Source organism: Catharus ustulatus, chromosome 3 (assembly GCF_009819885.2).
Source record: "Catharus ustulatus isolate bCatUst1 chromosome 3, bCatUst1.pri.v2, whole genome shotgun sequence".
In the NCBI taxonomy this organism is placed as follows: domain Eukaryota; kingdom Metazoa; phylum Chordata; class Aves; order Passeriformes; family Turdidae; genus Catharus; species Catharus ustulatus.
Window position 1 is genome coordinate 109259019 of NC_046223.1, and position 143803 is coordinate 109402821.

The 143803-nt window shown below is 42.6% G+C and overlaps 5 protein-coding genes across 14 annotated transcripts in view; 1 reads left to right on the plus strand and 4 right to left on the minus strand.

The window, feature by feature from the left end:
- Nucleotides 1–48899: 48899 nt before the first annotated feature.
- On the plus strand, nucleotides 48900–61863 carry LOC116993635. Its single transcript, XM_033054466.1, has 13 exons — nucleotides 48900–48957; nucleotides 49093–49185; nucleotides 51077–51204; nucleotides 52533–52679; nucleotides 53757–53828; nucleotides 55145–55312; nucleotides 55405–55501; nucleotides 56304–56521; nucleotides 57557–57710; nucleotides 58485–58561; nucleotides 59895–60012; nucleotides 60831–61036; nucleotides 61840–61863. Exons 1-13 carry the CDS (start codon nucleotides 48945–48947, stop codon nucleotides 61861–61863), a joined length of 1515 nt encoding a protein of 504 aa, XP_032910357.1. The 5' UTR covers nucleotides 48900–48944.
- An 8019-nt stretch (nucleotides 61864–69882) lies between these two features.
- TTC32 (tetratricopeptide repeat domain 32) lies at nucleotides 69883–71386 on the minus strand. The gene is made up of 3 exons (XM_033055427.2): nucleotides 71263–71386; nucleotides 71026–71186; nucleotides 69883–70313 (listed from the first exon to the last, which is right to left on the minus strand). The coding sequence occupies exons 1-3, from the start codon at nucleotides 71376–71378 to the stop codon at nucleotides 70186–70188; spliced, it is 405 nt and encodes a 134-aa protein (XP_032911318.1). The 5' UTR covers nucleotides 71379–71386; the 3' UTR covers nucleotides 69883–70185.
- Nucleotides 71387–72443: 1057 nt separating this feature from the next.
- Nucleotides 72444–118113, minus strand: WDR35 (WD repeat domain 35). 3 transcript variants are annotated; one of them, XM_033054770.2, is made up of 28 exons: nucleotides 118034–118113; nucleotides 117389–117506; nucleotides 116540–116611; nucleotides 115147–115239; nucleotides 113890–114018; nucleotides 113559–113692; nucleotides 111820–111985; nucleotides 111578–111723; nucleotides 109460–109585; nucleotides 106789–106974; nucleotides 106219–106251; nucleotides 104095–104155; nucleotides 95581–95725; nucleotides 90699–90768; nucleotides 89908–89961; nucleotides 88063–88172; nucleotides 86350–86560; nucleotides 85707–85787; nucleotides 85448–85584; nucleotides 82275–82478; nucleotides 80305–80451; nucleotides 79064–79196; nucleotides 78292–78402; nucleotides 77021–77185; nucleotides 75877–76017; nucleotides 74954–75110; nucleotides 74101–74341; nucleotides 72444–73157 (listed from the first exon to the last, which is right to left on the minus strand). In XM_033054770.2, exons 1-28 carry the CDS (start codon nucleotides 118055–118057, stop codon nucleotides 73007–73009), a joined length of 3546 nt encoding a protein of 1181 aa, XP_032910661.1. In that variant the 5' UTR covers nucleotides 118058–118113; the 3' UTR covers nucleotides 72444–73006. The 3 variants fall into 3 exon arrangements, with proteins under 3 accessions (XP_032910661.1, XP_032910662.1, XP_032910663.1); XM_033054771.2 differs by lacking the exon at nucleotides 106219–106251; XM_033054772.2 differs by lacking the exons at nucleotides 106219–106251; nucleotides 106789–106974.
- A 4370-nt stretch (nucleotides 118114–122483) lies between these two features.
- Nucleotides 122484–136519, minus strand: MATN3 (matrilin 3). Of its 6 annotated transcripts, none has more exons than XM_033056491.1 (7): nucleotides 136410–136519; nucleotides 134140–134709; nucleotides 130771–130893; nucleotides 130112–130234; nucleotides 128076–128198; nucleotides 124550–124657; nucleotides 122484–122990 (listed from the first exon to the last, which is right to left on the minus strand). In XM_033056491.1, the coding sequence occupies exons 1-7, from the start codon at nucleotides 136510–136512 to the stop codon at nucleotides 122935–122937; spliced, it is 1206 nt and encodes a 401-aa protein (XP_032912382.1). In that variant the 5' UTR covers nucleotides 136513–136519; the 3' UTR covers nucleotides 122484–122934. The 6 variants fall into 6 exon arrangements, with proteins under 6 accessions (XP_032912382.1, XP_032912381.1, XP_032912380.1 ...); XM_033056490.1 differs by having other exon boundaries at nucleotides 136386–136519; XM_033056489.1 differs by having other exon boundaries at nucleotides 136362–136519.
- A 2041-nt stretch (nucleotides 136520–138560) lies between these two features.
- Nucleotides 138561–143803, minus strand: part of LAPTM4A (lysosomal protein transmembrane 4 alpha) — a 13272-nt gene continuing 8029 nt past the window's right edge. For all 3 annotated transcript variants that reach the window (XM_033055933.1, XM_033055934.2, XM_033055935.2), the window contains exons 3-7: nucleotides 142770–142846; nucleotides 142551–142673; nucleotides 141321–141416; nucleotides 139855–139953; nucleotides 138561–139339 (exon numbers count right to left, since the gene is read on the minus strand). In XM_033055933.1, the coding sequence (XP_032911824.1) occupies nucleotides 139265–139339; nucleotides 139855–139953; nucleotides 141321–141416; nucleotides 142551–142673; nucleotides 142770–142846 (470 nt within the window). In that variant the 3' untranslated portion in view covers nucleotides 138561–139264. The remainder of the gene's footprint in view (nucleotides 139340–139854; nucleotides 139954–141320; nucleotides 141417–142550; nucleotides 142674–142769; nucleotides 142847–143803) is intronic.

Genomic DNA, 143803 nt, shown 5'->3' on the forward strand with positions numbered 1-143803 from the left:
GGACAGCAGATCTGTGATTTCATGTGCACAGAGTGGATGAGAAACTGTGATTTAGCTTAATATCCGAAAAACACTCACTTGTATGCTCACTCTTTTTATACACTATTGTGAGGAAAAAATATGAAGAAAAAATGTGGAAGGGAAAGGGGAAAATTTGAAAAAAATGCAAGATTTTCTACAGAACATCTTGACTTTTGGAGTGAAACTCAGTAAAAGTCCATTCTCTGCTGAAATCAAGTTAATTATGCAAGAAAACAAAGTGAAAACACTGTTGATGCTATCTCTTCACAAACATTAACATAAAACTAATTTCTTAAATGGAACAAAACACGTTTTATAAAATTTCTTCAAATTAAAAAAAAAGCTTGACGCAAAAGTTTCTGAAATCCAAAGCAGATAATGTCTGCATGTGTGTGTGAGAGAGGGAGAAGGAGACAGTCCATTTGCCTTATCAAAAATTATGCAAGAGATTCAAATCAGGCCCTAACATGTGAGGCAAAACCAGATGTTTCAGCCCACAGAAAGCCTTTCATAAAATGCTTGAGGTTTTGTTTTTCTTCCAATGCAAAAATGAAAACAAATAGTCATATTTTTTTAGGAGGTAAACAGAATCCACCAGAAAGGCTTTTTTTAGCCTGAACTTTTCTGGTTCTTGGATATTGCAGGCACTTAAATACTGACAGCCAAAGGGATGGGGAATGGCAGACAAGCAACCATCACTGGAACCAGTGCAGCATTTAATGACATTTTCTGTCCAGGGTTATCCAAGACAAATGGTGAAAGAGGAAAGGAAGAAGAAGGGGAAACACCCTGGCAGAGCCCCCATCACTCACCCCAGTGAGAATGCAGAACAGCTCCCCCGCCCTCAGAAACATTCCTCTGGATTTACGCTGGAGTAAATTAGAGAAGAATTCCCTGAAATAATATGAAATTGTTTACAGTTTTAATAGGAAAAAAGGTTAAAAATACAAAGGGAACAGTGAAGCATCTTTTTCATATTACCAGTGTTTTTAAAACTTTATCAGACCCAAATTTAGCTTTTAAATGTAGGTCAGAATCAGAACCAGGTTTTAAATTCACCAGCCCGCTCATGTTTTGTGCTTTCTGCTAAAAAAAGAGGGGTAATTGTATCAAATCAAAGTTCATGGAACTGGAATCTATAAACCCAAACTTATATATCCTGCTCATTGTTCTATATTGATTTGTTTTGTGATGATTTAGAATCATCATAAGGCAAAACAGTGTCTGAAAACAGAAACTGTGGAAAAGGGGAAAAAACAAAAAGGAAAGAACTTCTTAGCACACCCAAATCCTTCAGGAGAAGGAATGTGTAGAAATGTATTTAACTCAGAGTAAGTTTATTAGTCCTTTGAGAATGCAGCACAAGTGCTGTGTTCCTGTAAAAATGTGAAGGTGACTGAATAACCTCATGCTGGACCAAATACAGGCCCATTAAAATCCCTGGGAATCTCTCCATTGACTGCAATAGGCTTTACATCAGGTCTCCTCTCCTTTTTTAGGCAAGGCAACACAAGATGGGGTGAAACTCTATCCCTAATGAAGTCAATGGGAGTTTTGCCACTGACTTCATTTGGACCAGGATTACACTCCTCCTCCATTATCAGAATATGAAGTGTGTTTTCCGGATATAATCTGTTGGTTGTAAAAGAAAACAGGAACAAAAAATCTGCATCACCCTCCAAAAGACAGCAGATATTATGAAATTACAAATTACCATGTTTGCAAGGGGCATGAGATAATCTGAAGAAAAAGGCTGATGGAACATGGAGCAGCACAAGTGCAGAGTAAAGGCTACATTACCCAAATTACCTGTCAATGCTTATTGATATTGCAAGCTGTAACATAGAAATTTTGTGACAAATAAGTCATCAAAAGTCACATTTCTAGAAATCCTGCCCTACCTGCGCTCTTCTGCTGGCATTTCTGTGGTTGGTTATCTCGTTAAAGTTACAGAACAAATCTGAGACACAAAATGTTTGCACGTGATTTTCCATTCCAGTTCTTCACTCTCCATGCCCAAATAAAATTTAAAAAAATTCTTCAACCAAGTCCTTTTCCATTAAGCTGTCTTAGGTGTGGATACATAAAGAAAAACACTGCATGTTTTTCTGGCCCATCCACTGTTGTGTGCTGTTAGGCCTTGTGCTTTTTGGGGACAAGAGTGGGGTTGTGCTCCTCACAGAGCAGCCCTTGCACTGCTCATCACAGTCACAGAGTCGCTGTTTGGGGACAGGGGATGCAGGGAGTGAGGGCACAGCTCTCAGAGCTCACCCTGGCAGAGCACACAGCTGTGGTTAAAGCCCAGCTCCAGCTGGGACCCAGGTGCCATCCTGGGCAGATGAGGAGGTGCAGCAGTGCCTGCCCCGTGGACACCTCTCCAGCCTCCAAAATGAGCTTGAGCCTGGCGTGCTCATTCTCTCAGAGCCAACCTGGGAAACGCAGCAGAACGCAAAAAAGGCACGTCGCAAAGCGCAACATCTGAAACTTGTGTGGGTGCAGAGGCAGGCCCAGGAGAAAGGAAACAGCACAGAGTGTGTCTGAGCACAGCCTGCAGATCAGAGCTGCAGACTGGGCCCCAGATGAGCGCAGCAGGAGGCAGCTGGCGATGTACTGACTCATGTATCCACTGACAAGTAGCAGTATTAAAACAGGGCGTAAAGATGCCACAGCTCCGCGTGAGCGCTTCAGCAGCCAAGGCAGACACAAGAGAGCATCAGCAAAGCCAGCAGTTCCCAACTGGGAAGGCTGATCCTAGAGCAGAGGCACGGCTGTGTTGAGAACAAGGCTCTATCCACACCAGCAAAATAAGTGAGGGATTTGGCTTCTCCCACCAAGCTGTGCCTAGGGTACATGTTCAGGACATGCCAGGGACCATGCTGGCAGTGTCACTGAGGAATGGGGTGGTCTAGTCCCCCAAAGTCCTGCCAACTCCCTCCCAGGCCACCATCCCACCTTCCCACTGCTGCTAGTGCCAAATGGAATGGCACCACCTGTCTGGGGTTACAATACAGAGTGTGATAAAAGGTATCTATTCTATCACCATCTGTTGAGGGTGGGGGCAGTGAGCCTTATCTCAATGGCAGATAATCTGCTAATGGGCCATCCATTGAAACCAGGCAGGGCATTGTTCTTTATCTTTTCACAACCCATCCTTCCTCCAGCCAGTCATTGTCTGCTAATGGCCATTGAGTCCCACTGTGTGACTGATAAAATTACTGCATCCCATTGGGAGTTGCTCCAGCCAGGGGGAAGAGCCCAACATTTCTTACCAAGATAAAAACAGAGGTTTTGGGACACTAAGGGAGCCCCTTTCTCCACTGGACTCCAGAGGAAAACTGGATTTCTCCACATCACCACTGGAGCTCCGGAGGGAAACTGCACCTTCTGCAGCAGCACTGCTCCAACTGAGCCACATCTGTCACTGCAGGAGGATGCAGCCACCATGGAATGGGACTGCTGCCAACACCCTGCCTGACGGGGTGTCAGGTTGTACTCTGACTTTGTCAGGGTTTGGAGTTTGTTTGTTTGTTTGTAGTATTGTATTTCTATTTTAATTTCCCTAGAAAAGAACTGTTATTCCTGATTCCCTTATCTTTGCCTGAGAGCCCCTTGATTTCAAAATTATAATAATTTGGAGGGAGGGGGTTTACATTCTCCGTGTCAAAGAGAGGCTCCTGCCTTTCTTAGCAGACACCTGTCCTCCAAACTAGGACACCACCTGATGCTAATGGCAAAAACCCACAACCACAGACAGCAACTCAGGTGACTTTCTGGACACAGAATCTCTCTGAAGGGAGCAGGTCTGGGAAACACTGAACAAAATCAGGAGGAAAGCAGAGCAAAGAGGCCAAAACAAAACATGAGGCAAGACAGAAGGAGCATGGAGTCCAAGAGTAGCTGGACTGGAGGCTACAAGGTGTGCTGGAAACAGAGCCACTCTGAAATTATTTTAGGATTCAAGAGCAAATCTGCTGTCATGAGTGCATGGTGGTGAGTTCAGCTCATTTTCTGTGATATCCTGGACTCTTCAGTGCTCACAGCAAAGCCAGACTGAAGAAATCCACAGGCAAAAGCATTAAACAATCCAATCTGAGATGACAAATGGAAAATGAAAAAAGGGGACTCTATTAGTCAGAGTTATGTCTTCATCGAAAAATAGCTGTTGGTTTAAACACCAAAGACCAGCTGATAGTGGACACAGTTTTGCAAGTGCTTTAAGCTTCTTTAAATTGGTATTTTGATCTCCACACTTCAGCATGATGCCCTGCAGCATCTCAGCTGGGAACGACCCCAGCCTAGAGCAGACCCCTCTGGAGGGCAGCACAGGGGCTGCTGAGGAAGCTGCCAGCACCTGATCCCTGCCTGCCAGGCACAGTGCAGAGCCCTGGGTTTCAGGTCCCTGGGAGCAGGGTGAGCAGGGACACCACATTTCAGCAGCTCCAAAGCTGGGCACAGCATCAGATGGCAGTGCTGGGCTGTGCCTCTCAGCAGGGCCACGTTCCAGGTGCCAGCAGGGAGATGCAGGTGGATGCACGAGGGCCTGAGGGACACAGAGGGCTGCACTGGTCCCTCTGAGGAGGAACCAACACGCTCAGCAGTTTGCCAGTACCACTGATTGTGGACTGACAAATACACGGGCCAGTCTCAAAGCTTTTTTTTTTCTCCCGCACTTTTTTCCTGGATGTGATTTTGGCAGCTAGTTCCCTGGTAATCATATCTCTTAGTCACTGTCTGTCACTATTAAGCCAGTGTTCTTTCACACTGTAATTGCATCCCATATGTAAAGTTACTCCTAAAAGCCGCCTTTGATAATTGCTTTTCCTGCTTCACACCGGTGAACATTAAAGACCCAGGCACAAGTGAAACAATAGACTGTCAGGATTCCTTTCTGACGCACTCCATGGATGGGATCCAGTTGGCCACTCACAGTGTGTTTACCCACCCAGCTCAGCTCCAAGGTAAGCACCTATGCTCATTGCTGGAGTGGTGACAGGCTTTATTTACTTTTGCTGTAATGGAGTGAATTCTGCCACAAAACCGACCTTTGTTAGCAGTGGGGGTGTGCATGGGACAATGATTGGCACTGCAGGGGTGGACGGTGGATCACAGGAATCTGATACAGGAATTGTGATGCACCAGTTAAAATAGGGGAAAATCACTTCAATTGCATGCTAAAAATAGTTTTGCCTCCACACATGATTTGTTAAGAACTTTGTGCAAATGTGTCCAGCTCTGGAATTTGCATTTTAGAGCACAGCAAAAATTAGAAAGGTTCTAGAAAACGCATCTTCCATCAAGAAATGTAAAGAGTTCAATCACTTTAGGCCCTCAAAGAAACAGAATTTTGAAAGCTTCTGAAGTGGAGAGTCATTATATGAGCCACCCCTTAAATGTATCAGAGAAAGGCCCTAGAAGATCGATTGGCTGAAAGTGCAAAGTAGAGAAATGTAAACTGAAAATAGGACATAAATTCCTTACAGTGAGAGAGTAATTAATCACTGGAATGTACTACCCCAGGAAGTGGTAAATTCATCATCACTTGGAGCCTTTAAATTCAGATTGGATGTTTAAGTGACATGTTCTCGTAGTTCAACAGCAAGTTAATAATCACAGCATCATTCATTTGTCTAAGTGTAAAATAATTCCAGTTACTTACACCACAAAAATCTTGCCTGCAGTTAGGTGACACTTGTCACAGAGTAGGTCAGTGGGACAGTGGTCCCTTTCAGCTTCAAATCTCATTAACCTGTCAGCATTTAAACTGTTTTTTTGGTTAAACCCCTAACTCGGCTGTTACATATCATGCACCTTTAATATGTTACAGTTATGCTGAAAGCAAACTTTTCAGGTAAAGAGAAACTTTAAAAAAAAACTTATTGTACAACCGAGTTAATTTGCAACAACAATTCAAGCTCTGGAATGTCTTACCTTCTCAGCTCCAGCTACTCAGTCTCAGCACTTGAGTAATTAATTATAGGAAGTTTTTGCTTATTTTATTTTTTAAACCTATGAATCATTTGTTGGTGAATTCATAAATCTCACTGCTTCAGAGAATAGAAAATAAAAGTTTCTGTACTTTGTTAATCAGAGACATCCAAAAGGTTTTACAGATTAAATTTAGCTTTCCCTGGGTGACTGAGTGCATTGCCATAAATGGATATTTTCAATCTGTGGAGCTGCAGTCCCTATTGACCACACCAGAAGAAAGTCATTTATAATGGAAGAGATGGTGACTAGTATTATAAGGTAAAGCAGATAATATTATAAGATAAATCAAATTAATAAGTTAACTCAGATCTCTGACAGCTCATGACTGAGTTTTGGTATGTCAGAAATGCAGGAACCTGAACCATGGGTCGATGCAATGAGCAAAGTCCAAGGGAAGGTTTTGAGGAGAGAGGGCAGAAGGTTGTGAGCCACCACAAATGCCCAAGGAAAAAAGGGGATGATGAAGCAGCTGCCTACTAAAGAGAAAGAAACCCATGAAGTATTGGTAACTCTTTACATGGATAAAGATGAATTGAATTCTGAACAATGAAAGAGTGCTGGAGTAGGAACTGCAGGTTGCGACCAGTTTCTATTTATTACAAGTAGGCAAACATAGTACAGGCCAAGGAGCAAAAATATTTGGGAATTTCCAAACAGTTATATTCTGACACTGGGAAAACACATGAGAAATGTGGTAATAGAAAAAATGTGGACAAAAAATTATGAAAGACAGTGGAGAGTTCTTCAAGAACTTGTTAGATGATCAAGCTGCACATGATCAATGGAAAAAAGCAGTAGTACCTCAAAGCTTGCCTCACTTCAGTGGTGTACTGAATGACTGGAATTTCAGAAGCTTTATTCAAGAAATAAGACAACAAACACAAACCAAACCATAGAGATTAGCTTTTGTAAACAGCAGAAGGTGTGTAAAAAGGGCAAAAGATCCTAAAGGAAAATATAATGGCTGGCAAAACTAGTTAAAAGAAAAGATTTAAATATAATGAGATCAAAGAAAACGAATGCAGATTTCTCAGTGAAAAGGGCAAAATTCTAAATAGAAATAATTTTTAAAAATAAAAATTGAAGAAATATGTTTTCTGTTTGTCCATGGTGGGTCTCAATCACCCAAGTAGGATTAGTCAATTTTTTATTTCAAAGAAGAAATAAAGGTACCAAATAGGGAATTAGATAATGTACATTTTAAAGTCATCAGCTTGATAACTTGAACTCAGGAGTCATAAAGGACTTGCCTAAAGAAATCAGTGCTCACTTGTTGCTTATTTTTACTAAATCCCAGAATACCAAACAAGTCTGAAAGCACAAGATGAATGATCACCCTGTGCAAACATTTGAGAGGAGCAAACTACCTACCAGAGTTACATTGCTGAATATCCTGACATCGATCTCAAACAAAAGAATAAAAAAAGCACTTATGGAATTTAACTGATAACAAAATAAAGGAGAACAATATAATGAATACCAGACAACATGAAATGGGTTATGGAAAATAGTGTTTCTTAAACAAACTTGAGTTCATTCTCTAAGAAGTTTTTTTTGGATAAATTTAGCTGTGTAGATGTAATAAAATTTTATGGAGTGTTTGACTTGGTACCACACAATATTCTGATATAAAAATCAGCAGTATATAGTACTACAAAACTGTATACAAAATATATTGAAAATTATCTAACTGATACAAGCCAAAGTGTTTGTAAATAATGTAACAAATAGGGCTGTTTCTAGGAAGCTCACAAAATGATGGCTATAAATACGAGACCTACACCATACTATCCTCAAGTATTTGAAGGAAGATTTAAAATTATGGCTGATATTCTTTATGGATGATTTAAAAACAGTGACTGGCAGACAAAAGTGAGGAGAGGGCAAGCAGAGTGAACTGTAGTGCCCAGTAACCTGGGTCTACTCAAAAAAAGGTTTTCCATAAATTCATATGTGCAAGGAGGAAAAGAATGGGCTGTTCCTATAAAACAGGAATGTTCTTTGGATAGCAGCAGTTCTGAGATAGATTTTAGAGCTCCAATGGGCCAGGCTGAGGTGCTGGCATCAAGCAAAAAGTGCTGCTGCAGCCCTGAGGAACCTGCTAAGGTGATGTTATCTAAGATTAAATTCCTCCCGTATCTTTGGTGGGGCCAAAGCCACCACACTGAATAAAATCTTGACATTTTTAAAGAAGATTGTTTTACTCTTTTCCCCACTCTTCACACACCCAACAGGTACAGGCAGAGATTGAAGAACTCTACTGCGTATACCACCAACACATTGTTAATGATGATTAAAATGTTGGTAATTTGATGGTCATATACCACAAACTTATGAAAATAAAGTAATGGATGGCACAGGGGATCCTTAACCTATCCAAATACTTACAGAAAGTTGTTGTCAATAGCCAAAAGAAACCAGATTTACAGTTAAGTGTTTGAGTAATTTTAGATTGATCTAACAACAAAAGAAACAACACATGAAGAAGGTGAACCACTCTTGAAAGGAAAGTGAGGAGCTTTGCTGTTCTATCTGTGATTCAGCCAAATGTGACTTTTGGGCTCACAAAGGGGTTAACTGAGTTCTGTGTAAGGAGGCCAAACTAGATGATCTCATGGTCTCTACTGACTTTAAACACTATGGAAAAGGACTTTGTGATTGGAATGAGATGTTCTCAGATGGACAATCCCAAATTGAGGCATTAAAAATACATCACTGCAGAGGTTCTATGAAGCATATGAAAAGCTGCTGAATTTAAACTTTTGTAACTTCAAAATTACTGATCCAAATTTCTTAGATTTTTGTCAGTTTATTTTATATTCCCTTTGAGCCAGGATTATTCCTCGCCTATCTATAAAATACCTCATGCTGAAGCTACTTGGAATTTTCTTTTCTCACCGTGGAAAATTCTGACTTTTCATCGGAAAAATGAAAAATAATAAAAAAAAACTATTTTCAGCCAAAATGCTATTTTTCAGGGGAAACTTTTTCCCAAGAGTGATCATTTCTTCACCAAAATAAATTACTCTGTCAAAAGCAAAACCTTCATCCAAAAGCAATTTTTATGGAAAATTTTCAACCCATCATATCTACAGTATTGGTAGTGCTATAAATAAACAGATCAAAAACACATTCACTGTTATCAGTTACATGCCAGATAAAATAAATGATTCTTTCACTTCACCCCGAAACTTATTAAATTTGACCTTTGTGGGATGGCTTTAAAAAAATAAAGATTATCTCTGGTTTGTATTCTGTAGCTATGAAACTAGACCACCTTTTTATCTCCTGTCTGTCCACAGGATGATCAACATTTTAATTTTAGGTTAATCTATTAAAAAATTAAATGTGATTTGTTTCCTGTGTGGGGAAAAATTAAATAGTCTGAGTGTGCAGATCTCAGCTGTGATATCTCACCACTGTTGAGGGAGCAGTGTGTTTCCTGGGGAGCAGGGAGATTTGATGTATCCCACACCATGGGGACGACCACACAGCTTGGTGCCAGCCATGGGCACTGACTTCAAATGCATTTTCTGGGTCAGGATGTTAAGAAATAAGTGTGGAAATACACATAAGTGTGGAAGTACATGTAAGAAATATGCAGTGTGGAAAAAACTGGACTAAATTCCTCCACATCAGTTTCCTGCTTTGAGTTTTAATTGTCTTGCTTTGGCTAATTTGTGTCAGAATTCATATTATTTCCTCTATGGTCAGCCTTCCATTTAAGTCACTGCTAAGGAATATTAAATTTTTTAAAATTAAATTTTGAATTTTAAAAAAATTAAATTTAAAAAAATATTCTGCAGATTATCTGGTGACAGTACATTTCCAGATCAGAGTGCTTATAATAATAATAATTTTACTCCTGCTAAACAATACAGGCTGCCTCATGATCTTTGCTTCTAAGTAACAAAAGCTTTTTGACTGATGAGTAGCAAGAATCTTCCAGGACAGGATCTCCTTAAGTTCACGTATTTTAGCTGTGCAAGTAAAAATGAAAGCACATAGGTCACATGTAGCACAGTGCAATGCACAGAACTGTCACCTGTCAGAACTCACTTGGCCATCATTCCTCTGAATCAGACTGGATCCCACTGGTTTTGTTCCTACAGGATAAAAGTCAGTGCAGTCTAAGAGTGACAAGCTAAAATAATGAAAACCACATCTAGACATCTCTAAGAGTACATGCAGGAAGATAAAGTGTGCTCTTAGGTCGTCTTAGATAAGCCTATTGCAGTTGGCTGGCACTAAATAAAGAAGAAATTAGGTTTTGCCACTCATTTAAGTAAAAGTAATAAGGAGGCTGGTGGACACCCAGCTCTTTTCTAAGACTGATCATACCAGAGCATAATTTTTCATTCAGTGACATGACATGTCTGGAGATTTAAAATAAACCTCCACAAGCCCAGGAAGAAGCAGGTCTGGGCCAAGGATGTTTGGGGTCCATCCTGCTGCTGAGGGCCATGGCTCCTGTGATGGACGAGCCAGGCAAGCTCCAAGGGACCCTGGGACAGCTGTGCTCCGTGAAGAGGTGGCCCTGAGCTCTGCCTCTCCTTTCTTACCCTCCTTCTTTAGTTTTTCATACATATATCCACATCTCTCCTTGCTTGTAGCTGTCCACTGAGGGATCCTTCAGCCTGCAGATCACTGACATTCCAGACATTCCAGGTTCTCGTTGGCAGCACTGGCTTTAAGCATTGGCTACCCACAGCTACAGGCAGACCCCACATCCCACCCACAAAACAATCCATTCATGAGAGGAAAAAGAAAACGTTTTGAAGAAGCAGCAGAGAAAAAAATGGAGGGGAAAGTACAAGGGGTGAAACTTTGGTCCTTTCAGAGTGGGAACCTTGCTACTAATTGCAGCTCTTTTCTGAGCTGGGCTTTGTCCTTTTGAGGACACAGATGCCCACAGGTAAGTGCTGAAGACCACAGAAAATCTGTTCATATTGCTCATCCCAAATGATTTTCCAGGTGGCAATTCATGAACTTCGTGAAGGATGAGATCCTGAGCACACAGACATCAGTATTCCCAGGGGAGGGAAAACAGTGTGTGGCAATAAATAACTGAAGTGTTTGTGCCATGGGATGGCAAAAAAGGGAACCACACGTGCACCTGGCCAACCTCACTCCTCACACACTGGCTATAGGCACAGCACAGAACCCTGAAACTCAGACTGCCATTGTAAATTCAGGGAAGAAAGCAATCCCAGTCGCCAGCCATGAGAGTTTGGCAGCTAGGACAGAAACCTCTGGGGAATCACTGATGTCAGCCTGAAGGCTTGGAGAGGTGCTTTCAAACCAACCCACATCTGCCCTTCACTAGCAGCTCTCACCAGCAGCCCAGTCTCTCTGAAACAACACTTTTCTTGGCTTCTGTCAGAGATTTGTTTGCCTCAAGAAACCTCAAGGTTATCCTCAAGGATAAAGTCAAAATTTTCTCTGCAGTTACTCCCTGCCAGTTTACGCTCAGTACAAATTGCAGACCTCAAAATTCTGGAATAATCCAAAGAGGCAAAATCAAAGAAAGAGGAGGGGGGGAAATGTTCTGGCAACCATCCAGTCACCAATGGAACTGGAGGAAACCCTATCATATGAATCATTTAAAAATAAGATCAGTCTGGACACAGCCCTGGAAAATGTACCATGGGGAACAGGCTTGTATTGGCGGGGGAATGAACAGGATGAGATAATCCTGTAGGTCTCTTCCATCTCTGGTTTCTGAGGGCCCAGTCCTCAAGGGACCTCTCAGGTTGGGCTCTCGCCATGTCCAAGTGCTGCAAAGAACATCAGCAAGCTCTAAGATAAAGCTAGGATCACATTATCACAGATTAGCAAGCACCTTTGCAAAGGTATCCCAGGAGATAAGACCTGATCTGAAGAGTCAGAGTGGTTTTGAAAACACTGCATGAAGGGTAAATGAGAAAACATCTCTGTTTTGACCAGAGAGAGGCTCAAGGCTCAAAAGCCCTATCTGATACTGTGCCTGTTTGGGGTGGGATTTCAGTTCAACGTATCATTAGAGACAAGGCCCAGCTGTGAAGCTTGGAACTGGAGACAGTCTACTATGGTATCTGTTTACATCCAGAAATTTGGGTTGAGACGTTATCTAGTCAGAAAACACTGGCAACCTGCCTCATCTTATTCAAAAAAAAAAGCTCTGGATATTGCTAAGTCCAAACATCAATAAGAGATCTTTTTGGGAGAAGATGATGGAATAGAAAAAGACTCTGAACCTTCTTCCCAGTCACCACTTCAATAAACTGAAGTGTCAAGAGATTGCTGTGATCAATATCAAAACCTTCTCCTCCCTGCTCATTTTCAGCTCGCTGTGTGTAAATTTGACTGGAGAGGTGAGAACAGGCTTTCATCTCCCAAGGCCATGAAATGAGCTACGAGATGTGAGGTTTGTGTCTGGTTCTAGTCATCGCTCACTTTCTCTCCCAGGTCCTTAACTTCTCTTTGCAATGGCTGTAAAGGAAGCACTAGAGCCTACTTTCTGCAAAACACTTGAATTCTCAGCTAACTGGTGCTTTCTCAGCGTGGAGTGTTAGTGCTGCTAATGAGGAGCAAGGACAGGAACTGTGGAGGGTGGTGCAAGTGGGTAATGAGACAAAACCAGCAAGGGATATTTTAGGCTGGAAATCAGGAAAAAATTAACAGTGAAGCCCATTAGACTGTGGAATAGGCTCCCAGAGGGAAATGCTGGCAGCCCCACCACTTGAGTCATTTCAAATAAGACTGGACAAAGCACTCAAAAATACACTGTAGGGAGCAGCCCTGGGCTGACCTTCGGGGAGCAGTGAGAAGGAAGGGAGGGAAGGGGACTGTGTGACCTAACAGGTCTTTTCCATCCCTAATTTCTATGAATCTGTTACTGGCCAGTGAGAAAATGTGATGTAAGGGCAGCCTGCAGTGATTGGCAGACTAAATGAAGGTCAAGAGTAATTTTTTGGATGCCTTGAGCGCAGTGCGTGTCCCAAGCACTGACCACACTCACTCGGCATGTTTAGCCACCTGGCAGCTCTGCTATAGCCAACCCAAATAGTTCATATAAAACTGAAGCGAAACAGCAAACAACCATCATTCTCAGAAATGTTCACTTTTCCTGGGATTTCTTTTTCTCTCATTTCCTTTATTTTTTTTTTTTTTTCAGTCAGACAAACCAAAAACAAGTGATTGAGTTGAGGTACTTGCTGAGGGAACTCAGCCTGGTCAAGGCTGACTGGTGGAATGTCCACTTGGATACCAGTTCAGCTTCTCAAACTTGATAGGCCATCATAAACATGGGCTAGAAATCCTGCTTGCCCCCCACAGATAGTCATGCTTCATCCTAGGCTATCCATGTTCCCTTCTCAGTGCCTTTTTTTTTCAGAAATGGAAATAAAGCTGCACCTTGAAAGTCCTAGCTAGATCTCATTGCCCTACACTGCCAAAACCACTGTCTCTTGTGATTACCAGTGATCTCTTGTTCCTGTGCCCAAAGTGATATTCACTGACCCATATGTGCTAGCTTTGTGTGTTTTGCTTTTGGATTGCCATTCCTGATCTTGCCTTGGTCTCCACCAGGTTTGTCTGCTGGAAGGAGGCAGGATGAGTCTTGGGCTTAGCTAATGTAAGAGAGCACTCTAACTGGCAAAGGGTCTTGGAGAAGCACCAGAGAAGAAGGATGGGAAGAAAAAACATGGGAAAGAGGAGGTGGGGAAAGTGGAATGGGCCAATAGAACAAAAGGAGGCATGACTAGCTGGGGTAAGCAGAGGAGAGAGGGGATAATTGCCAGTGGAAGGAGGATCTACTGAAGCAGTGAGGAAGCCAGAGGTGTAAAGTTAACACACAAGTGGTTGCACACAATTGGAATTCAGCTCTTCAGCTTGGGAGGATTTTCATGCCCTTGTTTTGGAAGGTTGCCCAAATTTTATGCCAGCTTTTGTTAAGGCATTTTTTGGCCTCCAAGCAGTAAAATCTCACTGTCCTGGAAGCACTCAGTGGGGCCTGAGGGACCTGCATGGTCCCTGTGTGCAGCCAGGCCTGCACTGGGGATGCTGCAGGGGGAGTCACACCTGAGGAGGAAGCAGCAGCTCCGAGCTCTTGCTGCACAATCCAAGGACAACCAGGAGTGTGTTCTCTGCTCCATTCCCCATCAAAAGCAAACGCCACAGCTTAGCTCCACATCACCCCAGGAAGCTGGCATCCCTTTCCATGGTCCTCACGTACAGACAGGGCAATGAAATTGCCCCTTTGTATGCCACAGGATACTTCCCTGTGCCAGTTTACTTTTCAGTCACAGGAAAAGGAAAGCAGGGAACAGGGCAGCTTTACTTTCCTCTTTTGCTTACCTGGAGAAGAATCCACAGGTTTATTTTTCTTACCTGTGGTTTTATTTGTCAGTCCAACTATATCAAATCAAACATAGGTTTTGGTCTGGATGGATCTTGAAGGGAAAATGATACTTTCTTTCAACATTTTGTAGATCAGAAGAAGATAAGCAAGGGCTGTAATTATAGTGGTATAAGCAGCAAGTGATGTGGGAAGAGGGATCAGATGATGACCGTCAAAATTAATTATGTGCAACAGGACCAATTGACCAGAGGCTGCCATAGGAAAAAATGAGCCAATATGCACTGCAACCTGCACAAAATAGAAAGCATACTCTGCAGATCTGGGGGGCAAAGAAGTTATATTGCCTTATCATTGAAGTATTCTTCAAAAGGACACATAAAGGTGCAGTATGTCAGTCTTGTCCACCACCTGGTTTTCACTATTTGCTTGTCAGAGAGAAGCCAAAACAACTGACTTCCATATGAAGGCATGACCTAAAGTTCATTTAGTCATTGCTTAAAATTAAAAATGCCAGGTTGTATTCATGCTGTTAGTCTGAGGAAAAATAAAAAAAAAAAAAAAAGACCTTTCAGAATCCCTCACAGGGACAGAGCATGAAGATTCCCCTTTTGGGGTGGGCCTGTCTTTTATACTTATGCCTCTAAAGTACAAAGGGAGAAGTCTACAACCACACTAAAAGTTTTCAAGTCTTTGTGACTCAGAGATCTTTCCCAGCAGAGATCCTGTGAATCTCATCAGGGAAACACATCATGTGTGACCTGTTGGAATCTGCAGAGAGGAGGCTGAAACCCAAATGCTTTACAGAAAACCAGGACATGTCTCTTCACCAAACTACACTTCCAGGGTGACAACATTCCAACATTGCGGTCAAGTTTGTTGCTGTTCCCAAGCTTTATCTTCTTTTTGTCAGACAACATCACCATCTTTGGCCCATAACTCAGAAAGCAGCTAACACCTGCTTTCACACCAGACGTGGCTGGACATCCAAACTCGGGGCTCCAGGGAGCTCATTTGGCACCAGTCTTGGCCCTGTTATTAACTTTCCATGTAGCTTCAGCCAGATCACATCAACCTAATTTCCCCCTCCACACAAGCAAGGATATGATTTCTCCTTTTGCTCGTATCTCTGCCACCACAGCTGCTACCAGCACCTCTAATGAACCTCTCTTCACAGAAAGCCCTCCCCTGGACCAGGGCTTCTCAAACAAGCCAGGCTTTCATTGGAGAACACCTCAGGTCTCCTCACACACCTGCTGTGTGCTGCTCTTGAGCACAGTTTCCAAGCAAGAGTCAAATTATGATTCTGTCAGGCCAAGAGCAGATATAAGAGCAGACATGAAGCCCTGTCTGCCCAAGATGTAACAAGAAATTCAGTTTTAAATTTATTGAATATCAAACAGGTCCAGGAAGAGGACGCTGAGCTGTTTCTCATGGTGTTCTCTCTCTACCTGAAGACAAGGCTTAGAGATATTCTGATAGCAAAACTCTCCTTTTTCCTTTTCAATCAACAAAATGTAGGTCTCTTGCTCATCAGTGAGCTATGCTGGAGCAGACTGTTTTGCATTTGGTAATGAATTGCATACCATCTTTAGATAGAGATCTTTTGGACTCGATTTTGGCATCTCTGAGGAAATATGCTCTCCACCTGCTCTCTGTCCAGTGCAAACACCATTCCCACAGCATGTTTCACTGCTGCAGACAGATCCTGCCACCTAGTGCATCCAGATGTGTACTAGCCCCACGGCACACCTGGAACAGCTGCCTGGACCCCCACTCCTTGCCAGAGATGACCAGATTTCTCCATAACACCCCTTTCCTTCAGTCACTGAAGTAAAGACACTGCCATCAGAAGCAGTTTTCTAAGACATGGACCTAGGCAAATATTCTCCCAGGACCTGGATCAGTTCTCAAAAAAGCCATTTTGATTTTCATTTCCATTTAGAAAATGGCATGTCTGTATTTCTCTCCATACAAAAAAGTAAAAGAAGAGACCTCATCACAGTCTACAGCTTCCTTATGAGAAGTGGAGGGGAAGGCACTGATCTCTTCTCTGTAGTGACAGTGACAGGACCTCAGGGAATGGCCTGGAGTTGTGTCAGGGGAGGTTTAGGCTGGATATTAGAATAAGATTCTTTAGCCAGAGGGTGGATGGGAACTAGAACAGGCTCCCCACGAAGCATCAAGCCTGTCAGAGCTCAAGAGGAATTTGGACAACCCTCTCAGGCCCGTGGTGGTTCTTGAGGTTGTCCTGTGGAGGGCCAGGAGCTGGACTCAATGATTCTTGTGGGTCCTTTCCAACTCAGGATATTCTATAAATCTCTGACCATAAACCAGGTAAGCAGACACAGGAGCATCCTATTTTGTTCTGCTCTTCCTCTTAGGTTATATCCCTTTTCTCTGGCTCACTCAGGCCAGCATCCAGAAGTATTGTCTGGTTTTATGGTCTCTTTTGCCCCCTTATTCTGTGGGGTTTCTTCTATGCCATGAAATGAATGGCCTTTCAGAAAGTCCTCAGTGCACTGACTTTGCTTCCAGTCATAAGTTAAATAGTGTGGCTACTGAAAAGGAGAGTGCACAGCCCAAGGCTGGACTAGAGATTGTCAGGAAAACAAAATGGGATTTAGGCATCCATGTGTGGCCTGATTCCTCTCCATAATTCTGAGCTGCTCCCTGTGTGTTACACAGAGCACACTGTCTGCCTCTGAGAAGTCAGGTCTGGGCACTGTCAGAGAGGGAATACCAAACTGGACACAAAAGGTATTATATTTGACAACTTCTGTTTATCAAAAGAAAATTCTGCTTTCATTTTGCAGGAAGAGTTTATAAATCTTCAGTTCAGGTTTGGAAGTCTTAACTCTTCAACACTCTCCTTCTCACAGAGCCAATGATACTGTATTCTGACATGACAACCACCAGCTTTTTGCACTCTGCACTGAACAAATATCCACTTATTTCCTCATCTCTCATCTCTGGGAGGAAGGTATTTGTTTTCCTCCACAGTAGCAATATAATGTATTGCTTCAATCCTTCATTAGCTGCCCAATGCAATTCATGTCAGCTTCTTCCCTTTCCTTCTGCCCTGTGTTTCTAACCCTACACCTAGAGAAAAGCTGTCTTTGCTATCCTTTTTTTCAAACTGTTGACCAGCCTTGCAAAATTTGCACTTGTCTTCTGCTGTTTATTTTTCTCTCATGCTTCTGATGGTAAATAGATTCAAACCAGTAAAGTGGTGTGTGGTTTTTGCATCACTTATTACCAAGAGCCTTGGTAGACTCCCCACCACTTGTGTGGCTTTTGTATAAGATCAGAGGCAAATCACAGCAGCAGGTGAGAGGGGCTGAGCCCAGAGCAGTGGGAGGGGAGATCCATAAGCTGCTTTCTCGTGCAAAAAGGTGGAGGACCCCTCTGAGCCACAGCACAGCACATCTGAATGCCAGGGGAATGCCCTGATCCTGCCCCAAGGGAAGGATTTGGAATAGTGGTGGGGCACAGCTGGAGTGGGGAGCAGCTTATGGAGCATCCTGCTGCTCCTGGCAGCAGAAAGGACTGTTCCCCAGGTGTGTCCCCCTCAAGACCCTTGCCTGCCTGTAGCCCTCTTCCCATCCATTTGTGTTAGTCCTCTGATGAAAGGTGGGACAAATAGGAACAGCACAAGTCAGGGGGTGTTTCTTGCCTCGGGGGTTCAGCTGGGGCTCAGGCTGTGGGGCTCTCTCTCCTCTGAAGAATAGGAGCTGAAAATGCAGAGGGGAAAGGGTTTGATCAGGTGAGGATCTGTACTTGTAATGATAGTTCCCTCAAACTACCCATGTCTCTCAAATCCCTCCCACCCTCCACTCAGACCTCTCTCAAACATTTCATCACTTCCATTCCCTTTCTGGAATCCATGACTTTTCTTCTCCATCTCCAGCCTTTAAAGCTTCAATTTTAAACTGCCTGGCCCTGTGACCTCCTCCTGAAACACACACCTTCCAAAAAATAAACCTCCTTATCTTTTCAATAGTTGTCTGTGATATTTCCTGAGCCTGGTTGACACTCGTGGTCTCTCCAAAAGCTTGCTAATCTCACACTTGCCTACCGGAGTCCTCCTGACTGATCCCAGCATTCTCATCCCCATCTCCTGAAATCCTCTGGCCCCTTCCAGCCCTTCTTCTCTCACAACCCGTCCTGCTGCTGCCCTGAAAAGAAATTTTTGCCTACACTGCCAAAAAGCCTTCAGCCATCTCTGATTACAATGGAAAACTTTCTTCAAGTACTCTCTCTCCCAGCTGCAGGAAATCCTGAGGGGGCTATTCAGTGACCTCCATAATGAAATAGGTCAGATTAGATAACCACAATAAGCTTTCCTGGCCCTAAAGGCCTCCTGAAAAACAAATTGCATGATCTAGCACATAAGAACATGGATTAATAAGGACATTCAGGGAGGACAAACCGCATGTTCCTAAAGCCTTTGAAACTCCAGATCCAAGAGCAGTCTAAACCTATAGATCTAAAGAAGGAGGAAAACAAGTAAGTGCAAAGGAACAATCTATGTATCCATTCTAATACCAGCATTACAACTGTATCATTTGTTTTGTATTATTAGACAAGTTACACAGACATCCCATATTCCACAGTTTGAACTAGCAAAATGCCAATGGACAAGGGAAAAAAACACAAAAGTTTGTTTTTGTAGGAATAATGTGATGACACATTTTCAGCAATATATACTATATTGTCAAGCCCTCATTAGACAAGCCAAATATTTTTGTGTAATTTCTGCAATAAAATATGAAAGCAGCAACATTCAGACAGAGAGGCTGGCTTTTGTTAGAGTGGGGCTCCAAGAATAACAGCCTTTGAATTACCAACACCATTGTTTGGGGGGAGAAAGTTGCCTGATATTAACAAATTCATTAAGCACAAACTGCCATGCCTGCTAAAGCGGCCATTAGTCTCAATCTTTATGGATTTGTGTCCCAAACATACTAAATAACACCAATCATGGGTACTGTGTTGGGGCATAAATATGTTTTCCAGCAGATGTTAACGATGATTTATGACTCACATTTCCTCCGTGTACTATGGCACTCGTACAACTCATTTGTGCTCCGTGCTCGCAAGAGTCATTTCACCCACCCACAATGCCAGGGAAAGGCAATTGCCTCTGTGGATCAAAGGGAGAGAGGCTTGGAGCTGGTACAGGAGCAGCACACAGGTGTCTGGAGCAGGGCTGAGGAGCACTCTCTGCTCAGCCCACCTCACCATTCCCTGATCTCCCATCCCACGTCGGCGTCCCGGCGGGCAGCTGAGCTGCAGCAAAGTCAGTGCTGCCCGTTCCAGATAGGGACCATGCACCAGGACAGGGCATGAGCCCAGACCTACGTGCGCTCCAGGGCCTCTGCACATGGCAAACCCTTTTTCTTTCTCCAGTAGAAACTGCCAAAAGGATTTAGGAAGACGGATAACAATTCGCCCAGGAGAAATTTGGCGACGATGCTGGTGTAAACGTTCCAACCCCTCTGATAAACTTCATATGATATTACAGCTTTAGCTGTGCAGCAGTGGTGTCTGACTACACAAAGTTTATTTATTTGCTGCTTCATTTATTTTTTTTTTCAATCTGAAGGACAGTTTCTCCTGGTCTCCATCTCATATCTTTGAGAGATCTGATCCAGGATAACAGGAGGAAAAATTGGTTTTCACAGAATTATCAAGACAAATTACAGTAAGGCATGTGGGAATCTGTATTTGAAGTACCCACATTGCTGAACATCCATTTTCCTGGTTATCTCCTCCTTTTCCAAAGGAAATGGTTCATTCTTCCACCTCAGCTGAAACTCCCATTTGCACAGCAACTTCAGAAATCTCATTTATACTGTGTAAGGCTATCATGTTAGATATTCAGATTTGTATCTGGAAGGTCACAAACTTGAGTGAACATCAAAATATGACACCATTGTGGGGGAAACTCTCTTTCCATTCCTTAAAAATATATAGGAACATTAACAGGTAGAGACATCGAAAGATAAAAGTTTTTAAGAAGCAGCAAACCCTTTTAGGCTCAGGCTAGCCTAGTTTAGCCCAGTTCTCCAAGAAATCTTTCCTGAAACTCACATAAACCAATTTTAGACAAGGATTATGCTAATTTTCAACTTCTTACCTGTCCACACGTTTCATTTATCTCCAAAATGACACTTCATTGTCAAAAGAGATCTCTTGAGCACTCTAGAGATGTGTAACTCCCTTCACAGTTAATTGACATCCTACAACACCATTTATGGAGCAGTGTCATCTGGAAAACGTTTCTTCCCTGCAGTAGTTTACAGCCTATATAGAAGAAAAATGTTAAATTTGGAGTGATGGAGACTTTCAAGTAAGAAAGAAACTCAAGGTTCACTTTAATCCCTAGGTCCCTGGGAAACTCAGCTGCCAAGTATCTGTCCTACCCAACAAAGAAAGCCAGAGAAGCCCTGCTCCTACGTGTCACTGTCTTTTACCAGTCAAGCAGAGCTAAGCTTAAGCTGGATTAAAGCAAAACTGCACAAACCACCAGAGACACATTATCAAACAAACCCTTAGACAGCATGGAGACTACCATGGCAGGATCAGATAGGAAAGACAGATCAGTGTATTATGCTTTTGTGTAACCAAAGAGTAGTATGAAGTAGCAGCAAATCATCTGTGTTATTCGTCCACCCTCCTCAGAGAATGCCCAGTGAGTTCAAATCCACTTCTGCAGATCTTTCAAACAACCCATGGAAAACAGGCTTCCTCCTTCCACTGTCGCCAGTAAGAAAGCCTGACCCCAAAGCCCCCAGGCAGGCTGTGGTAACCACAGTGGTAACCTTACAGGACATAGATTTCTGTGCCAATACTGATTAATAACCTGTGATGTGCCTGTCACCTGCATACAGATCCTAGTGCCCACAAAAAGTCAGTGCTGTATTGACAACTTCTGCTGCCACTGTCAAAAGAATTACATGGGACCAAAAACCAAAACAGAGTAGCCACCAATTAAAACACACTCTGTTTTGTCAAGAAATGCTCTGTTTCCATTGAGAATGGAAAGACAAGTAGATAATAAGCCACAGGCCCTTGTTCTGTGAAACATTATACTGGTAAACATAGGAAAATATTTTCATTGGAAGGCAAGCACTGCCCCTCTGCTGCACTTGTCTGTGTTCATTGAAGCTTGCAGCACACAGGATGCTCGCTCTAGCTCACCTCACCCGCACAAACTCCCGCAAAACAAGTTATGTTAGTAGGAGAAAACGAATGAGCAGATTAGGTGACTTTGTTACTTGAAAGGACTGAAGACACTGTTCTAGAACTTCTCAAGGGCGTACAAGCTGTAGCCCTGAGCTGAAACAACCCCAGAAAATTTGATTACTGGGGAGTGTGGGTAGAGTTCGTGGTTTGTTTTCCACTTTGCTGAATCCCTCCATTTACTCACTCTCTATTCTTCAGTCCCAAGTGTAGTGGCTGAGTTCTGGCACTGTGTCCAAGTCTCCCCATCCTGGGAATACCGACCCCTTTGGTTCTGGAACCAAAATGACCACACGGCACTTATAACATTTCCAGACAGACATAAATACACAGATTAGTCTTTTCTGCATTTTTCCTCATAAAAACAACAGCAGCTTCGAAGCGCATTGGCACAAGCACTGAGATTAAGTATTGCAACCTGCTATTGTTGGCAGGCTTGCTCTGGCTTCTTCTGCTTTCCCCACCTCCTTGTAATCCTCTCTCCTCTTGGAGAGTAGTTAAACGCTCTGTCCATTCATGTCACCACGGAGTAGTTTTGGCAGATGCACGCCCCAAGGCTGGGATGTTTTTACGAGAACCGTTTTCATATTTCACTGTTTGCCTGGCTGATCCTTTATCTGTTCTAACAGTTATACAACTAAACATACTGAACCTTCTGTCAGATGATTACATATTCCATGTTGAATTGCAGGATATGGAAATCCTGCCAAACACAGTACTGATCTAACTCTGTCAACCTCCGTGCATGGCTAAGAATGAATTCAGACTTTAAACTCCTTCACGCTGGTCTTTGAGAATAAAGAGAAGCAAATCATCAGTAACATGTCTTTCATTTTGTGCATCTGTGCCTTCCTAGGCCTAAAGGCTCCTGTGGATGCCCTTTAACTGTGAGTGATGGGCTTGTATATACCACCCCTGCTCAGAGGTGTGCATTGAGGGGGTCAGAATCCCACAGTGTGAAGCTGAAAGCATTTTGGTCTAGCACCAGTGGTTGGCAGGCTCCTGATGAAAAAGAAGAGATGGCAGCAGATGGAGCCCTTCCCTTCACTCCTCACTGTTGACCTGGCAGAGCCAGGGGGAGGTGGAGGTGAGAGGAGCTCATTTCCCTTCTCCACCTGGCAGCACCTTCCAGTGCCACCAGCTCTGGCTGCACAGCTCCCAGTGCCACTGGCTGCACACACTCTGCTGCTGGTAGAAAAACTCAGGGGATTTTCCAGGTTGCATTTAAATATCCCCAAGACCATGAGGTGTTTGGATTTTCTTTTATGAGGAAGATCTCATTCCTTTTTTAACTCATGGTTTCCTAGGGAACTGCTTTAGGTGGGAAAAGCTGATCTTGTCTATTCCCCCATCATTCAGCCATTGCTACTGAATCAAACCATTAATAGAGCCTGAGGGTCTGGTGTGCACCTGATCAGAAGGGAAGCAGACAATGGATAAGTACACCAAGAGTTCAGGAAGGGACTTTGTCCACAGGAGAATCCTAAGAGAGAATGGACACATGGGAAGAAGGAAAAGCAATTGTATTGTTCATGTTTTAAAAATAGCTATCAAAGTGTTCTGTAACTTAGATTTCTAGGTTTTTCAAAGTCTCTCAGTCCTCTGATTAATATTGCCACCTGGACACCTCCCGGACATTTTAGCCAGTTTTACCGTGTGTTTATCTTATGTTTTTAGTGCTGTTACTCTGATCACAGCTGCCCACACACAACCAGCATTCTTTTGTTGTTTATTTATTAAGCTTTTGTTTCTGTGTTTTGACAAGAGTGGCAACCTCATCCCCTACTAGTGTTAAAACATAAACGAGGCTAAAGCAAAGGAAATCTCAGTCATTAAAAGGTTGGAAGGGAAGTTTTCGGCAAAAAAGTTCTTCAAAAGTATCGCAGAGAGCAGCTGAATAATCATCCTCAGCATCTCTGGGTGACTCACACACTGAATTTCTAAAAAAAAGTCATGTTCTCTTAACATGAGCATTTCAGTTCCTCAGTCTCCAAAACTGGGGGACCACAGAGCTGTTCCTCTCCTCAAATCATTTCTGCCTGCATGACTTCTGTCCAGCCTCTCACTATCCCAGCTCCTCTGGACCCTAACAGCAATTTCTGCTCACGGCAGATTTAATGAGGACTGCATGTTGCTGGCTATTTAGTTGGCTGTAACTATAATTAGACAGCTGACAAAGACTGGCTGGTTGTGTGCTCTTTTTTTTTTTTCTGTGATTACATATCATAGTTGGTCTATGTGCAAGACAAAAGATGGTTTTTCTTCTTTGTTACTCCCCAAACTTCTCAAGGGAGTTGATAAGAGTACTGGCTGCTTTCTGCCACTTACCTCACTACTAGCAAGAGGACACTGTCATCATTTCTAAGCCAATAAATGTGTTGAAGTGACACGTAGAGGAATTCAATCAGTCTCCTGTCTATGCCAGCACTTTTCCCTCTTTTTGCAGAAATCCTGGTTTGTTTGTGGTTTTGTTTGTTTTGGGTTTAGGTTTTTTTTTAGGGGGAGTGGAAGGGGGGAAATATAAACTGGTATTTTAATCTTTAAATGCTATGTTTCTTGTTTCATGGAAAGAGTTGGTTGAGCTGCATCTCCCAGTGCAGTGCAATGTCCTCACACAGTTCCCTTTGTCCAATTCTGTGACTACAGCAGGACAGAGAGATGGGGTCAGTCCATATGACAAAATGTGGACACGAAGATTGCCTGACCCAAAACTTTCTAATAATATTTTTCACCTGAAATTTCTTGGTTTTACTCAAATCTTTCCACTTCTCATGCAGAAGACTCAATCTTCCCATGAAATTAGAGCCTTTTAAGGAAAGACTCAATGAAAATGTTTTTAAACATGATGTGCTAGTAGAACATTTGTTAGTTTATTAAAATAAACACATTATCTTCAGTAATCACTCACAGTAAAAGCCTAGACTCAAAGTCAGGCCAGAACATATATTTTGAGTGAGAAGATGGCATTTCCAAGACAGTTACTGTTCCAGTCATAGATCAGGACCCTACCAGCAACAATAAAACTATCTGTAAAAGTACATAGAGCCATTCTTCATCTCCAGTTCACTGAGATGAGCAAGCAGAGTATTTTTACTAAGATAAATGGGTTAAAAAAATCCTGAAAATAAAGACAGATTTTAAAATATATATATATATATATCAAGTAAAGACTTTTGATCACTAGTCTGTGAAATCTCCCAGCAAGGCAATGGAAATTTTGCTCATGTTAGGACAAGGTTTCCACCCTACCAAAAAAGGCCATAAACACAGAAAAGTCAGGTGACGGATACTGGCACTCCTCATAACCTGAATTTGCTGTGGACAACACCACATCTCTCCAACCAGAACCTGTCCAGAAAAAAGATGGAAGGACTTTGTGTTCCCAAAAGAAGCACAAACCTCCTGTAAGCTTCACACTCAAACATACAGAATGGAAATTTAGCCCCTCTGTGGGCACTGCCCACAAATGGCACTGCCAACACTGGGGTTTATTTCATGTCATCAGAGGGGCAATGTGGGGATGGAAGTGAAGCCTACGAGGCTGCAAGGAAAGCTCCATCTTAACTGTACTGTGACCAACCCAACTCCAGCTGCTGCACATTTTCTATCAGGTTGCTTCTGGCAAGCAAACAACAGAAAGTAAATTATTAATTTCAGCAGCTACCACCAATTTCTACCTTTCTTCCTCTGTCAAGAATGCCCTGGCTGTTGCTTAGATAGCATATGAACAGTTTTCCCACAGTCTCTCCTGCTTCCTTCCACTGTTCCATAATTCAGCACAGCACCTTGTAAGGCTTAGAAATTATACCCCAGGGTATCATTCCTAACACCTTCCCAGTCCCCCTCAGCATCTGCCCCCACTTGCCTCTTGGGCAGACCCCCTCACAAGTCAAGTGGGTTGGTAAAAATAGTTCTCCCTGTCTGCCCCACTTCTGATTCATGGTCCACTTAGGTAACGTCTCTTTCAGCTACACGGAATGGCTGGGGCCTCCTGGACCCCAGGGACATTACATCCTCATAAATAAGGAGATTTATTTACAGATATAAATCAAGACACAACGTTTAGAACATGCTACAGGGAAACAGTAAAATGCAAGGAGAAGGAAAGAAGAATAATCAAAAGTCGAGGATCCTGGCCAAATTCTTCTTAAAATAGCTCTTCCAAGACATAGTGAACATTGTATCAAACTCACACAGGATCTTTGCTTCTTCATGACTCATTTCACTTGAGCTGGAGAGTAACAATTTCCTCCCTAGCCACCGGCTCACACGGCTGAGGCTCGGCAGATAGAGCTCAACCTGTTGTGATTGATCAGGCCCCTCTTCGGGGTAAACGATGCGTTTCATCAAACGCTACCGTACGTCAAGATGTCAGCATCCCGAAAATCGTCCTCTTTAACACACAGGGAGCCCCTGCACAGCCACACACACCCTGCACGCCCGGCCCGGCGGTCAGACCATCACCTGCTAGTGTTAACATGCACACGAGCCATTGCAGAGCAGACATCTGTTCAGGATGTGCTCACTGGATCAGCATCTTCGCGCTGAGGTGGCTGCAAGCCTTTGAGGCATTTCTGTTCTCTGTGCTGTCTGCTGGGGCAGCACGGTGTGTCTGCAAACGTCCCTCGTGCTGGCACAGCACCCATTGGTGTGGATTATCCTGGTTCTGGTCCAGAGCTAAAGCAATGATGCCAATGGGGAAAAGCCAGCCTCGTGCAGACAACATGATCCCACTTCTTTTGATTGTCACTAAGTGGAAATTATGGAGTTCTGGGTGGAAGAAGGTTTTGCAGATTTTCCTATAAACAATAAATAGTGTCAATAGCATGTTCTGTTTGACAAGATAGGCACCATCTCAGAGAAATCAAATAATGATTTGGAAATTAAAAACAAAACTCAGGTCAGTTGCAGGGTCTTATCTCAATTATATTAAAGTTTTAAAATGTTCCTCAGAATGAATGCCAAAGCAAAGTTTGAGTTTTCACTGCGATTTCTGAATACAGACTGATGCAACTCCCTGTGAGGGCATTGGTAATATCTTGAGATTGTCCTCAAAGGTGATTAAAAATTAAACTGGACAATGTTTGCCAAGAGGTGGTTAGTGCCCTTGCCAAGTCCCGATCCTCTGTCCTGGCATGTTGGTAGCAGAGGAGCACAGCCTGGCCATGACACTGCAGAGGTCATGATGCCCCAACTTTTGGGGCTCTGCACCATCACATAAGTGCCAAATCTTTCTGTGGCTATCACCTATTAAAAAAGAAAAAAAGCAAACACATATTTGAAATACATGTGAGCTAGATATCACTCTCAACTTCACCATGCCTGACCCCAGGTGACCATGAATAACCCATGGGTGTCCCAGCATCTTCATATGCTCAGCCTAATGGCCCCTTCTCTTGTGGGCTGAGAGCCAGGCAGAGCAGTGGGATTTTCAGGATGGGCTAAGCCACATCTTGAGCTGAGACCCCTTCTCTGTACCACTGCCACTAAATGTCACAAATAAGGGGGGACAGACTGGGAGGAAGAGAGCACGAGAGAGAGAACAAGCACTCCTATCTAATACAGACCCAACAAATGTTAAGCCTGCACAGTTGTTGAATATTGCCCACACCAGGAGCTGGAGCCCATGCACTGGAGATGAGCACTGCAGGAGCTGCACCTCCCTGCAGCACAGCCCCAGTGCCACAGCCACAGCCTCCAGTGCCAGGGAGAGCAGCACCCACGGCACCCACGGGGGAACCCACTCGTCCCCAGGCCACCAGGGGATCAGGCTGAACCCCAGCTCTTGGAGGCATTGAGCCCACAATGCACAGTGCTGTTAGGGCTTGTGTTTACTCCATGCTGAGCTGGAGGCCAAGTGGGGAGCCTGTGCCAGGACACCTGAGCCAGCTGCACAGGGCAGCTCTTGCTCACATTCAATGCTGTATTCTTGTCCTGAGCAGGAATTCCATGCCTACTGTCCCTGGACATGGTGCTATATTCTTGTCCTGAGCAGGAATTCCATGCCTCCTGTCCCTGGACATGGTGCTATATTCTTGTCCTGAGCAGGAATTCCATGCCTCCTGTCCCTGGACATGGTGCTATATTCTTGTCCTGAGCAGGAATTCCATGCCTCCTGTCCCTGGACGTGGTGCTGCAGTGGCTGAGCTCGCTGGGCTGCCGTGGAGCCGGGAGCAGGGCGGGAGGAGGGAGGGATGGCTGACACTTCATTCAGTGATTGCAGCCCTCCTCCAAGGCTCAGACTTTGAAACAAGACATTGGCAGGACTGCTTAGAGAAATGATTTCATCCGTGTATGTATTAAGCCAAAGAACACAGTACTTGTCCCTTTGGTGTTTATTTTAAAATAATTATTACATGTTCCCTTTTCTTTCAGGAACATTAAACACAATGCTGCACATGATTTTGTTCAGGAGGGCTGCAGATGGCTGCGATGGGGGAAAGTCAGTGGCAAGTACTGACATATGCACTATGGCAAGTTCTCAAAAATGAACTCCTCATTCCCCTCAGCCTGAGGAATGCTGAATTCTGATACCATTTGGGGGAAAATGAAGATCAATAATAGCTAGCAGATTTATTTGGTTGTTGATTTTTCGAGTGCTGGGCCACCAGTTCTGCTGTATTTGTATTTTTTAAATCGAGAGCAGACCTTTGCAACCCAGTGCCAGCATTTGGTAGCAAGAAAGGCTTTCCTCAAGCAGCTGTCCTCTGAAAAACATGCCACGCTTTGAAAATGTGGTTGCAAAATGTGGACAATGTGCACAGGAGTTATTAGTGTTTGCAAGAAAATGTGCTGCTTCATCTCCATTATGGTCATTAACCACAGCTGTGGTTTTGCAAGCAAAGAATTCTGCACTCATTCTTAGAGCTGAGATTTGGATTTCAGAAGCAGAGACACAGGTAGTTCCTGTAATTCCTCTCCCAGCTACAATACAAACATATATAGAGACTGGAAAAATACTTCCCTTTATCTTAATGGAGCTAGCACACAGATTGCAGAAGGAATTTAAAAACAGGGGTTTAATGTCAGATGTTTCATATGGACCATATTTCTCACAGTGAAAAGAGAATATATACATATATATCTTTTTTTTTTTTTTTTCTTTTTAAGGGAGACAATACGCTGTCCAGGAAAACAAAGCAAGCCAGCCAGCTCTACGACCATTTGACTGGGAGACAGCTCCAGAGTCATTCCAGTACTGGCAGTACAGCTAAGCCAGAGTTCTCCTATAAGCCAGATGACACACTTGGAAAAATATATTCCAGAGCTTGTTATCCATCCCCTGCACCTGCCAAATTTGCCCATATGGGACCACAGGTGTTGGCTCAACTGAAGGAGGAAATGGATGGGAAAAGGCAGCAAGATGAAGAGTATCAATATCTAAAGCAGTAACACCAAGCCAGTGCTGAAGTTGCTACAAGCCAATTTCTGATGAAATAATTGTGATCTTTAGAAAGTCCAGTCCAATGAAGAGGGTGCTTTTAGATACATGCATGGGCAGATATTTAAAAGCCCAATATATAAAATGTAAATCCATCTTGGGATGCTCCATTTTCACATGTGTATGAATACAACATTGTCAAACATTTGTGGGCACAGTGCTGGAAAGCACAGCTTTGGTGGCACAGGGCCTTTTTTGGGCAGTTCACCATCGAGAAGCGATTCCCCAAGCACTGTTAACACAACTCTCCTTGCAGTGGGGTGAGCTGGCCAATGCATTCACCCCAAATTCCAGGCTGCTCCTGTCTGGGAATTGTGTCTCTGTGCTAGTGTAGCAGGGTGCCCAAATGAGCTGCCACACTGCAAAGCAGAGAGCACTGCAATATCAGCTGTGTGGCTCCTGGAGCCCAGACCAAAGGGGCTGAGGGCTCTCAGAACCATGGAGGTGTAACCAGGGGGGAATTTGCTTAGCACCTGCACAGGTCTGATCTTTCTTCCAGGAGAGTGAACTAAAGCAGAGTTGTCCTTGACTAAGTGCAACATACCTGAGTTTCAGTTCCAAATGGCTGCTGGCTGCAGATGAGTCAAATCCTGAGCAGCACACAGATCAGCACTACATTTGTCATTGGGAAAAAGTATGGGAATTCTAGCATCAAAAGTACAAAAGCCCAGCACTTGAACAGGAACAGCATCTCTTACATTGCCAGCTCAAGCCATCCAAAAGTTGCAGACAGGTTCCCATACTCATGAACTTGTCTTTAGCTAAAAATCACACTGCAAGATCTGATTTTAATAACACATTAGGGGTTGATTGCACTTGCTGTCTAGGGTTTTTTTTAACCACTGGGGTCTACTTCCAAACACTTCCACAACAGGAAGGCTCAGAATATGTTATTTTATGCTATTTTTCAAATGAAAGCTGAGGTTCTTATGTAGTCATCTTAACTCCAGGAGCTGTGTTTTTTAAGGCACACACCAAATGTCAAGGGACTCACAATAAAATCTCAAGAATTGGCAAGATTGCCTTTGCTGGCTTTGGGGAATGAGCAGGTTGTTGTTGGAGCCACACATTAGAGGGAGACACACTCACATGTTCTTACCAGTGAACTGTGCACCGAGGTATAATGGCAGTTCGCCCAGCACTGACATACAGCAACAAGAACAGGATGCACAAAATTCCCAGGCCTCTTAAACTAATGGAGAAGCTTTGTTAGTTCCACTAACAAGGGAACCAATGACATAACCTGTCATAAACATGTTGGGACCATTATATACACAGACATGAGATATATTTAAACTATAAAAACCCATTTAATAACCAAAAAGACAGCTGCGTAATCTGCACATTACACTCACAAAAAGGAAATAAAAGTAAAATGAACTGGAACATGTGTGTCTGGAGAGAAAAGGGGTGAGAGAGGCCTGAAGACCGCTCAGAGGAATCTAGGATCTGCTTTAGGAAACCACAGCTATCCTCCATTCTCTCTTGCTCTGTACAAACCCTATTTTTGCAGGGGTTTTTGATTGTATTTTTAATAGAATTGCACGTACACTGACAATGGGACAATTTTCACACACGAGGAGTAAGCTGGGAGCAGAATTTTGTCTTCTCCATTGACAGAGTAAAACAAATGTGTATTCATCTCAGTGTCCAGATGATCTGGGTACCAGCACTTGGGATCAAGACAAAGTCAAAGGAATACAGTGAACTAGTTCTTAATTTTCTTACATTGAAGTGCAAACACTGAGGCACAACGTGGCAGGAAAAAAGGACCTTCTCTTTCATCTATCTCTGTCTTTTGTCTTAAAGGCGTTGTAGATTTACGTGCAACAGGAAAACTGACTCAAATGTATTTAACTAGGACTATGCTCACAATCTATTTGGGGTATGGAGGTTTTTATAAATCATATTACTTATATTTTGTCATCTCTGTGAAGGACAGGTTTAGCTCTATAATAACTCACTGAGGTTTTGTCAGGATCAATTTACATTTGTCAGATGCTCTGCAGTCTTCAAACAAAAGCTATAAAAACCAGCACTGCACCAGTACTTCATCTTTTTAAAGGTTATGATTTATAGCCCATAGAATGGGAAGAAGAAGCAGTGGAGGGATGTATTTTTCTCCCAGCTGCAAACACTGATCTTCTCCAGAGAGGAACCAATGTGCAAAACTCAACAACATGTATCCCTAATACCAAAATAGAGATCGAAAAACCCCTCCGAGGTGCCTAAATGTCTGTATCTAATTTATGGGTAATTTACAATGGAAATAGATGATTTAAAAATGTATACAAATTGTATCCCTGCACATCAGGGCAGATAGATAGTTTAACTACAAAATAATGAACATGAAGTGTCTCTTGCGAGCTGCCAGGTAGACTTTTTGATTGCCCAGATTTCATTAAACTCAAACCAGAGAGAGCTTGAAGTCTTCCAAACATTCTTTAACTCTATCAAGTGTGTCGGTGCTCTACAGCCGATGACAATATATTTCACCAGAGTTGCCAAAAAATTGTTTAATTTTAAGCGATGCCTGTATTGCATTACTTTTACAAGTTAAGCCAGTGTGTAGGGCAAGATCAACTCCATAGAAGAATAAAGCCATTGCCAATGTTTTCTTTGCATCCATAAAACCAATTTCACACAGGCATTCCTTAACCAAGGAGAAAGACAACAAAAACAACAATAGAGCCCTTGTCATGTCCTTGTCTCCTCCAGCCCTCCAGTCAGCGCTGCTTCTCCCAGCTTTGCCAATCCGACTCAAGCGAGTGAAGAGTTACAGAGAATGTCTGTGCTGCCAAGAGCTATTTCCAGTGGACTTTGATCAAGTGATGCTGTAATCCCTAATGGGAAGCATACTTCATTTATAAGGTATTCTTTGGTGTCATTCCCAAGGAGCAGGCACACGAGTTTTTGAGCAGCAGAGCTCTTTCCCTGCAGAAACTCTGTGCGAGGGGAGCGCTGCCATGCCCAGTGCAGGTGTCCCAGACCAGTGGGATTTTGGTGTTAGCCATTGGTACAGTCTGAAAAGGCTGAGGGGGTCAAAGACTCAGCTCTGGAATTCCCTCAGCCACAGACCTTTACCAGCAGCAGCGACAAGCACACAGCAGTGCGCTCCGATTTTATCTTTTCCAGCGAGGAACACGACAGCAGGCTGTTCTGACATTTGCACTTTCATGCAACTTCATTGAACTTAAGGGACTCTGGTTGTTCAGAACAGTATTTTATTTTCCTTGAAAGTTTTTTTTTTCTGAGACCTAGGACAATTAGCTCACATTTTAACAAGGAAGCAATTAAAGTGCATGACGTTCATGAAAGTGATTTATCATGCTATTAAATTAGGATGAAAATCATCGAAGTTCATAATAGCCAAAGAAAAATAAATATAAATTATCTTCATACTCAGTTCGTACCCCGATGCTTATCAGCCTGAATAGCTTGTATTTATTCTCCAGTGCTGCTGTGCAATTTTGTAATTGTACCTCCCCGTTTGGAAAATGTAGCGTTTTCATTCTGTGCTGTATTGCAGCCCCTTAAATTGAAAAGGCTTCAACAGCTTTTATCAGCTTAAAATTTTCTCAAAAAATAGATTAGGCTTCCAGAGTTAATGGCATTTTGGACACCCATGTAAAGCTGTTGCAGTCAGGTGTTTCACTGGACACAAAGATACCCCCTTGCCACCCCAAACCCAATGTTTCTTCCATCCATCCATTTACAAAAAGTCTCCTCTCATAACGACTAAAAAATACATTATTTTCACTTCACTTTTTGTAAGGTTTTTTCTCTGTTTTTACATTAAAACAAAAAAAAAAAAGATTTTTTTTTTTCTGAAATGGCAGTTTCAAACAAATACATTTTGCTCCCATTTTCTTCCCTAGCATATTTGGATATTGCATAGGTATCCCTTTATTATGAGATATAAATATGTTAATAACTCCTCAAGAAAAGAAGAAGAAATGAGAATGTGCCCCAGTGGTAGCAATATAGAACCAGAGAGTTTTTCTGCTACTGGCTGCCTCTGTGATACTAAGAAGAAAAGTTGTCTGTGCCTTTGTTTAGTTAGTGAAATTACAATGTATTAACTCCTTCACAGGACTTTAGTTAGAAAAACATTTAGGCAGTTCTTTAAGGAAGCATTGTGTTCTTTCAGGCGAGATTTCCCAAGCAATCAGGGTTTCACTTCCATACCAACACACAGAAGTCCCTTGTAGCAGCTTTCTGCTCTTCACAAGCATCTTTCATAAGAATCCTTCCTGCACCTCACTACCAGCCCCTCAGATTCCTACCAGAGGGCAGCTTCAAAATGTGGCAAAATCTGCATCCCCTGCAACGAAATTGGGGGATCCTGCTGTGCTATCAGAGGCTCTGACCCTGTGGCCCTTCCTGAGGTTACAGAGTGGTGAGAAGATACCCTAAGAACTGCAATAAGGCCTCCTGAGCAGTAAAATCAGGAAAAACCTATCCCTCAGTAGGTAAGAGCCAGTTCAGATAACCTGCCTTCCCATCCTAAATTGGGATCATGTGGGAAATTGAGCCCCTCACTCATTAAGTGCTGGAAAGGTGCCTGGTTTAGATGTCTGAACTTCAAGTCAACAACAGTTCCTTATAGATGTAATTTAAAGGAATTGTTCATCTGCTAGTTACATGTTAAATTGATTTTTTGAATAAGGACCTGTGTTTTAAAGTTATAATAAATTTCTGTTACTGTGGACACTGTTTCCCTTACTATATTTGGTAAACATTTATTTATTAAAACTTGGATTATACAATTTGCAAGTAATTTTTATAGGTTAAGGCTCCTTCATGACTTGGAAAGCATCATGCATTATCACATCAATGCAAAGAGAGCTAACAAGAGCTTAAGTACATCTGTTTTCTAGAAAGTAATTTTTTTTAAAAAAAAAGCATTTCAATTCCCCATTTCCTTAGCAAATCGTCCTTATTTTTTTGAAAAAGGGAAGCATTAAATGCTCTGTCTCCATGATGAGTTCTAAATAGATATTTTCAATGAATTATCCTGATTGAGCTGCCTGTCAAGATAATGGTATAAATTGCTCCTTCAATCTACATTTACAAACTGATTTGAACAGCCTCAGTAAAGACTCGGACAAAAGTTAAAGGAATCTGATGTAAATCAACAATGAGATTAGTGTTCAGATCTCCTCTCACAGACAGGCTGTGCTGCAGCTGAACAGACTCAAGTTACAGTTTCTTTTCTGTTTTGCTTTAGTTTCCTTATTTCAGCTCTGTTTAAATTTTAGAAGTATGAGTGACATGCTAGAAAAGAGTGTTCTGAGATAATAATGAAATATTTCCAGAACCTCAGGTGCTGCATCTTAAAAACTTTCATTCACCATGAAGAACTGATGTTTTTACATGTAGGAGAGACTTTCAAATGTTGAAAGACACACGGAGGAAAAAAAAAAAAGATTTTAAAAACTAGAAATGTTAGAGTACTTTACATATGATATGGGCTTAAGAGGCAAAAGTATTGCAGGTTCTACTAATGAACCTCAATCTCATATAGAAAATGTTATTTTTAGCTTTTAACTTCCTTGCTATTAAAAAACCTGACCTTTTTTACTATGTTTAGTTTAATTTAAATAACTTGATCATTAGAGTGATTCCCATTTATTTTGTTTGTAGTTCAGAGGATTTAGGTGTTCTAGTAACTTTTAGCAGCATGTTCCAATACTGTTTTACCTTCTCAATTACTTTACAGCCTTTACAGAAGAAAAAGGAGTAATGATAATTGGATATAACTTTTCAGTATTCATGTTCTGAAAAATTATTAGAAGCCTTGAAAAATGTTGACATACCTCACTGTTCTGTTTTGCTCTGGTTTAAATATCAGTGTATTTATTAAAGCTGGTTGGAAAATTTAATCACATATAATATTTTCTTTTTCATCAGATGTGAATTCTTTCCAGGTTTTTCAAGACTCTCATTTTTCTACACATCTCAGAAAATCTGTATTAAATGAGGTAGGATTTATTCCAAGTTATCCAGTGCATATCTTCAAAGAAGTATGTTATGCATATATCTTTTAAAATAACTTATTATGTAAATAGTCATTAATACAGAATAGCTGGGGAAAGATTACTTCAAAAAATGTTGGTCTTTTAAAATGCTGTGTGAGAGAGATTTAATGAACACAGTGAATACCCTGAGTTATAGTTCCATAGTTTGTGCAGCATTTTATATTCATCAGATTTAACTCTTGAGGTTGTTTCCTACTTTTTTTTTCTCTTTTGTCATGGATCCATGTTATCTGTTGTTTTCTTTAGCCAGAAACTAATTCCTGAAGGGCAAGATTTTTGTCTTTGTGAACTTACTGCCTGTGTCTCAATTCTCCACAGCAAATAGCTTGGATGTGCAGCGAGAGCCCTCCACGTGTGGATGCTCAGACTCTGATCTCACAGCTCTGGGCACAGACAGCTGCAGCCACCCCCAGCTGCAGGAGCAGGACCAGCTCCATCACCTGCAACAGCCCACTCAAGGTCAGGGGGGTTTTGGGTTTGGGAAATCACCTCCCAGCTGGCTCTTAGACATCAGGAGCTGAGGGTATCCCCTCCTTCCCCAGCTTTAGGGATCTGACTGGGGCCAGTTTGGAGTCCAGTCACTGTAAATCCCCAGTGTGGTCCTGAAGGAAGACAGGCTGTGTCTCCACTTCCAGAGCAGAGCTAGGGCTGGACACAATGCCTGGAGAAGCTGACCTCTGTCCTCTGGCTGCTGTGGGAGCACGACCTGAGGAGGTGCTTGCTTAGGCACTTCAAGAAATCTCCAACAGCTCAGCAAAGTGGATCCAGGAATAGAAGTACTGCAAGAAAAGTGGCACAGCTGGGTCGTGGATTTTGCCAAAGATGCTTATTATAGGAGTGTTTATATAATTTAAGCCTGGAATGAAATCCTGCTAGACATACATTCTGTTATTTTTTTTACCCTCTGAGCAGATTTCCCATCAATCTCTGTGGTGGTAACCCAGGGTAAAACCTTGGTTTGCAAACACACAGAAGTTGAAGTACACAAGCAGTGCTTCTGAAGTCAATGGACTTGGCTTTTTAAAGTGGCATTACTTGGCTTGTGTGTCACGAGCAGGACTTCAAAATGGTGATGCCCAAGCAAAGGCCAAAGGCTTTGAAAACAGAGAGGCAGGAGCCAGTAGCAGTCCAGCTCCTCTAGGTGAGAGGAGAGGCAAATGATTGTAATTGCTTCTTGAAACTGTTCTTGCTGCCCAGGAAGCTGCCAACTGCCTGCCAGTGCCTGAAGCTGTCCAAATTCAAGGAATGGGAGGAACATGGTCAGTCATTATAGTGATTTTTCCCTTGCCAAGGAACTGAGCAACTACAGCTTCACGTGGACTCATACCAGAAGAGACAGTATTCTCAAACCCCTCAAAAAATTGCTCTGCAATTCTGGGTTTTGGGAGGTTTTGTTTTGTTTTGTTTCAAATTGTGCAAATGTAAAGTAAAACAACCTCAGATAACAGAAGATGAACTCCAGAGTTGCAAAGCAGAAAACAAGGTTGGCAAGTTCTCAATCTGGCCAACACAGCTGAAGCAGTTTTGGTGCAGATCTTAGATTCAGTATGATACTAAGCCCAAGTAAGGACAACCTTGACTGAGCAAATGTTAATTCCAGCTTTAGGCATGGCTGCTTCCACCCATTTTTCCAAGCTTGTGCCACATCACTGATTTCTAGGGCTCATCCCATTCAAGCCTGCATCCATTTCCCCAGTGTTCACTGCTTAGGTTATAGGATACTGAATAGTCCCCTTGACCTCTATTTATTGGTCTCTTATTCTTCATATATGTCACCTTTGGCCTTTCAGTCCCACAACTGTCTGGGCCACAGCAGCAACATGAAGAACACTGCTGGCAAATTGCTGTTTTCATTCATGCTTTAACATCAGTCCTGCCCTGGCTCTGAGATGTTCCACACAGCTCAGGAGCCCACCTCACTCATCAGCAGGAGTACTCCTTGCTCAGGGCAATAGGGGAGCACACTTCAGCACACCAAGGGCTGGCTCAACCACACACCAAAGTGTTTCTCTGATTTGCAGCCCAAGGGAAACACCTTTACTGTAACAATATGGATATGCCTACTAGTTTGGTCAGTCTGAATTCCTTGGCAAAAATGAAGGCAAAATTAGGTGAGGCACCGAAAGAACAGTGAAAATCATGACTGCAGAATACAGGGAAAGCCCTTAAGTTAAGGAGATGATTTAACCACATTCAAAGGACAGGATGGGAAAATGACAGGGATGAGGGGAAGGGGAGCAGGCAGGGGTGAAACAAGCTGGTGAGAAGACACAGGTCAAAGGAGATGTGACCAAGGCTAAGAATGAGCTCTAAGGCTCAGGGATGAGTAGTGCTAGGAGCCAAGCACAGAAATACATTTACACCTGTAAACTGACACTTTCTCTGGTTGTATTCATCTCATCAAACACTTTTGTCTCTGACTGCAGATCTCCTGCCTGCCTGTGCTAACTCTCAGACTGTACTGCACAAGTTTGCCCATGACAGAGTGTGCAAGTGTCCTGTGCCCATGCCCTAGATATCCAGATGGTTTAAGATACTTATGTAGATGTGTCCAAAGATCCTTCACCCAATTCACTCACCATTTGCTGTGTTGCCTGACTGATAGAGCCTGCAGTCCATTTCCCATGTACACAGGACCCCATGTCCTCATGAGAGGATAGAGTCACTGTTGCACCAATGGGAGCTTCACTTTGGAGTCTTAATATTCTTCAAATACAAAAGGTTTTCTACCATATAGAAACTACATTATCAATGCACTTTTCTGGCAGCACTAAGATATGTTTGTCACTTTGTTGCATCTCCTCCATTAAATATGATTGGGACCATGGGGGAGGAAGGCCATCAAGGGACAGATCTCATCTCAAGGCTTCCATCACCTTTTTGCAGCAGTAAGTCATGTCTGTTTTCTATGTGTGGTCATTGCAGGGGAGGGAGGGCAAAGTGATTCAGTGCTTGGAGCTTCATCCAAGACTCTGCACAGCTTGGATCACCATCATGTTGGGAGGCAGGAGGACGACAGAGGAATCTGCTAGCAGAATGCCTCAGATTGTTTGTCCTTGCACTTAATCCACTTTATACTTCCTCTCATGCCAACACTAGCAGCAACCAGCAACTTTGAGACACTGGAGGTTTTGTACAGCACTTGAACGTTGTTTTGCTTCAATTTTTCCTCTCAGTGTTGGACTTGTTTTTTCTCTTTTTGTGATATATGTGGTGGTTATGAAAGGTGTGCCTGTGAAAACAAAACCGACAAAGGGTTCTATTCAGTTCACCCAGGAATACAACAGGAATTATACTAAAGGTATCCAGCTATTGTAAAGTCATGGAATAAATTAGGTTGGGAGAGACCTCTGGAAGTCATCTGCTCAAAACTTGTACTCAGAACTTCAAAATTAGACCAGATTGCTCTGGGCTTTGTTCAGTCATGTTTTGAAAATCTTCAGGGGTGGAGATTGCACAGCCTCTCTGGGCAATCATGCCAGTGCTTAACCACTGATTGTGAGTGGTTTTTTCCTTATATTCAGTCAGGATTTCCCTTGCTGCAGATTGCAACTATTGCCTTCTGTTCTTTTGCTATGAACATCTGAGAAGAGTTCAGTTCTGTCTTCTCTGCAACCCTCCTTTAGGCAGCTGGACACAACAGTGAGCAGATGCTCCTCATGCTGAGAGAGCCCAGATCTCTCAGATCTCTCTCTCCTCCTATTTCATCGCATGCTGCAGCCCCCAGCCAGCTCAGTGCCCTTGACTGATCTCATTGAGGATGTCCAAGTCATTTTTGTACCAAGGGGCCGAGCTGAGCACAGTGCCCCAGCACAGGACAGTCAGGAAGGAATCACCATTTGCTGGCTGTGCTGTGGCTGATAGAGCCTAGGGAGCAGCAGCCTCTCTGGCACAGGGGCCATTGGGCACTCCTGTCCCATTTGGTGCCCACCAGGATCCCCACCTACATCCCTTGTTGCAAAGCTCCTTCCCAGCACTCCATCAGTCCCCAGCCAGCAGTGGTGCATGGATTTGCTCCATCCCAGGTTCAGGACCTCGCATTCCTTTTTGTTGAGCTTTCTGAGGCTCCTGTAGGCCCATTTCCCCAGCTTGTCAAGTGTCCCTGGACAGCAGTCAAACCTCCAGCACACTCAGTGCTCCCCTCAGCTGGCACTATCCACACAGGTGCCTGCCAGGCCATCACCCAGGGCAGTGCTGAAGGTGTTTGACACCATCCACCCCGTAACACAGCTGAGAGCTGCCACTCAGCACTGACCACCAGCCAGACTCCAGCTCATTAACCACTCACCTCCAAGCCCAGACAGATTCTCAGCCACCTTGTATTCCACATCTCCCAAGTTTGGCTACAGCACCTCTCTTGCCTGTGGACATTAGTGCTGCTCTGTGGTTGAGGAAGCATTGCAAAAATTTGAGTGCAGAGATCAGAGGCAGGAGAGCTGGGCTGTTTTCCAGTCTCTGCTGTGTGACCTTCAGTAAGTGGCCCAAGCCACAGAGACCAGATGCTACATGTTGTTTAAATAAGTCAGCCTATGCCACAGATTGTAGATGCAGCTGCATCTGGGGCAAAACTCTGTTTGTGAGACAGCTGAACTAACATCACTGCCAACAACAGGAGCTCATGCCCAGAATTAAAAAATAAATTAAAGCCAAAATAAAATTTTAAAAAGTACTTCTGTAAAGATATTCCACTCTGGCATTTCAATTTTTGCATAATGTTTTAGGCTCAAGCTTAAGTCCTCCTCTCTACAAAATAATGACAAGATGACCTAAACTCATATGCTGCAGGAGTGCCAGTGATGGTACTCCAGTGTTGAATGTGAATAAAGAATAAAATATGTAATCAGCTATAAAACTTTTAGTGTCACAAAAATCCCCTTGCAAGGTGAGTTCAGATGAGGAGCAAGCCATGGCAGTGAACTGGATGAAGTGAACACAGTGAGCTTTGTGAAGGCTGCAGCACACAGGGTGCTGTGTTGCTATTGCCTTCACAACCTGCTGTATTTTAAGTACCAAGTAATATTGGATCAGCAGGAATTCCTGTCCACTGTCAAGATGCACGAAACTTGAATAATTTTAGACAGCCCCATGGGATGTCACAAGGACAGAACAGGAGCCAAACAGGAGCAGAGGTAAGATGAGAAATCATCTGCAGAAAGAGAAGCAAAAACCTCCCAGCCACTCCATTGTCAAAAAGTGCCTTTTTCTCACCACATCAAGTCCCTGCAGTATCATTGTCATGATTTCATATCAGGATTCAGGGAGGGGGACAGGCACGTTTGTGCATGGCTTGCTGTCATGCATCCTTCTTTGCATGTGCTCTCTTCACACATTGGTAACACAGGGGAACATCCTAGGTCCCAAACAGGGACAGAGCACTTAGTACCTGTGACTGGGCAGCAGCCCTGCTCTAAGCCTCCCTCCACCTTACTGGCCTGCTTTCCTGACACCAGGAAACCTGGGTTCAGCCTGAAACTCCATGTAGGTGTGCTGAATGAAGCTGCAGAGTTGTATGGACACAACAGATACAGCTCTGGATCTGTCTGGGGAAGGTTCTGCTGGACAAAAAGCTGGACACAACTCAAGAGTGCCCTTGCAGCCTGTAAAGCCTGTAAAGAATCATGTTCTGGGCTACATCCAAAGCACTGTGGGCTCCAAGTCGAGGGAGGGGATTCTGCCCCGTGATTCTGCTCTCATGAGACCTCACCTGCAGTGCTGCATCCAGCCCTGGGATCCCCAGCACAAGGATGTGATGTACTGGAGAGGGGACAGAGAGGCCCACAGAGGTGATGAGAGAGCTAGAGCACCTCTCCTGTGAGGGCAGGCTGAGACACCTGGAGCAGAGGAGGCTTGGGTGAGATCTCTACGCAGGAAGGTCTTCAAACAGAGACGTCCTAGTAGCCTTCGAGTATTTACAGAGGGAACTTAACTGTTTAAACTACTTATAAAATAGAGGGAAACAAATTTTACATTGGCAGATAGTGATAGGGCAAGGGAGAATGGTTTTAAACTAAAAGATCACTTAGATTAGATACTAAAAAGAAATTCTAGTATCTGATGCTAGTATCTTTACTTCGAGGATGGGGAGGCACTGCAACAGGGGTTGCCCAGAGAAGCTGTGGATGCCCCATCCCTGGAGGTGTTAAAGGTTTCACAGGGCTTTGAGCAGCCTGGTCCAGTGGAAGGTGTCCCAGCCCATGGCAGGGGTGGAACAAGGTGGTCTCCAAGGTCCCTTCTAGCCCAAACCATTCTGTAATTCGGTGACACTCAGCAGGGTTATCCGAGCAGGGATGCTATCTGCCCCGAACAGACAGGGACCAGAGCCCCAAGGAGCCCCAGGGATCACTGTGCGGCCCCAGAGAGGCTGGAGAAGGGTGCACACTGCCCGACAGCGGTGCCGGCAGCAGGATCCAGCTCCCTTCCTTTGCCAAGGAAATTTCCTGAGCAAAAATCCCGGTACGAGATCCATCAATGCGCCCTGAGCCAGAACGATCCCAGGAGAGACGATCTCGGGAAGAATGATCCCAGGAGGGATGATCCCACAAGGGTCGATCCCAGGATGATCCCAGGAGGGACGATCCTGGGAGGGACGATCCCGGGAGGGTCAATCCCAGGATTATCCCGGGAGGGTCGATCCCAGGACGATCCCGGGAAGGATGATCCCAGGACGATCCCGGGAGGGACGATCCCAGGACGATCCCGGGAAGGACGATCCCAGGACGATCCCGGGAAGGACGATCCCAGGACGATCCCGGGAGGGACGATCCCAGGACGATCCCGGGAAGGACGATCCCAGGACGATCCCGGGAGGGATGATCCCAGGAAGAACTATCCCGGGAAGGACAATCCCAGGAGGGATGATCCCGGTAAGAAAGATCCCGGGAAGGACGATCCCGGGAGGGATGATCCTGGGAAGGACGATCCCGGGAAGGACGATCCCGGAAGGGTCGATCCCGGGAGGGACGATCCCAGGACGGTCCCAGGACGATCCCGGGAAGGACGATCCTGGGAGGGTCGATCCCAGGACGATCCCAGGACGATCCCGGGAGGGTCGATCCCAGGACGATCCCAGGATGATCCCAGGATGATCCCGGGAAGGACGATCCCAGGACGATCCCGGGAGGGTCGATCCCAGGACGATCCCAGGACGATCCCGGGAGGGTCGATCCCAGCACGATCCCGGGAGGGTCGATCCCAGGACGATCCCGCGCTGCGGCCGGCACGGAGCGCGCTCTCCATGCGGAGGGCAAGGGAGACACCTAATGGGAACCGGCGCTAAGAGCGGCCGGGATGCGGGGCGCGGGGGTTTGGGAACCGCTGGGCGATCGCCGCTCTGAACACTGCTCTTGGAAAGACATCCACGCGGCTAGGCTGTTGTTCCACCCCCACACCAAAAAAACAGCGAGCTTGCAGGTGACAGCAGCATCGTGCACTCGGCCAGCCTGGATAACTGAGGACAATCAGCATCAAAATTGTTTCCCTCGAGAGAACAAAAGGACACTGCACCTTGCTCTCCCCTTCACTGTGGGCCATGAGCACCGGGTCCTGCTGAGAGCTGGGCAAGTCTGACAGGTCCCACAGAACTCAAAGGCTCAATTCCTGTAGCACAGCACTAATTTAATTCACCAATTTCTAATGGTAGAAAGAGCACATAAGGTACCAGTGATATGAAGTAGTGATCTCATAGATCATCTTCTCAAACAGACCTCTGCTCACAGGAGGCTGAGGCTGGTGAGTTATAGATATTCTCAGGTTACCCAGTAAACATTCCCTACTAATCCCTTGCAAGAGTCCCTGGGAGCGAGTACTGTTCCCATTTTACAGGTTTTACATCACCAAAGGGATGAGAGGGGCTGCAGCTCATCAGACTGATGGAAACAGCATTCATCCCCTGACAGCAACATGACAAGGAGAATTAGCCAGTGAGGCTGGGCAGTAGATCACCTCCACAGCCTCTCAGGCAAGCGTGGAGAGCTCTCAGAAAAGAGAGCAGCCATGCAAGCCACCGGGTGAAGTCGGGAAGAAACCTCACAGATCACTGTTAATGACAGCTGCTCAGCAAGGAACAAAGTGCTTCACACTGGTCATGGGCCGAAGCCCACGGTTGTCCACGCTGGCCATCATCTTAGACAGATGTACAGCATTAGCTTGCCAGGGATTTCAAACTTTTGTAGTCCTAACCCGCGCTGCGGTAACCCGAGATAGGAAATAAAAGCGACTCCTTGCCAGCATTCCTGGATGCACTTCAGGGTGAAAGCTGTCTGCTCCTCTCTGGCCAAGCTGTGCCTACAACTGTGTGACTCTGGGGAAGCACACGAGTGTTTTTGTGGTGAAAATGTGACTCAGCAAGTTCTGTGCTCAGCTGGACCCTGGAGGAAGCTGTGGGTGTCTGAGATGGAGGTGAAATACCACCAGCAGGTAATGACAGCTCCTTGGGAGACAGCTGCCCACTGGTGCAGGTACCTGTGGGGAGCAGGATGGGGAATGCCCCAGTGCATGCCAGAGGGAGCAGAGATGCTGTAGAAAGACATGGAGATGAATAATACAAGTATTACAAGTCAGGGAGAAGGCAAGAGAAAGGAGAAAGCACAGGGCTCCTCTACAGGAGAACAGGAGAGGGGAAGGACATGCTAACATACGTCCCCCTCAGAGGGAGCCAGGAAATTATGCTGATAAAAGGTCAATACCTATTGTGGAACTGACTGCAATACGCATATCAACGAAATATCTAATTCTTTAACACAGTCAAGTTTTTTTTCTTGGTTCCTGACAGTAAAAGGCATGTGACTCAGCACAGGACACCAGAGGTAGCAGCAAGGTGAGACACAGGTCTAAGCCTGGCATGCCCAGGGTCTGGGAAGGGTTTGCTTGCATTTAAGTCTTACTGAAGCAAATTAGATTTAAGCAAGGGCTTAACTACTGCACTTAACAGAGATGTTTTCTTGAATCAGGCCCTTCATCAAGAAATGTTAATTAGATGTATTTCCTTCTGAAGATACCTGCCTGTGAGGACAATTTCATCATCTCTGAGATGCTCAAATACAATAGTAACAAGGCTCCACAGTCACCTGGGCAGTGAGAGTGCTGAACCTCTCAGATCCCAGTTCTGCTACAGCAGAACATGACAAATAGTGCTGTTGTTCAGGCTTTTTCTCTGAAATACTCTCCTAAATAGCTGCTTCAGTCCTGCTAAATGCAGGACTACTCCTCAGGAGTAAGATGACAGTCTAGTCTTGGGATTCCAATTCCTTTACACCAGAGCTTAAGAGACAGCTCTGAAGACCACACGGTGCTGGCGTCACAGGCACTGCAGAAACATGCAGTGCATGGTCCACCTCCTCCACCTGCACAGAAAAAATCATGTGCCTTCAGCAGAAAATCAACCCATGCAGTCAAATACCAGAGTGAGGTGGGGGGAAAGTCAGACTAATTAAATAGATGGATCAGATTCCAGCATGCCCCAAAGGTCACTGCATGCAGGGTCTGCCGGAGGGAAGGTGGGAGCAGCGTGGCTCCTCCAGGGAGGGTGCCAAGCTACCAGCTCTTGATGATTAATCCTGGAGAGCAGGAGGCAGTGAAGAACACCCTGCCAACTGCAAATGTGGTGATGGGGCACTGGGGGCATATATATGCATCATTAGTCATCTGCAAGAATTTTGTTTTTGTAACCTCTGCATTTTTATCTGTCACTTCGAGCAATAAATATGCACTCCCGCCAGTGATTTGACATTACACTTGCTTTGGATGGTTGCCTTTCCCAAATATTAATAGTAACTCATTGTGGACACAGCATTGGTATTTAGTTAGATCAGACCAGCTTCTTTTAAAAAACAACTTTTCGTATAAAGAGAACAGATGTTTTTAATTTACACAAAGAACAAAAACAAAGTTCTATTGTTCGGTTATGGTGAATACAAACATTACAGACACAGAGAAATTAACACCAATTGCATGTTAAAAAAAAAAAAAATTAAAAGCCCATCAAGGTACAGGTCTGCTTATTTGTGCTTTTTCCACCACTTTAACGTTTTAGTGGCATGCAGCGATAGCAACTGTTGCTTTTTGGAATTCATATGCATTTGAGTGTGGCATGTTTTAAAAATAAAAATGGCATAAACACAGGGACAATTTCTAAACATGCATTATACAAGCAATAATAATAATTTTAATACTTTAATAATAACATATGAGGAATGCAAACTCTCACAGTCCAAAGCATAAGGCAACATGTGGATAGGTAGAAATTGCCTCTTTGAGCTGATTTTTCTACAGTTGTTCCTTACAGGTAAATTTTGCCCTGCACCATCAGCACAGAACAGTAAGGCCTCAACCCTCTGACACACCATGTGCACATGAAGACAGAGCAGCGACATTGGTAAGGTTGTCTTGTGCCATGCTATGAAGTTCAACTGGAGGTATCTTTCTATGCAATTTTACCTGGGAATCCAAAAGCCTTTTGAATGCATTTACAAGCTCCTGGTGCATATGGGTGGGAGCAGAGCTCAGGTTCACGTTCCTGACAAGGTGACCAAGCTCATTCCAAACAACAATGCTACCCTGCAGGTGGAGGCCACTTGCACCTCTCTGTCTCACAGACATCCTGAGAAAACACTTCCCAGAGATAAAGCTTTACACCACGCCCATTTCTCACCTTCTGAACCCACAACATGGTTATCTAATTCTCATCTTACTCCAAGGCATATCTTTTCCCATGGAGAAGCATCTCTTCTAGCATCTCCTTGAAGATTTTCTAGAGGCTGTCTCTAGTTGAAAGACACTAGAAACACTGACATAGCAATATATCTATCCCTATTTCAGGTTTGCCAGTCCTGCAGTTGCAAGAGGATGAGGAGGGCAGAGATACCTTATATTGGCTTTTCCCAGTTGATAAGTATAAGCAATGATTCTATTATAAGCAAAGACTGTTCCTCAGAGAAGTTGTGGATGCCCCATCTCTGGAATTGTTCAAGGCCAAATTGGATGGAGCCCTGAGCAACCTGATCCAGGGGAAGGTGTCCCTGCCCATGGCAGAGGGGTTGGAATTGGATGATCTTAAAGGTTCCTTCCAACACAAACCATTCTGTGATTTTACGATTCTATGAATCTGCTTTTGATCCATTAAAACAAGACTTTGCTCCATTCCCTCTCCCATTGCTCACTAGTTGCTTTTTTTGTCGAATAATGGGTGTCATTTTACTATATCCCACACTCAGACTAAGTATCAAACTATGAAGCTTACTTCAGATCAACACACTGGACTTAGTGAAAAAAAAAAACAAAACACAAACAACCTCCTTGCATTTTAACCAATTGTAGAAATACAGTTGTCATTAAAAGGCCTGGAACAGCAACATTTAAAAATCTTTTTCTGTAGTATTCATGTAACCTGGGGACTTCAGTGGCGCAGAACAACAGACACAAACAGCATGACTCAAAGGGCTGGAGCCTTTTTCCACCACTGAAAGCAAGCCTCACTGGGAGAGGTGCTGCTCCAAGTGGCTGGTTTTAAACTTTCAAACACATTATATAATAGAAAGCCCAGGTCCAGACCCATGCAGGAAAAAAAGAGAAACCAAAACATTGCGTTCAAACGGTACCTTTCAGCTCAAAAGAACCCAAGCCATGAATCATTTTATCCACCGCAGAATGCCATCACCTCGAAGTTGAAATGCAGCAGCTGTTTATTACCCTGCAAGAACATTGAGATGGGTGCTCTTTTGCAGCCAAAACAGCGAGGAAAACTGAGTAGACAAATATAAAAACCTGGAACACACAAGCTTATCCTCCCTACCTTTATAATGAGTACCAGAGGAGCTTTAGGGACCACAAGCAGCTGATGCTTCCAGACACTCAGTGCTAACAACGCTTTCCACAGCACTTAAGCGATCCTTGGAAGCCAAAAGCGTTTGACCTGGCCATGCTTTGCTTTGCTTGGTTGACAGTGAGGCCAAGAGCTGGCTATCACACACTGACCACAATTTCTATGTCACATCCAAAGCCACTTCTGTCACACTTAGAACCACAGTTAATGCCAGAAACACAGGAATCGCGATGGTCTGAGTTGTCCAAAGATGCAGAAGTTTGTCTCGCTGCTTGTGGCAGCTAATTGCAGTTGTGTACCTGCCCTGACAGTCAACTGTTAATTAATGAATTGTGATCACGCTCTCTCAAACATGGCTCCCTCAGACCCTGACTCACAGTATCTCAGGGAGATGCTACACGTCTCTTGGAAGTGGCTTATCAAAATTGGAACTGTTTGCTATCCAAATATACTGAAGTTTTCACTCAAAATTCAAAATCTCATTGTTACACCACACTCATCACTGTGGTATCTGAGTCCGGCCATTTCCAGCAGAATTCCAGCCCCAGCTGGATTCAATGAGGAGTCACTCGGACGCGGTTAACGGGGGCCAGGACCATGCAGCGACTCCTGCGTGGGCTCAGGAGAAGCTGGACTTCAGCTCCCACAGAATGAGAAAGGGCCTTGTGGCCAAAGGACTTTAATAGGAGATTGCTAAAGCCCCAGGGCACTCACACAAGGACGTGTGCCACTGTTGCCTGCTGTGCAAAGTGGGTGGGTTCTGCTGTTACTGCACAGGTCCTCCCAGAGGGGAAGAAATCACACTGGTGGCACATGTCCTGGGAGGGGATGTGCCCACTGGTTTTTGTTTATCCCACAGTGGTGTGAAGTGCACTGCAAAAACAATCTGTTCTACAGCACAGCTCTGCTCATGCCTGTGAACAAAAGTAAAGCAAGAGCGTTTGGTCAATGGCCCAAAATGAGGACAAAAAGGAAACTGAGCCCTGGTTTGAAATGGCCAAAATGTCAACCTAAGTCTCCTGTACTCCCCACCCTGCTGTGGCTCATCCATGCCACACAAGCTGTATTTTAACTCTCCAAACCTCCCAGCCTTTCCTTCCTGGGTCATTTGCAGTTCCAGAGAAACAACTCCCAGTATGAGCAAAGACTTTCCCAGGCAATATTCTTGGCCATTTACAGACTTGCATATGCTCTGTACTGATACAGAGATATTGCAGCACTTCTGAAAACAAGATGTTTTCACCAAAACACTCTCTGATAATCAAACAAATCAAAGGGCAACCTAACTGGATCCACAAAAGCAAAACGTGCAGCTGCCAAAGCACTGCTGTTATCTCTGGCATGGCTGGGTCACTGGGACATTTCACAGAAACAAAAATGTATTTCCTGTGTAGACCCAATTAAAATACTTCTGGGAAAATGTTTCATGTGTTCTAAAGACCTGAAGCTACCCAACTGGCTTCTAAGGAACTAGAATATTTCCCAGGGGCGGATGGAAAGCACCAAGCACTCTCTGCTGCACTCATCACAATTAGGCTCAGCAGCAGCCTCTGACCTTGCCCATATCTGGCAGGAGGGTGCTGTGCCCTCCCAGCCACAGGGAGCTGCCTCCCCCTGCCGGGAGCGAGCTCTGATAACGCTGGGGGGCAGGATTCCCTGCCAGGTGTCCACCTGCAGGATTCCACCCTGGTGCCCTTCCACAGCAGAAGCCACCTGCCTCTCCTGGTCCACACACAAGGTTTGGAGAAGACAGCACAACGTGTGAGAGGTAACCTGTACCCCCCCTCCTGGGTCTGACCGAGCTCCAGCTGCACACCTGGCTCCTCTTTGCTTCACAGGGAGGAGCACTTTGCTGCCCGTGCACAGGGCACAGATGGAGGCTGTGGGTCGCTTGCTACACAGGTAACACGACTTTGGCTTCCACCTCCTTAATTTTCCATTTTGATCTTTTATTTTTTTTCTCTCCGTTCTCCCTATTATTAGTTCATGTGCTTACACTGCAGGATCTGGCTGTTTCTCTTACTGTTCTGGCTGGGACAAGGGAGGCGGATGGCTCCCCCAGGTTGGTGAAACATGACAGAAGCAGGCTGGGGAGAGAGGCAAGCAGGAGAACTTGGTTATTTTGCTCATAACACGATGTGCCTCTTCTCTGCCCTCCAGTCCACTGACTCATCAGCTCTATATGTGCTCCCACTAGGTTTTGTAGAGAGCAGTTGCCGCTCCAGAATTTTTTGGATGAAACTGAATAAACTCTTGCTCCAAGGAAAGTTCTTCCAGCTGGAAATCTATGGTAAGTTACAAGTGGCAGCCCCGAAAAACATGAAGGCTGGGGAATCACCTGAGTGGTCACAGAGTCTGGATGCTGCTGCCATCTATTGATAATTGGTGTCTCACCCCAAGGACCCTGCAGCACACCCTTGTCACCCTGAGCCAGCCTCTCCCACCTCAGTTTGGCCACCAACCCTACAGAGGAGTAAAGCTGGAAACCACAGCCACAGCCCTCTCTGCCCCGTGCTGCTGCAGGGCTGGGAAAGGAGAAAGGATGGTCTGAGGAGGAAGGGCTGACATTTGGCTTTCGTTCTTTCCTCTGTTGAGCCCTTACACGTGCCTACCAAGGAAAACAGAGGTGACATTGCAGATTGGACATGTCCTGAGCAGCATAATGACAGCAGCAGGTAGGCTGGGTGATGCCCAGAAAACACACTCTCAGTGAGGGCTGAGTGCTGCAGCAACTAGAGGACTTTAAAGGGTATTTTTATTTTCTTTTTATTTAACACCACAATGGCATTTAAATACCATAATTCAGATTGGACAAAGGGGTTCCATTTTCTGCAGAAAACAAAAGTCTTCAGAATCAAAATGAGAACCAGAAAATGTTCACATCAGATTGTAAAAAGTATGTGATTTCACCCCAAACCTAATTAATTTCTCTTTAAATCAGTGCACTTTTTTTCTGGGTTGCATTTTGGGTTTTTTTTTTATTTTATTTGGAGGCAGAACTGAAACAAATCAAGTATGGAAAGGGTGTGGGCAGAAGGGATAGCATTTATGAGAGTAACTGATACTGCTGGAAAAAACACACCAGCCTTCAGGCACAAAATGCTGTTTGTTTCTTCCAGCTGTATCAGTTGGTCTCATAAAAGCTATTCCTTCTTCTTCCAAAATTATTCCCATTTATCTCCTGAGCCTATCCCGGCTGCAGGCATTCATTGACTGAAGCAGCAGTTCTAGAACTGTCCAACATATAGGCATGACAGACAGATCTAGAAATTGCAGTGGCAGCTAGTTAAACCCTATCTATTTGTACAGATTCTTGTGTCTAACCCAAGACTAAAATAGTTCCTTAATCAGAGGGCAGATAATTAACAAAACATGTTATTAATTTTACCATCATTAAGAGCTGAGCACAGCCAGTCCCTGTCACGCCTCTTGCTTGGCTCCCCCATAGGTTTCACAGCTCACAGAGAGAAGCAGCAAACCTGATCAATATGTAAAAGTACCACTCAAAACAGGTCTGTAACCACATCCTTTGAGCAGAATGAGCAGCAGATTATCCCAACCTGATGCTTTTTAGAAAGAGATGGGCTTGATAGCACAGACTTCTTTTCTAGAGAATGAAATCGGGGAGGGAGAAATGTAGGTGATGCTTCAGAGAAACTCTCCGTAACAGCCCTTCAAAGTGGCAATGGCACAAGCTTCTGGATGCAAGGAAACAGGCACAGAAGTGCACATTATGTGTGTGAGCTTGAGTTGTGCCAAACTGCCGCACGCGCTCCTACACACGCCAGCACAGTGTCACCAGCACAGTGCCACCAGCAGTGTCACCAGCAGTGTCACCAGCACAGTGCCACCAGCAGTGTCACCAGCAGTATCACCAGCACAGTGTCACCAGCAGTGTCACCTGCACAGTGTCACCAGCACAGTGTCACCAGCAGTGTCACCAGCAGTGTCACCAGCACAGTGTCACCAGCACAGTGTCACCAGCAGTGTCACCAGCACAGTGCCACCAGCACAGTGCCACCAGCACAGTGTCACCAGCAGTGTCACCAGCAGTGTCACCAGCAGTGTCACCAGCTCCTCTCAGCACGTGTCACTGCAGGGCACCCAGCCCTCGGGGACAAGGCAGCACCACCCTGCTCCAGGACTTGCCTTGAGCTTTACATCTTTCCCTTTTTCTGCAGATCCTTCTTCTGGCCCTGTTCTGCTGGATGAGAAGTTAGCCTCTCGCTGTGGCTACGTCCTGGCAGAAGACACGTGGGGCAATCCCATCTTCCGTGCCTCAGTGCTCGGCTGCCACGTGGCCAACGAGGTGAGGCCCAGACACGGGCTTGGGAGCAGCTCAGGCAGCACATCTTCTCCAAAAACACAAGACTGAGATAGTACCTGGCATTCTAACGGCAGGTTTTGAGAATACTGAACTCAGGGCAGTGGCGTTGGGAGTGTAGTGTAGAAAGGAATAGGCAATGGCTCTCTGCTGTGAGGTTTGCTCAGTGTGACTGACATGGGATTTCCTCTCTCCGTGGAACGACACTTATCCTAATGCTGCTGAGTAGCTGCCAGTTCTCAAGCATATCCTTGTAGCTGCTGATTTGCCAGAGAGTTTCTTGAAAGCCTCTCTGGAAAGAAGTAGGCATCTGCTTGAAAAAGCAATGTTTGCAGTGTGATTCTGGCAGATCATTTCCTGGCTTAATTTGTGTGGTAATGTGCCTGTTAACACATGCCTAGGAACGTAGATCACACACATCTATTTGCCTCACGTAACTTTAGCCATCTAAAAGATAATGTCTAGTCTAAACTAGTTGTTTACTCTTCCACAATAGTCAATGGAGAGAAGCAGGCATCTCCAGAAGGTGATTCACCCCTTCCAAAAATATGTGTAAAAGTGTAGCCTGGATTTCTAATTTCTAAATATTAGTTGAGATGAAATGTACCCAAAACCAGAACAAATCAGAGTAGAAACTTCATTGCTCGTCCATGTTTAGTCTGGTTGGTCCTGGAAGCCCCACAGAAAAAATATGGTAAAACTTTATAGGCAGAGGTTAGCTAACAAGAACGGAGGTGTACAGTGTGCTATGCAATGACCTGGATTTCCAGGCTGGAAATTTCTCTGTAAAGGTTTTGCGTTCTTCTGTAGAAAAATACACATCTATGTCAGATAGAAGGACAGTCCATGGCTTTGTGTGTGGCTCCTGGGGAGCTGAAGAACCAAAAGGATTTTTTACTGGACTTAGTCTAGTCTTAAACGCTAAACAGCATTTGTAGATTAGATCTGAACTGCTTAGATCAAAACAAAAGTTCCAGTACTTTCTCTCCATGTGGAGACACACAGAGTCACAAAGAGGAGAAACATGAACCTCAGGGTAGGGTAGGGCAGACCTGCCCTTGGCCAGCTGCTCCCTTATGGTGTGGCAGGAGCAGGGCTGAGATGGGGTCTGAGGCAAAGGCTGTGAGTGCTGAGGCAATGTCTCTGGCTCAGTAGGACCCTGCATACAAACCATTTCAGACAGGGTGATGTGCTGTGGGAGCTGTCACTCAACCTGTTCTCATCCTTATAAAACACTCTCAGAACACTGGGCTGCATTGTCCCACTGCTGGAACCCTCCACACCCTCTGCTGAATTGCAGTTTTTCTCCCCAGGCAGATGAGCTGTTTTCACTGACTGTGAACATCAAGGTCTCCTCCTTTTCAAGCATGAGGGCAGCTGTCACCTACACCTACCCCATGTACTGCTCCTATGCATCCTGGGCTCCAAGAGAAATTGTGTGTGAAGAAAACTACATGGAGGTAAAAACCTTCCCACTGAAGGCAAGGCTACGTCCAATCTCCCTGCCAGGCACAACAACCTCCACAAATTCCTGTCAGAAGTTGATTGTACCCCATGTACCAGGCACAATAGCAACCTGTGGATATTTAGCAGAATGTGTAACTGTAGATCTGCTCAGTTACACATTTACATGCCATAAGATATTTTGCATGCGGTGAAACTCAGTGAAACTCAGCACAGATGAAGTAAGGCAAGACCCTGCAAGCAAATCAACACAGAGAGGCTTAAGGCCAAGCTCTCAAGCTCATGAGAGTCCCTTTTGGTCATAAAGTGCTGCAGCATCTGTGAGAATGTCATCCTCATATGTGGAATAATAAAACCTAGAGTTTGCAGAGCTGCATCTCTGCTGAATCACACAACTCACAGGACACGACTGTGAGACAGGAGCTGCCTCCTGCTCAGCCTGCTGCCATCACCTGCACACCAGTGTAGAAACGAGGCAGCAAACAAACCAAATGTCTTTGCTTTCTGTGTGTGCCTGCAGCAGGCAGGAAAAAGAAAGCACACTTCTCCTGTCAGAACTCAAGGCTCTGTAGTCATATCTGGGTGTTGCAACACAATTAAACCATGGTACAGATGTTTTCTGACTGTCCTCTTTCCCTGCCTCACTCTGCAGGACATGTGGGCCAGATTTATACCACAGCACCCACCTTAGGTACTGGGGATCCTGCACTTTTAGGTGTTCAGCCAGCATGGAAGGAGATGTTAATGCCAATAACCTGTTAATGCCAATGCCTTCCTACATCTCCAGTGGAGAGACCCAGATGTCCCTGAAGGTCTCCAGAGCTGAATTTAGTTTACAGTTTACCAGATATGAAGCAGGACTTTAGGTTTAGCTGGTTATACAAAAATTATTCCCACCACTATAAATGCCATGGTTTTAACTTTCATTTTAAGGCCACAAAAATTACTGCCATCAAGAACCTCCACTGAAACACTTTAATTACCTCCAGTGAATGCAAAGATAGACACTGCTCCCCATGCATGCAATAATACTGCAGATCTGTTTGCTCCCAAAGAATCTCCTGTGTCCCCAGGTGTCAGTGAAGACTGATGTCCCAGCAGTTTCAAATGACTACACCGTAGCATGGATGTCAGCACTGCCAGAGGTATGAAAGGGAGTCTTTCCCAACAGTTCCTAGCCTGCCTCTTCTCTCTACTCTTATGAGTCATTCTTGGGGCATAGCTCCATCTCTGACAAAAAAAACGGAGATGACAGATTTGCCATCAAGTACTGAAAACCTCTCAAGTATTTTTAGAGCTCCAGACTGCAAAAAGACATTTAGGTGGGAGAACAGAGTCATATGCTTGTTCCATTAGTGGAAAATGAGTTCAAGACAAACAAAGGTAGGTGGTTCTTCACACAATGGGTAGTGAAACTGTCAAACTCATCACCAAAAGATGTTGTGGCTGCTAAAAACTTACTTGATCCCAAGGAGAGTCTGGAAAAGTTGACTGAAGAGAAATCCAATAAGACATACAAAATACAAAGAAGGTACAGATAGCTCAGGAGTCACTGAGACAAAAAAAATTTGAGGCTGGAAAGAATGAGTGGGAAATGATGACAGGAGCATCTCCCTTATGAGGAAAAGCTGAGGGAGTTGTGCCTGTTTAGTCTGGGGACGACTAGGAGAGGATCTTACCAATGTACACAAGTATCTGAAGGAAGGGTGTCAAGAGGCTGGAATGGGGTTCTCCTCAGTGGTGCCCAGCAGTAGGACAAGAGAGCAGACAGACACTGATCCACTGGGAGTTCCACCTGAGCATGAGGAAGAATGGAACAGGTTGCCCAGAGAAGGTGCAGAGTTTCTTCTGGAGACATTCCAAAGCTGCCTGGACACAATCCTCAGTACCTTGCTCATGGGGACCCTGCTCAAGCAGGGAGGTTGGACTAGATGAGCTCCAGTGGTTCCTTCCAACCTTAACCATTCTGTGATTCTGTCAAATATATATGCTTGCCCCATGTTTCTCATGTCTTATTTCCTCCTGATGCCCTTTTGACGGTGCTCCCACATGGCCATCACTGCAGGGGCTGTTCTAGGCCAGTACAGGCATTGCTCTCTTCTCATCTTTGGCACACTATAAAAGGTAGTCTGTCATTTGGCCTCTGAACTGCTCCATCAACAGACATGGAGACAATCACTTTCTTACAGCACAGTTATTTTGTGCACAGTGGATTTGTTCAGGGCTACCTGTCTATGTTTCTTCCAGGGCTGCTAGAAGACTATCTCTAAAGATTCCTTAGAGAGCTCTAGAATTCCCATAAATATCTGTATCTATCTCAAAGGTATTTCTTGCCTGAGATGAGCTAGTAGTATCATTCCAGTTACTCTCACTTCTAACAGGAAAACAGGAACCACAGTACCATAGCTTTTAAGAGACTTTGGTAGACGTAGAACTGATGTAGCTCCTCTCTCTCTTGCAGACTCACAATGTTGCATACCAGCAATGGCAACTGATGTTTGTTTCTCCATCAGGGAGAAAGAGAATAACAGTAAGTGATGCAGTAAAGCTGGGCTACAGCTTCAATAACACCCTGTCCCGAGTGTACCTGCGAGCGCCCTACCACAGCAACGAGTCTGATGTCAGCGTGGTGAGTTGTTGATCCCAGCCAGACACAAAGCTCTGCTGCTCCCACTGCCTCTCCAGAGCATCAGCTCTCTCTTTCTGCCTGGGCTCAAACAGGTCAGTGGTGTAAATATGAACGTGATCACTTCCACCTCCATGTACAGGCAGCGGTGGCTGCTTTTGCTGATTGACACGACTGTCTCCTGTCCTGTGGGTAAGGATCTCTTCCTTCTCCGCTAAAAATAACCACCAAAGGAGGTAGTAGAAAACACAGTCTTCCCATTCTCACTAAGAGAAGAGGTATACAAGCTTCCCTCAGAGGAACATGAGCTAAGAATCTATGGCTTTAGTCCTGGACAAACACAGTCACTGCTGTGGCACTACATCACTTGCATTCCCAGTGCAGTGTCATGCCTTGTCTCTGGCTTCTCAAATCCCCACATTAGATGGAAACACGCAAAGCTGCTATAGAAGAGCTAGGGAGCCTCCCCTGGACAAATCCCACACCCTTGGTTCTCCTTTTCCATAGTATTCCATGCAAGGCATGCAGCTCTGCGTCCTTGAAACTCGCATAATCTTTTTCTCTGGAGAGTCAGGACCAGCCTGGCTTTCTGCAGAGAAGTGGTGGCTGCACCTGGCTCCCACAGAGGAGTATTAATGTGAGCAAGTGAAGAGGAAGCTGTTGAAACCTTGAAGCCAATATTTCAAGAAGGTCCAAACAGGTTGCTCTGTGCCCTCTTCCTTCTGCCAGTAAGCCCTGAGACAACAGAGCAGGTACCTGGGAGCACAGCTGCCAGTTCTGAATAAATTAATGATTCACCTGAAACTGCTGATTCAGGTCTGCTTCAAGTCCCAGGGTCTCTGTAACAAAAGAGCCATCATTTGGCTAATATCCTACAAGGTATTGCATCAGTGAAAGGTGTAGAGCTACCCTGTGAAATGGAATCAGGGAAAGGCAGAGACAGGACTGAGAGTAACTCCAATTGCCCCTTCTCTGGAACTGTCTAACTCCACAGATGGCATCAGCTTCACTGACACCACACTAACATGGACTGTGCCAAGAGTTATCCCCACACTAGTGGTCCAGGAATCCACCTTTCTGTCTAAGAGCATGGTAATGGGAGTGGATGATCAAGTGATAGTGAATCCAGAGGAGATGAACTACTTACTGGAGTACAATGAGACACACATCAGAATAACCATCCCCATTGGAGCAGAAGGAGGCAAGCTAGAGGTGAGTGCAAACTGTCACACACAAATACACAAATAGGGCCTATTCTACAGATGTTTCCAAATCATGATAATTCCAAGTGCTGATTGATTGCTACTTAAAATTTGTGGATACAATAAATACTTGAAGAACTAGATGCTTCTTCTCTGTGTTTTGAAAGCACTTTCTCAGAACTAGGAATTTATAATGACAAAACACTGTAGAAACTGCCTTCAAAAGAGGCTGCCTTTTGTTGATAATCTATAAGGCATACTACTACATGAAGAGTGAAGGGATTTTTGGACACTGGGATTTAATTGTCTATGTTGTTCAATAATGAAACTGGTACTGGTGAACTTCTGGCCTGGCTCAATGAGTAATTTCCCTGCCAATTTCCAAGACAGGATGATTTAGCAAGGGACAGATTCTCTGCATGTTGTGGAGTGCAGTCACCCGCTTTGAACACAGTTTATTCCTCATCAATATATAATTTACAGATACAGAGGCAATGTCAAAAGGAATGTTCAGTAGAACAGAAGTAGTAGTTTGGGTGGAAGGCACCTTTAAAGACAATGTATTCCAGATTCCTCTCCCATGAGCAGAAACATCTTTCACTAGATCAGGTTGCTCAAAACTCCATCCAACCTGAACACCTAAAAAGGAGTTGGCAACATTCCTGCAAGATGACATTGGTGTGATTTTGACTTACCCCCTCCAGGAGTTCCCTATTTGTGTAACAGACAGAACAAGAAACATGACTGGTAATCCCAGGATGGTAAAAAACACCAAAAAAACAAATGTACTGACTTGCTAAACTTAGTGAGACTACCCCTGAAAATCTGATACTTCCTTAAGGACCTCAGCAGTATCTGAGCCACACAAGGGTTAGAGAAATGAGCCAAGCTACCAAACAAACAACCAAAATCCCCTAGCAAAATCTGCCCCAAGCTGTGCTAGAATACCATTTGTTCTTCCTAGTGCAAGAATTTTAACTATATTCAATCATCTCTTTATTAAGCTACTAAGAATTAGGACTTAACCACACATTTTACCTCCTAGAGCTCCATATCTGGTGGTGTTTATGGAGTCATTTACTGTATTGACCTGTTTCTGGAGCACACGTGGACGGATGCAGGTTGGCAAACCACGAAGTATACAGTCATCAAATCCATCACCACACCTTTCATGCCACAAACACCAACTGTTATCACCAGTAAGTCATTCCTCCCTTGACTCTTACCAATCTTTTGCTGTGCTATCCATTGCTCCACCTAACTTGTGCCACACATCTACATTCACAAGGCCCTCAACTTCCATTTACAATTTGCTAGGCAAAGTCAAGATTTAAGTAGTGTATTAAAACAAACAAACAAACAAAAACCTTAACTTTTAAGTTGGTGATAAAAATCTAAACATTTCTTTCATATTAATACCTGGATTCTTCCATACTGGGAAGAACTATCTGAGGACAGCATTCATTGACGGTATTTTCTCCCCCAAACTGCCTGCATTTGATACCTTGGGAGCATACTGAAATCATTGTGCCACCCAGTGCTGCAGTCATGGTTTTTAAATGTTATTTTCCAATGCATTAAGGCACTAAATATACTTAGAGTTGTCTGGATAAGTGACATAAAAAGAAAAAGAAGCCTCTTGCCATATATTATGATAATTTTTTCAAATTTTATGTGGCTGAACTAGATTCTAGATTTCTTTAAAGGTATTGCACATCACAGTGCACCTCTAGAAAGTCGCTGAACCCACTTTCTATAAAGTTCTATGTATTTGTTGTTAATCCCCTGCAGCTTGAAGCAATTCTCATGTACTCAGAGCATTTCAGATCTGACTAGAACACAAACACTCATTAATCAGAGCCATTAAAGAGATGGCTGTTGGCTAAGTTTCCTGGAATTTGAATGGGAGGCCACCCCAACCGTCTTCGTTACTTGATCCACATCAGCAGTAATTTGATGTTCTCTCCCTGCAGATACCGTGCCAGAGGAACGGCTATTTAATGTTGCATTTGGACATTTTCTCCATGATGTCTCCCTGGTGGCAATCACAGTAGGAAATGTGCCATTTTCCCTCAGGGAAGCACAGCACCACGGCTTCAAGATTTATGAAACTCCTTTTTCTAATGGAACAAAAGCATTTATCCTGGAAGTCTCTTTTGATGATCCGTATGTTCTGAAAGAGGTGGGATACAGCAGGTCCCTTCAGCAGCAGAGAAGGGGAGGTGGGGCAGTCCCTCTGCAGAACATGGTCCAGCTTTTATAGACCAACAACAGCTCTTGATCATAAAGGTGTCAGTGAGTCTGAGATCATCTGAGTTAAGATTAGAGGCTTTTATGATCCACCTTGCTCTCCAGAGATCTCTAGGAGATCAGTATCAAGTGTAATTAGACAGGATGAAATGTTACTTCCTTTAGTGCCTGTCAGCATGGCTAATGTACGAGTGCACACCCAACAGGAAGAGGTTTGTCAAGTCTGTATTAGATGCTGCCCTTTGAAACAAGAGTGTCTTGGAAAAATAAATCAATTATTGTAATGCTGGCAATCACCAGTTTCAAAAATCCAGTAATTCCTGAACCCACTGTTTGGCTGCTGGCACAGGCCATGCCCCGTGCGAGCATGATACGGGCAGGCTCAGGGCACTCTTAATGTGATTTTGTTAAGCTTCAGACCATTTAATCTAAATATTTGTAAAAGGTATATACTCACAGAGGGATTTCAACCTCTCCTTTCAGTGGGAGGATGCATAACTGCAAATCCTCTACCACTCTTTCAACCAAACCACGCAGAGCTGTGATGCTGTTACAAGGAACAACATTGTGAATGTACAGGATTTGTGCAAACAGTTTTCAGGCTGCACTCAAACCACAGTCAAATTGCATTAAGGATCAAAGCAAGAAAAAAAAATCCAGAGGTATTTCTTTCAGGTTGAACACCAGGTTTTACTTTGGGAGCACTTTCAGTGAAAGAAAAGAGGATATTGAGAGGGATCTCTCACAGCATCTCCTCACATCTTCTATTCAACCAATTACTTACTCTCCTGGGTTCAGCCTATACTCTCAGTAAAGAAGAATAAGGATTTGGACCTGGACCTCCCTCTATGAGCTCTTTCACCATTGGGCTACAGAGGAACCACCACTGCATTCACTTCTGTCTTCATTTTTTGAAAAGGCACAACATTCTCCACATTTATGTTTGGCTGAAAGAGCTGTGGAACCCAGGCCAGATTTCTGAGTAGCTTTAGGCCAGCTGAAGCGATGCTTTTGGAGTCTGAGCTATTTGCAGGGGAGAGGAGGGTGTTGGAATAATTATTCAGTGTTGTTCAGAAGACACATGCCTGCCTATTCTGAAAACTGCTGCAGCTTAACACTTCTCTCTCTTCCAGTATGTGAATAGAAATGAAACAAAATACACCCTCCTGCTCAACTACACCCTCAGCGTGGGTCTGGAGAGGACACTCTACTATCAGTCAGCACAGGTGGAGTGTGTGATCGCTGATATTGGTAAGCTTTCCCTGACATCACCTGGTTTGCATCAACAGCACGGCTGTCACTGAATTCAGTGAGAGCATCAGAGTGAAGGTGAGAGCTTTGGGGAAAGCCCCACCCCTCGATAGCTCATTGTTGGTAACAGCCAAGCTGCTGCTCCACTGATGGCAGCTCTTCTGCATACTGGCAAGACAGTCTGCCCTCGAGACACTGAGAGCAATAAAACAAGTGTGTAGAAGGAGTTGGCTTGCAAACTCAGTTAACAAGATGCCTCAGAACATGAACATACATCTACTGGCAAAACTTTCAGACATTGCTACAAGTTTCAGTTTGTCCTCAAACACAATTCTGCCTCTGCATCCATGCAGGGCAGAACTAACCAACTCAAAAAAATTTGCTCTAATCTCCAAAGACAGAATTTCTTAAGGAGAAATCATCCACTGAGAGCTGTACTTAGTGGGTTACTGAAACAGTTGTGAGGTCTGTTGGGTATTTTCTCAAATTGATTAGATTTTTTCATGCCACAAAGACGACAGTCTCCTCACTGTCCTGTTTTATCTTTGAAATAGCTCTTGGTTCAGCTCAAAGAAGGCTGATCCAAAATGTATTTACATACATAGCTCAGCTTACTGAAACAGGGAGCAGTCCTGGAAGCAAGCTGGCAGGCCACTGCTGCAGCAGGACCCCATCCCATCAAATGTGAGCTGGTACACCTGCTACAACACAGCAAACAATGCACATTTCTTACCTGTGGCAGAAATCTGTGCTGGGCCAAACCTCACCGCTCAAACCTTCCTTCATTGCTAACTCTACATCCCACCTTCTTCCCACAGAAATACCAGAAGCAGTTGGCTCCTGTGATGAAGAAAACCTGTACCTAACCCTGCCCACTTTTGGCTTGCACCAGTACTGGGACCTGTACCTGGGTAACCAGATCCTGAACCGGCACGTGGCCCTCACCAACGGGTACCTCGCAGCCACCAACTCCACACACCTCATCTTGCAAATACCTCTGTTTGCTGGGGGACTCATCTATGAGGTACAGGAGCTGCTCAGCAATCCCCTTTGAAAGCACACAGGACTGTTTGCTGCAGTGCTGTGGTACTGCACGTATTGGAAAACCTCCAGAGGGAAGGACTCTGAGCCAGAGCAAGTAGGATAAGAGGCATCAGACATGGACCCTCCTGGTAATGCCATGTATTATGCAATCTGCAGTCCCCATTTGTCTCTAAAAGATATGCACCAAGTCTTCAAAAACAAACTTCTCAGTGTTTGTAGTAAGATGAGGCAAAATGTCCCATCTGCGCCGAGCCAGAAACAATATTTCAATATAGCTTTTATGAAAGAAGCTCTTTTAAAAGAACTTTTTGTAGAAATGTTAAGACATGGCAGGGGAAAATTGATGCTGTAACAATTTGAACTATTCTACAATAATAAGCCCAAATTTATCTCTGTGACAGTGACTGATAAATTCATACCAGAAAACTTGTGCTTCTGCCCCCCTGTTGCTTCAGGCTCGAGTCTTCACTCTGACTTAACTCTTGTGGCTTGTTAGTATTCAGGTGGCACAAGCTAAGGAGCAGAACTTTGTACATGTGGACAGTGTACTATAACAGGAAATCTCTTCCATCTCCTCCTTCACAGGAAGTGTCCTTTCAGAAAATTAAAGCAAGATTTGATGTCGCCCTAAGGAAAATAAGAACTATGGAGACCTTACAGATGTTCTCCATTAGCTGCAGTTTTAATTCTTCAGCATTTATAAGTAAGTGATGCAACAGATCAGTCAATAAAAATATGTGTAATTCTTTCTTGAGCTCATAACCAACTCTCTGATTTTCTCAGTATGCCACCCAGATGGTACCATAATGGTGTCTGCCCAAATGAAGACAGTTCCTGCCATTGACATGAGTAAAACCAAGCTAAGGGACAGCTCCTGCAAGCCTAGAGAGTATAATGAAGCCCATGCCTTCTTCAAGTTCCATGTCACTACCTGTGGCACTTCTGTAAGGGTAAGTCCATGGCCAGAGCAGATACACCTGCTGGAAATCTCTGCCTCTTCTGCATTTTCTCTTTTGGTCCCCTGCCTCAGCTCCTGAGAAGAGTCAGTTTATAATGAGCTTCCCATATGCACAGTTTGAAGGTGACCACATTATTTATGAGAATGAAATCTCTTATGAGAAAGAGACTCTTCCAAGACAGAGCATACCAACAATCACAAGAGATCCAGACTACAGGTAGGAGCCTGCTGACTGCTCACTTTTGTACAGCAGCTGGGAAATAGATGTGAACGCAAAAACTGCTGTTTCTTCTATTCTAGACTAACAGTCTTGTGCTACTACCAAGCAAAAGAGACCCTGGTGCTCGGTGCCTTCTCCAGTGACCGGGCCACATCCCCTCCCTTTGGCTCTGGGACGATGTTTCCACATTCAAACACCGCAGGTGTGCAATTCTCTTCCTCCCTTTTTAAACCTCTCTGACTCTTTCAGTCCTAACTTCCCTGGCAAAGACATGCCTTGCTTTCAACTACAGAGCCTCACTAACATTTCCTTCTCTGCAGCTTACAGAAGGGTAAGACAAGCTCTGAATGTAGTTTCGAGAGTGTCCAAAGGTAAATCTCCTCCTATGGAAATCAGAGAATTTCCAAGTATGTTTTAGTTTAAATAATACTAAACAACAACAAAATCCCCTGACATTTTCTTGAGATGAATCCTTCATGGAGTTCTATGGGCCCAGCATGGCAGCAGTCAAACAACCCATGGAGCCTGTGTTTATTGAGGTGGAGCTGAAAGACGAGAGCCCCAGTGTCGAGTTGTTCCTGGAAAACTGCTGGGTAGCCAGATCTCCAGACTTCAACAGCACCCCAAGATGGAACATCACTGTGGATGGGCAAGTAGTAGTAAATGTCCAATGAACTCATCAGGAAAGCCCTAATTTCTACTTAGATCTGTTGATCTTTCCTCTCCAATAGGTGTGAGATTAATGGCAGTGAGTTTTCTGCAGAGTTCCTCCCGGTGTCTGCTAGCCCCAGGGTGAGACACCCTTCTCACTTTAAAAGGCTGGCAGTAAGGACCCTGGCACAGCAGCTGGAACAGGTAGGATTGAGTGAAAGGCTCATCTCCCACTCATGTACCCTGTCCTGGAAGTCTGGATGATGCTCTTAGTCATGTGGCTTAGTCCTGCAAGGAGCAGGAAGTTGGACTTGATCCATATGGGTCCCTTCTAACCTGAGATATTCCATGACTCTATGCTTTGAGAAACACATTCAGGCACCTCACAGACTTAAACCCTAGCCAGCATTCAACTCAACCACCCTGACTGGGGCACAGCTTTAATTCAGTTCTCTTCTTAAATCTCCTCTGCCACATAGAGATTGGGCTGGCTGGAGTAAACAAATTTTTATATGGTGATTCTGGCTTTGTGTAGAATCATATTCATATCACTTCAGCTCAAAAGGTCTAGAGCAGAAAAATTAACTTATATGTCCCAATATCCAGTTCAGCTCTGTTGTCTACCATCTCTCCTAGCCAGTCATCCACCTCTTTGGGTGGGTATCAGCCTAATGGCAGAGAAACAGAGCATGTGGGTTTGGTCTTAAAGTGTGAGATCCTGTTCTCCTCTAAGGACTAAGGAGAGCAAAAAAACCCCAGGACAGTCACCTTTGCTCCTTGTGCACCCAGCTGAGAGAAGTGCCTGTCCTGACATGCACTGACACCAGCCATGGTGTGTTCACCCTGCCTGGGCAGCTCAAGTAACTGCATCATTATTTACTCAGCCTTTCATAGGCACCTCAACTTTTGAACTTGCTGGAAATGAACATGATGCAATTCTGGCTTGTGCTGCTTCCTAAGTGTGCAGCTGCAGCAGGCACCAGATTGAGTTTCTGTCTAGCTTTGATACGCTGCAGCACGTGAGGTTTTAGGTTCTCCTGTCTCAGCCTCCCAGTTACCAAACTGCCTGAGGGCTCCCTTGACACCAGCTTTAAACTCAAGGCAGGTTCAGCTAGAAGGTGCCACATGGAAGTGTTCAGAGAAGCCTAAGCTTAATCAGATGTAGTTTCTGCAAAAGGCAAAGACAAAATAATGCTCTGCAAAGTGGGATTTGATATGGATCAGGTGGCACTTTTCCTTCTTCTCAGGTGTTCGTGCACTGCTTGGTGGCAGCGTGCTCCCCTACCAACACACAACCCGGCAGCACCTGCAGAGGAAAGGGCAGCACCTGCAGGGAGAGGAAGGGTAGGTTGTGGAGCAGAAAAAGAACCATTGCACTGCACCCCTGACCTGATGTTTCTCAGAGATTTAGGAGCTCTGACCTTGGCTTCTGAAATGCCTTGAGCATGGACTGTGAACGTCGATGTCACCTTTAATGGGCAGCATGTATTTATTCCTCAAAAACTACACAAACACTGTGTATTGTTCTCAGGCTTTCCAGGTCACCATTCTGACAGTCTCCAGGGCTATGTACTTGCTGGACCAGTGTGGATTGTTTCTCCAGATCTAAGATGAGACACATAAACTGAATTTGGTAAGAACACCAGGCCCTGTGCACTCACCCTGAGAGGTCGCCATGCTTTGTGACACAAGCCATGCAGAGCCTGTCCTTGAGGACCTCAAAAATAAAAGTTCTGGGACAAGAACAGGGAATGGACATGGTTCACAGCTTGAGCCCATGAGAGAGGGAAGCAGGAGAGCTGCCTGCCAAGCCAAACACAGATGGTGTGGCTCTGGAGCAGATGCCAGCAGCAGAGCAGGGCATGCTGGAGCTGGGCCATAGCAGGCAGTTTTGGAGCCAGGTATTATTTCAACAGGTTTTCAACAGGACTGCCCCCAGTCTGAGAGAACACAGATCCAAAATTTTAGAAACTAAGGCACACTGCCATATTCCAAATGCTTTTGAATGGTTCAAATCCTCCGAAGAGTAGGGTTTCACCTATAGCTTCATCCACCCTTGGACAACCAGAGCTGCTGAGCTGTCTGCTCCAGCATCACTCCTCACTTCAGCCTCTGTGTGTGTCTTCAACAGCACCTGAAGGCTCTGCTGTGCTGGCTGCTTTCCAAATGGTGCCACTGGACACAGGAGCTACTTCTTCCAGGAACCACCAGAACTATTTGCATGAAGTTTAAAGGCCAGATGGTGGGACAGCACTGGAAAGTTCTTGTCTGCTAACAGGATCAGTAAATCTTGCAAACTGTTGCCTCTCTGAAGTGGCTACAGAAGAAAACTTAGCAGAAAACCACCCAAGGCTGCAAAATAACACTTTGTGTTTCTTCCAGCTGCTCAAATATGGACTTGCAGATCACTAAAATTATTCCAGCCCTGATTATGGCTGCTTCTTGTAATACTTCATCAAGTGACTGCCAATCCTCCCATCTGAATGTAAAGTGCAAATCTGAAAAGTCAAATAAAAACACACCAGAGCAATGCAAGCACAGAACATGTCCTTGCTAATGTGCAACAGCAGCCATCTGCTGTACCAACACTGGCTTCAAAGAGACAAACAGCCCCTGCCAGTGGTGGGCACGTGCTCCTTCCCACTATGCAGTTTTGTCTGTATCATTACATCAACCTGACATTCTTGGAAACTTGTTCATTCCTCATTTTCCTCTTAACTGCCTCTGTATGGAAAACCCTACAAAATAGAATAGATGAATACTCTAGTATGAGCAAAAATTACACCCGGTATTTTTTGTTTCTGTGCACACAGAAATTTTTTTTTTATAACATTCTTGTTGTTTTTTAGCGATCAAGTACAAAGCTGACATGCCACCACGTGTAGTCACTCTCAGGATGTGCCTCCTGCAGCCCCTGCCTTCCCAGGCTGTGGCCTGCTTCCCAAAAGCTGCAGTCCTGCCTGAGATGACTGCTGAATAAATGCCCTCTTACAGCTGCACCTGCTGAAGGAGTAAGGTCTGTAAAAAGGAATGGGAGGGTGTGGGACCCCAGGACCCCCAGCAGCTGCCTGGGTGCTGCTTTCTCTGCTGCATGAGCAGTGCACTCTGCTGTCCACAGCCCACACTGCAGAGCCCAGCAAGTCACTGCTCCCAGGCACTTGCCAGGAGAGCACACTCCCTGTTTTTAACAGCAGCAAACTCACAAGTTTAGATTAACTTTCTGTTAATCTAAAAAGCAGTCCTCTAGAAATTTTTCAGCTGGTGTGAAGGGTAAATAAAAATGACCAAATGCTAGCTCCTCTCAGCACTCTTGGGAACACAGGTGAGCATCAGCTCTGCTCTGGTGTCACTACAGTTCACTTGTTTTGCAGCTTTGCACAGTAAATTTGGATAAACTTGTCTGCAATAAGTGAGATAGCCCAGATCCTCCCCTTTTGCCCTGGAAAACCAGGAAGGGGTCCAGCAGCATTCCATACCCTTTATTTGCATTCCATTTTCAACAGGGATTTCAGGTTTCCCCCTTCCCACAGACAAGCCAGAGCAATTCCACATCCTTGGTCTCCTTCTCCTACCCATGGTGTAGGTGATGATTTTCACACTGCATCTCACAGTGTGCTAGGGTGAGGCATTCCCTGTCTACCTTTGAGGGTGTCTTTCCCAAGGTATGAGACAGCCATGCCATTGCACAGGTGTACTGCTCTGCACCTACGTTCTCTGGGGTCATTCCTACACCTCAGGTGCTGCAGATGGAATTTCAGCACCCAGCTCCTGTCCTAGATTGCAGTTTTCTGGCCTATGGGTTTAAATGGTTCCTTGGATTAGCTTTCAGAAACCACTCTGGTCATACCATTGTAGTTGAACAAGCCTTCATTATTCAGCCAATGTGGAGAAAAGGAATTGGGAAAGAAGTTACATTTAATGCACAGGCAGAGGCACACCAGAGTTCCCATGCTGGGGAATCCCCAGCCTGGAAAGCACTGCTCAGCCTTTTCCACAGCAACAGCAGTTAGGCTGAAACCTGCTGTGGTGATGCCTGGGACACAGCTGGACCAGACAGGGATTTCACATGCTCCTTGTACAACACAAGCACAGTGATAAAAGAACTGATCACCACGAGCTGTAGGAAGCAATGCTCTGGACTGCAGCCAATCCCTCCCTGCTCATGCACTGAATGGATCCTACAAGGAGAATCTTGGAAATAATCCTAGCAAGCTGACCAGTGTTCAGCTCAAATGGTCACAACATGCTGGAAGTGGGGCCTCCAACCTGAGCAGATCTCTCAGCAAACTCTTCTCATAAAAAGCAACCAGACCTTTCATTGTGCATGAATGCCACTGGCTGGGGTCAAATGTGTTTCACTGATCAGCCCCTGCTCTGTTAAAAGGCTGAGGCAGATGAACAGTCATCTGCTGACACAAAAGAATATTGGATATTATCGTCCCACTAGCAATCTTCAGTTTTGAACATTGTTTTTGCTTTTCTGAATCCTTCCCCTCCTGACAGGCAACAGAGAACATGTCCTGCACAGCTGAGTTTGACTGAGATAGAGGTGTTCAACCCCTACAAAATTGGAATAGTGCACCTTTCTCTCCTCACTCACTTTTAACAAAGTTACCTACTAGATGAGGAGCACACAGTGCAGCCTTCACCTGTAACAGCCCGAGAGTTTCAGGCTTTTCATGCTGCCTAAACCTTCATTGCTCACTCAGAAGGCAGGCATGTGGAAGCAAGGGACAGCAACATTGATAGCTGTGTGACAAATAGAGTCCTAGGGAAAAGCACAGGGTGATGATGTTACTCTTTGCCTTGCTCTGTAAAGCAGTGATGTTATTCTTTGACATTCTGTAACATATTACGGAATTCACAGGGTTTTTTGTAAGTTTAGAGGTAAATCATCAGGTGAGAACAGTTGTTCATTGCCAAGTTAACCCTGGCTACAGAGAACAAGGCAAACAGAGAGGCTGCCAGTGACGGCTGTGGAAGGAAAGTCAAGGGCTTGGGACAGCAGGTTTATAGGTAGGAAACCTTGGGAAAGCAGCTGAGAATTATTCACATCTGAAATATTTCTGGCCAGAGTAAAAAGAATCACAGTGCATTAGCAGCATCCATCTGTTTGACTTACTGGTGCAACCCCACGGCTTTGACAAGGGCAGTGGAAGGGGCAGGACTGACCCAGGAGCTCCACAGAAGTGTGGAATTCTCGTGCAGAGACAACCCCTAAAGCCCAGTGAAGGTATAAAGCTACAGCACCTTGCATTGCAAAGCTTCCAAAGCACACAACTCTGCTCCTTTTACAGCCTGAGAGGTTGCCTGAATTCCACAAAACATCACATTAAAGAATTTTATTATTCTCCATTAGGCTTTTAATTCTTAAACTTTTATAACAGGAAATATTGCAGGACAAGGAGAGTTAACTAAATACATCCTCCTCTTCACGTTTTGGGAGTTTTTTTTTTACTTTATACACTGAGCATTATGCCCTATGGCGTGGAATACCCCTTTGGTCAGTTTGGGTCACCTGTCCCAGCTGTGTCTCCTCCCACCCTTCCAGGTATCCCCATCATGGCAGTACAAATATCAGAAAAGGCCCTGGCTCTGTGCAAGCCCTGCTCAGCAATAACAAAAACATTTCAGTATTATCAACCCTGTGTTCAGCACAAATGCAAAACACAGCCCCATGCCAGCCACTGTGAAGAAAGCTAACTCTACTCCAGCAGGGCTAGTTAGTAATTTCAGGCTGAGAACCTGAAAGCCAGAGAACTAAGGGACTCGTGTGCATGTGAAAGGGGAAAATGTGAAAACCCTACTGGCCAAAATTACCTTGAAAGAACTCCAGATTATGCTGAAAAGCATGATGACAGCTCATCCTTTCACAGGAGAGACAAGGAAATACTGTGGAGAGCTGGCAATTGCTCCTCAGCCCAGTGCAGTATTTCTGTGCCAAAAATTGCATAAGAAGTAATTAAGCAACATTCACAAACCAACACAAGCTGGAGTATTATCTCTAGCATCTTTGTTTTCTAAAATACTTATTCACTGTTAATATTTTGATCTATATACTGTCATTTTAAGTGTTTTGTACAGAACCACACCTGTGGTCTCTCCTCCCACAGTAAAATTTTTTGAGTCACATTCAACAGTTCATTAGTGTTTTTTTAATTGTCTTGGCATGTCAGTCAGGAACATGTTTAGTTCTAGTTCACCTTCTCACCATCAGTCAAGAGTTGATAGGATTTCTCAGTTTTTAAGACTGAGGTGGCATGAAGTGTGTCAAGTCATTGAACAATTTTCTGTGTTGGTTTGGAGACAGAACACCAAGATAAATGGTAGCAAAGCATGTGCTTAATATTTCAAGAAAAGTCAAAAATTAAGACTTCTGAGGAGGGCAAAAGTGGTCATTGCCTATTTCTCAAGCTGTGGATGGTCACATCCTGGTAATATGTATCATATTTCTGTAACTTCAAATGGCTGCAATCGTGTCAAGAGCATGAGAGGTAAATGCAGCATTTTCTCAGCCCTGTTTCAAATTTCTCTTCGTGGCTGTTGCAGTTTCATCCCCACGCTGAAAGTGAGGCTGTTGGGAAGGATATCCAGAGGCTCCAGCCTGCTCTCATGACTCACCCAAAGGGCCTCACCATCTTCAGTGAGCCCTGTGCAGGCTTTGGGATCATCCATGGAGGAACTCACCATAAGCAGAAATCTCACTGGCATCATTTAATTTAAAAATCAAAATCCTAATGCTCATGTAGACTATCTCAGACTATTAAATTAAAAACGGCATTGCCATGAACATGCAAGGGTGTTTCTTGCTGATGATTTGGATTTCAGTAATGGTCCCTCCTACCATGTGAGAAATGAAGCTGGCAGGGTATTCACAGCTAGTTCCATAGGTGGATTTCACACTGTATTTTTCAGGAAATTGATCTCTTCAATAAGAAAGAGAAAGGCACAGTTCCTCCTGTGAATATTTTCTACAGTAGACTCTGTACACAAGATGAAAAGTACACATTCATTTTTATTTTTAATTAATCTGGACAATACATTTATTATAGAATAACCAAGTATTTATGTACAAAATCTGTACATGTGTCTCACAGAGATCAACATTATACTTTCCCTCAAGACTGAAAATACCAAATCTAGTTTATTCTGCAATCATAATCAATTTTTAACTTATTCACCCAAAAATGAAGTTCTTCAACAGGTCATAACAGATGCAAACTATCTTCTGTTTCATCCATCAATGACAAAAATCACGTGTTTGGGGAAATATTTTCACATCACTTCACTACCTGAATTTTCAATAACCCCGCTTCTGTTTTTCTTCTTTATCAAGAATAGCCTGTTTTAGACTCAATGCAGCATCTTCAAACTGGGGGTTTAACTCTAATACTTTCCTGAAATCCTTCATGGCCTCATCAAAGTCTCCTGTCCCAAAAAAGAAAAAAAAAAAAGGAAAAGTAGAATTATCAGTAACTGCTCATGCTCACAAACCTCTCACAACTCAAGAACATCTCCTAATACTTTCACCCACAAAGTAGCAGCTACTTCCGGGATCCTCTACATTTGAATCCTCCCAGGCTGGAGAGCCAAAGGGTTTCACATCAAGAACCAGAGTATGTATCTCTGAACGTCATACAGACTCAAGGCTCAGTTCAGCCAGTTTATTCCCAAGAGGAGACAAAATGCCCGCACCAACAGAGGCTGCCTTAAAGCTGGCACACAGACAAAGCCTCCAGCTGGTGCCCATGGCTCCATTCCTCAGTCCCTTGATCTCTGCAACAGCCAAGCTCTAACAAAAGGCGCGGGGCTCTCATTTTGTGATGGCACCATCAAAACCGGGCAGGAAATTCCCTGGAGGTGGCCGGCAGCCCACTGGAAGTTGAGAAGGCTGCGCTCACCGCTGCTCGGGAGATGCTTTATCTCAGATTTAATGGTGGTGTTTGGAACGGGCTTGTTTTACCCCAATGCAAACCTTCCCACGAGTCCACCCCCCGTTTGGCCCCGTGGTCACAGCAGCAGCGTTTGGAATGAGCCGCAGCCCAGCCGCACTGGGGCTGTTTCACACAGCGGGGCAGGCCGCAGCTGCCAACGCCGTGCCCGCCCCTGCCCCGCTGCCACGCCCGGGCCCGGCCCGTACCCAGCCGGTAGCGCACCAGCCCGCGGTTGTAGTAGGGCACCTCGAAGCCGGGCTGGCACTCGATGGCGGCCGTGAAGTCCTGCACGGCGGCGGCGAACTCCACGCGCAGGTACCGCACCTGCCCGCGGTCGTTGAGCGCCGAGGCGAGGTCGCTGCGGGCGCTGCGGGCACAGAGGGAGCGGCGTTAGCGGGGCCCGCCCGGCGCGCCCGCCCCGCTGTCCCCGGCCCCGGCGTTACCCCGCGGGGCTGCGGGCGATGAAGCGGCTGAAGAGCTCCTCGGCCGCCGAGAGCCGCCGCGCCCGCAGCTCCGCCCGCGCCGCCGCCAGCAGCGCCGCCGCCTCCCCCGCCGCCATCGCGCTGACGTCACGCGGGGCGGGCGCGCTCTGACGTCACGGGCACGCCGGCGCGCGCGGCCGCCTGAGGGACGGTGCTGGGCAGGGACGGGGGAGCTGCGAGCACCGCGGGACACAAAACACAGAAATACGGAAACACCGAAATATTCCCGGTAACAACCGGCAGGGCAGGCATGGGGCTGCTCCTCCGCTCCGCTCTGGTGAGACGCCACTGCAGTGCAGCGTCCAGCTCTGCGGCCGCAGCACAGGCCGGCACTGACCTGGTGGAGCGAGGCCAGAGCAGAACAAGATGACCACAGAGCTGAAGCACCGCTTCCCGGGACACAGGCTGGGAGAGCTGGGGTTGTTCAGCCTGGAGAGGGCTTTGTGGAGACCTGGGAGCACCTTCCAGTACCTAAAGGGGCTCTAAGAGCTGGAGAAGGACTGTTTCCAAGGGTGTAAAGGATAGCACAAGGGAGAATGAGGTTAAACATGAGGAAGAAATTCCTTACTGCGAGGGTGGTGAGACACTGGAACAGGTTGCCTAGAGAAGCTGTGGATGCCCCGTCCTTGCAAATACTCAACAGGTTGGATAGGCTTGTGGTACCTGATCTAGAGGACGGTGTCACAGCCCTTGTCAGAGGGCTTAAAACAAGGCAGGCTTTAAGGTCGCTTCCAACCCAGGCTGTTCTACCACTCTGATTGTAAGGAGATGGGTTTATCCTTACCTGGCCTAAGGTTAGGTGAAAGACAGCACAGAACTACACTCCTCTCAAGCAAGGCACAGTGTGAAGGGCACAGCTCCTGTCAGGCAGCCGGGTGCTGGCTGGTCCTGGGGCAGCTCAGCCCTGCAGCACTGCCAGAGCACAGCCCTGAAGCAGCAGTAGGGCAGCACAGAGACATCGTTCCTGGACCTTTGTGTGTAACAAGGGTGACACCAGCTCCTGAAATGTGTTCAACAGATGCAGGCTGCTCTCTCAAGCTACATGAAAAGGTTCCAGGTTGCAGGTTCAGGGAGGTTTCCTGAACCTGCTGAAGATGACATCACCCAAGCTCAGGAACCCAACTGACACGCTGACTACTGTGTGTTTTCAAGCCCTTTATTGCTGTGGTGGGTTTAAATACACTTGGCAAAAGAAACCAGCACTAACATATGCTTATACTGGTATCATCACTCTAGCAACTCTAAACAGTAGTACAAAAACATGTAATATTATCAAAATTATTGTGACATTTCAACTCAGGAATCGCTTCCTTCAAAAAACTCTGAATTCTGAGAAAACCCAGTAATTTCCTATGGAATTAGAGAGACAAAAAAATGGAGCCTGCTCAGAGTAGAGCCTACATTCAATTCACGGGCTTTTGAAACTAGGCTCCATATACAATTCAAAAAGAATGTTTTTACCTTAAATCTTTTTTTAAAAGTGTAGCAAAAAATGGAATCTATTTACACAGTAATTTCTTCAGATAAAAGGAAGCAGTAAAGGTTGCTCTTGTGGGTTTTCTGTTTTGGCTTTGGTATTTTTTTAATGTCTCTCTAATAGCAGCACTAACTGCTACAATACAGTACCTGAGTTGTATTTCAAAAGACAGTAACATTTCAGAGGCTGTTTTTAGCAGTCATAAATGCAGATACAGAGGCTTTATCCTCAGCTTACTGTGCTGTGGCACAGAGGACAGGCATTATAATGGCCTGCTTCTTTGGCTTTCATACAGTGCTTACACACACTGCACATCCAGAATCGATACTCCAGGATAGGGGCTCCTGTTGCAACACACACAGGAAGCTTACCATCTCCACTATAAAAAAAAAGAAAAAAAAAAAGAGTAAAGCTGAAAGAATAAAAGTGTGGGGTGCCAACTGTTGATTTTAAGTTATTAGCTCATGTAACACTTCACTGTTCATGTAACCAAGTATAGAAATCTTGAGAATGTCTACCCCCAAAACCATGCAGTCAACAAATCAGGAGCAGCAGATCCAAAAGATGGGGTGAAAAGAAGCAGTGAAGGCCATATAAAGGTAAGGCCTGATTAGATACCTACACTGCTATTATTATACTCCTTCCTCTAAAGTCTGAAGGGTCAGATTGACAGCTGCTACTGAGATTCTGTACAGCTGCACAGTAGTGTCTGCCAGGACAAGTTAAAATCCTGTTTGCTAAAAGAAAATTGATTCCAAATCAATTTCCATATTTACAGGTTCCATGGTCTTAGAAGGAAACACATCACACTGTTGTGAGTACAGCCACTCCAAGGACTTACTCCTTAAATGTGCCCTTCATACTAATTTTAACTTCACATATTGCTCTTTTCACACCAAGTAGATTTAGGTAAATCACAAAACACTGGAGACCTGTTAGTTAATAATGGTTAAACAGTCCCTTGTTGATACGTTCATCACCTCACCATGGTGATGCAAACAGTAATATCCTTACTTTAATGCCACATGACACAGTCTCAAGGGTTCTAAAACTCCTGTGCTTTGTCCACCTGCATTTCAAATTAAGATGAAGTTACATCTTTATGCCCAGTTCCTCGAATGCAGACAGTGTCTCTTTTCCCAAACAATATAGTGCTGTATAGTGCTTCCTCCAAACTGGCCAACTCCTGCCTCATTCTTGCCCAATATTTGGTTTAAGTAGCAAAGCACTTAATTAATTTGATCACACATAAAACCCAAAATACAGTGAAAGGCAGAAAAAAGTGACAGTATTGTTACAGTGTCATATAAAAATAAACCCACCTCTCAAGAACATCATCCAGCTCAGGTTTTTTGTTATACTTTGGTCTATATCTTGTGAATATCTCTAGAGCAAGGTCTTCATACTGTTGCCTCTGCTCTGGCTTAAGAGTTTCCAAGGATTCTAATTTAACAAAGGCTTTTGAACACGTATCAAACGCTCTGTTTGCACATGCACAGAGTGCCAAAAGGGAATAGATTTCAACTGCAGGGATAATGTCTTCATAATCTCTCAAATGAAGAGCTAAAAAAAATGAAAAAGAAATCCAAGGGAATTATTACATATCTTCTCAGAAGTGCAAGCATCTGTATGAAATAGTTGCTACTAGATGACAGTATTAATTCTAAAAATTGGACAAAATGAACCACAGTCTTTTTATTGACATGACTATGAAGCATTGCTCTAAAAGAAAAAATAACCAGGAGATTTCACTTGGAAATTGGTGTCTTCTTGAAAGACTTTATTTTGGTTGGTTGGTTTTAAAAATATTAGGAGGACTTGAAATCTTCATTACTTGGACAAAGTACAAGGCACTACTTGTTTCTCTAACTCCCACAGACTTTTTGTGAAGCACTACAAGGAGGTCTGAGGTAAATTCATGTATGCCTTATAATTTAGGGAGAGAAACAAAACAGTCAGCAGAACATCCACAGAGACTGACCAGTTTACCAGGTAATATTTGGAAAGATTTGCATTTTCTTCAGCAAAGTCCTTTCCAGGTATTGTGACTGCAGCCATATTTGTTTCATTATGTGTTTTTGGTTTAAATTCCATGGGCTTATTAAGAACTGAAAAATGTGGCAGCTGTAAATGAAGTTATGTGCTGTCTTTTCAGGGTTGAAAATGAATTCTTACCTGTTTTAAGTGCTGCATCTACAGAACCTTTGTAGAGCTGTTTTTGTGCAAGTATGAAGAAGTGGTAAGCCTCAGCTCCTCGCCAAGCATTGTCTGCAAAGCGATTTGTTGAAGAAAGAACATCTTCTTCCAGCAAACCAGCCAAAGCTGAAGCACTCTGAAAACAAACCAGTATCACAAGTAATTTTTATATGAAACAGATACAGCAGGAAATGGGGATATACGAAAAGAGCTTTTCTATACTTGGTGATTACACCACTGTCCGTGTTAAGTAGGAAAAATACAAATGGACCAAATTGTCAGGCATTCTGTCCAGAGCACAGGCACAACATGTGGTGCAGATTTTTAAAGATAAATAGCATATACGTGTGTATACAAATACATCTTGTGCATGTCTGCAGACTGGTTCATAGTTTGGATTAATACTGCCTTTCAACACCAGAGCTCTTAAATATTTGTTTAAACTATTTCATTTGTGCATATGAAGATGAATGTGTGAACAGAAAAAAAATCTTCCATTTGCTTCCCCTGTATCTGGACCCATCTCCTTGCTGAATTACAGGCAACACAGCTTAATCTAATCACAAATCACTCTCTGGGATCAATACTAAATAACACAAGAGTATTGCAGGAAGAAAAAAAATCTCCAGTTTCTTAGTATGGTTTTCATTGTTATAGTGAAAACATTAAGAAAAACACATTAAACTTAGAAAGAAAAATATCTCTTAATACATACAATTTAAATGTTTAAAAATAGTACTTAAAACAATGTTTTCATGGGGGACTTGCTTGAAGGAAAGCTTTGTTCTTAGCAGGGAAAAGGGTTATTAAAAAAACATTATAGGCTCCCATCAAGATGGTTTGCTTTATTCCGACCTAGCTAGCAGATACCAGAAAGGGGAAAAAAAACAAAAAACCACTACCTCTGAACTTTTCTCTTTAACTTTTCCCCTTTGTGCATTCTGCATTTGTTCATGACATTGTTCCATAAGTAAGGCTGCTAGCACATAAAGCTTTTTCACTCGCAAAGGCTTCGTCCTTTTCTTTGACTCTTCATCTGCAATCTTAAAAAAAAACAACAAAGGGATTTAATTGTCTTGGACAATTGCATGCTTGCACAAACCTAGGAAATCATGCCAAAAATGATGCTGCCTTTAAATGTAATAATTTAGACTGCAAACAGAACTATAAATGAAAATGTCAAAGTGAAGTATGCACATTATTCTGTATTTATTTAGCTAACATATATATAAAGCCAGATTCTCAGGAAGGATAAATCAGTGTAACCACGTACAAGTCTAGTGATCCAGTATAAAAACAAACTAAAAAATAGCAATTTTTAAACACTGCTTTCAATAAGGTTTGGTGGTTTTCCCAGAAAAGAAGAATGGCTTTTGAAAATCACACATATATATTTATATTTATATTATATATATATATAATATATACTGCTATAAATATTTGCTGTAAAAATTATGTAATTACTCCTACAAGACTTTAAGCTATGTAGAGAAATCTTTGCAGCCAAACCAAATCTAAGCAACATCTTTATCTTAAAAGCACATCACAGCCATTTCTAACTGAAGGAACTAATTGAATAAAAACCAAAATTTAAGTTCTAGTTACTGACATTGCTCTTTGCTCTTTTTTTCTTTTCTTTTTTTTTTTTTTTTAAGGAGACAAAAATACCTCCCATGGTATCTAAAATAATGTGGACACTGCACCCCATGCTAGTCTACCATATTTCTACTGGGCAATGCAGGGCATCAGGACCTTTTCTGAGGTGCAGCTAATCTCCTACTGAAGTGAAAGTCTCAAAATAAATAAATAGATGGCTTGTGTCCCCAAAGTCTCATCTTCACTAGCTACAGAAGACACCCAGGGTAATTATTACACATAGAGATAGCTGAACTCAGGGAGCTGGGTCCATCTTTGCATAAGAATGATGACATCTGCTTATTGTCTAGACATTGTTTAAAATAACCCCAAGAGAATAAGAGTAGCACAAAAATAGCAAGAGCTAGTCCAAAAAACCCAGTCATTTGACAGTAATAAAACCTGTGATACCTTGAACATGAGCTTAGCAGCTTCAAAGAAATAATTGGCTTTACGATAGAGTTCTATAGCATCAAGGATTTTATTCTTTTCCAGTAAATGACTTGCATATCTGGCTAACAAGGATCCAATCTCTTTCATATTGTGATTTTTAGCCAGCTCCACAGCTTTATTCCACTAGAAATTAAAGGAGACAATTATTAATGTCATTTTTTCAAATAACACTCTCAGAACAAACCAGTTATTCATGAACAGAATGCAACGTTTGTGTGCAATATTTCATCACCATTTTGAACCAGACAACTATAAAATTAATATAAAAAGCAAGAGAATACAAATGCTTCCACCATTGCCAATCATGTGAGGCAGTAGTACTGAAAAAAATGCTGGACCTCTGTTCAAAACCACATATAAAACAGTTGCTTCTACTTTCACAAAAGCTATGCAAAATCATTTCACTGCAGCTCTCATAGCTGTACATGTGGATTTCAACACTTCTGATATTACTTAAACCAGACTCTCAAAAGCATGTCTGACAGAGGGCTCAGCCCAGTAGCTTAAAGCACACAGTAACACTTTACTTATCCTTCTATACACCTCATTTTGTCTGTGAATTTTCCTGATCTTCAGTGGTTTGGCTACTGTGTTTGCCCCAGATGAAAAGTTTGGCAGGATTGAGATCTTAACTGAATCTCACATCTAATAGCTCTTCAGATCCATAAACTAAGAAATTGTTCACATAAAGCCAGTCCTGGTCAGTCCTGCCATTCCCATCCATCGAGTTCCTCACTGCCATCCTCAGTTTTTCCCTTATTTGTGTTGACACAGACATTTTCACAGGGTAAGTCATACCAAGTAACAGCTCTAGTTATAAACATGCAGATCAGTTTCCAGCTCAGCTTTTTCCAGCTGCACCCTCATGCAGTGACAAATCCATTTGCATCTATACAAAGAAGGAGGAGGTGTGGAAAATACCCAGAATGAAAATCTATCTCTTCTCCAGTCTTCTCCCATTCCATCAGGAGGCAGCACGGCCTAGCTCCACAGAGGCTACAAATGTCTGCATGCTGAGCATGCTGCCCACATACCCTGCATGCAGCTTTGCACTGCCCCTCCAGAGGTATAATCTTAATTTCAGAAAACTGGCTAAAGCACTGAAGTATGAATGTTCCAGAAACTGTGAAAAATCATCTGTCACTTAAGGATTTGCATTCCACTGGGCATTAGGACAGAAATCTCACTGTTGAACTGGTATTATTACAGATAATTGCATGCTGGTTTACCTGGTTGAGATGCACACAGGTATCCACAGCGTCCTTTGGTCGATTACATTTCAGAAAGGCTGACACAGCTTGTTCACACATCCCCACTCTCACAAACATATAAGCTATATCCTGCAAAAAGCATCAGCACTGTATTAAATTCACTTCCACAATTTTAGTACATTGTGCAGCAACAGCAGTACTCCTGTTTGGTTAATTTAATTTAAGTCCAGTAGGGTAGGGAATGGGTTGTTTGCTTCATGGATCCTGTGAAGGCACCAGGCATTGTTGTAAATCTTTGGAGCAGTGTGCTAGTCTCACACACTGCTTCTAAATTCAAGAAAGCTATTACAATGAGGTTAAAAGAAAATGCTATGTCTTGATTTACTAGAAAAGGCATTAAAGGAGTGTGTTCTGCATTTTTCAAGCATTTTGGATTAAATCAACTACAGCATAGTTTTAAATTAGCTATTATTTAGTAATTTCCTGCTACATATAGACACCTATACCGTGTACACCTATATATCCTACACACCCTATCCCATCTACTTCCTCTCCTTTTAGAGTATTGTCAGTCAGGTCTTTCTGGGGACCTGGGACAATAAGGGAAAGGAAGAGTGATGGGAGTATGAAAATAACAGTAATCCTAGAGATCAATACCACAGTAACACCACTGCACTTAAGCAAGTAGGTCATACACTGCATTCTTTCATTCTTAGTCCTCCCAAGATGGGAAATTTTAAATAAATAGTTGGGTATAAGACAGTGAACAATAAAGGTGCTTTTTGCTTACAGGGAGCAATTTATGATTCTCTGGAAGTGAGTTGGTCAAATTCTCCAGTCCTTGGTAGTCTTCTAACATGTAGTAACATTCAGCTAAACGTTCCTGGTTTTGTCCTTGGACATAGTACTGTACAGCATTTAACCTAATAAGACAAAAAAATGTGGTGGCTTCTGATGTATAAACACAAGAAAAGTTTTTAATTCTGTAAGCCTTCTACATCTGTAAATTTAAAATCACATTATTTTAAATAGGCAACTTTGCTTGAAAAACTTTCATGGCTAGAATTTCACTGTTTTTCCAAAATGCTCAAAAATTTTAATTTGCACAGATCATTATATTAGAAGTGTAGCAATATTGATTCTCTGACTAGTGTAACATTAGGAAGTCAAGGAATTCTTAAAGTTGTATTCCCACATCTGCAGAGATGAGGGCACACAATGGACAGCTCACTGCTAAACTTCCAGAAAAGGGCTTTATCGTTGTGCTTCCATGTTTTAAAACGTAAACACTGAGACTTTCAAGACCATTCCTTAAAGTTACCTAAAGCATCTAAAACTCAACTTTCAAAATCAATCAGTTTTCAGCTGCATTGTGACAATACAGTTTGGGTAATGGCAATAGAGAGTGGAGCTGTGGAACTCTTAGACATGGGCTTAGAAGGCAACAGGAAACATTCATGAAAGAAATTCCCTGCAAGTTATTAGCTATGAAGACATTACCTCTGGCTCAGTAAGCACCTGATTGCAATATGTGTTCTGGAGAAATACCGTTTCAGGTGTGCACTGCCCTTAAAATCTTCCTTGGGTGCCCAGTTTGGGCAAAAACTGGAAATAGACCCATGTCAGAGAACTCAGGACCTTCTCAAATATTTGTGGTTTGAAGCATTTTAGAAAATTCAGTGATGGTCAGTAATTCTCTACTACTTTTTAATCCTTTTGTTTTTTTAACACTTTCTATATCCAGCCTAATATAACTATAGATATTTCTCTTCCCTTCCTTGGAAGCAGACAGACTTCTGGCAAAGCAGAGATTTATATCATCTTCACCCTTTACGTAGCTGATCAACAGCTCTCTCTGTTTATTGTATCAAGGAACTATAAAGGTGTGAGCTAAATATCATTATTCAAAAATTATCCAATGTGCTGCATCCTGAATTTCCTGACATCTGTCCCTCCTCATAAATGAAGTCTTGTCATCAGTTTCCAAATTTCCTTTCTAAGTTCCTTACTGCTGGTTCCTCCAGACCATACCATTTCTGCCGGTCTGCAAAGTAGTCTCCGATGGCGTTGTGTGCCTGTTCCAGGAGCGCATCGTCCGAGCCCCCCGAGCCCGTTTTCAGCAGCTGCAGCACCCGGAACCAATCGCCCAGTTTGATCCGCAGCCCAATGGCAAGATCTCTGAACAGGAAACAGCAGGGAAAAGTCAGACAAAACAAAATAGGCAACAAAAACTCGAGAAAAGCAGCCAAAAATATTTTTGTGTTCTTAACCTGCAGTGCAGGTATCAGAGTGATCCCAGATTTAAACACTATTCCATTAAAGCAGACACTCAAGAGAGCTCACAGGTTATATCACATGTATGCACTTCCTTATCAGCCACACTCCTGTGTGAGGAGCTGAATGAGTGAGACAGTTGGGCTGATGTTACTTCAGGTTCCCTCTTACTCTGTCCTGTATCGTTCACTGCTGGCCACTACAAGAGAGGGCAGCAGCTGCAAAAGGCTAAAAGCAGAAGGAAGGTAAGGGGAAAGACCGAGAAGCAACAAATATGAATAATGGAGGCTAAAGCTGAGATGTAAGAAAATGGATTTCTGAGACTTCTCTTCCAGATTCAGGATGATTTTGGATAAAGGAGAAAGGACTCAGCAGTACTTTTTCCTTTTTATTATTCATGCATACATATGACTCACAGTGTGTCTGTCTGGCATGTTTTTTCCACCAAACAGAATAATTCTATATTACCTCATATAAAAGTAATTCTGCAGGTGCATAGAAAATGAATGGGAGAGACCTATGCCTTTCTTTTAAAAATGCCCTCCTTTTAAAAATGCCCTCAACTTACAAGTAAATTAAGGAATGCACTAGAAAGTCAATACAGTCAGCTAAGTAAGAGCATCTATCTAAAATATTAAAATTTTATTTGAAAAATAGATTTATTTCATTGTGATTTATGGTAGATCCTTATCGGGATTTTTCTGGTTGTGAAAGTTGAATCCAGTAAACAATAAAGTAAGTTTTTGACTTCTGCAATTCTATGTCCAAATTTCTCTTCAGCCACGTGAAAAGGAACATGCCATATCTAAAACTGGGTGTTGCAGTGTGACTGAAGTGCTTAGGAGGCAGCCCACACCCCCAAACCACCAGACTGCCATTCAATTAACAATATGCAAGGACACTTTCATTACCAGGCACTATTGTGCATCTCTCCCCAGCTGCTGCCTTCTCCCTCTGCCCTGCCACCCTGTCCCCCTTACTTTCATTCTTACAGCATGAAATAATAACTAATCTTTTTCTCCATCATTCCCTACTGTTTTTCATGGCTCCATTAATCAAAGCTTAAAAATTTCACATGTGCATAAGTGATTCATATTTCTCCATGTTTGACCACCATCTACAGGCTACACTGCACAACTGCTGCTGCTGATTTCTCATTATCCTTTTTCAGTAGAGACAGTGCTCTAGCTAATTACTTAGTGTTAATTTATATTCCCAGCAATATTAAAATTTTGTTTTGTTTGTTTTCATTCCTGAGCAAAAATTACACTGATTGGTTTCAATGTTTCACAGTTTCATCCAGAGTCCTCCTGTCTCTCCAAAAATTACAGTTCATTAAAAACTCTGTTGTTTGTATATGTAATTGAGAAGAATGTGTACTTGGCTACTAGCGCAGAGCAACACCACATAAATTAAACATTATTTAAGATTGTTTGTATTTTTGGAATCCCAGTTGAAATACCGACAAAATACTTGTGAAAAAAACATTATAAAACACAGCACTACCTAGAGCAGCCAAGGTTTTGTAAACAGTTTGGAATGTACTGGTTTACATACAGAACTGGTTATCTATGGATAAACCAAAATTCTCTCCATCTGATCCTTTTATGTTTTTGCAGAAACTGGTAGAGACTCTCCAGAGAAAACAGTCATTCCTGATTAAGGAATGCTTTTTCTTCCTGACTTTTTTTTCTTTACTTATTGTTGAGATGTTTACATGCAATTACCTTCTGTCCATATCCAGATACATTCTTTCAGCTTCTTCAAATCTGCTGAAATAGGCTGCCACTTCTGCTTGCTTCATGGACTCGCTCTGCAGATTGCCCAGGCGCTTCACAAACTTAATGCCTTGGTAATCTTTGCAACGCACGAAAGCTTGTTCAGCCGTCTGCAGATCCAGCTTCTGAAGAGCTGCTTCAGCCAGGAGTCGCCTGTGTGAAAACAAACATAGCAGATGGAAAAGCAGCTATAGATTAAATTAAATGATACATTTATCAGTAATTATTTAAAGAAGACATACAAGTTGTTGCAATTTATCATTTACTAGCTAATCTTAACACAGTCACGTGTTTATTCCTAATACATTCTCTGATCTGCCTAGTACTAGGCAAGGGAGAGATGTTCATATAATTGCTAGTATTCTTTTGTTCAGCTGTTCAGATGGACACTGGCTTGGGAGGAATGGGCAAGATTTGACTGTGACACTCATGGGAAATGTGTTGCTGGTCTCAGTGCAGTTCCATTTATTTATTTACTTATTTCTCACTATGCATTTGTCACAACTTTAAGCCTTGATGGCAGCCTCAGTCTAAATGACTCCAGCTACATTGGCCACAACAAATAAATTATCCTTCTGATCCATCTGGATGTTCCTGGTCCTGTTAGGACAGCAATCTGGGAGAGCAGGGAAAACCTTTGGGGAACCTTGTAACTGGTACTGCCCCATTGGTTAGTTCTGCAAATAGGGAATTCAGGCCAGGTGCTTGAATGAGCTCTAAAATTTTCTGCAAAATAAGGTTTTTTAAAATTTAGGCTGATTGACATTGTGAAACAAGCTCAGAGCAGTAAGGCACCGACAAAACCACTATTATTGCTGGATTCAATGACCCAAGCCATGCTTAGGCAGTATCAGCTCTGTATTTTTGAATCAATTTGAGAAGGTTGGTATCACTTAAGTGCTCATCACTGACATCAAAGAAACCAATTGATCTGCTACACATCACTGTTTGTTGCATTCTAGAAAGAAGGTCACTGTTCTGTTCTGATCTGGAATATACTGGCTTTATATCCAGCACTTCTAATCCACCTCTTCTTCAGAAATATGTGACCTGTTTTCTCTCATAATAAAAATAAAATTCATGCCAATTCCAGAGCAAGGTGAACAGAATTTGACATTTACTTTGTGATTTTATGATACAGAACTTTTACTGAGACACAGACTTGCAAAACAAATTGTCATTTTAGATTAAGTGAACAGATGGTACTAGCAAAAAACACAAAAGTAATTTCAAAGTTCAAAAAATCTTCAGCTACTTCAAGACATTTGTAAAAAGGAAGACTTAAAACACTAATATTTTACCCTACACACTCAAGTTAATAAAATTATAGTATTACAGAAACTTTAAATATGTAAAAAGCAAATGCTGTTCTTTAAAATTAAGACAAAGGCACAACTAAATAGAAAGGAATGGTTTTTGGGACAAACTTACAAAGCAAGGTGTCTTGTCTGGTCTTTCAGCAACTCTATAAATTCATCTCTGAACCATCATAATTAACAGTGAACTCTCCAACTCCCTTGATGCAAGCTAAGCATCCAATGCTGCAACAGATCATTTAGCTTCAAAACAGCCAAAATTACTAAAGAAAGTTACAGATAGGTAAACAGTATCCAGACAGTTACAGAGAATTGGTCTCCTCCATCAAGGAACTTGTCAATGAGGTTTTAGGTCCTGCACTGACTTTTCATTAAATTATCTACTGAGCCCTTTACTCTTCCAGCCCTTAAAAGTTGAGATATTAAACAGATTTTCAGATTTCCAACTCCTGTTGTCACAGGCACACTCTCACGTGTGCCATGTTTGGTCTTCAGGCTTTTCAATTTTAGTTTAATAGCTGAGCCATGCTGAGTTTAAGCATGCCACTATCTCCATTTCTCAATTACAGTAAATTCACGAATACAAGCCGCGCTGAGTATAAGACGCATCTCTGGGTGTTGGCAAACATCTCGTTCTTTGTCCATAAATAAGCCGCACCCGAATATAAGCCGCTCTGTCGTTCGTAGCGAGGACCCGCGTGCAACAAAGTTGCCAAATACTAACAGAACCGCGGCATGGCGGGGTTTACTGGCTCGGCTAAGGCTGTGCAGGCTCGGCCCGCTAGGGGCTGCTGACGGGGCCAGGTAGCCCAGCTCGGTGGTGCCGCTCAGGGCTGGTTGCCGCCTCTGGGTTCGCTCGCCCCGGCCCCGCTCCCGCCGCCGCGGCGGAGGGCGGGGGCAGAGCCCCCCCTCCTCCCCGAGCCGCGGCAATGGCAGCGCGGGCTCCCCCCTTCTCCCCGAGCTGCGGCAATGGCGGTGCGGGCTCCCCCCATCCTCCCCGAAACGCGGCAATGGCGGCGCAGGGCCCCCCCATCTCTCCCCCGGGCTGCGGCGGAGGAGGGAAGAAGAGAGCTCTCCCGCCTCTCTCCTCGCCCCCCGTGCTGCCTGCAGGGAGCCAGGGCAACACAGTAACACTCTGTAACAATTGCGAAATGCCGGCTTTTACTGGCAGGTGCTCGGCTCGGCGCCCTGGCTGGCACGTCTGGGGTTGTAAATGTCAGAAAATTATTCACATATTAGCCGCCCCCGAGTATTAGCCGCACTTCCGGGTTTCCACCAAAATTTTTGTCAAATTTCTGCGGCTTGTATTCGTGAAATTACTGTACTTCTGAGATGCTGCATGAGAACACAGCACACCCAGTCCAACTCAAACTGCCCTTATCCTACTGTCAGTCTGATGCATTCCCTTTACCTTTAATGTTCAGTATCAAATATATAAGTTTTAATTTTAATTTAACCAACTTGGTTCTCTTTCTGTCAGCTTTTCATTTCCTTTGAATTCCCTCCAAAACACATGGAGCACTGTGTTTTGGGGCCCATACAGCACAGAGCAAAATGCTGTCCTGAGCCTACATCCTATACCCACTAACATGATACAGCACGTGCCTGATACTCTAGGTACTCCAACATTCATTAAATCTTAAATGATTGTGAGTAAAATGCACACTGTTTTGGCTGGTTTTAATTTGAGGGTTTTTATTTTCATACTAGATCTGTCTGAACAGGGAGGGGAGAGGGAGGAGAGGGGAGAGGGAGGAGAGGGGAGAGGGGAGAGTTGAAACAAATTTGGCTTATAGGAGATTTTACCAAAGTCTGGGATGTGGATTGTCTTCTATGAATTGGGAAGATTCCTCAATGCCAACTTTTTCAATCAATGCTCGACTGTCTCGTAATGACCGAATCTCGAAATTGATGATGTAATCTTTGTTAGGATGCTCAGGATTCTAACATAATGGATAAAGAAACATATTTTTATTCCTGGTGACTTTTCTTTTTACCCAACAAAACAATCTATCATTAAGACAGACACTAACTTCTCCTGCAGAAAAAAATTAATTATACTGACCTTTAATATTTCATCCAGAAGAACAGACTTGATTTCTAAATCTTCAAAGTTGCAAATATATCCAGATGCTTGTATAGGTTCCTTAAAGTTAAAAAGGTTATAATGAAATGAACTTGTATTCTGTCTGACTAAATCCTAATCAAATCTGTTAAGTATAGATACATTCTTCTCCAAACTAGGATTTATTTGTACTTCCAACAAGAAACAAATACTGCAATCATTAACATTATTGACAATTCTGTAAACACAGAACACCTCATGTTTTCTGCAACTAAATTATGAGAAAGAGATTGAGTAACTCCCGCCAATATTTAGATTCAACTGAACTGTTTTACAAGTATCTCTACAAAAAATTGGATTTATGTATTCCAAACCATACAAAAAAATACGCTCCAGAAAATCTCATACATTTAAGAAAAATATGACACCACTTTTATGTTTCTAGACTGACCATTCATTTTAGCTATTTGGTCCAAAACAACATTCCCACGTGAGCTGACACAATTTTGAGTTTTCCTGAAGTGAGCTTATATAAACAAACACTTGCAGAACTGAATGGTAAGCATAAGAATAATACTATTCAAGAAAGAGTCATTAAGAGCGAACTTTCTCAAATGAGCCATTTCTACACGTCGATATTTACCTCTGGATCCAGGTTTCTGAAAACATACATCCTTGTTTTCTCCATCACTGCAAACAAGTCTGGGTTGTCCCTGGCCCATTTCATATCCCAGACGTCCTTGCGCTCCAGTTTCAGCTGCGCGCCCGCCCCCGGCTGTCCCGCGCTGTCTGCAGCCCGCGGCTCCAGATCCAGGAAGGTCAGAACCCCCGAAAGGTCTGTGACAGCCAGGCGGCTACAGAAAAACAAACAGAGGGAAAGCAAGGCAGTGAAATGACACTGCTCGAGGCTGTAAGGCTGAAACAGCTCTCTAACCTGGCACAGCCTAAGTCTATAGATTCCATAAGATGCTGTCGTGTGCCAGAACCAGCCCAGATCCATATGATTTTCATTTATCTGCTCAGCAGAGACCAGACACATGGAAAGATGTTCTTTATCTGCTCACACAGGATCTGGCCCTCCAAAGTTCTGAAATATGCCCATTTTCATATCCAGCATTATGAAGATACATCAGATACCGAGTTGAATAAATTGTAGGTCTGTCCCTCACCAAACTTTTCTTGACAAAGACTCAAATTAATAACTGAACAAAACAGGTTTTCCTTATTTACTAGGAGGCAGTGAAGCAGATTATTAAATTAAAAAGTCAGTGTTGTGATGCAGACTATTGATTCCTAAAATAGGATTTCTTGCGTTTATACAAAGGGCGTTCTTCACTTTTTTCCAAGGCAATATTACACATGATCCAGTTAATCTTTGAAGTAGTTTAAAATATGGGAAAAATACAATTTCTAGAAGGCTACATTTGAAAAATTAGAGTTGTGTAGGTCTTCAGTGAATCTCAGTAACCTGTATTCACTACAAGGCCATTTTAAAAGCATTTCTAAATATTGACAGGTAGACAGCCTTAATCCCCATTAAAATTTCAAATGCAATTTAGAAAATTAACATCAAAATGCTTATGGATCTGAGTTTATTTCCCTAGAACAAAGTCATTTAGGAAGAAAACAGCTTGAGTTCAAAGCAAAATGATTATGGTTCTGACTAGATCATGCTGTCTTTTAAGCAAAAGCAAGAGATCTACACGTGCATTATAAATTTTGATTGAAATTATAAAGTCATTTTGAAGTGATTAAAATTGCCTTGCAAATTCTTGTGTATTTTGCCTTTTTTATGAGTGTGTGCCAACACTCTCATGCACTCTCTTGCAAAAACATCGCCGTTAAGTAGAAAGCAACTTCAGTATTGGCAGAGATGAAGCTCAGGAGAACCAGATTTATTAGAAACATCACTACTAGTTACAGTCTGTAACAATGGAAAATTAAATGGGATGAACAAAGTTTCCAGGCTTTAGAAGGACACAGAAACAAAAAGAAGTCATAGGTATAAAATTTCAGATTATGACAGAATTTTATCAACTCATTTCATGATCAGAGGTAGGTTATGTTTGGTTCATCTAATAAAACAAAGGTATTTTCATGCACACAGGGTGTTAAACATAGGGGACCTTTACTAACAGTCTCTCAGAGCAATGACTGTCCAGATGGAAATAATTTGTAATAAATACATGGTTAAGCAACCATTAATAACAACTAAAATTAATAAATTGTTTATACAAAATTAAAAGTAGTACATAATTATTATAGAATTGCAGATTTCACAGAATTAGTATTTTCACAAATTTAATGCTTCATTTTGAAATTGGATATCTGTGTCAGAAGCAGATCTGTAACTTACCTGGAGTTGCAGTTCAAAGACAGCTGATAGGCACGACAGTCCAGGGTATAGCTCTGCACTACAGCCACACTAGGGAGACTGTACCTCTGAATAATGCCAGATTCTCTTCCCTAGAGGAAAGCAATGCTGCCTTAGTAAGAGAATTTGTCCATCTGTAAATCCTTTAAAATGGTCTTATATATATGCTGTTTTAGACAAGAGAGCTTTGGGATAAGTGATAGAGCACAAGTGAAAAGAAGGAATCATCATCCTAAAAGTTCTGAATTCTGGTATTTAAACAAGATACTCTAAGATGCTACAATTGACAGATCTGCTTAAATCAGGTATGTTAAAACAAACAGTTACAGTCCACATCTAGCCCACAATTTCAGGAGCCATGAACCTCCAGACAGGGTCTACATAATAAAAAAGGAGAGGTGTGAAAAGATCCTTGTCCCACACTGGCAAATCCTCTCAAAGAGTTCCATATGGCAGCACCAGCCCAGGTCTGAAAGCAGGACAGCTCTGCTCATGTGGGGCTGTCTGCATACCAAGTCCCACCAGTTACTGCAAGACCAGAGCTGGATTTAAAAGGAAATGCTGTAAAATACACTGGTTATTCACAGGCTTCAGTAACAGAAAACAAATCTAAGTACCAGTGTGGTTTATCTTTAATGAAACACCCATTCCCTGTGTCAAGACACCATCAGGCTGAAAGGAGTGACATCTCTGAACTGAAATGATCACTACCACTATTTTCTTGTGGTGTTTCTGTGAAGTGAACAACATATTCTTGGTTTGCCTACTGTTCAACTCTTATGTTGAAAATGAGTCAACATTAAATTTCAAAGGCGTGAAAACTTTATTCCTTCTTTTTCTTTTTTCTTCCCCAAAGCCGTCCCTAAAATACTCAGCAAAAATCACCTTTTTTTTACTTTTTCACATATGTATACCCTATAGACTAAAAAGTAGATTAGTTCAGAAGTGTTAGAAAATTGAACCACTAATCATATGCATTCAGCTTCAGCACATTTATCCAGATCTAGTCTCAAAGGCATTTCCTCTCATTCCTTTCCTTTTAAAAAAAGTCACAGATTAATTATTGTCAGAAGTTCATTTTCTTATTCTTCAAGCAGCAACAATCCCACAGTCAGCTATGAACCATCACATTTCTTTTGTTAATGTTTTCTGCCATACCCTCTGGTTTTACAAAATCCAGTCAAAGTAGACAATAAAAAAAGCAAACAAAAATCCACACTGGAATCAGAGCATGAGAAAACATCAAGATCTTTCCTGGAAGGTGGATAACAGGAAGAAACACTGTTCTTTCTCTCTCTTTGTTCTGTTCAGTTAGTTTGCTTTAAAGTCCATCTACTGAGATCACTTTCCAACTTGGAACAAAAAAAAGCACCAGCTCTTTGGCATGATTCAATACATCACACATCTGTATAATCCAAAAGGGCATTCATCTGTACAGAGTGCAGTATCATGCATTGTACCATTAATATGTAACTTTGTAAATCTTTGTGTCTAGAGCATGTTGTCTCAAAAAGGCTTCTCAGGACCCAGATTACAGAATTAAGTCCTGACCTAGACTTTATAAAATCCTATGTGTAAGTATTAACTCAGGCAACTAGTCTGTAATTAAATTGTAAGTACTTAGTGAATTGGCCCTCCCAAAGAAAGAATCCAGGTTAACAGAAGAAACTGTTAAAGTAACCTCTGAGGAAGTTTAGAAAGAGATTTTGTCTGTGTAAATTCTAAATTCAGAAATGCTTTGAAATTATGATTGTTTATGAACATAGAAGAATCTTATGTCTCCAAGCACAAGAGGCAATTAGGAGTTGTGTTAATCATATAGCTTACCACAAGTAGTATCTTATCAGATGCTGTTATTGCACAAATTGGATCTCTTGTTCCCTGGAAGTAAACAAGTGATATCAGTATCAGTTTTACTGCAGAGGTAGGAATGCCCTGCTAAAGAAAGAACGTTATTTAAATAAACAAGATAGAAGTGTCCACATGAGAAGGGACTATCAAACCTTGTCATCCTGCAGTCTGTGGATAGTTTGTGGTATCAGCCTCTGCTATAGGAATCATGACAATAATATCAACAGCTTCCTTTATTGTCCTGCCCCTCCCTCCAGAAAAATGAGAAACCCAAAATGCAACGGATGTTTAACAGAAAACACCAAAAAGCAACAATCCCTGACTTGTGAGGTCTGTTTATTAATTTCAGGTGTATTAGTAAGGACACCCAGCACTTGCACACACACAAGAACTGAAAATGGCCAAAAATACTAGAAAAGACCACAAAGTTTCAACAAAGTTATTTTTGTTGAAGTAAGGGGAGCTGCTTCTGACCAGGAAGACAGCAGGTGTCTACATACTGTACACACCCAGAATATACTTTTTTCATATGTAACATATGTTCCCTATAGTTTGCTGTACATTTCCAGTAATACACAATGACACAGTAACAGCACCAACCAGAGGGAAGAAATACAACACTTATGTACAAAAGATAGAAGTAAAAGAAATTTTAAGTACAACCACTTCTACTAATGAAAATCTATGAAAATAAAAAATCAACACTAATTATTGCTCTTTCAAGCTACCAGTGACACCCCAATAAATAGGTTCAAAACATCACTCACTTCAAAAGCTCTGCTGTAATCAAGGTGTCCATCTCCAGACCCTGAAGAGGTGTCATCAATATGATAGATCCTGTAGAGAAGGAAAGTTAGAAGAAAACGTGAGTCCAAAGAATGGATCATCTTTGGTAGCATTGGTATGTTTGATCCTTGGAGAAGAAACTGGAATTGGAGAAGAGAATAAAAGCTATGCCTGTTCTTATGTTCAAAAGCATTCCCTTTGATAAACCTGCTTAGTATTGATATAAAGGTATGGCAGTTGCTTTCACTTTCACAGCCCCTGAAGGTCTTAAAAGTAGCATTAGGAAATATTTTAGAATGTTAAAATCATTATTAATGCCGAATTACAACTATTTACATTTTTCAATACTTCTATCAATTTATAATCTTGTCCAAGGTTAGGACATCCTGGTCCTACAACAATGTGAGTTATTACACCATGTACAAATAATAACTCATTATTAGGGATATATGGTGACATGAGATGGTAGGTTTATAGAAAGATGATATAGTGTAGAGATTATATGGAAGACACACAAAATACAGTAATTTCACGACTATAAGGCGCACCCTTTTGACTAAAATTTTCCCTCGAACCCGGAAGTGCGCCTTATAGTCCGGTGCGCCTTATCTGATGTACAAAGCGGCGAAATTTGCCAAACCGGAAGTGTGAGCTGAGAGCCGTGGGGGGAGCCGGAAGTGCCACTGCAGCCGGCTGGGGGCGGGCCCGGAGGCCCGCGACACTGCCCCTGCCGGGTGGAGGCGGGCCAGGGGGACCAAGGCACCGCCCCTCTCCGGTCCAGGCAGTCCTGGGGCCTCATGGCTGCCGGGTGAATGTGGGCTAGGGAGGCCGCGGCACCCGCCTTCCCGGGTCCAGGCAGTCTCGGGAGCCCATGGCTGCCAGGTGAATGTGGGCAAGGGGGGCCGCGGCACCCCCATTCCCGGGTGGAAGCAGTCCCAGGAGCCCATGGCTGCCGGGTGAATGAGGGCAAGGGGGGCCGCGGCACCCCCATTCCCGGGTCCAGGCAGTCCCGGGAGCCCACGGCTGCCGGGTGAATGTGGGCAAGGGGGGCCGCGGCACCCGCCTTCCCGGGTCCAGGCAGTCCCAGGAGCCCATGGCTGCCGGGTGAATGAGGGCAAGGGGGGCCGCGGCACCCGCCTTCCCGGGTCCAGGCAGTCCCGGGAGCCCACGGCTGCCGGGTGAATGTGGGCAAGGGGGGCCGCGGCACCCCCATTCCCGGGTGGAAGCAGTCCCAGGAGCCCACGGCTGCCGGGTGAATGTGGGCAAGGGGGGCCGCGGCACCCCCATTCCCGGGTGGAAGCAGTCCCAGGAGCCCATGGCTGCCGGGTGAATGAGGGCAAGGGGGGCCGCGGCACCCGCCTTCCCGGGTCCAGGCAGTCTCGGGAGCCCATGGCTGCCGGGTGAATGTGGGCAAGGGGGGCCGCGGCACCCCCATTCCCGGGTGGAAGCAGTCCCAAGAGCCCATGGCTGCCGGGTGAATGAGGGCAAGGGGGGCCGCGGCACCCCCATTCCCGGGTCCAGGCAGTCCCGGGAGCCCACGGCTGCCGGGTGAATGCGGGCAAGGGGGGCCGCGGCACCCCCATTCCCGGGTGGAAGCAGTCCCAGGAGCCCATGGCTGCCGGGTGAATGAGGGCAAGGGGGGCCGCGGCACCCGCCTTCCCGGGTCCAGGCAGTCCCGGGAGCCCACGGCTGCCGGGTGAATGTGGGCAAGGGGGGCCGCGGCACCCCCATTCCCGGGTGGAAGCAGTCCCAAGAGCCCATGGCTGCCGGGTGAATGAGGGCAAGGGGGGCCGCGGCACCCGCCTTCCCGGGTCCAGGCAGTCCCGGGAGCCCACGGCTGCCGGGTGAATGTGGGCAAGGGGGGCCGCGGCACCCCCATTCCCGGGTGGAAGCAGTCCCAGGAGCCCACGGCTGCCGCGTGAATGTGGGCTAGGAAGCCCACGGCAACCCCGCTCCTGGCTCCAGGCAGCCGCGGGAGCCCATGGCTGCCGGATGAAGGCAGGCTAGGGAGCCGGCAGCAGCCCCGTTCCTGGGTCCAGGCAGTCCTGGGGAGCCATGGCTGCCGCGTGAATGTGGGCTAGGAGGGCCACGGCAACCCCGCTCCTGGCTCCAGGCAGCCGCGGGAGCCCATGGCTGCCGGATGAAGGCAGGCTAGGGAGCCGGCAGCAGCCCCGTTCCTGGGTCCAGGCAGTCCTGGGGAGCCATGGCTGCCGCGTGAATGTGGGCTAGGAGGGCCACGGCAACCCCGCTCCTGGCTCCAGGCAGCCGCGGGAGCCCATGGCTGCCGGATGAAGGCAGGCTAGGGAGCCGGCAGCAGCCCCGTTCCTGGGTCCAGGCAGTCCTGGGGAGCCATGGCTGCCGCGTGAATGTGGGCTAGGAGGGCCACGGCAACCCCGCTCCTGGCTCCAGGCAGCCGCGGGAGCCCATGGCTGCCGGATGAAGGCAGGCTAGGGAGCCGGCAGCAGCCCCGTTCCTGGGTCCAGGCAGTCCTGGGGAGCCATGGCTGCCGCGTGAATGTGGGCTAGGAGGGCCACGGCAACCCCGCTCCTGGCTCCAGGCAGCCGCGGGAGCCCATGGCTGCCGGATGAAGGCAGGCTAGGGAGCCGGCAGCAGCCCCGTTCCTGGGTCCAGGCAGTCCTGGGGAGCCATGGCTGCCGCGTGAATGTGGGCTAGGAGGGCCACGGCAACCCCGCTCCTGGCTCCAGGCAGCCGCGGGAGCCCATGGCTGCTGGATGAAGGCAGGCTAGGGAGCCGGCAGCAGCCCCGTTCCTGGGTCCAGGCAGTCCTGGGGAGCCATGGCTGCCGCGTGAATGTGGGCTAGGAGGGCCACGGCAACCCCGCTCCTGGCTCCAGGCAGCCGCGGGAGCCCATGGCTGCCGGATGAAGGCAGGCTAGGGAGCCGGCAGCAGCCCCGTTCCTGGGTCCAGGCAGTCCTGGGGAGCCATGGCTGCCGCGTGAATGTGGGCTAGGAGGGCCACGGCAACCCCGCTCCTGGCTCCAGGCAGCCGCGGGAGCCCATGGCTGCCGGATGAAGGCAGGCTAGGGAGCCGGCAGCAGCCCCGTTCCTGGGTCCAGGCAGTCCTGGGGAGCCATGGCTGCCGCGTGAATGTGGGCTAGGAGGGCCACGGCAACCCCGCTCCTGGCTCCAGGCAGCCGCGGGAGCCCATGGCTGCCGGATGAAGGCAGGCTAGGGAGCCGGCAGCAGCCCCGTTCCTGGGTCCAGGCAGTCCTGGGGAGCCATGGCTGCCGCGTGAATGTGGGCTAGGAGGGCCACGGCAACCCCGCTCCTGGCTCCAGGCAGCCGCGGGAGCCCATGGCTGCCGGATGAAGGCAGGCTAGGGAGCCGGCAGCAGCCCCGTTCCTGGGTCCAGGCAGTCCTGGGGAGCCATGGCTGCCGCGTGAATGTGGGCTAGGAGGGCCACGGCAACCCCGCTCCTGGCTCCAGGCAGCCGCGGGAGCCCATGGCTGCTGGATGAAGGCAGGCTAGGGAGCCGGCAGCAGCCCCGTTCCTGGGTCCAGGCAGTCCTGGGGAGCCATGGCTGCCGCGTGAATGTGGGCTAGGAGGGCCACGGCAACCCCGCTCCTGGCTCCAGGCAGCCGCGGGAGCCCATGGCTGCCGGATGAAGGCAGGCTAGGGAGCCGGCAGCAGCCCCGTTCCTGGGTCCAGGCAGTCCTGGGGAGCCATGGCTGCCGCGTGAATGTGGGCTAGGAGGGCCACGGCAACCCCGCTCCTGGCTCCAGGCAGCCGCGGGAGCCCATGGCTGCCGGATGAAGGCAGGCTAGGGAGCCGGCAGCAGCCCCGTTCCTGGGTCCAGGCAGTCCTGGGGAGCCATGGCTGCCGCGTGAATGTGGGCTAGGAGGGCCACGGCAACCCCGCTCCTGGCTCCAGGCAGCCGCGGGAGCCCATGGCTGCCGGATGAAGGCAGGCTAGGGAGCCGGCAGCAGCCCCGTTCCTGGGTCCAGGCAGTCCTGGGGAGCCATGGCTGCCGCGTGAATGCGGGCTGGGGGGCCACGGCACCCCCCTTCTCAGGTGGAAGCAGTCCCGGGGGCCCATGGCTGCCGGGTCCAGGGTGGCTCGGTGGCTCGCGGCACCGCCCCTACCGGGTGGAGGCGGCCCCGGGGGCCAATGGCTGCCGGGTGGAGGCGGGGCCTCGGCCAGCAACCCCACGGGGTGAGCTGGGGGCGGGGCCTCACTGCAAAAAAAAAGTGCGCCTTATAGACCGGTGCGCCTTATCTGATCTACAAAGTTGCAAATTTTGCCGAATCCGGGGGGGTGCGCCTTATAGTCCGGTGCGCCTTATAGTTGTGAAATTACTGTAACTATAAAGAAAACCATAACAAAGTGGTGAGCTTTGTGGTGGTGACAGAAAAGTTAATGCCACAAATGAGTACCTGGGAAGGAAATATTTTGGAAGCAAAACAATGTTGACTTTGGCTTGTTTAGTTTGAGAGGATAAAAGTCCATACAGGATTAGTAGTCAAAGCCACAACCAGACACAAGTGTATTAGAGAAGAGCCAGCTGGACAAGCTGTGTTCTTACAGGCAATGACAGATGAGAAGCAGTTAAACTTATCAGAGGGAATAGAGCTGCCTGGAAACTAAGAGCATGAAGGAGAAACAGGAGAGGGGTAAAAAGGCATCAAGACACACACTCTGTAAGGAAAACATGCAGCAAGTAAATGGAGACACTGAACAGGAACTAATCCAAAAATGTCTGTAGTATTTCATCTTACAGGCCTGCAAGTCAACAAACCTAATCAGAAAAATGAGAAGACAAGGGTTTGCATTTTAGACATAGCAGAATCCACCTTTTCAATGACAGCAGAGCAGAGAAAGAAAAATGACAAAGGTTGAAGACAAACCTTTCCCTGCCTTCTTTCCTGGTCCGTGCCAGCTGATTGATTTCCATGGCTGTGAGCTTCTTGGCCACGCGGTACTGCCAGACGTAGAACGCTTCTTTGGAAGCCGCGATCACGTGTGTTTTGGTCATCGTGACAAACAAGGGCTCTGGTACAAAACCCAAAGAGTTGCAAAATTAGTGCAGCAAGCATTGGAGTAGATGCTGATTCGTACATGTTTTCCAAGATGGATGAAAACATAAACTCATACGTTAAAAGCAAAAAACAACGACCAAAAAATCTGCCCACGCACAGCAGTTTGCATTAGCTGAAAATTTCACAGGGGTCTTGTCCAGAAGAACAGAGAAATTCTTTACAAGTTCTGATTTTACCATTAACACTTTCCTCCCTACTATTTCAGCAAACTCTCATGTGCTGATGCAGAAAACATCAAATACATATAGACAAACTTTCAGGTTAATGACCAGTTCAGGAGCATCTCAAATCTCCTTAACAAGATCTTCTAAATACTGCCATATCTGACATATTTAAGCCATCCAAAAGTTCACAATCTAGAAGAGATTCTTTTTCTTAAAAATAATTCTAGAAATGCTGTTTGTACCTTAGTTAATAGCTGGGCCAAATATCAATTCTATATCTGAAAGCAACAAATTAAATATTAGCAGACTGTACACTTAGTTTTACTTTATTATACCAAAAAATCACAGTGTAGGAATGCAGGATATTTTCTTTACTTCAGCCCTAAGCCCACTTAGAATACGTGCAAAAATTGAGTATCTCACTCCTGCTGCTCATGCTCAGTGGGGAAAAAAAAAACCTAACAAAATCAAAACAGTGAAGACATACAAAAATGAAAACCTGGTATGCAAATCAGCCAATGTCTAAGTTCTACAAGTATATCATAATGATATCAAAGAAAACCTTGAGATAAATTCAAAAGAATTGTGCAAACCAGCCTGGTAGTGGAACACTGAGTCATGCAGATAACACAATGTGAGCAGAAAATACAGTTCTTTTACAGTATATCTCTTTTCTTTTTTTTTCCCTTCTGTATTTTAGCATAGAACAGAACTCTGGAGGGAGCTATAAGCCTGCCACATAGAAGAGCAGTGCTACAAGAGACAGATGGGAGAAGATTGGTTGAACAGATTTCATTTCTTTGAAACCAAGAGGATTATATAAGCTACCTAATGGCTGCAGAATACTTTTAGTAAAAATCTCAATACTGGGCAAGAAGGCTTAGTGATGATGCTTAACATGAACAGCACAGTTGTTTATGTTATATGCAACTCAGTGTATTTAATGTACTTTTAACACATTCATTTCAGTAATTAGTCACATCCAAACTGAATGAAACAGTCACCTGTTTCATCAAAAACATTAATAAATTCTATGTATTTGCTCTGGTTTTTATTAACTTCTAGTTGTATGTGCCATAACAACCAATGTTTTTATCCTTTAAAAATGAAACATGAGAATCTCCTGATCTGTGAGGAAATAAGGGTTGCTCAAATCACAACATTTTTGTACTAAGACTCATATTTGGACTCAACTTAGTCAACATCTGACTTCTTGTGGTCCAAGACAATGTTAAACCACATTGCCATGCCATATCTGAAGTCATGGACATTCTTCACACTCATGAGGTGACTCTCTCTTAGAGCTTCCATGGAGCCTAAACCTACTCATTTGTGCACACCTTGAAATACCTGAGTCTGGGAAAAAAGTTGTTAACATAAGGTCTATTGTGATCCAGAAACAAGATGGCAAAGCATTCATGCTTTATCCAGGGGAATACAATTAATTAGGCATTTTATGAACATGCTAAGCCTAAAGTGATTGCTACTGCCAAAAAGCACATACACACCAACCCCTGACACATTCTCCTGCCACTTCTTTCATATCAGCTCTAGCAGCAGCTGGACAACAGAGTCATTCATCTAACTGACCTCAAAATTAAATAAATAAAAGATTACATTAAGTTGGATTAAAGAGAAAATCCCAAATGCTGGAGCAGGCAGGAATGAGCAGCCAGCATGGAGGGGAGGGCCTTCACTTCTTTGCAACAGCAGGCTCAGCAATGACTGGATTTAAAGCAAATGTGAAATCACAGGACACAGCACACAGACACAATCATCAAGATCAGATCCATGCAAAGCCACATCTGGAAGAGCAGCATCTCCATGTGGGAACTGATGCTTTTACAGAATTGCCTGTATAACTTTAACAATTTCGTAAAAGTAGGACGCGTGGCTTTTTTCCCTAGAACTGCTTTAGCATTTTATATTGTTCAATCACTGAACAAGAAATCAGAAACAGAAAAATCTGTGAAAAAACAAACTTAAATCCAAGTCTGACTGGACACTATGAAACATTTCTTTACAAAGGGGGGAGTGACACATTGGAACAGCTTTCTGGAGAAGTGGTCAGTGCCCCAAGCCTGTCAGTGTTTAAGAGGCATTTGGACAATGCCCTTAGCACTCTAAGGTCAGCACTGGAGTGATCCTGGACAGGCTGATCCTTGTCAGACCCCTCCAACTGAAAGTATTCTATTCCACCTTCTCACCTCAGAGCCTTCCACACAGCACTACACTCTGCTCCTAAAATATTTTCCTTCTTGACTACATAACAGCACAAATTCAACATGAGGGAAGGATGTCCCAGCCACTCCAAGTTTGGGCTGTTGCTGGGCAGAGAAGGAAAGAATGGGATTTGTCATTTCCTTGGAAAGACAATAGGCTCATTTCAATCCCTTCAGGCTGAGGAAGATCTAGAATCCCTTTCCAGGCAGCTGGTTTAACTACTTAAGTTGTCTTTAGTATAGGGAAACACCATCTTATACAGCAGCATTGATTTACCAGCAGGTGCTGATCACCTGAGCATCAATGCCCTTCACAGAACCTGTGCTCTGACCATTAAGCAGACAGAAATGCAAGCACCCAAAGTCTGGAGGAGGCAAGAGATGTGGACACTCCTCTGCTCAGCATTTCCACTGCACTGCAGCTTTCCTTGCTCACCATGTAAGCTTCCTAGACTGTTGAGTTCCTCCTGCCGATTTTGCAGATACCCAACTTCTGTATTTAAGGTCTTAATACTTAATTTTCAGACATTGAAAATATTTGGGAAAAACATTTAAACAGGTGTTTTACTTTTCAGGTGCTGACCAAATACTGAAAAGGACTAAACAAGCCATACCCATGAAAACAACTCTCAACATGTGAAACAACTGCCCTTTAAATTCTTTCTGGCTCTCCTTTCTCCTCTCACCTCATTTCTCTTCACTATTCCTTCGTAAAGCCTCCTCCCTGAAGGAAAGAAACTTTCTTCCCTATATACCCAGGAATCTCGAATAACCTTCTACAATGTCTGCATTTCGTCCACACACACTCCATCTCACTTCAAAGCTGTTAGAAAACACCTGCTTCAGTGTCTAATCTTCTTGTAAAAATATAGACAGAAATCAAACTTAATGCACAGCTACATTCCTTCACCACATGAAAAGGCTGAGAGGCTTTCTAGTCTATGAGATAGGATACACAAACAAGAAAGACAAGCAATCCCACCTAAATCTGATGGAAAGGAAGCAGTCTGACAGACAGACACAATACTAAACTGTTATTTTCATACAAGTCTGTTACAGGCTGTTCCTGAGAAACCGGAATGAACTTAGTCTAATCAATAAATCTACCTAATTTTAGAGCTTGATTCATATATCTCTACAAGTGCTGGCTCACAAATGGAAGAAAATGTCAGGCAACAGCAGGGCCAACTGCACATGTTGGGACATGTGGGAAAACTCATGAACAACCACAGTTTATGGAACATAAATATTCAAAATCCATTACAATTTACATTAAAAGGATCAACTAAGTAACAGCAATTCAAGTGCTTTTCACATGTAGTTCAGTCATCCCTGTTAAGGCATCCAGGAGGGAGGGAAGACACCTGGACATGACTCCAGCTCTGCCTTTAATCCACTTGTATGTTGGTCAGGCTGTTGTATTAATTTCACTGGGTGCTAACACACACTTGAAAGATAACTCAACACTTCACTATGTCAGTGCTCCACAGCACATGTAAGAAGATGATATAATCCAGCCTGAGTGACCTTTTCTTAGCAGATACCATCTGTTGTGTTTCCATTAAAAAGATATTATATAACAAGATATTTAACCTTCTATAGTTTATATTTAGTTATTCATCAAAGGACTTTGACAGAAAGCCTGTGAGCTGTAAAACAAGCACAGAAGATACTGTGTTGTTTAATTTTTGTACCAGAGTAGGATGGAATGCAGTAATGTTAGACAATGAAGAAAAGAGTAATTTATGGGCTAGCAAACACGAGCTATTGTGAAGACCTCAAACACAAGGCAACGGAAGCAGGGGAAGCAAAATGCCTTTGGACAAAATAAAAAGCAGCATGAGGAACAGCTGAAAGTAACCACCCATCAATGTCTAAAGAAAGCTGAAGTGATGGCCCTTCATCAGATAATGACTGATTAATCCTTTATTGCCATCATTAACAGAGACAAGCATTAGAAAGCTAATGATGTAATTAAAAATTCAGCAGAATAAAGGAAATAAGCACTTCTTTTTTTGAGCCTTACTTGAGCTACTGGCTTAGAGCCCAACAGCACAGGATTTACATCTCCTGAGGGTGAATCAAACATTGCATAATGTCACAATTACTTAGTCATTAGTAGATTAATAGTGCTTTGTTGAAACAGCATTATAAAATATTATAAATTGACAATTCAAATTGTGCCTTAACACATATTTTCAGATTCCTTATTTAAATGCTCTGTCAGTTACTCAGTATCCCTACATGAGCAGTCTTTTTTCTCCACTGTCCATCTCCTACCAGGACAAAGTCCCAGAGGCTTTGCCCAAGAGGCCTGCAAGGCACTTAAGTCTCAAGAAGGAGTAAACCCTTTATGCTCAGTAGAGCTCCAGGTGATTCCTGTTGCAACAAGGGGCAGTAACTACAGCCAGTCAAAAATATGGTTTAGACTCATGGTAGTGAAGAGCACACACTCAAGAAAAGGCAGGAGTGGTCTGTTGAGGACATTCTACAACATAAGAAATAATTTTTCACTGGCGTTTATGAAAATCAAATAAAGTAACAACCTCAGTGTACTTAAACCACTCTGAAAGATGGCACTTAGTAGTCTGAAACAAGAGTTCAAAACAAAATTGACCTAGCTTTTTATGGACAGTACTTTATGCAACAATTTATTGTTTATTAAAAAAATATAACCTGAAAATTTGTATTAGTAGAAAGAAGAGGGGAGAAAAATAATTGTACAAACAGATAATAGCATTTTTCATGTCAGCAACTCCTGTCCAATTATCCTGAGTAAGAGCTAAGTTAATTTTACCTTTTAACTGCTTATTTCTTAAACTATTAGTAATGATCTTACCAGATTTGATTAATTTTCTTAATTTATAAACAGAACAAAAGGACAATGATTTTACTGGAAATCATGTACCAAACTGGAATTTTAAAAGAACTTTCAGTAAGATCTTCTGCCCTTAAGGTTTTACAAGGTCTTCTCTCTATATTGACTTCTGCAAGGCCAGACAGCTGCTTAAGTTCAACATGCTGTCAAACTGGAACAATTACACTTCCTACTGCCAAGAAGCTCCAACTGTGATAAACAGCATGATATTCTGTACAATAGGACCTTGACTATGTACAGCTGTCAACCTCTCACACTAAGTGACCTTATGTTGTAAATACTTCTAGTTGTTCTATAAAGTTGCATTTTCAAATGTTACAAAAAGAGGAAAGTAACTGTGATGAAACCAGCACAATGTGTTCCAGAAGAGTTGCATTGATAGGTATTTGCTTTTCACTTTTACCTTCACACCGTTCTGCAAGTTTGGAGAGCAAACTTTAAAGGAGTCTTACAGGATGCCTATTAAAAAAAAAGGTTGAATCTTTGGCTGTGTTTATCATACAGTAATGAAAGACTTGCTTGTAATGTCTTAACTACTGAGGGTACAGAAATTTTTCAGGATTCAAAAATGTAAATACTCCTAACCTCAGGTATTTGTCCATCTATGAGGCTGAAAGCTATGATGCCCAGCATTTTCACAAGTGAACTTACTCCAGGAAACAGCATTGCAAATCTATGCACTAAACTGGTCCTCCAGTACTGGAGAGAACAGCAGCAGACTACAGAAAGCTTTGTTATGCTAAAGGAAGAAATTATTTAAGCTCTTCAGCACAATTCAAGTACAGTTGGAATAACGACAGCATTTTTCAATTAAATAGCCTTTCTTTTTAAGTGTTCCCAGTTACTGAAAAAGATTCTTTTCTTGTGTACAGGCAGCTGTAGGAGATGGGTCATACTGGCAAAATCATAAAGAAACCTTTGTTGATAATGTAAATAAAACTCTCACAGATTCAGAAAGTTCACATAAACAGAACACTAGAAAAATGCAAAGCAAAGAGTTAAAACGCAGAGTTAGATGTGTACATGCAGAGCTAATTTTAACAGTGAGTAGGATTCATCTCACCTAATTTTAGGCATCTCTGACAGAGATGAGCTGGCTGCCCTGGGCTTCTTCATACCCAGTGGAGAGCAAAAAGACCCCCTTCATGAGTGATTCACTCAATTTATTTTAGATATCAGCTGCAGAAATGAGAACTACTCCCTCTGAGACCCTGAACCCTTCTCCCACCACCCCAATCCTGCCTGCCAAGGAAGTCCAGGAAACCAGTGGGAACACAGAGTGCAGACATCTGATCAGGAGCAGAGATGGGACAGGGACAAAACAGGCACCCAACTATCACCCATCACATGATCTTACTTCATGGAGTCTGGTTAGGGTTGGGTTTTTTTGTTTGGCTTGGTTTTTCTTTTCCTTAGTGGGGGAGGGCATTGTTTGGTTGTTTTGTCAATGTTTTTTCGTCCAGTGTTGGTAAAATTTTTGGCATTGAACCTCCAGGACATGTTATTCCTTAAGATTCTGACATGGCTGCTCTATTGCAAAAGGTGGCAAGAGGACACCAAAGGGACAGACACAAATCACAAGGCTAAAACTACTACAATGTTTCATAAACTTTCCATAGGACAAAGTAGTCAAACTCATTCATCAGAGCATACTCTTCATTTTAATCATGATCTACAATATAGGGCATGAACTTCAAAATATATGTATGACTCACAGCTGCTTTCCTCCTGCTGTCACTGGAAAACTGAACATTAGAAAATGATACTCACAACTTAGTTAATGTATAATAAAGAATAAAGCCATTTAGAAGCACTGTTTGAAGAAAATAATCATTTATTATCTCAATTATTTCTAATCTTTGGTTGATTTTATTTCCAATAATTCTGCAAATTATTTTTACTTTCCTGTTCAGTAGTTCTTTACCTTACTTTCCTCATGATTTCTCTTACCAAGATTTACCCATCAATTTTACCAGAGAGAATGGCTGTTTGTTGTTTAATATTAACACCAAGTTAGCATTATGACTTAAAACTAACTTTTCTACTGAGACTAATTTAGCCAGAAAAGTTTATCTTTGCAGAGAAGATAAAGCAATGGCTCTAGAAGGCAATTTACATCAAAAACATTCATGAGGCTCCTTGTCATAATAGCTTTCTCTCTCATTCAAAAGCAAATAATTTTCTTTTTAAATTTTAATAAGTTATTTAGCATTTCAACAAAACAGGAGAGTTAATCAAAAAACCAAGGTTCAAAAAGAAAACTGCAAACAGCGTTCACAGTGTCTACCCTGAATCCAAATTCAGATATATTTGGCAAACAAACCAAATATAAAGCAAAAACCAGAACAAATAAAAGTGGATTCATTAGTCAAAAAACTGATTAATTTGTCAGTTTGTCTACAATTCCCTCATCTGTTTAAAGGGAAAATAACCAATGATCTTTATTCTCAAGCAAAAATCACAGAAAACAGTGGCTTGCAATTACTTGGCAATGTTCTGCAGCACACCTGCAGCAAACAAGCAGTAGGAAAAGCCTGGAATTCTGCACTAGTTAGGATCTGGGAGTGTTTTCATACTTGTGTTATAATCCACTGATTTTTTAAAATTGAATTTTAATTGATAATCTGAAATTACTAAGATAAAACAATTGTGAGGAAGATAATGAAAAAGTATTATCAACACTGAAACACAAGAAATTGATGCTTACATTATTTGGGAAGCAGCAACAACTCATTTTTAAATGAAAGTCCAAATCAAATTATTTCACTTCCTCTGATACAACTGGACCCTTTTCAAAGTACATTTGCTTAAAATGAAGTTGAATTACCACTGTTGTGAAGGAAAATCTGAATTGCCAAAAGACATCCATTAAGAAGAAAAGTAGCAATTTTTAAAAATTCTATCATCCATAGTTTGCACTAACCTGAAGAATCAGTTTAAGTTTAGCCAATTTGACAAGTAATGTTACTGGTTTGATAAGCCATTATCTTTATTAACAGATAACTATCAGGTCAGTTCCAACACAAATTACAGGATAAGAATATTTCAAGTTGCTTACCAATATCAATATATTTTGGGTCCAAGGGTGTGCCAATAGAATTGCAGAGAACCAGCACATACTGTATGGAAATAAAAGCAAGTGTCATTAGTACCACACTTCTTGTAGATCAGAAAGCTGTACATGGTTTTCTGAGAAGGTGCATCTCATAACTCACACCACACATTCTAATGCTCATCAGCAACAGAGAACACAGAGACCATGACTGCAGAAAAAATAAAGCAGCATAAGCATGAGAGTAATGAGCTATTTGCCAATTAGCACTACAAATTAAGAAAAAGCACAAAACAGGCAAGTAACCAGCTGTTTTATGCATGGGAGCAAATCTACCAGACAAAATCCAACAAGTAGGAGGCACCACCAGCACATCCACAAACACATGGGCAAGGCAGACAGCATCTCCCCTGCTGCTGTGTGAGGCACAGGCTGCCCTGTGAGTATTTACAGGCATGATACACCACTGACTCAGGGACTTAACTCTCATCAGCTGCTCATGCAAAAGATAATCTAATGAACTCCCAGCAGTTAGGATCTTTGTTCTATCCTTTGCAGTTCTCCATCTCCTTGAACCTCCAAGAGGGTAACAGCATGGGGAGAACTGTCAATAAGGCTCTTCCTCTGCCCTGCAGTATCAGAGGTTCTAAGAAATGATGAGGATTTTTTTTAAGTTTTGCCCTTCTTGTAATCTCACTCAGGAAGGCTTTAACAGCACAGTTACCTCAAAGGCTGGGCTGTTAAATTCAGGAAGATGTAAATATATAACAATTCACTAGGCACCAATGCTTCATTGTTGCAGTTTATGTATTTATTTCTCCAGATCTAAATCAAGGATTAAATATCTTAATGATTATTGAATAGGGAAATGCCTTGAATGGGAAGTGTGGAAATGAAGGAGCAACTCTTACTGTCTAGTCTTTAAACTTATTTAATAAAATAAATAAAATCTACAGGGCTACCAAAATGTGAATTACCCAAGTGCTGTTACCCTGACTCCCCAGGAAATGAAAGATAATTAGTTTTTCATGGCTCTTTCACCTCCTGAACAATCCATGTACCTGTGGTAGCAGACTACAGTAACTGTACAGCTACATTTCAAACTGACAGATTGACATCTTACTCATCACGTGAGAGCAGCTCAATTAACCTTTTATCTACCGTATGAACTTCATTTTTCCAAAGAAAAAGAGCTGAACATTAATTTCTTTTCATTAATTTTTTTTCAGGTTTGCCCACTAGTAAGTACCTCACAAAAATAGTATTTTTATTTCTTTGTTCATGAGTTAAACTTTCCAACAGCATTCTCAAATGTCTATTTTCAAAAAAATTATGTCTCTGCCTTTGTAGGAAAACACACATGGCTTTTCTAACTCTGTTTTTTATTTCCATCATGTTTACATTAATTCTTCTCTGGTAAATTATCCCCACATTGAGTCTACAATAAACTTCTCTTTTATGCCCTTTCCAGCCATTTCTGAGCCTCCAAGCCAGCAGATCAGAGCCTGTCAAGGAGTAACGGAGTAACAGTATCCCACATAGGCTTGTATGACCCACACATGGTGGTACCAGGGCAGGGAGTTTCCACTGTCTGATTTACCCAGCCTTGATATGGATATCAACATGAAGTTCTTCTTAACTTATTGACACAGCTACATGCAATATCTTTAAACAGGTCCTGCTGAAATTAAGTCTTTTTTCCATTAGCTATTGCTGTAAATTCTGCCATTCTGAAATCACAATTCTCATGACCAAAATCTCTAGTAAACCAAATCAGTTTTTCAGACAACAACTCTAATGAACTGCTACTCATAAGCCTATGCACTTCATTTCCTAAAACCTGGAAACTCACAGTGTTAATAATTACACTGGAGCCATTTCAAAACAAATGAAAGGTCCTTACTATCTGTAATTTTCAGGTGCTAAAATTAAATCTCTTATTTATGCTCCATATAGTTGCACTAAGTCTCTCTACTGTTTGTTTCCTCCTTTAAAATTACAACTCAGAAAAAAATTCTTTTATTGCTCTCAACTTTACCAAATGTTTATGGGCACATAGTCCATATGACAGTATACCATTTATAGCACAATGAAGCAAAGCAGCACTAAAGCATGTTTGGGGATTTTTACCATGGCACCAAATGACTCTGTCTCATGCTCCTCCTTTGTAAGCAATATATAAGTGATACAGAAAATAATTCTGAAGTGATTACACAAGAAAAATCATGTAACAGTATTACACTAACTGAAAATTCATTAACCAAAGGATACATTTATCAATTGTAATCATATATAAAATAAATTAATAAACAAAGCAGTTAGCAGTAAAATGTAATTTATATCACCTAAAAAACTGCCCCTTTTTCCCATTTCTGACTGATGAAATATTCATTACTATTCTATGCTTTCAGCTTGTCTCTGGAGAACTGTTCCAAATCTTTCTAAAGTAAATTAATCAGCAGTTTTTATTAGGCTACTAATGGCTACAAGTAGTTGGTCTGTAGATGCAGTTAATCAGCTACTCTCTTTTTTTTTGGGATTCTGTATTTTTAAACACTGAGCCCATTCATGCCATTCTGCCAAATGACAACTGACACAACTCTAAGGCAGATTCAGACTTTCACATTTCATCTTATTCCAGCTGTAAAGAACTGACATGTGGAACAGAGCATTTCAAGTGAAAATTAAGACAGATTTTACCTGAGGCTGATTTTCATCTGCTTTAGTTGCTAAAACACAGAAGTCCCCATGAGTTGTTATGGAAATAAGGCTCCTGACATATTTCACATACTTCTCATTGTTTTTTGTGTCCCAAAAGACTACACAGCACTCCGGGCGATCCGCTCGGGTATAGGCATAAACAACGGTATTGGAACAGTAACCCCACTGCCAAGAAACACAATGTTGATAAAACCAGTCAGAAATTATAATAATTAAAAAATTACTTGTTCACAGTCATGAAAGGAGGAGTTTATTTTATATACAATTTCATATACAATTAGCATTCAATATTTCTAACCTGTCAAGTGACAAACTGATTTATTATGAGACTATAGCTCACATAGTAAGATATTGGAATAATATTAAACCGGCAAGAGAAGCTTTTCTATCACAGTGTAGCTTCAGAACTGAAGGATCAACCTTAAAATGTAACAAGATCTCACTGCACCTTGTTTCTTCCTTGTTCAGCAGGTATAGAGGTATATTTATATAGTTCAGCAGCTATTCAGAAATAGCCACTGTGATGATGGTTTTTGCCATGCAAATGCTTTCTTTGTGACCACTGATTTGGAAACCCAAAGTCCATTTCCCAAGCAAATACAATAAATACCTTAAACAGTGCAATTCCAGAAGCAGACAAAAATAAGCAATTATGTAGCAGCACTGTAATAACTCACATCACCCCTTCCATACTGCTGCCATGAGAAAACCCCTCCCTGCCTCCCAGAAGAACGTAATAATTCCTGTAACAAGTAGGAGAAAGAGCAAAAAGGCAAAAGAAACAGAATATACGTGAGGATGCATTTTATTGCATTCGACTGATTTAAAGTACAAAATCTAATAATGAAAATCCTTTCTAATACAACAGAATCAGAAAACAGGAAGGAGGTGAAGCTGTCAAATAAATGAGACATAAAGCAAAACACTCAGATGATGCAATTGTAGAAAAACTAATAGAATTCTCTGCATCAGCATCTACTAGAGAGAGAGAAGAGAAAGCTTATTAGTGCTGGCAAGAGAGGTTCCCACACTCCTCAGGAAACGAAACCAAGATGACAAACTACAGCATCAACAGAAGAATTTCTACAACAGACCTGTAGACTCTAAGTTATATTACAACTCCATGCAAACTATGAGTAGTTCAAAAAAAGATCAGCTCAAGTCATAGTTTTTACTGTCCTGTAAATTTGAAACCCCCTTTCTCTTATTATGGCTTATTGAAAAATAGAGGAAAACAGATTACTCAGTAGATTGGTAATGTGATATTAGCTCTTCATCTCCAAGTCATTAATTCCAATCCAACCTAAGATAATTACAGCTTTGAATCACTCCCATTTAATGACTGTCACCTTTTAGAATATGTAGTTCCTAAAAGGGAGTTACTTATATTATCAAGACACAGCAGAAGTATTTATTGAAGGAAAATATGTACCATTCACCATAAAAATATTTAACATTGAAAGAGAGTACACTACCAGCATATTAAGAGTTTATTTGCTGCAGAAAAAATAATTTGAACATATCTCTTTCCTTTTCAACTAAGCAAAATGGAAAAAATGAGCTTACACATGCAGTTTTTAAAACTAAAGTTTCTAAGTATTATTAATTTGCAAATGTGCCAGGTCTTGAAATACACATGGTCTCCTAGATACTGATGAGTTTAAGAAAAAGCAACAGGCCTGTTCCAGCTGTTGCAGATTTCCCAGGATAAACATTAGGTAGCATTTCCTGCAAGACTAATTTCTAGCTCAGATTTCCAAAGTCTTTTCCAGAAGATTTACAACAAACTATTTGAAATTGCTCCCTAGCAGATTTGTGTTTACAACTCCCTGACCAAGGTTTTTCACAACCAGGTGAAAGAACACATTGCAATATAGCTGCAGGATGTTTCTCACATTGCACTCTTTCTCTTTAATTGCAGGGCTACACACTGATGATTAAAGAACATATCCTGTGCTGTGGAAAAAAGTATACAATACTTTATACTGGGTAGTAATTGCTATTATTTGTTAAACTGTAATTTTAGTGAAATAGTTCTAACTCAAAAAAATGAAAAACCTCGGGTGGTAGACAAGATAAAACATTTAGAATTAGATGAATACACACTTTTAAGAAGTATATTGGGAACTGAAATGTAAGCAGGAAGTACATCTATCAGGTTGCATTCATTCCTATGGTTCAGGTGTCTATTCAACTTTCCTGGCTCAAATGAATAATTCACCACTAAAAAAATGACAAGAAGTAAAGTAAGGCTCAAACAATTCCCATCATATGACTCAGCCCAACCTAGTTAACTAAACAGCAGTGAAAACACAGGAGCCTTACCTAATGAAATCCTCAGTTCCTACCAAATTTAGATTCGTGCCCAGTTCTGTTTCCTTACTGTGAAAATGAAACCCCAAATGCATGGTAAAGCAATGGCTGAGTCACTGCATCACCAAGACAGACCCTAACATTCCACTAAAACTTCAAGTCAGTAGTGTTGATCAAGCTGCAATTGTAGTCAAGCACTAATGTCATACACACATACGCATGCACACACATATATGAATGTATGTATATTAGACCAAGCTACTTTTTCAACCTGAGCAGACAGAGAATAAGTAACAGGAAACTTATTAATACAATGAAGTTTCACATCACTACATACCTTGTAACGTGGACGAACGTTTGCAAAATATATGTAATGATCAACAGCCAGGGCAATTTTCAGTCCATCTCCCTCCCAGGCCAAGGAAGAAATCTCTTTGCCAGGAACTTTCAGTGTACGTAAGTGCTTGGTTAAAAAAAGGAAAGAAAAAGATATGAATTTAACACAGGAAAGCCACTCTAAAATATATAAACTATAGTTTTGACAGCTGATGGCAAAAACCCTATAGATATTCTTTACAGTACCCCAAAACAATCCTCAAATTGCAATGCACATGCAAAGAGAGATATTTAAGGAGGACATTATAATGTGTTCTTTCCCCTCAGGTTTGGTTTATTTTGTCATTTATGTTTTATTTCTTCAGAGAGAAAGAAACAACAGGACTCAATGACAGTTCAAGCTTGAAGAAATAAACAGTGGATAGAGAATGACAGTTTGAGCATTATTCCCTTTGGCTGGCAATTTGAATCACTTTAGGATTTCAGTCAAAATTAAAACACAGCAGTAGTACTGATCCTGACATGCCTTAGAAGTTTCACTGATACTGAAAGTGTATTAATTCATGTACAACACCCTTAACTACAGCTGACAGCCTAAACAAATAAAAACACATCCCTACTCTATGTCAACAGCACACAATTAATTAGTTGCAGAGGTACACAGTTTCCAGTGAGGCAATGGACATTTTCCTCTTCTCTATCCCCTTACCAAAAGAATCTGAGAAAGGCAGTTGGTACACTTTCCATCTTTTTTCAAATATCTTTATTTTGCTGAAGAATTTTAAATTGAATGGACACAAATAGAAAAAAAATGTTTTCAAAAGCTATAACTTTAGTCCCACAGATCACTTGTTTGTGGGCACCTTTTAGTTGCAAATAATATAGATGTATGTAATAAAAGATACACTTATTCACTGTATATTTTTGAATAATCTTAGGCTTTAAAAAATATATTTTACTGAGTAGAATATTGATGCTCAAGTCTAACTTTCCTTGTGAGTGCCTATTTCATGCCTTTGATCAGACGCAAATACCAAACCAAAATACTGCTCACATTATTCACAGAAAATACCATCTTCCACACAGTTAAGTCCATATCTGAGTATCAGAATGAGCACAAAACAATTCTCAAACCTGAAGAATTCACTTCTAAACCCATAAACACAAAATCTGGAACACCAGTTTCAGTTAATCCAAAAGACATCAGCAGATGCAATATTATTGCCAAAACCTTTGGTTCCATTAAATCCTTTCAACTAAGGCAGCCCCTACAGATGATGTTGGATCTTAACCCCTTTCACAGCACAGCTCAGAGCTGACCAGTACTTCCTCTGTACAAGGGACAAACTTCATCACACTCTGATACATAACACTATCTTACTGATTTTCAGGTATATTACTGAGAGGGAAAGGCAAGGCAAAAATTACCTGGCAAGGCAAAAATAGCACAACAAAAATACATTGACCAGTTGTCTGTCAACTATCAAACACTAAATCTACCACAAAAAAGCCAGGACGGAAAAAAAACATTCATAAAACAATAGCCCAACAGCCAAAGGGGGAAAAAAAAGAAAGAAAAATTTAGCTTTTCTGAGGTTTCTGAACCATTGCTTTTACTGATACAAGATGCCTTTTTGCCAGTTTTATTGATTCCATAAAAAAGGGCAAATGCTAAGTATTTAATACTTCACTGCTGTATTTTCAGCTTCTACTCTAGATATATCCAGGTCTCTGACACAGCAGTGTAGAAAGACAAGTACTTCTGGATTTGATACACAAATGTTGACATCCTGACTGCTGCCTAAGCTCCAAACCGCTTATCCTCTATAGTCTCATCTCAGGAATCTGGTGTTCAAAGTTAGCCCCCACACTTATCCTATCATCAGTGTCTTGAGAGGCACTTGGGTTTTCATGCTGGCCACTATGCTGTTGCTCTAAAAGGCAACATGGTCCTGTTTCCAGATGTTCCAGATGTGAATATCCCAGATGGATACCTCAGAGCACTAAACAACTACATTTTGGCATGCAAATTCCACCAATAATGACCCTGTAGCAAAACATAATAAAATTTAGAATAAAAAAAACCCAAATATTTAAAGTATATATCAAATATTTTTACCTCACCAAAGGGAGTGTAGAACTGCACAACACTGACATCTTTATCTGGAGAAGCTGTTTTCAGGGAGCCTGCCACTGCCAGGACACTTCCATTGGAGTTCCACTGAATACACACTACATTGATACCAGTGTCAAGCAAAACAGGATCTAGGTTTTAAGGAATAAACATTAAGAACATCAACACAAGTAGACATTTTGGGTCAAGAGAAGCTCAGTAACTTGCACCCCACATTTTGCACCTACTGTAGTCATTCTCATCTCTCATTATCTGGCATCTCCCATTTTCATAACAGACAGCAAGGCAAGGGCAGTTGGGTTCAATGTAGCCTTGGGTACCATGGTACCACTGTATCCCAGCAATGCTGAAAGTTCCAGTTAGGTTCACCAAACAACTCAGCTTCATTTTCACCTGCAGAAGAATGGTTAAATAAGGTGAACATGTTGTTTAAAGAGTAATTTATATCTCTATTGACACTTGCAAAAGACGTCTAAGCAAAATTCTTCTCCTGTCTCGAGAAATATTTTCAAGTTCTCAGAATTTTACGGGTTTGAAAAACTTCCTTATATAATCAAAGTGAGATCAGACATATAAAAACACATCTTTTTAACTACAAAGAAGTACCCTAATGTTTGCATTTTCATTCTTTGAAAAGTAACTTAAAAACAAAGAAAACCAACAACATAAAAAGGCCACCACTCACACATGTACATAGACAAAAGAAACCCTGTGGAACAGTGCAAAAAATAATTTGTATTTCAAACCTTTCCTGGGCACAATATTTTAAAGAACAACAACAACAAAAAAAGAAAAAAAAAAAAACAACAATAACAAAACAACTTTTGTTTACTTTTTCTTGAAAAAAGTTCACTAAATAACATAAAGATAATTAGAAAAAAGAAGTGTCCAAATTAGAACATCAATTAAGATAACTTTTGCAATAACTAGCCCAGAATATCTGGTAGCACAAGTAAGGGTTTGTCTGAAAGGTAACAGCACTCCTGGATCAATTCAAAGAGAAATGCCAGGTAAGTGGGAGAGAGGGGGAGAGGGAGAGAGGACAATCACAGATATTGTTGATATGGTGGGGGAAATGTCAGCAAATTATTTAAAGAATTTCAGTAATTTGTAGCCGTTGGAAATACCAGGATTTGCATAGTGAGAAGACAGATAAGATACAGTGGGAGGGTAAAGAAAAGAAAATGGGAAGGGTAGCAGATGCTTTCTTAGGAAGGTAATGGAAAGGATAAGAAAATTAAGCATTGAAAAGTTAAGAATATGGTCCCAAATACACTGATTTTAAAGTCAGTATTTAGTTTAGCATTTTGTTATAGTCATATGCCAATGCTTTAGATAAGTAGATAAAAATAAATAAATCTAGGTTGCAAGAATTCAACAATATACTATAGCAATTTCCTTTTATTTTTCCACTCACTATCAGGTTTTCTCTAAAGAATAACAGAAGCAATAGGAAAACAAACTGTTACTTTTTCTAAAAGCATGTTAATACTTTAAGAACCAGAAGCTGTAAGAAGTCAATATCCTTTAAGCCAGCATTAGTTCCTCCAAATAATGAAAGGAGGAAAAAAACATCAGCTAAAAATATTAAATCTGACCTATCATCACAAATATCTTTGAAAGTAAAGACTTTCAGATGTCCTAAAGAGTTTCACCTAATTTCACCAGTCTGACTGCTCCTACTTTTACATTTCCAGTAACCATTGCAAGGCTGAAAGGCATTAGTTGATTGATAATAATTTAGCTATCAAAAAATGAATAATTATAATAAAAAGCTGCAGAAGTCTTGAATAAAAGTTCTGTGCAGAAGGTTGTCCAGTTCTCAGTACTGATGTTCATCAATTAAACAAACATGAAATAAATTAAGAGGAAGTGAGCTTTTGTGCCTGTTGAAATCAATTATAATCCTTATAATTATCATTATATCCTGATAGTATAATCCTTAATTATACCACAATGAACTTACCATAAAATTTCCCTGGTTGTCATAAATGTGAATCTCTCCATTTGCCATCCCAAAGAGTAAAATTTTGCTGTCAGAGGACCAGGCCACGTGGCACAGGTGGCTGCCTTTCAAGTCTTTTCCCCAAATGCGATTGCCTGCAACAAAACATTGAGTGCACTTAATAAATATATCACCAGGATGCAAGCTACCCACGTAAAAACTAAAACAGCTCAAGTCAAAGCAACACTTAGTAAGTAACTATTAATTGTATTTACCTAAAAGAACAGAGCCACTGTGTATATAATACTACCAATTTGTGCAGCGGCACAACAGTTAGGATTTTAAATCTTACCATCCACTGATCCAACAATCACAGCTCCATCTTCATACACAATACAGATCTTCTGTCCATCAGCATTCCAGCTCATACTTCGAACCACTGATTTATTTCTGTTGTTAATCATCTCCTCATACCAAGAACCTGTTAGAAGTGAAAGAAAAACTGAGCCACACTTGTGATTTGGTAAACCTCTAGAGGACTCAAGGTACATGCTAATCACTGAACTGCCATTTCAGTAAAAGCCTAGCAAGACTACAGGACAGTGTCCCCAGAAGACACAGCCACAGTTACTGTGAAACCCAGTGTTCCCATGGGAGCTGCTCATTTCCAAAGCCAACGGTGATGAATGAGGACTCAGAAAGGGGAGCCAAAGTCCAAGAGGGGCCCTACAGAAAGAGCTCTGTGCTTAAGTGATTTCAGAACTGACAGTACAATAGGAAACACAAACAGAGGGAAAAACGGGCTTTGCTAGGAATAGGTAATAAGTAATTTACTGATTATTTTCCAAACTAAGAGATTATTTATGTGACAGTAGCCACCATATATCAGCCAGAAAGACTTTTATTCTTTACTCCTGAAATGAGAAGAGCTAAGATTTTATTTGTTTGCATTCTTCATCAAACTAAAATTCCCAAGAGAATAGGAAAACTCTTTATTTTCTTTTTGCTTCCCATATGTGCTGGAAAGTGCTTACCTTGACTGTGAGTTTTGCTGGCTTACAAATGAATTCCAGTGAACCACAGTACATGTGTGTGTGAAAGGGTCAAGAGCAATAAAAGATAATTACAGTCATACACTGGCTAGTCATACTGGTTCACTACCTTAAACATTTCTAAAGACTGTTTCTATGAGAGTATTTAATTGATGCTTTATGCAGGGTTGATAAGTTCTTGTAGTCTACTAATAGGTTTGTGCTCACTGTACAATATATTTTTCATACTGTATTCCAAGCAACAGAGATAAAAAATTTAGAGCAGTTTATCAAGCACATGGCTAAGTACTGATATCTTCTTCTACAGTAGTTCTGCAGTACAAATGCCTTGTCACATGTGACTACAGTATAAAAAATGACAATAAAATAAAAGTATTACAATATATATGTATAAAAGCATTACAATAAAACTTGAAAATCATTTTCAAACTATTTTGAGCTATAAAACCTGCAAAATAAAAACTCAAAAAAAGAATTGTAAAAACTGCAGGTGAGGAAAAAAAATATTTCCCATGACACAGAGTATTATCCCATCTCAAGTTTATCCTGCAGAATACCTCTGTACAGCATCCACACAATGATGAGGCCATTTTGATCGCTGGTAGTCAATTTTTGGTACTGCTCATTCCATGTCACAACCTGCACAAAACCTAGAAAGTGATAAAAAGCTTTTTATTGGAATTAAGTAATTAATAATAATACAACATCCAACTTAATCAACATGGAGTTTTTCAGAAATGTGCATTGCTGACTTTGATTTAGTTGTAGTCTCCTTTCTGTGCCACTTATTTCCTCTTTGAAAATTCTGCTCAAGAGCTCCTTTTGCTTCTGTATTCACCCACTGGAGTAACACCCTCTCCAAATCCTGCTCAGTGTTGGTTCCACACCCAAAACCCAAATCACAGTTTTGCAGTTTCTGACCACCTCTGACACTCTGGGACACTGACAAAACTTCACTGTTGCAGGAAGTTTGAGTTTTTCTTCCTCTTAGCAGTCTGATCCTCACTACTGCTGCACTTTTAAAACTTAATCTCCTTGACAATTACCCAAAAGAGCACTCTACACACAAATCCTTCAGACCCTCAAGCTTCATATGGGATCCCACTCATAAATATTTGAAACATCTTTGAACTTTTGCCAGTTCCATACTGTAGATCAACTTGTATCACATTTTTTCCTGCCCTCACTGCTGGGTACCCATTTTCTCTGTATCCTTTCCATTTTTAGTGTTTCAGCCATGAATTTTATCACCAGATGCAATGAAAGTTATTCTGAATGTCAGGGATTTTTAAGGTAATAGTAATCTATTTCTGAATTGAAGACATCCATTCAAAATATCCACTAAGTCAATTCCTCACAATTAATATGTTCCAATACTATTTAATTAAGCCTTTAAAACAACCTGGCTTTTGGTAGATTTCAACTGCAAGTCCTCATAAAAAAGTTCACTTCTTCAAATAATGCAAGAATTTTAGCATCCTCTCCATATTCCATTCTCCATGGTGATGACCATTCAACATTTCTCATATGAGAAATTTAAGTCCTCCCTAATTTTGCTGCATCCAATTTTTACTTTCACACATTATCCTTCCACAGCTTTCTTTCTAACCTCTCTGAACTTTGTACACTGCAGTCCATGCATATACACATTCAGCAATTTGTCAATAAAGGGAAAAATTACAGTAGATTTAACACAGAAATCAGGTGTACTGAACCAATTTTCATTTCTTCAGAAGGAAATGGAAAGTTACTGTAACATGTAAGAAAATCTCACAGACAAACAGCCTTATCCAAGATAACATGGTAAAAATATACAGCCAAGCTGTTACATACCATGCTGAATACTCACAACCTTTACAATAAAAAGTTATACCAAAATTACTCTATCAGCTTCACAAAATCTTGTATTTCTGTAACTAAAAGTAGAACCAAATGCCCAAATGCACTTACCACTATGACCTTCAAGAGTCTGAGTCACAGAAATGTTGTTAGGAGCTGCCAGTCCCTTTATCTTTGCTTCAGCTAAAAAATAGCAAAATTCACTATGAAAATAAACTTGACAAAGCATACATGTTACCATGTTTCTATGAATACTGAAGCTCTAATCACTGTTTACACAGATAAACAGAACCACTTAAAAGGAAGTACATAGTAGCTGCAGGATGAAATTTCCACCCCTGTGTTCCATGTGTTTGCTATTCACAGCTGTCATCCAAATTGATATGTGCCTTATGGTGTAGCAGTTTTTGAGGAAAAAAAGCCAACAAAATAAACAAACAAAAAAACCCCAAACTCCACAACAACAGATACGGTTATCACATTTTGTTACATTCAGAAAAAAAAGTTTAAAAATTTTTGAAAACGGATTTTACTTTTCCTAGAACATATTTATTTAAAATAAAATACAGAGCTTTCTCCCTAAAATAATTAGGATGGTAGAACACATTCAAGCAAAATCAAGAAATAACAAAGTAAGTTCCAAAATAAAGAGGAAATCTACACAAAAAGAATTAATTATATGCCCTGAAAAAAATAAAGAAGCAGCACTGAAGAAAACTTCAGCAGATACAATGGGTAGATAAATCACTTGTGTGTGAAATAAGACCAGCTGGAGAAAAACTGTATTCATAAGACAGTGATAAAAATTTTTGATGTTACAAGAAACACATAAATAGGTATGTACAGATTTAAAACATATGCCATATTGTCAAGTAATTTCTGAAAGTGTGGTGGGTTTTGTTCTTAAAACAAGAATTTAAAAAACCAACCAAATAAAACCAAACAAACCCTCCCATTTACCTGTGTGGGTTTCTAATTTCAGAACTTTCAGTAATCCATCCTCTCCACCACAGGCTATGAAACCTTGGGTCTTATTCCAGGAAATACATTTTAATCGAATATTACCCGGAACCGCAATCTGAAAAAGAAGTATTTTGTCTACACAGCTGCAAAAAAACACGTTTTATTTTACATCGTCTATCTGAACAGCTCAGAGACACCTACAACGACACATGAGATAAATGTCTTTCTATTAACAGATTGGTACACGCAAAAAAAAAAAAAAAAAAAAAAAAAAGAGAGAGATGGCAGAACTGTAAGAACTGTGCCACCCTCAAGCAATTGAACTTAATAACACCTTCAAAGGTGTGCGGAGCAGCAAAAACAGATGACAGGGTCATACAGTGCACAGGGCTCCGGAGGATACGGATGGCGGATAACGGATAGCGGATAACGGACAGCGGACAGCTAGCGGAGCTGCTCAGCACCGGACACCAAAGAGGCCGCAAGCCAGGCCGAGAGAACCGGTGGGACAGAGCCGGGCAGCGCTCCGGGAGTGCCGCACCACGTCCCGCCTGCACACTCCTCATCCCCGGGACTCCCCAGGGCAGCTCCCCTGCCCGAGAGCAGCCTGCCCTCCGCCGCCCCGCGCGTCCCCAGCGGCACCTTCTTGCACAGGTAGACGAACATCGCGGCGGGTGCGGAGCCCTCACGGACCGCGGCCCGCCCGGCCCCGCGTCGCCCTGGCAACCGCCAGGAAATGGCGCCGCTTCCGGGGCAGCGCCGCGCGCCGCCAGCGCCTGTGCGGGGCCGGGCCCTGAGGGCAGCGCCCGCGCCGTGAGGGCAGCCCCCGGCCCCGGGGGGTTCGGGGCTCCCCGGCCGGCAGTGCGAGTGCTCAGCTCGGTCGGAAATAAAGGTTACTCGTTAATAAAGATTACTCTGCTTTTTCACGAATTAAAATCCCAGGTTGTCTGCGCACGGTGTCTATAGTGTAACTTACATCAACGCACAACCTTAGAGTGGTGCGGGTTGGAAGGGACTTTAAAGACCATCCAGATCCTATCTAGGCACCTTCCATTAGACCAGGCTGCTCTAAGTCCCGTCCAGCCTGGCCTTGGACACTTCCATGGATGGGATCCGCAGCTTCTCCGTGCCAGAGCCACCCCCTCAGGAATGAAGTTCTTCCTGATGTGATAACTGATAAAAGGTTCGTGTTAATCATAAAAGTATTGAGGTTTGTATAAACCAGAATACTAAGGTCTGAAGCGACACTTGATAGAGGAAAAATGTGATTAAATCATTCTGTTTTAAATCCCCCTGTTATGAATATTATGTTTCTAAATAATTTGTATCTACTACCAGTTTGTAAAATCAGACTTTCCAAGAGTCCAATCGATTTTGCAAAGTCAGACTTCCTGCCTTTGTTTTATCAATGACTGCCTATCTACGAAGACAGAACTTCCTGATTTCTGCCGGTTTTATCTTCCAAGACCAGATGGTTATCTGTGATACTGACTCCTAGACACTTTACACAGATGTTTATGCCTGGCAAAATTATGACAGCAAAAAACCAAAAATCATTGATTACCACGAGAGACCACACTATAAGAAGAAGCTGCAAACCAAGGTTTGACAGAGCATGGAGTGGGTGGAGACCCGTCACATCTCCCCAGCGCTGCTTTGCTCTGTCTCTATAAAATAAAGCAATCTAAATTTTGCTAAATATCAAGACTTTATGTTTCTCATTTATAACACTAATATCTAACCTAAACCTGCCCTCTTTCAGTTCAAAGGCATTCCTGATCAAAAAGGAGGGAGACTTAATCCATGAAACAGAGAGCAACTAACAAGCTCTCAGTGACGTTGAGGTATTACAAAGATAAATTACTTGTCGCTAATTTTGCCGTGTTAAAATTTATGGCTGGACAAGTTTTGATGATCTCAGACCTATGGGGAGGTTAATAAAGCTTGGGAAGAAGGATGTCACACTGATAATGGACACAAAGAATGCAGAATTTATAGGCCACAAGGCCTACATTTGGCAGAACTCCCAAGATAAGAAAGAAGCTAATAAAGTCAATTTAGCAACCATGCAGAAATCAGCTGTGGCTGGGTAAAGGCTAATTCCAGCAGGGGCAGATTGCAACCATCCGACCCAAAGATACCCACTGACCCAAAAGAAAAGCGTGTGGACTAATTAGCATGAGAAACAAGAGAATCATTAACCAACAGAAGGCAGAATGCTAATTAATTAAGAGAACTCTGTGGCTTGTAGCACTATGTAACTCCAATGTCTGTTCGCCAATAGACTATATAAAGTAAGAAGAGGGTTGATATAATTTTCTGGAATTGGTACTGTGTTGTAGAATTTTGGAAAACTCATAGATGCTTGACAGTGACAAGTGGAATATATGAAGTCCTGGTTAAAAAGCATTCTTTCTTGGGTGGTAATGTGGAATGGGGCAATGGTTAAACCTTCTCCTTGTTCTCCATTAGGATGTGTTTTGAATCATTGGGACAAGTTTGGTGGAGAACTTCTTACAAAGTGGAAGTTAAAAGAACACTGTACTCAGTGGTGGCCAAAATATAAATTGGATGGTGATGGAAAGTGGCCAGAAATGGGAACATTAAATTATAATAACACACTATAACTCTTGTTTTGCAGAAGATTGGATAAGTGGGATTAAATCCTGTGGATTTATTTTCCTCATTGAGAAATTGTCAAAAAACAAGAAAGAAATGCAGGTTATTGATGTCTGATTCAAATGTGTTAATGATGATGGAAGAGAAAAAGGAATTTATCTTGTTGCTGTTCTGCTTACAGTATAAGGAAAAGGTGTCTGAAAGTGGATAGTGAGGAGGAGAATGTACCATTGTTGGTTTCTCTGAATCAGTATAGTGATAATTGGGACCAGGAAAGTACTGAAGGCAAGACTGGAGGAAGTGATGCATTTAGTCCAATTGCAGATAGAATTTGGGCACACCAAAACCCTGAATATGTAAAAGCTCTTTTTTTCAACCACTGATTTGCTACATTGGAAGGAGTCTGCCTGGCTGTACTGGGAAATCCAGAAAAATTTTAAATTCTGTATGGTTCACCACATCATGTGAATCTGACAGGAAAAACTAACCAGATGATGCAGTAGGGGAGGAAGCTTTATCAGATTATCTCATGTCTTTAAATAAAACCTGAGATTATTACACAGGTACTTGACATTTAGATCACCAGTCCCAATCAAGTCACCAATATATTCTTTGAAGTGTGGAGATCAAGTCTACCTGACAACCTGGAAAGATACTCCACTAGGTGAGAAGTGGAAAGGACCTTGTCAGGTGCTGCTAACCACACACACAGCCATGGAACTGAAAGGACTGGACTCATGAATTCATTTCACACAGACCAAAGGTATTCCTCCAACTTCGTGGTGGTCTTACCAAAAGGACCACCCAAAGCTGAAACTGACTCAGGACTCATGAATTGCACATGGTCAAAAATAGAATCTGTACTGCAATTTTATTGTGTTCAGGGAGAAAATTTACTGTATTTTTGTGTTTTACTAAGTTTAAAAAGTTTTTAAAGGCAATGTGCTTGACTTTTGGAAAACCACTGAGCACCCAGGCCTAGGTACACAACTCTGATATAAACAATCAAGTGTCTTTTGAGTGTGTAATTATTGGCTTGTAGCACACTGGATAATAAATCCAATTTTTCTGAACACTAATGTATGTCCTATTTTAAATAAATCATTTATATCATCTTGGAATTTTACATGGTACTCACAAAGCGAAGCAGGTAATTGCTCAGAGGAATTGAATGTAAATATTATCATATGCAATACAAAATGAAGTTATGAATACTTGTGCATGAATCAAAGCCTGCCCAACTGACAACTTGCAAGATACATCTGGCCTCCAGGACAATTTTCCACTATCCTATAAAATTTTACATCTCATCTGACAACAGGCCTTAGTGTAAATAGGACTGAGGTCATCCCCTCCCAATTGCCAAGAAGTTGTAAAGTCTTGCATTAGATTTATAACTTGTTTATTCTTACCAATTACAGAGGCCAAGGCATACTTCTGGCCCCATAAATGCCTGTATAATACCCATGCCTAAGCAGAGGACATGAAAGAAAGCAAAGTGCTGGATATAAAACTCCATGACTTGGAGAAATTAAAAAAATATGCATGCACAGCACTTTGAGGAAGCAAGTGTAGCATAGCCAGGACATCCCACGCTAACTTAATTGTTAACTACAGCAAATTAATATCAGTACAGGGACACGTCACAAAATACCAAGCACAGCCAAATCCAGCATTCATTCTTGAAGGGTTTATAGTCTCATTTTTAGCCCTTGCAGCTGAGGCTGTTCACTTGTGCTATTGAGTGTTATATTCCAGTGTAACATTACTGTGTAGCATACCTGCAGTCACAGTCCCATGTGCAGTGAAGGGAATGTAACTGAACGTGCTTGAATGTGGTATGTGCAGGCTGTGAAACAAGTACAGATGTTGTTTAATATGTCCTTGGCAAACCAGTTACCAGATAGAATATTTTGTGTAATTATATTGCAAGGGTCTACAAAGTAAAGTATGTGGGTTTTTTCCATTTTAAAAACCCCATCGTTTTGACTCCTAATTTAAATATAATTTCTAAAGTATTTGTATGATTATAAATGCCAAGTGTATAAAATTGAATGGATTCCTTTAATGACTGTTTTTTAAAATTTTTAGCTTGTGCGTTTTATCCTAAAAGCCTGATTGACACAAGTAAAGTATCAGTAAAGTCTGTATAATGACAACAGGAATTACTTACTAATAACATAAGTAAATCTTGCAGGATAAAAATATTAAATTGGAAAATGTCTTTCATTCTTCTACATTTCAAACATTATTAATACTTGAAATTACTGTTCAATCTTTTATCTATATTTACAGTGACATCTAGGTTTTAAAATCAGATACTTCTTTTTCCAAACATGTGACTTGGGGCAGTATTCTGTTTATTTCTTCCATTTATGCCTCCTTTATCTTTGAAGTTTTGTTTCCTTGGGTTTTTAAACCCTTTATTTCATCACACATGTCCTTTAGATTGAATACAAAATAACCTCCAACATCAATGTGCATATCATATTGTATTTTATTAAAATAAGTTACAAGATCCCAACTTACTTTCCCATTTAATTCATAGAAGACACAGGCACATTTTTTTCATTCTGCCTTGCCATTTCAAAGTTAATGTGATGTACTGTATCCATTTTTTTTTTCTGTATTTACTTTGAAGTAAGAGAGTAAAAAATGCAGTTGCTACAGTAAAGCAGTGTCTGCAGTACAAACTGAAGCACAGCATGTATGAGTCACTTCATGGCTATAAAGTGACTGCACATGAAGATCCTCAGGGTCACTGTATTTTCAAGACTCTTATCTTCCTGAAGTCTTCCTGATTGTTTATTGATAATAATAAACCAACTGCTGTTTTGTAAGCTGTGCAATGAAAAAAAGCTTCCTGAAAACAATAAAAAGGCTTGATTTTGAAAAATAATTTTAAAATCAAGCAAAATGATAGCTCAGACAATCTGCTGTCTGGCTTGATATGCCCGCAGCTTCTCAGACACCTCCTCTAGTGGTCAGTTGTTAAGGGCAATAAAATAGATGCCTATGAGGTTTGTTTTATTTACAGTCTTTCTTATTGCTGCATTTTCAAAAAACAGTCTGTTGGCTAGATGAGGTCAATACATGCTTGAAACAGAGATTTCCAAACCTATTACAGCTCTGTCAAGATCTGGTATCTTCCCAAATAATCTCAACAACCCTGATTTCTTAGAAAGAGTTGGATCAGGTGACACCCAGGAATGAGGAGCAGAAGGTGATGCTCTCTGCTATGTCTTGAAAGGATGCTAGGTATAGAAATGGCCCATCAAATAATAACTTTGAAAGAAAGCCTCAGTTCTTTGTAATAATCTCAATTCCTATCTTAAACCCACAACATTTTCTTGTTTAACATGAGCTCTTGTGGCAGAAAGGCTGATCTCTGGGGAATGTGCTACTACTGAGATGACATTACAGGTTTAAATATCTTGGTGTTCAGTTTTAACTAATTAGATTCCCTAGAAGTATGCATTATAACCCAGGAAAATCAGAGTTCTTCCCCTCACTTTTCTCAGACAGATAAACTGAACTCCAAGCACACTGCAAGAAGAGGGATGTGCAATTAGATCTCATAAAAGTAACTTTGAATTTATTCAAAACTGGGGAAGTCCTGTGTCCTTGGCAGAAGTGCTTATGTGACTTTCAGAAACTTTGGCACACTGAAAAATTCTTCTATCTATCTAAATGATGAGTTCATGTATAAAACTCACTACTTTCCTCTCCTTTTTTACTCTTAAATAATCCACTCTTCCTTGATTTTGAAGCTCCAGAGATCAGGATGATAACCACAGACATAATGCTCCTTTAAATCAATTCCTATATGAATAAGAGCAACTTGGACAGAAAAAAGCATTCAGTCTCAAAAATTTTCAGCAAAGAAAATCTGCTACAGTCCTTGGTAAATTGTAGCAGTGTTCAACCACTCTCATTTATAAAAAGTATGCCTTCTGATGTACCACAGCTTGTCCAACTTCAACTTCCACTTATTAGTTCCTGCCATGTCATCTGAGGGCATTTATTCCAGCATTCGGGCTTGCTGTGGTATGACAGAGTTCACACTTTCTCTTTGTTTATTGGTTGGGGTTTTTTTTCCTCTCCCACATGTTTGTGGAATGTCTAATCTGGGGGCTGAGGAACACCACAGCTAATGGGACTGTTGTCACACTGCCCATGAAGTTGTCTCTAAAGTTTTGGGACATAATAGGAGGCTCAAAACCGAGTGTTTGATGTAACAGTAAAAGCCAGACAGAGAAATTATGAGTAGAGCAGTGCTTGAAGTTCAACATGGCACATATAATCCCGGGGATGTGGGCATATGCATTCATTTTATCCATCTCATGTTGCTCTTCTGTGAAATGTGAAAACACCGTGGTGTTTGCAACAATCTATCTTTTTTTCCATAATATTTCTATAATCACCCTGAAAATACTTTCTCTTTTGAGAGATATTTCTTTCCTGGTTTATATCAAAACAGCTACCTCTAAAATAGCAGTAAAATGCTGAACGCAGGTGATCATGTAAGAAAAAGGATATATTTTGTGGACAGAGCTTCAAGGCGGGAGGTCACCGAGTCCTGGAGGGCAACTATGGCTTCACACTTACAGGACTCTTCAGTTGTTACAAGACTGCTTGTTATGGCTCCTAAGAGAGAAAACAGCATTTAGTATATTTATTACAATCACAGAACACATAAATCCAGAGAACACGCTTGATCCTGTGGAAGGAGTCAAACCCCTGCTGTGAGACTACAACAAGCACAGCAACCCAGGGCAGTTGGGAAGGAGGGGCAGCAGTGAAGAGGGGCTGGTGGGCACCAGAGACCTGAGTGCAATAGTCCAGGACAGGCAAGAGAGAGCTCAACCCTAACCAAGAAGGAAGCAGAGCAAGGTGTTCCTCACCTGCCTGCCTGGATCCTCTACACTCTTTAGTTTTGTCACCCCTCAAGTACTCTTGGTTTCTAACATTTGCCACATGCATGTGTAGGGAGTATCTGTCTTGATTCAAGAGGGTGGACACAAATCTATTCAAATGTCACATGAATGCAGATGGAGGGAATGATATGATTCAAACAGGCCCAAGTGAATTTAAAATCCAGCAGAAAGTCACAGCTCCACCTCCTCTAACTGGAGGAGCCAGTTAGTATAACAGAGGAGTTAGCAGCCTCTTCAGAAAGAGAAAGCAAGCAGTGCTATACTAACAAAGCAGGGCTTCCACTGAATCTGTTCTTAGGTCTTGACCTTCCAGACTTACAGGGGACTAGCCTCAGCTGTCCTCAAGAATTCGTTTTTCTCCATAATTCACAAAAAACCCAGCAATGATGCCAAAGGGTTCAGCAAGACAACAATTTCACTGTAGTATGATAAAGTCAAGCATCAGTAGATGCCTGTGAGCTCCTAGCTTCATGAAAGGCAATTTAACCTCACCTATTCCATAAAGTAAGTAAGCTAAGGCTGCACCACTTTGCTAAAGGCTGGCAACAAATGTATGTCACTACTGCAGCACAGGTACTGTAGTGAGATCACCATCTACATCTGAGATTGGAATAATAAGCTTCCAAAGGCAATGCCTTCTTAAAAGAGAGTTTACAAATACATTTTCAATAAGTTATCAAGAGGATTATCTGTATATAATATCCATCTGTTAGTAATTTTTTAACAATACTTGCAAAGGCAACAATAGCATATTAATAAATTTGTTTTCTCTAGGTGTATAAATTCATAGCTCATCAATGTCAAACAAAGTGTGTGAGCATTGTAACAGTAAAACAACAGAAATAATATATACATTTCTCTTTTTTCCTGGACTGTTCTGGCTTCTTTATTTTATTTGTTTTGTTTCGTTGTTTTGTGTATCAGTCATGCTATTTAAACTCCCATTTTGCAAGGAAACTGCAAAATCTATGAGGTTGCAGATCTGGCAGTGCAGAAATTAATTTGTCTTAAAGCCAGTGTTGAAATTGGTGTCTCCTTGATTCCACTGAGCCTGTATTTGTTGAGCTCCCCTCTTTGGAACATTCCACTGGCTTTATGGCCAATGTACAAACAAGAGCCGTTCAAGAGTCAGCTGGAGGAAGGCCAGTTCAAAACATCACACCAACATGGTTAGTTTCCAACCAGCTGCCAGTTAAATTTTTATGTCTGCATTTAAATTCTCCAGTGACAGATACAGATCCTCCTTGGATTTTGCCTATTTTAACAAAATTATTTTTCCAACCAATTCTGGCAATTGTCCAAGGGTACTCTGAATTCTTCTACAGTCCTTCTGTGAAATTGAGAGTCTTCCAGTATTTGGTATTCAAAATCTGGGGCATTCCTTTTGCCACTGGGATTCCCAACAAGTCACACAAAACATGCTAAAGCTGTGTTTTCTACACTGCCTTTGTGTTCAAGTCCAGACCAACAAGAAACTATTTTTGCATAGGGTGTTTGTCTATACCCACTTATTTTTTACTTGTATTCTTCCACAGGGATTTCAGCCACTTGATGTTATTCCTGTTCTGAACCAGGGCTGGGCTAGGTTCCTCTTGAGATCCCTTCCTACCCAACTTAACTTCAGATTCTACGTCACACTGTGGAGAGGTTCTGCCAACGTTTGATCCCAGTATTGCCCATGTGAAGAGAAAACAGTTGGTGAGTTCATTCTTGCCCCACTCAGCTTGGAGGAGAGGCCAAGAGTACAAGGTTTAGCACTGTAGTAGTTCTAACCTCAGTATTGTTCCCCTCAGGACCCCCCAGCCATTCTCCAAATGCTGGTATGCAATGGAGACTCACATCCCAGACTCAGGTGTCCGAGAATCCTGCCCTGCCAACACCCCCAGTTATTCCCATTTCAGGAATGCAGACTATGACAGATTGTATTTTTAAATACAGTGAGTCCTTAAATGTGTTGATAAGAGGCAATATTAAACTTAAACCAGTTTTCAATACTGTAACTGCTGTAACTAAACGAGAAGGACCAAACTAGCTCAAAATATTTGTGGAAAGAGAATAAAAGAATGAAGCGGGATTGTACTTCCTGGGAGCTTGTGAGTTGATAGACCATTTCTCAAACAGATGAAAAATGTCTAACATTAAAAAGAGGTGCTTCAATAAACAAATATATTCAGAAAAAAAAAAGCCAAAAAACATTAAGTTATTACTTGAGCATGTTTTGTCATGTGAATTTAAAATAAAGTCTTCATAGCAATCACAAGTCTTTATTCCACTCACACAGACCTGCTGCCACTTATGGGTTCCTGGTGCACACACACCAGTTCACACACTGCTTTGGAGAAGCAGTTATCCAAAAACAAGATCATACTTTTTAATGCTTAAGTCCCAGTGGCAGTGCTTTTCCATGCTGGGAGCCTATCCTCTATGAATCTTATTGGGAACTACTGAGATGTGCAACTGATCTCACCTTGGAGCAGCAATTGTCTAATTGGGATTAATAGATGAATTAACACAAGGGATACCTCAGACCTTGCTCCCTCTGACCCAGCTGTGTAACCCCACCAGATGTGAAATGCCACATCAGCTCCAAAGGCACACTAGGAGAGGTTTCCAGTACACAATAACTTTACAGTAAGACTGGGAAGGAAAGAAAAGCTTCTGGAATTATTACATTTTTACTGTAACACAAAGTCACTGAGGAGCTAAAGGAAGGAACAGCAAGATGAAATTCAGCCTGGAGGGAAGGACATCACCTCAAAGTGTGTTGCATGGTGGTACAGCATTCCACAGTACTGCAAAGTGTGTGACTAACCCCAGCTCTTCTCTCTTCAACGATTTCTCAGTTCTGGGTTTGCTGAATATTACATAAATTAGCAAAGGCCTTATTTCTAAGTTGACAAAGACTGCATGGTGAGTATTTAGTAGCATTGTCACATATAAAGTTCTTTGTATCTCTGACTTTTGCTCAAAGTGGGCAAGGCAGAGTGATGTAGAACTGTCTTTTAGCACCCGAGTGCTAAAAGTGAAAGTTCCTCAGATAGACACAAACACATTCATACACCAACAAGAGCTATTGCAATGCATGCAGGGGAGGGCACGGGGGGCAGGGATCAGCAATCTGCTCTTACTTGAGCACGTCTTCCCGTCTGGGCTGAGGGTGTAGCCTTGGTGGCAGTCACAGGAGTAGAGCAGGCCATCCCTCACACACACCTGCTCGCAGTCGTGCCTGCCAGGAGCGCACACGTCAGCAGCTGAGGGAGCCATTTCAGAGCACAGTGTTAATCCAGAGCCAAACTTCAGCCTTTAGTGATTCCCATTCACAAATGCATCTCCCTTGGATTAAACCAGGATGTTTTTACTGTGTGCCACTGTGCTATTAACCAGAGCAGGGTGCACCGAGTGTGGTTTTATCCGGCTATCAATGCCACAAAATTAGTACAAAATTTTGGAATACTGGCAACATTTTTTTGCAGCTGTAACAGATGGCAAAAGGAATGGAACTAGAAGACATGAAGTTACAAAACAATTATCCAAGAGAATTTCAGAGAACAAATATCTTGATTTTAAGAGACTATTTGGCATTACTTCAGCTCTAATTGAGTTGGAGAAGACACTGTTTTATGGAGTGAAAAGACCATAAACAGAAAAGTATATGTGGCTGCTAAAATAGATGTGACACCCACTGCCAGATACAAAGTGGGCACTTTATGTGTAAGGTTGCTGTTTTCTGCCAAATTTAACACGTCAATTCTGAAAGGGCAAGCTGAGAAGGAGTTCCTATATTTGGATATCTCTGCAGTTAGAAGTCCCAGTAAGGCACAAGAAAAAATAAAGGATGGAGAAAGAAGGGGCAGAAAAGAAAGAGAAAAGAGAGGGAGAAAGAAAGAAAGGACAAGAGAAAGGAAGCAAAGGAACACAAGAAAAAAAGGAAAAGGAAAAAGGGAAAAAAGACCCTCTCCCAGACCTAGACTATTTTTGTATTGTTTTTTGCACACCTTTTGATATAATTGCCACAAAGACCAGGATGGTTGGGAAATCATTAGCAGGTTACTGCTAAATGAGATTCTAAAGGGAAAAAAAAGCAAGCATACCAAGATAATAATTTAGAGTATGCATAAGGAGAGTCAGTGTTATGATAATTTAGAGTATGCATAAGGAGAGTCAGTGTTATGATAATTTAGAGTATGCATAAGGAGAGTCAGTGCTATGAAATAAGGTTTAGGATTGGACTCCTAAAGGGGAGGCCCAATTGCATTTACATTCTCTCACATGTTTATTGGCTCTCTGTAATGCCAGCTAAGAGCTAATTCTAGGCACCATATTTACAAAATCAGCTCCTAACCTAGGTAGGCAGAAATACTGAGGCCCTTTGGCTTCACCTCTTTGTGATGTGAGACCTGTGACTTAACTTGAGGGATTTGCCTAGGAACTTCCTGGAACTGGAAGCCTAAGCTCAACAGTTTGTCACACAAAATATTATAAGGAAAGGAATTATAGTGTAAGTGGGGAAAATAAAGGATTTTCCCTAAATAAATCACCAGTGAGACATCCAAAAAAATTCAGAGTGAAGATAATATAGAAGAGATATTAATTTGTAGCTAATGTATACTTATGTGTACATTCCTGAGTATCAACTACATCTATGCTCCTGTTCTCCACAAGAGACCAGCACTGAGAAGGAAAGCTTCCCTCCATCCTCTAGAGCTCTAAGGCTGGAATATTTTTTAAGGTCCAAACACATCCACCAGAAAGAGCAATCACACTCATGATGACACAGACTACAGTCTCTCTTCCAGCACAAGATGCTCTCCCTTATCTCACTCCCTCGTGCTGCTTTACTGAAGAGTTTTCTGACAGAAGTGTTGTTCTGACATCACATATTGGATATGGCAATTCGTGCTCCATGGGTGTGAAAATACTGTGAACTCCTCAAGGAAATACCAAATGGCATTTTGATCTTAACCAATACAAGCTTCACACAACTGCAGAAGAGCCAAGGACCTCAAATTACTACTGTACATATGGAAAAACAAAGTCGCCCTGAGTTTTCAGGAGCTGAACTGAAACTCTGGGATAATTTATCAGAAAAATAACATTAATTAGCCAGATTTTTAAAAGTTGCTTGCTTTTAGTGGAACACAGTTTTTCCTTAATCATATCTTACTTGAGCAAGTCTTCTTGTCTGGATTCAGAGTGTATCCTTCATAGCAGCCACAGCTGTAGGATCCATCATTACTCAGACAGACTTGGGCACAGTCATGCCTTCCAGGTGCACACACGTCCAGGGCTGTGGTGAGCCATGGTTTAGGAAAGAAACCTCTTAAACCCTCCCAGACACTTCACTGCTTTAAATGCTCAACATTTGTAATTACAATTTAATTATGATTTAACCAGTGTCCTACTACTTTATTATATTATGCTGCAGACAACTGAATTCAGTTATTAATTGTTTAATGGAGGAGGCAGATACTGCAAGACATGACTACACCACATCTCATGCAGTTCTGTCTTTCATCAGCAATTCCAACAGTCTTGAACATCCTCAGTAAGGATAAAGCTAAAAACCCATATGAGATGCACAATAACCTGCCCCATGTCAGACTAAGCAGCTAAAAAATGTTTGTGGAATTCTGTGAAGACCATAAAATGGTAGATAAATGCCAAATTGCATTTTTTAATCAACAGATTTCAAGAAAAATGCAACGTTAGTGCTATTGGAACCAAGGAAAAGACTACAGCTGAGTTCTCACTTTAGGGTAACTCACAGAAAACATGTCCATATCTTCCCAAGTTTCATATATTCAAGTAGCCTTTAATTCTTACCTGAGCAAGTCTTCTTGTCTGGATTCAAGGTGTAGCCTTCGTAGCAGTCACAGACATAGGATCCATTGTTACTCACACAGATCTGGTCACACTCGTGCCTCCCAGGTGCACACGTGTCCACAGCTTGATAGGCACGAGAGGAACAACTCATTGTTAATAACAAGCAGTTTGAGATAGAGTGCACATTCACAATTTTTAATATATTTTCATTTAGAATCAGCTCAGAAATGGCAATAGTAATTGAAGGAATTAGAACAAGTGGTAGGAGAAAATTTCTATATAGTGCCTACATCTGAAGACTGTTTTGGTATCTGGCCCTAATGAATGGATCTGTAAGCACAATAAAAAGGACAGCAATACAATTGAACTATATGTCATCATTACTTGCAGCTGAGTTTTATTTATTATTAATTTCTAGAATTTTTATTATTAAAAAAAAAATTTAAGAAGTTTGTTTCAGCAGAAGCACACGTGTAGCATCTCAAATCCAAGTATAGTGTTAATTTTTTTCTCCCTAGTTAAACTCATTTTCCAAAGGAGTAACACCTGAGCAGGTTCTCTGATCTGGATTGAGGGTGTGTCCTTCATAGCAGTGACACAGGTAGGATGCCCTGATATTCACACAGAGCTGCTGGCAGCCGTGGGTCCCCAGGGCACACACGTTCACAGCTACAAAGGGCATTCCCAGAGAGCTACTTCAGTCATCCCAGAGGAAAGGAACAGCCATTAAGCATTCATGCCTACAGAAATACATCTTGCACTCTTTGCTGGATTAGTGGCAGTAAATGTCAGTGCTGTGTTGCTGTCAGAACAAGTTACAGACCTCCTTTGCACCACTCTGTAGCCACGAGAGAGAGGTCATAAACAGCACTGAAATAACTCAGCACCTGAGGTGGCAGGAGAAAAGATGAATTGAAAAGGGTTCCACAAGGAGAGGTTTTAAGCATTTAGTAACATTACACTGGAAATGAGAACTCAGCAAAGGAAAGGATCTTCTGGCTCTTTGTATCGAGGAAGGAAAGGAAGGAAAGGAAGGAAAGGAAGGAAAGGAAGGAAAGGAAGGGAAGGAAGGAAGGAAGGAAGGAAGGAAGGAAGGAAGGAAGGAAGGAAGGAAGGAAGGAAGGAAGGAAGGAAGGAAGGAAGGAAGGAAGGAAGGAAGGAAGGAAGGAAGGAAGGAAGGAAGGAAGGAAGGAAATCAGAGAGAGAAATGAGAAGACAGATCTGTTTTTACCTAAGAGTTTTACTTAGATTCGTAGTTACTAATTGGTATTATTGTGAGTATGGACTATTGGTAAAATCAATTTCCAAAGCAATACTGGTGAGATAAAAAAATCAGAAGCAAGAGTGCCTGAACCTTCTCCTGTATTTCTGAAAACAAGACAATTTTGTGGCAACAAAATGGCGATATTTCTCATTTTTTAAAACAAGGAAGATTTAGAAGTCTGCTAAAAAGGGTGATAGAATTGTCTTGTCTTTATATTTTGAAACACAGACATCACCCTTTCATTGTACTACACTCTTGGGAATAAGAGAATCATTCTCCATGACTTATGAACAAAATCTCTGGGTGATATTTTCAGGCATAAGTGAGAAGCTCAGACTCAAACGGTCAGATTTTTGTGGTAAGAAAGTCAAACGTCCACTGACTCGAGCAGCTATTCAAAGCTAGGACTTTTCCATCTCTGGGATGGTCTCATGCTGAGTAATGCTCTCAGTGCATCAAGAACTTGATCTTAGCCAACTATTTTTCCCCTGAACATAGGTTTTCCTGTTTTCAGTTCACCCTACAAACAAATTAATTGCCTTGGTCAAGGCAAAAGAAAATCCTAATTACCACTGGCGAGTTCAGATTTCTGGAGCTGGAAAGGGACCCAGTTTAGCACTCTGTCTTACAGAACCCTCTGTAAGATTCATTTGGTTTATAAGAAGTCCTTTTAAGGACTGTTTTCTTCACCCTGCTTTTTTTTCACTAATCCCACAGATTCTGGCAAACTGCACACAGGCAACTCAGAATTACACTGGAAGTGTACGTGTGAGTTGTCTGATTTCCCTCCAGCCTTGCAGGAGGGTAATTTCTATGCTTTAACACAACAAACAGTAAGTTTATTCTTAAGAACAAGAGATTTTTCTTTGCTGCTATGAAAGGACTTGCTTTGGCAAGAACATAGGTGGACATGAGTGCTATGTTCAGCCAGGTGGGCTCTTGTGAGCATCTGGTCGCATCAGCAGCACAACATGGTGTCAAGCCAAACCTCAAGGCTTTTCCCATGCCAACAATTGGGCAAAGTGTCCTGTCTGCAGATGGCCTTACATATTTATTTCATGCCTAGAGAAAAAGGTCTATTAACTCTGAACATACTCAAAAGATGTGGTGGTAATTTTTAGTAAGGCTCTGAAATAACAAAGTACCACACTGCCAACCAACTCCCAAGGAATTTCAATTTTAATTCTCTTACAACATTATTTATACTTTATTTGACCTATTATTTGCTGGAGATTTATTTTAAAGTAAATTTCTTAGAAATTCACTAGAAAATCTACTCTGCACAAGTTTTTTAATTGTCAAAAAGTTGTCATTTGATTTTTGTGAGTAGGGCTGTGCCACAGCTATCTATAGGCAGTTCTTAATACTCCAGATGACCTTTTTTCCCTGTAAATGACAGTAACAGCCCACTCTGGCCTAGCATTGCTAATGGAGTTCCAGCCTAAACCAAATACATACAGCATTTTTATAAGATCAGCCCTGAAAAAGGGAAGCTAATTCATCCCAACCACAGTTCCTTGTCTAAATCAAGTTGCAGAGAAACAGAGGGAGATGTGAGCCTGGCAAACTGGAAAAGCCCAGCAGTGCCTAAGGAGTGAAAGCCTGTCCTGAGATGACCTGTTGCTGCATTTGGGCACTTTATCCTGCACCAAGCCAGTGCAGTGGTTTACCTGCCACGCTGATTTTCCTACTCTGAACCTATGGGGAATTCTTTCAGCTCCACACTTCCACCCTCCTTGCTTCCCAGCAAGATGGGAAAAGAAACAAGCAGCCTGCACAGCTCTGGTGTGTACCTTCAGTAATTCAGTAAATATGCAGCCAAACCTTGTCCAGATTGCTGTGATTTCTCTCTCTCTCTCTAAATCTGACCAACTGCACAAGGAGTTCCACTTGAGTCAGGTCTGTTACCTAAACTATTCAAAATGAAAGGTCATTATTTGGCCTCCACTGAAAAAGAAGCTTGGCTTGTTTGCCCAGGGGATGGTAAAGGAAATATTTAGATGTGATACGTAACACTTCTGAAAAACTTCTTTCTAAAGGAGTGCAACCACAGCAGAAGTTAAAAGGAGCCAAATTACACGACTCTCTTGGACTGATGCCCTTACCACAGAAAGTCTCCCTGAATCTGGATGTCAGCTTTTCGATCACACCATAGGTCTCCACATAGAAGACGTGTTCATCCAGGGGCTCACTGGCCATTACCCTCAGGGACTGCATGTCTGCCCGGTCTACCCCGACCGCGTAGATCTCGATGCCAGCCGTGCGGGCGCTTGCCGCCACATCTTGGACCTGGTCTTGTGGCCGTCCATCTGTCACCACAATGGCCACCTTGGGGATGTTGGAGGCTGCTGGCCGGGTGCCCATCTCCTCGGTGAACACTTCATCCATGGCAGTTTGGATGGCAAGGCCGGTCATGGTGCCAGCAGACAAGGGCTCAATGCGGGACACAGCCTCCTTCATAGAGGCTTTGTCAAAGTAGGTCCGGAGGGGAAACTCCACCTGGACACTGCTGGCGTAGTTCATGACCGCCACGCGCGTTGTGCTCTCACCAACGTCCAGGGTATCGATCATTTCTGACAAGAAGATTTTCACTTTCTCAAACTCTTCAGGTCGGACGCTGCGGGAGCTGTCTACGATGAAGACGAGGTCCAGAGGCCGGTTCTTACAGGCAGGGTCTGCCAAGGAAGGAAAATGCTTCAGAATCTACACAGGACAGGAGCGCTCACCCAAGGGCTGTGAGTGCTGTCGTGGCAAACGAGTCCTGCCAGATAATGTCGGTTGATTCTTTATCAAGAAGCTTGAAATTATAGTGAGCAACATATTAGACAGTCTTACATATTAATTTTGACAAGTAATAAATAATTTTTCTAAGCATAGGTGGACATTTGAGCCTTCAAAATGTCTATCCTTGAAACAAAGGGTTGTGGTTTTCATGTAACAACCAACACAGAGATGGAGAAATTGTATATAAGTGTATTCACTGTTTATTTTCATAAAGCTTGAATTCCAGTTTTTATAAGATGAAGAAATAAAATGGCAAAACATCTGAGCAGATGTTAGGGAACAGATCCTAACTTTTTTTTAGGATAGTAACAATATACACTGCTAATTAGAAATTATTTCTTGTTTATAAATCACAATCCAAAATACACAAGAAGAAATAAAGGCCAACAAGAAAAAAGACACAAGTTATGTTGTAAAAAGGCTTCTTTGGAAGTTGTTATTGGTTTAAGGCTTGTATAGCAAAAAGAAAAGTGAAAGTACTCACAAAGTAATTTTATATGTAAAAGTGAACATTTACACACACACTTCCAAAATTCCTTCCTGCCTATAAATCTAGACAGAAGCAGAAAAGCCATAGCTCAGATCAGAGACAAGCATCACTTCTAGGAAGACAAAAACCGATCAAGACAGTGACAGCAGGCAACTGAAATGCCCCCTCCCTATCCTGATACCACGTCCTGACACTGATGGCACCATGTACTCAGTTTATACCATCAAGGTTGGATTTGCAGCTGAAAAATTAACAACTCAAGAATATTTCTATAAAAGAGACATTCTGGCTCACTAGTGCATTAAAAAGCAAACTATGAAGTGTCCAGTTTGAATTCATACCTTGAGGGCTGTTTTAGGAACTTGTCACACCTCTCCTGGTTACTGTCAAGTTGGCTTTTATTATTCCATTCCAGCTTAAATTTTAAAAAATCTTTACAAGTATCTTAAAAGTAGAAGTGAAAACAGCACATTTTCCCCCCAAGGCATTAGAGACCTTTTTTCACTGATTCAAGTGAAAACAGAGAGAAAAAATTAAATTGCACAAACTCCCTCAGGAAGCACAGCAGCATAGTTGATTTTGCCTTTGGATGGAGTAATACAGCAGACAAATCTAGGATCCCACCCAGGTATATCCTGTATAATTCTATATTCATCCTGTAACTCAGTTTTGCCTTTGGGAAGCTGAGAAAACATGAAGAAATGTTAGTGCATGCATGTGTAGCTTAAGAGAAGGAGAGGAGAGGAGAGGAGAGGAGAGGAGAGGAGAGGAGAGGAGAGGAGAGGAGAGGAGAGGAGAGGAGAGGAGAGGAGAGGAGAGGAGAGGAGAGGAGAGGAGAAACTGGTGCAGTGTTTGTAGGTAGAATAATTATCTTTTCTAGATTGAGAAGAAAAAAAGCTTTTCAGCAAGCTGGTGGTTCCATGAGTCTGCAGTAAGGATGTTTGGAGCAATGAGCAGCGGTGGGGAAGAGCTGCCCGGGTTGAGCGGAGCGCGGCGCGGAGCGGGAGGAGCGCGGGGCGGGTGCGGTACCTGTGGCAGGGCCCGGTGCGGTACCTGCGGACAGGCCCGGTTCGGTACCTGCAGCGGGGTCCGGTGCAGTACCTGTGTCAGGGCCCGGTGCGGAGCCCCGCGGGGCCGCGGGCAGCGGCGGCAGCGCCAGAGCCAGCGCCAGGCAGCAGCCCAGGATGCCGAGAGCCCTCCCCATGGTGCTGCCGCCGGCCCCGCGGCCCCGCGCCGCCTTTAAAGCTGCCGGGAGCGGGAAGGGGACGGGACACCGAGGGGCACCGGCCCCCCCGCCGCCTCCTCCCCAGGGCGGGCCCGTGGCCTCGCTCCCCCGCCCCGACGGGCGCTGAGCGGGGACAGGGAACGGGCGAGGGTTCCCTGCTTGTTGGGAATGTGCGGCAGGGCCAGGGCAGGGCTCCGACCTGGGCGCAGGGGGAGCTGAGACACCGTTCTTCCTTCACCAGAAGTGGTCGGTCCGGGCTAGTTTTGCATTTCAATCTCCAGGACAGTAGTTGCAAAGAAAGAAAAAGCTCGCAGTGTGATCACCGAGGAACTGCCCGCTCTGTTGCCAAATCTGGCTAAGGGCATTGTGCTGGTTCCTGGCACTGGAATTGCTGCCAGGTCCCGCAGGAAGCTGCGGTAAGCTTTAACGGCAAGCACACATGGGCACAAAGACACCCTGATCTCCAGCACAGCGCTTTAGGAAATACCTTTGCCAAATCCGAATCCTGTTGTACTGCAGGAGCGTCTTCTCTCCCATCACCTCCATCAGGGGCACAGGAAGCCGTGATTTAGAAGAGGAACCATCAATCCCCCCACAAGCTGTGCAGTATCAGGCAGGCACTGACTCACTTCAGCAAGTTCTACTGTAAAGGCAGAGTAGAAGATGCCACCCACTGGGACAGTCTCAAAAGTCAGCCCCTGGCAGGAGCTCTTTGCCCACTCATGGTCAGACACACACACTCCCTTACTGCAGAGCGACCCAGAGCAAAGTGTGGGCTGGAATCCATGCTTGAGCAGCACCCAACTGCCCAACAGCTCCAGCAGTGTTTCTTACACCGCACCAAACCACGGTGGTGTTCTACACCCCCTGCTCCTCCCTCCAGAGTCACACTGAAGCAGTCTGTGGCAGCATCTAAAGGTTTGGAGTCTGTGGTAGTCCAGATCCAGTGCACTTCTTCAGAATCTGGAAATAAGAGTGCAGCTGGCAGCAGAACGCTGGGTACCTCCTCAGGGTAACCAGGAGGGACAGTGGCAGAGAGGGGCTAAGAGCACTGCAGTTCAAGTGCTCTCACACATGGCACTACTGCTGCTAGCACAGCCCTAACAGGGCATCTTTAAATGGGTACAGAGGTACATAGTGAAAACACAGGAGTAACCCCACAAATTACATGCTGAAACAATTTGAGTCCCCTTTTCCAGAATTTAACACTAGGTACCGTGGAAGCTAAGACAGAGTACTGTGGATTTAATTAGCATGTGCAGTTTGATAACAAAGATGCCTTGGCAAGAGCAAACAGAGCTTTGAAGATTACAAGATTGGATCCAAACTGGCAACAAGAAGAAAGATTGAACTAAGTAGAAATGTAGTTTGTCTGTGTGATGTTTAACCCAATGAACATAGTAAAAATTTAATAGCTTTCCTAAAAATGGCATACAAGCATATGTAGCTCATAGTAGATATGGATTCTGATCACAAGTCAGTAGTCCTCATCTGTCTCTCAATCATCAGTAAGGTACCTTTTCTCTTCCAAAGAGGAAAAATGTTTTATTTTTTCAGATATATTAAATCACTAAATCTTTTACCTCTTTACAGCTCTTGCTACAAGAGAGGAAGAATAGAAAATTGGTTGTAGCTTGGTTTTTTGGTTCGGGTTTTTTTGTTAATTGTAGAAGAACATGACTAAGTTATGGCATATTTCCAACAACTCTGGACATTTTCCAATGTAAATGTTGTAGTCCTACTGGGTGTCTGTCCTGCTTTAATGCCTGAGCTGACCAGACATCAGATTTCCCTGAGGGCTCAAAGCCTCCAGTACAATTCCCTTTTCCCAGCTCATGGGTTAGTACCAATCAGACAATTAAAAGTCAACCAAGTACTTGAGTATGTACTTGTGTGTTAAAAAGAATCCACATAAGGACTTCTACTGAAGAATGGATCAACCAGTAAACCTGTATCTAAGTAGGTTGGACTGTCTGCAGCACACTGAATCACTTAAAGCCACCAAAAAGATCAACCAACACCACTGGTAAACATTTTGTAAAAGATTTATTTAAGTATCATTTATCACAAAGAGGAAAATACATAGAAGATTAGAAGCATGCAACCATCTTCCACATTTCTATTTATTTTTCTTGCATTCCCAGCTCATTGTAATAGAACTCCTGTGCCACCCTCACTTGTTCCTCAAAAATACTGTTTCAAGACATAGGATAACCAAAAAAACCACAATAAAAGGTAGGATAACATATGAGAAAAGTGCAAAGTAAAAAAGTCACATATATACCACATTCAAACCCTTTCCCTTCCAAAAAGTGGATAAAGGCAAACTGTCATTTTGCGGCACGATCAGATTGTCTTTATGAACTACTTTACAAAAAATTAATATAAATTAAGGGCATAATCCTGCAGACTCTTATAATCACAGCTAACTTCAATCACAGTGGCTCAATTGGTATTATTAAAAGCCACAAGTTAGTCACATGCATAAGTTCTTGCAGGTGTAAGGCCCTAAGGCAATAAAATGTTTAAGAGCATTAGGGAGAACAAAAATTAAAGCAAATGAAATCACTCTCAGATGTGTTTTGCTTAGTAAGTTTATATCAAACATATTTTAAACAGAACAGTTTGCTCCTAAAGCCCTGAATACTTCTATTACTTAAGCAGTTTTGCAAGATTAAAAGAAAAAACCCCCAGGAAGCTGGTACAGATGTTAATGAACATAAAAATTGCTTCAGGCAGGTATGTAGGGAGGTGGAGGTTCCTTCTCAGGCATCTTCACTGCCATTTCATAGGTTGGCAGAACATACTAAGGGAGAAGACATTTTGAAGTGATTAATGCAAAATATTTCAAATGGAAAAAAAGAACAAAAGCACACATGGCCCATCAGCAACTTAATCCTCTATTGCAGGCAAAGTTATTTTAAGAATTTACTGCTCTTCCTTGTAAGCAAATGAGAAAGTGAAAGAAGGTGTAGGACAGTCTACTGCTCTGCTAAGCCTAATCTTGGTCATTCATTGTACACCCTACAGCATCTTGACTTTGCAAAGCAGCAAGGAAGGTCTGGACTGGTGCAATCAAAGCTTCCCTCTACCACAAGGAAAACATTGAAAGACTTCTCTCTAAAGACCCTCCTTTCAGGGACTGTCAGAATTTTGCTAAAAAATAACCCACCACAAAATTAGCTGCTTTAACTTTTTTTTTTAATCTTTCCAGTCTTTCTTTAGAAAGCTGGACAAGGCTTGAAAACATACATGGATGAGGCGATTTTCTACTTCAAAATTAATTACACTACTTCCTTTTATCTCAAAAGGATGTTTTACCTGTGGAGGAGCTTCAAAAGCAGGGTACACAGCAATCTCTGGCAAATTTCTGTTGATGATGTATTTATAGCAGTTCCATACACAGTTAATTAGATATGCCTGAAAGAAGAGAGATGTCTCTTTTTAAACACCTCATAAGCATTGGCTGATTCAAAAATTAGATACTGGATTACATTCCTATGATAAAAAGGATTATAAATCAACTTAGGAAATACATTTCTGAGGAATGGTTGCTATTTCACAGACCTGGCCACATACCTACGTTGCTCTCCATTTAGCTTTGCTGTCACAGTGACTCAGAGGATGCATCACATAGGTTTTAGCAAAAGAACTCACAGATGCATTCAACTGATCTCTGTCTGCCTCAGCAGTGCTAATCAAATTAATCCCCAACTGTGGATCTCAGTCCAAACCTGCCAGGAGGAGAGGCCAACACTACAATCCCACTTCCTCCCCCAGTTAGCACTATTTCTCCAACTGACTGCCAGTGTAAAGGAGAGGGCTCAAACTCACAACTGAGGCAGCAGGGAAAGGCTAGAGCAATGAACCTTGAACTTCAAGTCAACACTGACTGCTGCAGAAAGGAACACTATCATGATATGATGAGGATTAGGGGATTTTTTTATTACTAATTTGTGTAACATTAACCTCTCCAAATCACTCATTAGCAAGTTAGCACTGTTGTACAGAAGGTACCAATTTCCCAATCAATACATAAGTGTTATCTACTGTATTTGGCTTCCATTCCCTCCAGTTAAACATTCCTCTTGGAAAAAGTAGAAAACAATAAGTAAAATTATTTTTCATTTAATTTTTTCTTAAATGAAACCTGAATGCAATAAAGGGATAACATCATGGCCAATTTATATTATCAATTCATTTACCTAATGTGCTTTGTCTACACAAGAGTTTTTATAATTCAAATGAATGCCTCATTATTTTAGATCTTCAGAAAGAAAGTAACTCGTAATACCACCCTTCAGCACCTTCTGCAGGGAGGAAGATGCATGTCTAGAATTAACTTATACATTTCCTCATTCCATCATCTTCCTTCCAAAACTTGCACCCTGGTTTTTTTAGGCACAGTGAGAGATTTTAAACATTTTGTTTAGAAACTTGCATGCATTAACTCAGCGTTATTTCACTATAAGCTTAATTACAAATATTAAAATTATCTCCACACAGACAAGAAGTCTTTTTGCATTCCTTCTTCCTACTCAGGAAGGGCAGAGCTGCATAAGCACACCCACTGCACACACACACAAGGCAGCTGAAGACACCAGCACACAACATATTGTACCCAAGTCATACCAGAGCTGAACATCCTAAAAATTGTGCTCAAAGAAGTTCTTGCCTCAGCATTAAGAAGGCAGCTGGGTTCTGAATTCAGCATTGAGAATTAACTCAGATTGACACTGTCTTAATATTTATGAACTCTTGCAACAGACAATTAAGTTTTAGCTTACCTTTAAAATGATAAATAAAACAAAGAACACCAGAACAATAAACAAGAGACAGCTGGAGTCCAAAGAAAGGAGATCATCTTTATAAGGGAAATCCGGCTGGTGAAGAAAAAAAAAAAGAGGGGGGAGAGAAAGGGAAGAGATACGAATGAACACTGCACAATCAAATATGATAGAAAAAATCCAAACTTCACACCAAATGAAACAAACCCTTGTGTAAACTATTCCCCTGAAACAAAAAGTTCCATTTCTAACAAGTTTCCTCTTTATCCTCCCACACAGCACAGCATTTATCCTGCCTCTGTCCCAAAAGAGCAAATCACTACAGTACAGTCTGTGTCCCTAGTCACTTCATCAGTCTCATGCCAACACAGATTCTTCTTCACAAGATTCTTATTCACAGCTGCAGGACAGTATTTGTACTTGTGGTCCTCTACAACTCTTTAATGACTTACTGTTAATTACATCCTGTCAGTCCAACCTGCAGCACACAGGTGTGCAGCCAAAGAAGTCACCCCCAAACTTGGGGGAGCCAAAACAGAACTTCTGCAAACCTCTTCTCCTTCCCTGACCACAGTAACAAAGCCTCTCTCAACCACCAATCTAACATTTGATCTGTTTTTAAAAAGACTTATTAAGAACATCTGCTTGAACAGATCACAACACCAGCTAGCCAGAGCTTGTGGTCCCTGCTGACAGCACATTATATGCACTGACTTTTCTTGCAGTTAAAACACAGGCAGTGCTAGTGAGAACTCCATTGCAGTTTCCTCAGAAAGTGCTGTTGCAACTTGAGAAGAGACACTTAAATTGTAAAAAGGAAAACTTAGAATCTCAGATTTCATGTGTAATGCTGTTGGAATCCTTACCCACACTTCTTGTTCCCTACCAAATAAGGGTCAACACATTTTTCATCTGCAGTAGCAAATTTGAGCCCCACTGCTTAAAGGGTTACAAACACACTTCCAAGTCTAATTGTAGCCAACACAGTTTAAACCAGTAGTTCCCATCACAATTCTTTCCTTACTCTCCCTGGCTTTCCTTTTAGGGAGCAATGACACCTTTAACTCTTCCCTCTGATAAGCTACCATTTCCCACCATAACCACCTGTGGCTGCTGCAGGCTGAATTCCTTTTTCTTATGCACAGGAAGGGAAGTGTAGCTCAGTCACTGGTTCAATTAAAACAAACTTTAATTTCAGATGTGAAATATCAACTTGAGCTGAATACTTACCAACTGATCCAGGTACTCCTTGATTCTGGGCAAGTAGGTTAGAGAGCTGATGGCAACCAGACAACTGAGCACAAAGTCAAAGAGTTGGTAACAGAAAAATGGGATCAGCCAGCCTACACGGTGCTAAGACATAGAAAAAAGGAGCAGCTGTAAGTTATTTAGTTTAAAAAAAAAAAATCCAGTAGCAACTTTAAAACCATGGAATATAAATATACTTACAGCAATGGCACCATACACCATCATTGCACTGATTGTGAACATGAGGAGGGAGATAGCAAACAGAACACAGGCATTTTCTGCATTAAAAGAAAAACAGTACGAATCAGTCATTTCCTGGAGTTGCAGCTGACAGGTACCCAAGCTTTGTCCCTTACTATGATCTGTTCAGTTTACTCATCTGTGCCAACTACCAACCGCAGAATAGAGTAGATCAGATCCTTCCTAACAAAAAAAATCTGGTTCAAGAAAACCTAAAACTATTTGGAAAAATCCCTCTGCCTTAATCAAAAGCCTGACTAAAGCCCAGGAACACCAATTAGAAGTTTGACATAGTTTGACAGTAATGCACCATAATGACGCTGATTTGCAATATGTGTCAGTGCTGAAAGTATGAGAGTGATTAACTTTACAACTGGACAGAATCTTAAGTGAAGCTAACACAGTATCAACCTTTACACTTGAAAATGGTTTGGTTACGTAATTTGGTCATTGGCAGTGGGAGCAGCACTGCTTCTTCAGTAACACTAAGGAAAACAGGAAGTCACTGTGTGGAAGGTATCCCACTATTTACAAGAAAAGGCAGTGGAACAGAAACCAATTTGTAGCAAAATCCAGGACACTCATGGAAGCTGCAGATAAAGATTCTCCTTGTGTATCACAGTTACTGATGACAAAAGCACAGGTGCTTTCCATGAGTTAGATTACACTTGTTCTTTTTTAAACACAAAGAAACCAGCTTGAGATCTACAGATGTGGTAAATTAAATATTTTTTAGCAATATTGAAGCCAAAATTTTGTGGCTCCCCTGCTTGAAAAAGAGATTATCTGAGAACCCTTTCTACTCTGCAATTAATTTGAAAAGACACACTGTGGAAGCACTTCCATATCCCATTCAGTGCAAGGCAATATCTACCATACACAGATGGCATGAATAAAGAGCCCACCTCCCACACATTGAAATGCATTGTGTTGATCAGACCTAAGTTTCAGCAATCACCCATAAATGTAGTTGAGTTCCAAGGAGTTATTACTCA

What these genes read in the sequence shown, in the direction of transcription:
- LOC116993635 (XM_033054466.1), top strand. An exon ending in GGATGTCAGCACTGCCAGAG is followed by an intron (nt 53,829 to 55,144) that starts GTATGAAAGGGA and finishes TCTCTCTTGCAG; the next exon opens with ACTCACAATGTTGCATACCA. An exon ending in AACACCAACTGTTATCACCA is followed by an intron (nt 57,711 to 58,484) that starts GTAAGTCATTCC and finishes CTCTCCCTGCAG; the next exon opens with ATACCGTGCCAGAGGAACGG.
- TTC32 (XM_033055427.2), bottom strand. Translation starts at nt 71,378, where the DNA reads ATGGCGGCGGGGGAGGCGGCGGCGCTGCTGGCGGCGGCGCGGGCGGAG. An exon ending in ATCGCCCGCAGCCCCGCGGG is followed by an intron (nt 71,187 to 71,262) that starts GTAACGCCGGGG and finishes CTGTGCCCGCAG; the next exon opens with CGCCCGCAGCGACCTCGCCT. An exon ending in GCTGGTGCGCTACCGGCTGG is followed by an intron (nt 70,314 to 71,025) that starts GTACGGGCCGGG and finishes TTTTTGGGACAG; the next exon opens with GAGACTTTGATGAGGCCATG.
- WDR35 (XM_033054770.2), bottom strand. Translation starts at nt 118,057, where the DNA reads ATGTTCGTCTACCTGTGCAAGAAG. An exon ending in TGTGTGGATGCTGTACAGAG is followed by an intron (nt 114,019 to 115,146) that starts GTATTCTGCAGG and finishes CACTTCTAACAG; the next exon opens with GTTCTTGGTATGAGGAGATG. An exon ending in TCTTTGAACTGCAACTCCAG is followed by an intron (nt 86,561 to 88,062) that starts GTAAGTTACAGA and finishes GTTTTTCTGTAG; the next exon opens with CCGCCTGGCTGTCACAGACC.
- MATN3 (XM_033056489.1), bottom strand. Translation starts at nt 136,512, where the DNA reads ATGGGGAGGGCTCTCGGCATCCTGGGCTGCTGCCTGGCGCTGGCTCTG. An exon ending in CGAACCGGGCCTGTCCGCAG is followed by an intron (nt 134,710 to 136,361) that starts GTACCGCACCGG and finishes CTTCCTTGGCAG; the next exon opens with ACCCTGCCTGTAAGAACCGG. An exon ending in AGACAAGAAGACTTGCTCAG is followed by an intron (nt 130,235 to 130,770) that starts GTAAGAATTAAA and finishes GGCTCACCACAG; the next exon opens with CCCTGGACGTGTGTGCACCT.